Source organism: Sabethes cyaneus, chromosome 2 (genome assembly GCF_943734655.1).
Source record: "Sabethes cyaneus chromosome 2, idSabCyanKW18_F2, whole genome shotgun sequence".
Taxonomy (NCBI): Eukaryota; Metazoa; Arthropoda; class Insecta; order Diptera; family Culicidae; genus Sabethes; species Sabethes cyaneus.
In genome coordinates, this window is record NC_071354.1 from 139,577,530 (window position 1) to 139,721,708 (window position 144,179).

Genomic DNA, 144,179 nt, shown 5'->3' on the forward strand with positions numbered 1-144,179 from the left:
ACTGAGATAAAGATCAAAAACATATGCTTTTTTGGCACAATCTCGCCCCGGATGACGGTAAGTGTCGTTTTGCTTTGCCGTATGACTGTCCTGCCGAAAACATAAAATTTGTTATACGTTTATTTCAGGGACCAAATATCGGCTCTGTCCACTTTCTCGTCGTGTGTAAGATTCGCGCAAGGTTGTCGACCGCGGCGAATGCTCGCACTGAGAATACGCTACGTTTCAACACCCAGCGGTTGCTGGCAGATGGCGTGGCAGTGGATTACGCCAGAAAGCTTGATCAACGAATCGCAGAGCAGCAGGAAATGGAAGATATAAGTGGGCTGTGGAGGAATCTCCACCTGGTTTCATGTGTCGTGAAAGACAGCCTTACAGTTAGTTTGATGCTGAATCGAATCAGGGCAGGAGTCATGGGAATGGGACAAGGCCAAACACGGCAGATGGTCCCCTAGACTGATCCAAAACATCTCGTCTTGGATAGACACCAGGCATGGGTAGGTAAACGTTTATTTCACACAATTTTTGTTAGGTCACCCTTCTGCCCCGTCTGTGATGTTTCACTGCCCCCGTTTCGAAGCCACCCGGGACGAGATGCTTGCCGACATTCATTGGTGTCTACTCCAACGACGGCAAGTATCTCGTACAACATAGCGCAGAGCATGTGTACAGAGCAACACGCGCGGAGAACCATCGATAAGGCGGTGACGGACGTGATGACAGAGTTGCTATGGCTAGAACGGTTTGCACGGGGCAACCATTGCAATACATTGGGTTGACATAGGCTAGCTAGGGTCAGCTTTTGGGTCACCTATGCAGCTTAGCAGCTTAGGATTTTGGTGGCGGGCAGCAGTAGTTAGGGCATATAGTGTCCAGTGTAGGTGAAGAGCTCAGACACGTCATCCATCTCGAAGTAAAACCTAACGGTAGTTTCGATGGAAATATAGGAAAGGGAAAACAGGAGAGTTTTTAGTAAATAGGTGCAAGTTTGCTCCTTGTGGTTCCTGCACAACGCCATATAAGGTGTTGTCTTCCGAAGATTTCCTCAAATTTGCATAAAAATATTAAAAAAGGCCAGGAGTCATGCTCACCGGTGCAAAGGAGAGATTCGCCAACAACGACACACGAAGTTTCTATAAAATGTTGTGGGGCAGGAATTTTGCCATGCCTGTGATGTGCAACGATAGCGCTAGAAACCGGCTTACTGACAAAATAGTGGTATCAGCCAGGTAGAAGTAGCACTTCCAGATGTTGTTTAATGGAGAGGTAAACACGGAGATCAGCAGAAACAGGTTAAAAATTGTGAAAAATGGCCAAGCTGTGGAGTCACTAACACAGGAAGCGGTTAAGGCGGCAATCAATGAGCTGAAAAGCGGTAAGGCTGCTGGGAGGGACGGTACGATGGAAACTACAGGATCATTTTCAGGATTTGGGAGGAAGCATAGCCTCATTCGCCCTGTTTTCATTTGTGAACTTCAAAACGGCGTACGATTCAGTCAAACGAAATGAGCGGTAGCATATAATGCTAGAACATGGTTTACCGACAAAGTACATGGTTGCTGGTAGGGAACGTGGGAGTTCAAATGGTGTAGGTGCCGAGGTGTAATATACGTTACAGTGAATCCACCTATAAGGATGATACAAACTTTATTTTTTTTCACGGTCACCCTAATAGTGTAGAAAGATGCGTTTTATTTTAATAGTAAACTTCTCCAGACATCTAACCTTCTAACATTACGCTTTTTTAACCAATTAGCAGCGAACACAACTTGACCTGTAGTACACCTTTTTTCAAGCGTTTCGAGTCTCAGTTATTTGCACCGTACGGAGACAAATAGAGCAAAGATGTATGAGACGTTTTTACACCGTTTGGATTATTGCAATCCAGTTAGTTTGAAACGGACACCAAACTTAGAGCGACTATATATAGAGTAGTGGTATTGTCAAAATTGCAATGACAATAATTATCTGTCAGTGTTATTCTAATCGTGCAGCCGAACTTTATCCGAATGTGCAATCTAACGAATGTACAGAAAAGAGAAGGAGAATCCGCATTGTATACATTTGGGATGATATGCCAGGTAGGACTCAAGTAATGAGTTGACTTGATGAAGGTTGAGTCTGTTCAAGGAACGGGCGGAATTTATTTTCGATTCGTTTGGCTGTGAAGAAGATGGACGTTTCCATCTGCTGAGTTTAAAATCGCTGAAACGTGTCAGCCTCCACATCTTCAAGGTCTGGAAGACACCAAACCGAAATACAAAACATGATAACCGAAACCCACGCCAGGAAGTTATACCAAGAGTGGTTAACGAAACCGAGGTGCGTCGTGATGGACGACGAGACTTACATCAAGGTAGACACAAAATAGTTGTTATGGCAGAAGTTTTACGTTGCCACATCATGGTTGGAGATAGGAAAAAAAGGCGAACAAATTTGCCAAAAAGCTTTTGGTTTGGCAGGTCATCTGTGGGTGCAACTCGATGAGCCAGCGGTAAACCACGACGAGAACCATCAACGGGTAAAACGACCAAGACGAATGCCTCCATAACCGTCTGTTGCCCTTTCTGCGGTCTCACAAAGGCGGGGCACTGTTATAACAGGATTTTGCATCCGGCTACTCCGTGGTGATACAGCGATAACAATGTTGTTTTTCTACCAAAAATCGTCAAGTCACCGAACCAGTAGGCAATTCGTCCGATTCAGTTTAGTTTTGGGACATCATGAAGGCCAGACTTCGCACAACATCTATGGTGTTGAAGAACAAACTAGCTTCGAACAAACAATTGGTGAAATTATCAAAAGAAGTCGCTGTCACCATTGCCCATAACCTTGTGAGTGGTGTCAAACGCAAAGTGCGGACATTCCGTTATGGAGAAGAGATCCAATAAAGAAATGAAATAGAAATTTAACCATAGTGTTGTGGTTTATTCCCTTAACTCTCTAACGGGCAACATCGTAAAACTGATGCGATCAAGCTAACGATTATTTTTTCATGAAAGTACACTCAAGAAAAGCTTAAGCTTAGATTTTCATGCAAAACTAATTATCTAGAGGAGTAAGAAATAGTAGAATATCCCTTTTCCGTCTTTAATATTTAACACTTTACCCAGATAATTTACTAATCCAGATGTATTACAGAATTGAAATAAAGTATGTGAATCACTGATAGAAAAAATTTGGGGTCAATCATTGTTTCTAGATACGCTTTCTCTTCAAAAGTACAAAAGGGAATACTCAAGCAATATTTTTTTTCGGAATTGTCCTGAATTCTTAATTTTGAAAGATAATAACTTTCGAACGGATGATCAGAATGTTGTAGTATTGATATCAAAATATCAAAAAATCTGTCCTAAACACATTTTTCATATTGTCACTTCAAACCAAATTTCATATGTGGCTCTGAAGCTTGAAAAGCAAAGGCCGTCTGCAGGCGGTCTTACCCATTAGAGGGTTAAAGTTCATAGAAAATCCAAATTGAAATGTATTTTTTTTTTTGAGTATAATCTTTACTTACGTTGCTATGATTTGAATATTTTTTAAAAATATTCACCAACGCGACTACTTATCGTCAAAATGATACCATTATCGACTTATATCACATGCACTGAATGTAATATTATACCCTGGATTATAGCTTAAACACATTTTTGTCTTTTTCGAAACATAATCATAAATTGCATTATGTATAAATGATAAGCCGTAAATATTTAGTTTGTTTATCTCAGAGGATTCTTATTAAACTGAAATAGCAATTCAATCATAAGATTGGACTATGTACTGCAATTCACTATTTCTTCAGCCTACTTCTATTTTGGTCCTACCCTCACTTTGCCACATGCTACAGCGAAAACTATCACTAGGGTAAGGGATCTAGTTTTCGACCCTGTGCTAGTTTTCGCACCACTGCTAAAACATTCATCAAACAGATTCCTTAGAAAAAAGTAGAGAAAAGCTATTATTTAGGATATTGTTATTTTGCAAGAAATTTTGCAATTCCCCACCAAAATTTGCGTCTCTACGTCCAAATAATCAAATTTTTTAAACTGGGACTGGAGTTCGAGTGTTTTCTTTTCGTCTAGTGGAAACAGATACGGAATCAAAATTTCCATAAATTGTGTATATTAGGACACTGAATTCATGCAATATGTTATTATACAAAGAATAGGCAATATTTCTGTCCAATTTTCTTTTGTTGCAGTGCCTATTTAATTTTTATGATGTAATTAGAGACGTTTAAAAAAGTACGAAAATTAAAGTACGAAACTGTTTGTGTTCTAGATCTCGACCGGTCGAAACAGCCTGCTGTATGCTTTCAAAGACGCTTGTTTCATTTTTCGACCCATCGTTCAAAAGCCATGGAAGTCTAAAAAGTATCCAGACCCGAAAGTGATTGTATGATTTCAGGCGTTTTCCGGGATTGCATTTCAAACATTTTCCATCTATTCATTCAAAGGAGAAGGGTAACTGAAATAGTCTACAAAAAAGGTTTACGATTTAGTTTCAAAAAAATAATACCAATGTGATATTACAGAAATGTTGCAGTTATTCTTTTGCATTAAATTCATCAATTTAAATAACCCTCGACTTTGAAAATACATTACTTTGTACTTGGGTCGAATATTAGAATACGCAAGAGTCGAAAACTAAAACAAGGGGTCGAAAATTAGCCCAATGGGATATTGAATTGAAACGAGAAAATGAGTGAAAAATATTCATCGTACACTTATTTCCCTTTAAATGTTAATTGAATGTACATCCTTTTGTACTATACTGTTATATTTTCGAAAAAATAGCGCTATTTGGACGATATATTGCATTTCGTTACCCATGCGTTGGTTTCATAGGTAGAATTATAGTGCCCTTTCCCTAATTGTTACCAATACACTCTACTATATTTGCACATTGCTTTTGTGGGGATAAATTGGTTCTTCTGGTTCAGGTAAGACGAAAACAGAGTAAGCCCAATAATTAGAAGTACATATGCCGAAAATACCATCCAATACCTTTAGTAACAGCAGTAATTGTTTCTACTGTCTACTATCAACTACTATTACAAACAATTATTTAATAGTATAGTAAAGCAGCATGCTTGCAAAACAAAACTAAAAGCAATTTTTGTATTGTTAGTGTAGGTGTATGATTGTGTGTGATTTTATTGCTTTATGGGCGATTCTATTCTCATTTGCAGCACATAAATATGATTCATTTTAGTTGAAGTTTAGTTGTTTTCTCTTCCTGAATACTATAGTACAATAGATTAGATTTTGAGCAAGAAGCTCTATTAGGAACTATTCACCGATTTTCCATTAACTGCTTATTTACTACTTGCACGAATTAAAGAGTCACATAGGGTAGAAAGAGAATAGAAAGTGTGATAGAAAATCTAATTAAGTGAGAAATTATTGATTAAGAAATCGAAATTCAGCTCGTTTTCAACACAGAAAATGTCAATATGGGGAATATCAATATCAGTATTTTTTAATCACACACAAACTTACGTTTTTGCGATAGGTATGAACTTTCAATAACATAAGCCACAATGTAATCCGAATTGCAAGGTACTTACCCTGTATTTTTTTAGCGGCGAATTTAAAAACGAGGTGAATTTCAGCGAAAGAAGAGTGGGACCCAGTGGAAACACGAGACACACAGAGTGAAGGTAAACCGAATACAAAATAGAAAGAGCTAGACAAAATGAGAAACAGGGACAGAGTGAACTTAGAATATGAAATAAAAACAAGTTGATTTTGCTTTTATGAACTTTTTAAATGTTTTTTTTTTGTTCACTATATTTCATTCTTTTCCTCGACTTTATCATTTTGATCAATCAATCAATAATTCAATAAAAATTTTAATAATAGCAATAATAATAGTAATAATATCAATAATAATGATAATAGAATGATCATAATATTAGTAGTTTTTTTTGTTTACTCCGAATGCATTCGTTTGGGCTTAATTTTTTTCTGTCTGATCTAGGCCAAATAATAGCAGTTTTTCGTTCACTATTTCAAATCGGTGATTCAATCGCTAGTGACTGCATGCATCCTGCGCTCAACTATTTAATTGCACTCGGTCGATTTTCAGCACTAGCGGGCGCAAAACTAATACACAACAGAGGAATGTGTGGCTAAGCTGGAATCTTTTTCGATTGATTCTTGTGTTTTTACTCAGTTTTTTGTTCCACTTCCAGGGGTTCTTTCGTTTTCTGTCTGTTGTTATAAAAATACTTTGTTTTTGTTTTTGTTTGTTTGCTAAGTTTAAATATATTGCTCACTACTATATGTTCTGCTACTGCTTGTTGTATTTTTGGGTATTGTTTTGCTTTTTCTTGCATTTAAAATTAATAATTGCTGTTTCATTTCGCTTTAAAACTTGAAATATTATCCCTTCTGTTTATATATTATATATATTGCTTATGTACAATTGCTCATCTTTTCTTTTATTTCAAATTGCTAGCAGAATTGTTTGTCTTTTCCATCAAAGTAAAAAGACTAAATGTATGAGTATATGTTTGATCAGTACTGGCTACAATGCTTGCTGAGCACAAAGTTAATAAATAAGACAAATAAATAAAAAAAGTATAAGTAACTGAATAAATAATCGTGCGTTTAGACTCCTTGAGATATTTTAAGTTAAAAGGTGCTGCAAAAACTAACTTTAGAAGAAGTTTCTGGTTTTGTTTGTTTTACTTTTATTGTGTTCGTTTAGTATATTTTGCTAAACCTGGCAAATTGTAAACTACTTACAAAGGTTGTTTCAAGTACAAATGCAGGAAAGTACAAAATCAAATTAATCTTCTATATCAGCTAGAGTATATATATGTATATATTTAGAGTAAATGTTACTGTTGTCTTCGTTTTATTGTAACTCTTTGCTTTCGCACTAGTCTTCTTAGTCGTACGCTAATTTTTGGTTTTCGTTCTACTGTATGGGACCATCCCTCGAGTATATGTACAGTTTTGTTTCTGGCGGGCGTCGCCTTCATCATTGTTGTTTTGAACCCTAACGATCCTGAGAGAGAATGAGGGGATTTCCTTTATACATACTGTAAACTCTAATGAGATCATTGAGAAAGCCTCGTCGAACGTTCCTAACTTGACTAGATCACACTCCCTTCACAATTGTGTTTGCAGATTGCCTACCAATTGGTTAGCTGAGGAGGAGGGGTTTGGTCACTCCCGGCTTGGAATCTCTGGCTCACCCGTAAAAGAACAGCAGAGTCCAGATTCAGCAACTGCCGGAGCTTCCATAGTTAACTCTACTGCTTAAAGAGGGGTAATAATTAACAAGGGGGGTTTACCAGAATTACAGTTCAAAGGGTTATTAGATGTATACATAGGTCGAGTAAACGTTGTTTATCTACCAAAGTTAAGGACTAAAGCTCTCTGGGTTTCCGTTTGGATGGAAATAACTAATTGCTTTTACTTCATATGTGTGAGTACAATTAATAGAATTGACGATCGCTGCTCCCCGGAATGAATGAACTTTCCGGAGAGATGTCGGTAGGGATATCCCGTATCCGAAGAAACGAAATTCAAATTGACTATACAATGCGGAAAATATCCTAAGGCTCACAAAAACGCACACTTCTACTTCATTCGAGTTTGGGAGCAAGCTTTTGGCCAGAACCCATCAAATCCTATTGCACGTCTTACCCACGTCCGTCCACATCAGCACGTTCGGCTGTCTGATTGCTTTCAGGAGAAAGGAAAAAGGATAAAAGAAGGTGAAATTAGAAAAAAAATCCTACACCTAAAGTTTTTTACACACTTCTACTCTCACACATACATACACCCAGACAAGCGTCACAACTTTCTTGTTCTACTTTTTGTCAAGTTTCAAATGCCCATTGGGGGTGCTTGGAGAAGGGTTACCGTTGCTAAATCTTTGACCCATTTCCATCAATTTTTACCTCGGGTGTGTTAGGCTGCTAGGATAGGCGCTGACACCTGTCAACCGCAAAGCGGAGTAATCTGAAAGATAATTCATTATCGGTTAACCCTTCCGGTTGGTTCTTCTACACTCAAATGGTAATCATTCTCAATAAAGCGAACAAAATAATGCTCCAAAAGGAGTGCGGGATGACTGATTTGACAAATTTTCCCGGGATGAATAAAGTCGACTTTTAAGCTATTTACAGTGTGGAAAAGCGACAAGTTTCGAATACAAACAAGCATGGTCAATATAATGAATAAATGCTGAACTCTGTAACCGTTTACTGAATCAACATCTAAAGAAGCTAATGCTGCCTCCAACAAGCAGGTTTTCAGCAAAGAATTTGCTTTCTATCTGATTGATTCGTATCCAATTCAATCGATTTGTTAGGACTTGGCGGATAAATTTCTCATTGGGAATGTTTTGAGCTGTAAATTAAAAATGAATGGTGTCAATCCTAACATGTTTATTCATACTTTTTCAATGGTTTGTTGATTTGATTTTTTTTAACCAAATCAAAAGATTTTCCAGTTCTTGTAACTTTTTTCTTGATTCTATTTTTGATTCTGCTCACATTCTGGCTGAGTTTTTTTGCTGTCTTAATCGATTCTAAGTTCATGGCAAAATTGTTTTCGTTCCGGTTGTTATGAGTTTCGCATTAACTACAGTCAAGCAGAAGCGAGAAATTTTGAGCTTCTGACTAGCAGAAATTCCGCATCGTTATACCTCAAGAATAAAACCATATTAATTTCGGCCGAAATCACTGAACATTGTTTTGGCACAATAATTGTAAATAAAATTACCAGGAAGGTCTCAATTTCCAATCATATGTAATTACCAAACAAAATAACCACCACCTAGAATGCTTTTTAGCTAGCAAGCTCATTTTGTATTAAGTTTATACAAAAATTTGTTCTCGATAATTCAGTGGAAGTTTTTTGTTCGAAAACCCTATTGCAGCGGTTGTTACAGAGTAACATTTCAAACGAACTCGTACGATAGTTTTAATTTTAGTTATTGAATGATATAGAGTGTTACGATCGAAATTTGGTCGACTTGAACATTTCAGATTTCTTTCAATAGCGCATTTGGAAAACTTCTACACCCCTCATTTTGTAGGTGTGTGCGTGCAGAATGATGCCGTTATTTGAATTTTGGTATTTACTCTTCAATTATCAAAATGGTGTTCAAGTAAGAGGAGCAACCCATCCACATTTTACTTGCGCATCGCGAAAATCCGAACTATTCACACGTCGAGTTAGCGAAATCATTAACAGGGACCAAATCAACTGTCATCAACGTAATAAAAGTGTTTGGGTAAAATCTGTTAACAGCCATGAAACCGGTAAGCCGTCAGTTAGGAAATTAACAACATGAAAGAGTGTCTGTAAAAATGTCTGCTGCTTTTCCGTGTTGCCTCAGACTGTTCCGTACTGTTTTGGCCGGTTTTGGAATCTTACCATTAAAGAACAAAAGCCGTTAGTGGTATGCTGTCAATAAAGTGAATGCGGTTTCCAAGGGTAAGACCCCCATTAACATGCCAGAGCTCTGTTCAATCGTGAAATATTGGACCAACCTCAAGCAGAACCTTAAAACGACCCGACTGGTAAACGGCTGAATAAAGCGTACCATCGGTGCCTTATGCATCTCTAGGCAGAGGATACCTGGTACCTTCGGCCTTACAAGCCGCTGTCATGAAAATCTAATGTACAATAAACGATGATCAATGAAAAATTCGGAACAACCAGAATAGACCCATGAGGCAAAATAGGACTATGGATTGGCAAATTGGGGCGTGGAACTGACGATCTCTCAACTTCCAAGGAAATACTTGAATGCTCTTCGATGTATTGAAGCGCCGCAAGTTCGATGGCGTAGCGCTGCCGGAGGAATGCAAGAAGGACTCAATGGTCAGAGATGGACATGTTTTCTACCAGAGCTGCGGCAACTCGCACGAACTGGATTCAGCTTTCATAGTGATAGACGAGATGCGGAAACGGGTAATTGGGTGGTGACCAATCAATCCTCGAATGTGCAGGTTGAGAATCATCGACCAGTTTTTCAAGTTAAGCATCATCCATGTGCACATCCCTTACCTCGGAAGTACCGATCATGACAAGGAGAAATCCAACGCGCAAATGGGGCGTGATTACGACCGCTGCCAAAAACATGATATCAAGGTCGTCATTGCAGGTTTCATTGCTCAGGTCGGCCAGGACGAAGAATACAAACCGCTGAATGGTTGGTTCAGCGTGCACCCACGGACCAATGTAATGGGTCTGAGACTTATCGACTTTGCCACCTCCAACAACATCGTACGTAGTACCTTCTTCTCGTAGACTGCTTTAAGCACACCTGGAGGTAATCAAATTAAGAAGGATCACAATCACCTAGTGATGGTTTAAATGCGCCCAAAACTTTCCGTTGTGAACTACATTCGTACCGACGCATTCTCCGGTTAAATCTCGTCTGAAGCAGCCAGATGTCGCCATAAATCACGCGCATGCTTCCGAAGCTGCTGGAAGAGGTCAATCTAGACGAAGCCCCTCTCGAGGATTGTTGGAACACCATCAAAACAGTCATTAGCAGTGTAGCGAAGAGCTCCATTGAGAACGTGGCACGAAATCAGCGGAACGATTGCTTTGAAGATGAAAGTGCCAGAACGTGGAAATACACAGACAGTAGAAGATGCAGCGAACTCAAACTTCCGGGTGAAAAAGCACAGCCTGGAAAAGCAGCAGTAGGCGGAGTCAGAGCGGCAGCATCGTTATCAGCAAACGCAAAAGTTCTACCAAAAACTGACCATATCTTGCGAAGGCTTTTTGACGCGAGCTGAAATGTGCCGGGATTAAAATGGCAATATTTTGACGATCGATCGGGTGATGACCAAAAGGTGGAGACAGCACTTCGATAAACACCCGATTGGCGCCCAGATGGTGGACCATTGAGGTGAGGAAAGCAATTTCGACGGTGCGATAAGCGGAGAGGAGGTACCAGCCTTAACGATGGGCGAATTTAAGAAGGCCAGCATGTAGCTAAAGAACAATTAATCGACTGGCAAAGAAGTCGTCGGAGCGGAGCTTATTAAAATGGACCTGAAAAGCTGGACACTTGCCTGGACCGGTTAATTGCTAGAATTTGGGATACATAATAGCGCCCAGAGGAGTGGAAAGATGGGGGCTTATACCCGGTCTACAAGAAGGGTGATAAGTTGAACTGTGAGAACTATCGTGCGATCACCGTTCTCAATGCCGCCTACAAAGTGTTATCCCATATAATTTTCCGACGACTATCACCAATTGCGAATAGATCTGTGAGAATTTGTCAAATCGTTTTCGATGAAGAACAGTTAACAATGGATCAAATATTTACACTGGAGCAGAACTTCTAAAAAGGCTGTGAGTATAGAAGTCCCGCACCGTTTGTTCGTTGACTTTAAGCTGCATATGATACCATCGACCGCAAAGAGCTTGAATTCGCACAACTCTATGGCGATTCAAAATTCATTCAAAAAGCCCGACAATTCGGATTGGGTCAACTGAGTGCTTAACTGAATGTTCTTTGGTATTTCATTCTAGTTGAACGCCAAAACGAAAAAAAAAATTGGTTAATTTTGATAGAAAACTCATATTACACGCATGCTTGTTTGACCAAATTTTGATAGTAATACCCTTTAATTTAGCAAATTGCCATCCTTACGCATTGTCAAAAAACAAACAACGAGCTGCTAACCAATAGTCAAATTTACAAGAAAACTATTCCCATTCTTTTGTTAATACGCGATACATCATGTTTCTCAATCTTGTAAAATCATACCATTCAAAGAAGTATTTTATGTACAGAAAAAAGAACGTGCGGGCAAAACCTGTCTGTCCCACGTAAGAATCAACCTACTACTGGAGAACATTTGTAAGAGCTTACATGCTAATTCGTTGTTTAGGAAACGTTGCTTTTCGTTCATAAACTTTCGTTGTTTCTTTTGAACAAGGGACTGGTAAGTGTGTATGTGTGTTTGTGTGTTTGTATATGCTAGTTTTATCTATTCGATTATTGCCTAACTTTTGCTGTTTCCGGTTATACGTTCGCCTGAAATATCAGAAGCAAAAACCTGTTCGTCGTGTAATCAATTCAATGTTCTTGAACGTTGCATTTTTCGTTGTTGGAAATAAAGAATGGAATAATAACTAGAAATCTCTAAAATAATTTGATGTGAAACTATGCTATTTACATGACTGACTGTACAGGGTTGACAAGGACTAGAATATGGTGCAGTACTTTGGGATGGGAACTTACAAACTAGAAAACTAATGTACGCAGGGAATGTAGGCATCCGCTTCTGTATGTGTACTACATTAATCTTACGTTGCTTATATAAACAAGAACGCCTTACAGAAAACTGAGCGGTGCGTGCCTCTAGACTAGGTGAAGACTAGATTTTTTTTTAAATATTCTGTGTTTTTTCAGCATATTCACTCAGCTTACGTTCACTATTGTTATTATCTCTTTCACTAACTTATGGTTTCGCGAATATTTTCAACAATCGTTTCTGGTTTTGCAGCATTCGATTCATGCCTTTACTTAACCAGTAACTATCTCGAAAAAGATACAATCCTAGGTGCTAGATGATCATTATTCTTCTACTATGGTACAAAAGCTTCAAACAGAACGGGATTTAGTAACTGTCAACGGAAAACGAGTTATGTTTTAAAAACTTTTTTTTCTCCTTTTTGTTGATGCTAATGAGAGGCGCATTGCAAATTTTATTTGCATTTCTCCCATCCAATAGAATAAGAGGTTAATACTTTCTGCATTTCTTAAAACTTTGCTTGGTTTTAAAATTGCTTTATGGACGTATTCATGTTATTATGTTTTCATTTAACTCTAGAGAGATCTCAAGTCGTTTTGGTAGAGCTGTCGCAGTTAATTGCATAGTTTGCGATTGCTTTTCTCTTCAATTTCACAACGTGAACCCACTGCACGAAAGGTGATCGTGATACTGATAACGCTATATGGCGCCCTCTTTGGACGAGTGGGCGGTTGGTCAGTAACGAACTCCGAAGATGGAAAGAAATGATAATAAATTGTACACGGGCGATGAATAAATAATTGAATAAACTGTAATAATTAGCTAGCATGATGGAGTAGCATGCTTTACTGTGGATTTGGAACGTTTTTCTCTTCCTTTCCTCTGAGCAACCGAACGTCGTCCTTCTGCAGCGAATGAGTGGTCTTCGAAAGATTAATGAATAATGAGAAAATTGCTTGAATAGCATTTCCCCCTTCTGTTATGCTGGGCTTCTTTATGGCTGGCATTTTAAAGGTGGCTTCTAAATTAAATCTAATCGTTGACAGTTCCGAGAACTTTGCACGCTTTCAGGCGAGTTCAATAGTTTAGTGAAACTTTCTAGAATGATTCCGACATTACTCAACTACTCCTACTGCTAAATGCGACCTATACTTCAAGCCAAAATTCTCAAAAAATAGTTAACTAATTCTATGCCACTTTTATTCGACATCGCTTTTTGCACCCTAATTTCGGGAATTTCTCATCCCTGTCTGCGAACATCAGGCCATATGTAATAGCCGTCAATATCTTCGATTTACGCGAAACAAAAAGCAGAACTCTTGTCACAAAGCTGTTTCGGCAGGGCCTACCAGCAGAACCCATGACGGTCCGTAGCAAACCATTTATCAGGTTAGGTGCAGTAGGTATAGGGTATTTATTTCTTGATTTTTCTGTAGCCATTGGCGAGCACACAGGTTGACATCCCGTCAGAGGCCTTCGATCTGCTGTCACAGATAAACCGGAGCGACGCGAAGGAAAAAGTTGAACAACACTTGCTATGCTATGCTACGTCGTAGTTGGAGACGAGTTGGAGGGAAAATCGTTTGACGTTTGACTCCCTCGCTCGCCGCGATAACCGCAAAGTTGTTCGTGGCGTTCCTACATTCCTTTCTGCTGGCTGTTTCTGCCTTTGGCCCAGTAATAGGGTCGAATGCGATAAGAATTTCCGCCTGTTCGGGTTGACAAGAGGTCTACATAGTTTAGGCGAAAGATAAAGGATGCGAAAAGGAGCGCAGCTCGTGCTTGAGTTTAGAAAGGTAATTAACTTGAAGGCCTGATAACTTGATTCACTTTTCTTCTCTTTTTTCGACTGTCCAACATAATTTTACTTTCATTTTTCGTTTATCGTACTGTTTTCAACGACTCGCTGTGGACCTGTGTGGTAGTCAGTGTTTGTGTTTGGTGTCTACTGATTCTAATTATAATGATGGTAATAATAGGTTATTGAATAAACTTTCAGGAAAGGTTTAGAGCCTAGGCATATGGTGTAACGACTGGTAGCGGCTGAAACGAGTCCTACGTCATCTTCTTTCTAACATTCCAATCGCTACAAACAGCCAACGCATAATTGAATCGTAGTTCTAGGATAATTGAATCGAATTGCTCTTGGGATTTGCTGGTTTAGTTTTCTTTTAAAACTTTTGATAAAATTGTATAGTGTGTTCGGTTTTCAGTGTAAATACTTTTTTCGATGCAGCTAGTGTATATAATGCTACCTTTCGCTACTGGAATATTGATCTGCGAAAGATGATTTTCTAGTGTTTAGAAGTAGAAGAAGCTAGCAACGGGAAAATGAGGAATTCTTTGTAAAGTGGAATGCTACTTACAAACTGTGATCTCTCACCCCCTATAATGCTTCAATGGATAAAACTTCAAAACTACTATTAAAAGCGCGCACCTGTCGAAACTAGAGTGAGAGAGCAAACTGAGCTTGCCAACTTGTTATCTTGCACTCGCTCGTATAGTGTACATGTGCGTGATTCAGTTTAAAATAATACGATACGCCTTGGTAGCGGTCACAGCGGCCGCATCCACTATTGGTTACCCGCTAAAGTTAACGTTAATATGGACAGCCGCCGTCGTTGGATTGTGGCTTCCAGCTGTCGCCGATGTAGTCAAGATGGTGGTCGTTCCATTGACAGCTCCCAGTACTGCGGCGGCAGCCGACGGGTTGGCTGTCAAGATGGCCGTTGGGGACGTGCCATTACTACCACTGGCCAGCAAACTTCCGGCGACATTCTTCATTACGAGAATGTTTCCGCCGGTAGCTCCGCTAGCCGCAGCCGCTGCAGCTAACGTGGCGAAGTTTTGATTTAAAGCTTCCTCATTACTGTTTTCTTGCTTTACGAGCAGTTTGGCGCCAAGTTTTTCCGCAAATGTTGCGCCCACTAGTTTGCTGTTATCCATATTATCCAGACTATTACTCGATCCCAGTGGACTCATACAAGAATCTTCCTTGAAGCAGGCTGATTCGAGGTGCTTGTTGAGGTACGATTTGAGTGCGAACGTCTTATGACACCGTTGGCACTGGTAATTCTTATCGACGGAGTGAGTTTGCATATGCGCCCTTAGGTTAGACCGATCGGCAAAGGCCTTGCCACAGTGAGCGCAGCCGTACGGTTTCTCTCCGGTGTGTGATCGTAAATGACCTTGCAGAAGCCACGGTCTCGAGAACAGTTTTCCACATACCCCGCAACTATGAGACAATTTGTGCGTTAGAACATGCATTGCAAGTGCCGGCATCGATACGTAGGCTTTACCACAGGTCATGCACTTCTTGGCCGATTGAGAGTCCAAACTTCGATGTGTTTGCTTATGCCTCGAAAGGTTACTCGAAGTAGCATACTGCTTGCCGCATTCGGTACAGGTATACTTGGCTTTGGTCTCTAGAATAGCTTTCGGATCAGCGATTTTCTTTTTCGATCGTCCGTCACTGACAAAAAAGGCTTCATAAGTGTAGGCTACAGTTTTGCTGGATTTCTTGTCGTCCAGAGTATTGGTGCTATTTTTATTTTCGTTCTGCTCCGGTGAGCCCAGAGAGCTGGGAACAGTGTGATTTCGTTCCTCTTGGAGAAGTTGATGGTGTTGGTGCTGCAGAATTTGATGCGGAGCTGGTGGTGGCAGAAATGCCGTCGATGCACTGAGATCCAGTATTGCATGAGCTGCGTGCAAGTCCTCCTCCGCTGGAATCCGGATCTCGTAGTTACGCGGCCTGTCATCCAGTGAGTACGGCCGGTAGATGTCCTTCTTCTTCGGGGGTAGTGACAGAGCAGTTCCGGAACTGCTGGTGAACAGGTTCTTCTTAGCGGGGGAAATACTTTCGTGCCGGGGACTTCGCTGAGAATCTTCGCCGGGAGAGCGAGGAGGTGACGTGGGAGTCGGAGGCAGTATGTAGTGCGTTTGCTGATATCCACCGTCATGTTCGATTTTCGGCAGGAAGGCGGTGAAGTGATGCGAAATGTCTGGCGTGTATCCTGGAAGAGAGCAGAAGAAAAAGATATAAGCGTCAGATCTATTTGTAAATAGTGATTAAATGGAATATTTGTTATAGCAATGATATCAACTAATGAATAAAATAAAATTTCAGCTAATGAGTATACAGACTTCATAAGGAAAATTTGTGAATAAAGATTAAATTTAATATTCCTTCTAATTCAGGGTATAAAACAGTCCATCATCTCACCGTGCCGTCTTTTTTATATTTTTATAATCAGGTGTGAGAAAATCTTCCAAAGACAACACCTCTACGGTGTTGTGTAGCACTCGCAAAGTGCCAACTTGCGCCTACTTACTAAAACTCTCCTGCTATCCTTTCCCTGAACCCATCCCGCAACTACCGTTAAGTGTTATTTCAGGAGGGAAGACATGTATTAGCACTCCATCGTTGCCGTTATTGGTGTACGTTAAAACAACTATCTCTGTCATGCCACACCGCCGCACCCGTCACCTAGGGACTGGGCTGCCCAGTCAGCCCGTTATCTGACCCTAGCTAAGCTATGTCAGGCCCTGTCGTTGCATCCGTTCTAGCCGTTGCAACTCCGTCATCATGTTCACCACGGCCCTATCGATGGCGCCCAAAATGCGAAGCTCCGCGCACCTTCTCTGCACGATATTGTCAGCGTTGGTGTCTGCCCCAACGACAGCAAGCATCTCACACCGCAATTTCCATAGCATGCTCCGAAGTTTCCTTGGCTACCTTACATTCGGGGCAAAAGGATAACACTGTCCGCCCACACGTATGTAGATACTTCTTAAAGCATCCATGCCCTGATAAAAATTGAGAGAGGTAGAAGTTTACCTTAACGTTGTCATCTACCGATTCAGCATGAGATGCTCTGGATCACCCTATGGATCCATCTGCCGTGTTCAGCGGGGTCCCATTCCGCCGTCCCAGTCCAGCCCAACTCTGTCCCGACCGCCCCTGACGTTCCTCTGCCTATGGCACTCGATGTCCTCGCCTAGAAATATGCATATGGGAATCATGGCTGCAATGATCCCGATCACATCTAACGATATGGTGTGATAGCCGCACGCTACGCGCATTGCCATCGGCCTGAACACTTTGTGCAAACATGTCTGATTGCGCTTACTACTCAGAACCGGGGCCCATGCCGGTGCATCATACCTCAGCACCGTCATATCAACGCTGACTGACCAACGTTCGGCATAATCTTGGACAGCGCAGTAACCGTTATTGACGCTTTACCATAAGCATAATCCACGTGGCTGGTGAAGTTCAGCCTGTTGTCGCCATAACATCCAGGTACTTCACACTACATTTGGAGGCAATCACCTGTTTCCCAGCGATAGTTTTGACCTCTAGGCCGCCTTGCAGTTACTGTTCATCACCGCTTCTGTCTTATGGTGTGCCAGTCGTAGATTGACGCCAGCCATTCAACCCTCTATTATGGTTATCGCATCTGATGCCAGCATTTCCACCTCTTCGAGAAACTCACCTACCACTGAAGGGACGACATCGTCGGGCAAACCTGTGATCTCATCCAGCAGCTCGAGCCTCAACCCCCATCGTAAATGGCATTTCCGAGCGTAGGACCAAGAATCGAGCCCTGTGGAACACCCGCTATCACTTTGTACTTCTTCGCCCCATTAGTCTTGTCGTAGGTTAGCGTGAGGTTCTCGAAGTAGGTTTTATGCAACCTCCATAGATCGTCCGGTATCCTCCGGTAGCGCGATCGCCCAACTAGCGCTGATAAAGGTTTTGACATCGATCGTGACTATGGCACAATATTTAGCTGTCACTCCGCCTCCTCTGTCTCATACGTTTCTTGACACACTCTATTGCGGACTCGATGCCGTCGACATCGAACTTCCCCTTACGGAAGTTCCAAACTGCGTCCTTACCAGTCCGGTATCGCTTTCTACAATAGGTGTTAGTCTAGTTAGGGATTCCCTAATGGTTTTCAGGACCAAGTGCTCTCTTCGGTTTTAGACCCCTGGCAATCACAATGAGCTCCTCATTCGTGATTGGAATGAGGGTATCATTCGCTTGACCGTACGGGGTTGAAGACCACCTCACTGGATCCACTGAATAATCCTTCCACGAAGATTTTTAGCTTGTGTTGGCAGGTTTCCAGCGGAGTAGATGCACCCGTCATCTTTTCCAAGCACCAACCCAGGGTTTGAATCCGTAACGACATAGTTGCTGAAACCAGGATTTCTTGCTTCGCCTAATCTCATTGTTAAGCGCCAACCTGGCCTCTCTAAGCTCAACCACACGCGCTTCGACTTCCGCTCCGCTTCTTGCTCTGTGGCATATGGAGCGGAGGAGGCGATTGGTCTCGTTCCACCAGTATACCGAGCGATGACCGTTTATTGGCTGCCCGGTCCTAGGCATGGTTGTGTAATGGCTGTAATTATAGGTCAGATCAGTACGATATGTTTACACATAACAATTTCGTCGATTTCAGGCTATGGTAGATAACTAGGATATTCCGGAGTTCGGAATTCTAGATCAACAGACACGGTTGACTAAAGCTACTACGAAGTGAGTGATCTACTGCTTGCGAAATTCTGGTATACGTTCTAGTCCCTTCCAATCGCCTAGATGGCTGAAGCCATTACCGTAACAGCAGGACGCCAAATCCGACCAAGACCCGCCAAGAAAAGTAGCAGATATTTTTCCAACTAATCGTTCAAGCAGAGTTCGCCGCTGATGGCAAACCACAGCACAGGTACAGATAGTTTACCAAACCAAATATTTCTTAGCGAACTTCGACAGTTTTTTATTTGCTTGAAAACGTTTCCCACCTTTCTTCTTCCAGGTGTCGTATAAAACTCCTCGCTAGCAATTTTTTTGGAATCTGCCTTAACATAAGATTCGTCGTCCATCGCCACTCAATGGAACTTCATGAACATCGTGTACAACTTCCAAGAAAGTGTTTTGATCATCTTGTTTTGTTTATCGTCGCGATTTGGAGGGATTACCTACGAATGGCCGAAACACAAATGGCCGAATCACGAATGGCCGAAACACAAATGGCCGAAATAACGAATGGCATAATATACCAAATGGCCGAATCACGAATGGCCGAATCACGATTGGCCGAATCACAAATGACCGAAACACGAATGGCCGAATGTCATATTCGACCGAAAATATTCATAGCCTTCAACCTGCGCAAACGTTGGGTATATGCTGTCCTTACTCGCTGCCGCTCGTTCGGACTTAACTAAGGGATAATCCCTAATAGACAGTAAACCTAGGAAAATGCATGCACCTAAATAGTAGTGGTTTCTGCAGGGGGGCTGCCCCCCCGCAGTGGCCGGCGCTTCCGACGGCGGGTCACCGGCGCACACTCGCGGCCTAATACGTCTCGCACCTTATAATGAAGATGTATTTATAATTAAGAAATATGAGATAAAAACCAGGTAAAAACAAGTTTATTACCCTATCACTAAAGCGACCGAAATATTTCATTCAATATCCCGCCGTGTCCATTTTTGTTGACCGCACATAGCAAAGCCAACAGTTGTGTCCATTGTTGTTGAACACGGTTTGTTTTCCGCACGGTAGTTGGTAGTTGTCCTGTGAAAAATGAGTGCAACCGGCGATTCATCCGATGTTGCTGGTTTCAACGATGAAGAAAGTGCACCTGTCGTCAAAATTGTGTTGTCGCAGAGAGGAAAACCGATGCTTTCCATTGATGGAATACTATTCAATAAAAACAAGCAGGTAATGTACGCAACTATTGTTGGTTCCCATCACCTGTCAATGACCAGGATCATCACAGAGCTGCGGGTGGAGCAAAAGACGATAGAGAATTCTTCAAGGGGATGTTCCGAATTCGCGCCGAGAAATAGACGAAAAAATCTACTCGAAATGTGTTAATGCTCACAAAATGAGCAGCAAAAATTTTGTTGACGCAGTTGCGGTTTTATTAAGCGCTAAACAAAGGCGTTCCTAAAGCATGTTTTGTTTGTTTAATAGTAGTAGTTTGATTTTTGTTTGATTAAAGTTATTTGTTAGCTACTTGCCAATTCATGTTTTTTTATTGAGTAGTTATTTAGGCATTCCGAAAAATTTCGGCCTTTCGTGATTCGGCCATTCGTGATTCGGCCTTTCATGATTCGGCCTTTCGTGATTCGGCCATTCGTGATTCGGCCTTCTGTGACTGTTATTGAAATTCGGCCATTTGGATTTCGGCCATTCGTGATTCGGCCATTTGTGTTTCGGCCATTCGGTACCAGCCCATTTGGAGTCACTACCTTTTTATAACCTTCGACAGTCGGATGGCATTTTCGCTCGATGTACGGTTGTAGACAGAGACAGAAGAGTAAATATTTATTGTTTATACGTATTGAAATAACATTTTGTGAATACACTGTCGCTGTTTCTCGCTAATCTTTAGGTAGTAAAAAACTGTGCCGTATTGTATATTAATATATTTTTTTCTTAAGAACCAATTATTTCATTGTTTGTCAGGAAACTAGCTGAGATCATCCCACAATGAAGAACGTATCATCTGAATGATGAAAGAAACAACTTTATTGCATACAGTTATTGTTTTTAACTGCAAAATCCTATCCCATCATTATGAAGAACGCTCGGCTCCCGAATTCCACTGAAACGAACAATCCCTCTGTCCCTAAAACCATTCGACAGAAACCTGTCGACTTGTTTGCTTTTAAAGGTTCGCAAAACAATATGCGCACCACCACCTTCTATGGACCGACCGGTGACAGAACAACACAAGGCACGGAACTTCACCACCACTGTTTTCCTCCCACAAATTATTACCTACCACCTACCGACCGCAGTGGAAACGGGCCATAGCGACACCGGCGATGACTGCAGTGCCATTTACGATTATGTTATAACAATAATAATAATTATGAAAGCGAAAATATTTTAACGACAAAATTTCACCGCAAAACTATTTCACGACAAGCAAAAAGTCCCCCCTGCCTCGGACGACTACTCGGGTAGCTCTTTCCCCTCAACTTAACTCAGGTTTGCTTGAGTTTTATGGATTTAAATCGTACACCGAGCCAGCAACAATCCTTTGGATCCACACACTTGTTTTATTTTTTTGTTTTCGACTGCATTTGTGGTTTGCTAGAGCAAAAACGACTGTAAGTCTTACGCCGGCATCGCTTGGCACCGAATCAGCAGGTTTTATATTTCAATTGCAAAACTGGCCCCCGGCTCTGGTCATCCTTCCTTGCTTGCTGAGTGGAGTGCCAAGTGGGATAATGAAGTCACCTACACCGAGCACCGAAGGGAACTGCAAACGTGCGAAGAGAAAGGAAAATCCAGGTGAGCTTTCTTATTTATGGCTTTGTCGAATGCACTGGGGGACGGACGAGTGTAAACAAACGACTAAAGTGGTAACATGGCCAAGAACGAGACAGAAATTGAGTTGTTTTCCCTTGCCGCTCAACTGAGCTTTTAGGTTAGCGGAAAGTAGGCAAGCTGTGGCTACGTTCCGTTTTCGAATATTATTTTTTGATAGCCAGTTTTTTTTTTGCGAAAACAGCACGGTAACATTATGAGGCATTTCCGACAAACAGAACAGGGTGCACAGGGCGGGCAAGCAGGTTTCTGCAATAGGACATGAAACTTTTCAGTCGTATTTAAATTGCTTTATTATCCCACATTATTATAAACATTGAAGTTTTATGAGCCATTCCATCATTTGCGACTTTGCGAGTGAAATCGTTTCACTTCCGTTTCGTGATCTTCTCCTTACCGCTGCTGCTGCTGCTTCTCGGGCGACACAGAACTGGGACGTTAGATCGTTTATCTATTTATTGATCTACGGGAGCATGCGGTTAGGAAAACGAGGTTATCCCGTTACAGTTGCTCCATCGGAACAGAGCAATTTGGCTACAGGTGAATAACTTTTTAGAAATGGGAACTTTTGTCAGAGCCATTATGTCACGTAATGTAAACACCAAACCACAAGAAAAACGTATAATAAAAGAAAACGGAAGGTTAATTGCGCCGGAGATTATACGGAATGATAATTATTCAACTCATTCAACTTTTGCGAATTGAAAAGGATACGAATGAATCGCAATTTTAAACGAGATGTAAACGTTCACAAAAAGTTTCAGGAAAAAAATTTCGGCTCTGGAAATAGCTATCTAAATGTTGGGTAAAATCTTATATTAAATCTGGGCTATCATACCGTCGAACTTAACAGATCGGGTTAAACGATCAAAACACTTTTAGCGTTGTCGGTGGCATCAGGTTTGATTCTCGTTAAGATGAACGATTATTCTGGGAAACTTTCTCGATTAATAAAAGAGTATTCGGAGTACCGTTTCAATGTGGCTAGAGGAACCGTTAAAGGTACTTTAGTTATCAATTGCACACCATGAGTCCTTCTTTAAGTAACTTTACTACCCACAGTTGTTGTTATAAGTCACGATTACTAGCTCTTTTCAGTAACTCCCGAAGTAACGCCGAAACCCTACTATAGTAAACAAAAACTTACGCCCTACGTCAAAATAATTGACTGCTAAAACATAACTTTGCTTCCGTTTTGAAGAAAAGGGTACGAGCAACTTTTTTCGAACTATGTACAATCAGAAAAAGTCAATGCCTCGGGTAAACACAATGTGTAGGCGATTTGTGTGACGGTGCTCCGAATCGCTTCGACCTGGCCAAATAATCCAAGTTTCAAGTGTGTGAAAACAGCCGATTTGTACCGCTTAGTAAACCTGTCGACGTTGTCGTCGTTCGTCATCGTTCGCTTTCCATCTGCAGAAGCTGGAAGTTTCTAGCGGCGGGAGAAGGGGCCAACCGATTTGAGCAACATGGTAGCGTGTTATATAAATACTATAAATACGTGATTCGTCTTGCACGGTCGGTCGGTGCTGGCGCAGGATACGGTTCGCTTCGTTCGTCAATATCGTAAAAATCTACGACGTGTCGTGCAGACCCAGCCCAGCCCAGCCCTCCAGCCCTCGGAGTCGGTTAGCAATAAGAAAAGTTCAGAGTTGACAGCTATTCAGCAGCCACTTCGATAGTTAGAAGAAACGTGGTGTGGTGGAAACCGAAAAAGGAAAAGATCCGCATTTGACCTGCAATATGGATTACTACAGCCTGTCTGGCAGGTGGTTCTAGGTAACTTTGGTTTATAATGTATGCGCTGTTAGTTGAACGGTGAGCGACAGTGAAGTTTCTTTTAGTTAAACTGTCGTTTTCACACGAAATTTCACTGTACCTTCGCTTGGAAAGTGGCGAGGTTGCACCAACAGAAAAGTTTTTCCAGTGTCTAAGTTATTTTTGTTCAAAATCAGTGCGCTATATTCTCACCTCATTCATCTTCTTCAGATAGGTTTTGGATGTTTTTATAAAACAGCAAGCTGTTTTAAAAAACTAAACTTTGATACCTAAAATATCAGTCAAGAACAAGAAAATTGACTGAAAATTGTTGGTCGAACTATCATCCAGCACTACAATTCATGAATGAATTGTTTTGGAGGGTAGAAAGCCGAGAAAGACAAACACTGTCAACAGTCCAGTAGTTATATCGATAAGCTAAGATAAAACAATACAACCAGGAGTATAACAACTACAAAAAGTTCGACAACTATGCTTAGAATGTAATAATCTACGTTCAGCATTGAACTGACAAGTAGTTAATACAGTGACGGTTGCTGGCTTCATTCCATTAAAAGTTCGTGAACAAGCCAGTAACACAACTACAACTAGACCAAAAGTTCCAAAAATAATTTTCTGACTTCAGATGCTTTACAGAGAGGCTAAATATTAACACTCGCTGGCAAATAGTTACCGAGAAATTGTTTTTTACATTCAACCGTCTGCCACTTTTAAATGATAACATTTGCTGTTCAGATTGAAACAGTAGGAATAGCCCAACGCGACCAAAATAAACCATGGATGGGAAATAAGAAACGCGGAATTGGGATTTCTTAGCTCCCAAGGGAGCACGCGAGTGCTCTCCGACGTATTCAGGAGCCGCATGTTCGGGATCCTAGCGCTGCAAAGAGGTGTGCTAGATGAGTTTAACAACGCTACATACGTACGTTCCCCCGAATCTCTAAGCCAGTGACTTAAGTGAAGTGAAGTCAAGTGAAGGCTTGCCCGGCCTGCAACTCCGCCTCAGGACGGGTTAGTTCCAGAGCGGGTCAGGACAAAAAAGGCAGATGCATACAACCAAAGGTGCTCACTCTACGCGTTTTCAAGAATCCTAACCACAGAAAATCCTCAATCCACAAACCGACTCGTACCTTCTTTCTCACTGGGCAACTGGGCATAAAATTATTCTAAATAATAATGGAAGTATCTGAGCAGATGCTCATGAGATGACCGAAAGCTCGAAGCGGCACTTCGTCGAGCACCTTAATGGCGCCCAGTGCCAGGACAACCATGGCGGCGAGGAAAGCAATTTCGACTGTTACAAACGTAGAAAAGGTGCCAGCTCCAACAAAGTTAAAAACACCATCAATAAGCTCAACAAGAATAAACCTGCTGGGATGGCTTACAACCGAAGCTTATTAAGATGGACTTGAGAAATAAGGTTACTTCTTTGTACCGGCTGGTTATAAGAATTTGGGATTCAGAACAGCTGCCAGAATTCTGATCTATAAGAAAGGCGATAAACTGGACTGTAAAAACGGTTAGCTATGGACTAGTGAAGGTTTCTCAGAAAGCTGATTAGACTTATTAAAGCTATGAATGTTTATCAAGTACGAGATACTGATTAGAGCAGTTTTTTCTCTGGAGTATGGAGGCAAAGGATAAACCGTGAACTCGTGCTGCATTATGGCAGGCGCGAGGTGTTCAACCAGTGGAAGCGCAATGTCAATGATGAAATAACAGAAAGAGGCGGTACGGAAGTTAACCTAGGAGTGCCTACAAACGATGCTAGCGTCCTAGCTCCCGGTCCGAAGAAATCCTGCGAGAAATCGGACAGCTAATAGAGCCATCGGAAAGGACCGACTCCCGACAGAACTCTACAAAAACGATAAAGAACCACTAGCTGCGGCACTTCGCTAAAAATTTTCAAGAATTTGGGCAGAGGAGAAACTACCGGAGGAGTGGATGGAAGGTGTGGTTTATCCCATTCTCAAAAAGGGCAATCGGCTTGATAGTGGCAATTACCGTGGCATTACGCCGATTAACGTCACCTACAAGATGCTCTCCCATATCTAGTTACGTCGTCTATACCCAAGAGTAAGAGCTTTTGAAAGGTAGTATTAAGCGAGTTTTTGGGGGCCCGACTACGGATCAAATCTCCGACAAATCCTCCAGAATTTTGGGAGTACAACGTGCCCTGAATGAGCAAGACCGGTTAAAAGGTCTCAAATATAAACAAACAAACAAACAAACAAACAAACAAACAAACAAACAACGTGCCCATGCATCATATTTTCGTGAACTTTAGGGCAGCATACTGTCGAGCGCGAACAGCTATGGCAGGTAATGCGGTTTCCAGACAATGTGATGCGGGTGATCAAAGCTACCCTGGAGCGAGTAGTATGTTACGTGTGTGCTTTGAGGGCGCTTCCGAACCTTTGCAAATCGCGCAGAGGGTTGCGACAAGGGTATGGACTGTCGTCGTTGTCGTCAGCAGCATAGAGCCGGGGTGGCTCGTATTGTTTCAAGCACTCGTCTCCATTCAACTCAATCCTCGACGCCAATTTCCCAGTCGTCTCAGAAGTCACAAATAACTTTCGACCAGGTTGAGCCATCTTGCAAATTGAGTCCCCCGGTTCCTGGTGCCGCTGGGATTGTTGAAGAGAACTGTTTTTGTCGCACTGGTTTCGTCCGGTAACCCTATGACCTGTCCGGCCCACCGTAGCCTACCGACTTTCTCCAGATGTATGATGGGAATCTCACCAAGCAGTGCCTGTAGCTCGTGATTTTTACGCCTCCGCCACTCGTTGTTTTCAGTTTGCACACCTAGAATGAACTATCTTGAATTTTATTTACTATCGTTATTGAAGGTGTGATCCAGGGAGTGGGCATCGAAATGAGAGGAACGATCTTCAGTAAAAATATCCAATTCCTAGCCTTCACAGACGATCTTGACATCATTACTAGAAAGCTTGGAACGTCGGGAGCAATCTACGCCAGACGGAGACTAGGAGTATTGGGTTACAAATCTTGCGCCAAAAACCAAATGTATGGTAGGAAGAGACTCCAGCGAAACTATCATTCACCTCATACGGGCATGATGATGAACTGAAAGTGGTTGATGAGTTAATATTTTTGGGATCTCTGGTTACCGCTGACAACAATACGAGTGAGGCGAGGCGCTTCAGAGATTTTCATCGTAAATCTGGTGAAAATCGGGAGGCTACGGCGGGCCGCTCACATTATAAAGATGCCGGGCTACGACGTGTGCGTGTCGAGACGTTCAATGAATTCAATGAACAGTGATACAGAACGAGCCACCCTGACTCTATGCTGCTTAAGAAGGTAAGACTCGTGTATTCAAAGGTGGTATTTTTGTATGCCAGAAGGGCATTGGGTTAAAAGGCCACTGCGACAGTCTTAATGATTCAAAGGTGGTTAAAACTGGGCAAATACGGTGAGTAGGGCATGTTGCAAGAATGTCGGACAACTAATCAGCGAAAATGGCGATATTTAACTGCGGTTGGAACATGAAGTCCAAAAGCACAGTGAGCAAGATGATTAGATCAGTTGGGTCTAGTGCATGATGTACAAGGAATTACAGAGCGGCAACCAGCAACTGAGCATATTGGAGGAATTTTGTTTATCAGATTATGTCGTAAGACGGACAACGGAACGTCACTTAAATAAATAGTACAATTTGTTGCATGAAATGTTATGCAACTTTAATTAAACACAGTACACAATTGGTACACAGATGTAGAATATCGAAACAACATATTATATGGTCACGAAAACAACACAACACCGCTGGCGCTGTGTTTGTTGAATTCTACATTCTACTAAAATGACAAACAAGGGAACGTTTGTCAACAATGCGACAAACATGTAATTTTCAAGGAATCCAAATGACGTAACAAAGGAAACTATCTCCACCATCATTATCATACAATCCTTAAACACACAGACATGAAACGCTCAAACATGACTATTACGCACGCTTTTAATTCCAAAATTCCCTCAACAATCGGCTGTTTTTCTCCTCGTCATCCACAATCACAAATCAAATTTACTAAATCTTTACAAAACATCAAAATAGTGTTCCGAAACCGAAACCGCTTCGCACCATTCGATTCCCCATCACCCCATCAGCACACCGTAGAGGCGCAGGATGACATTCAGACCGCAGTCAATAATCTCATTTCCCGAAACGATTCCCGCACTCATAATAGCCTGTTTGTCGCACCAAATCGTCGTAGTGCCTCCTATTGCGTCCCGCAACCTCACCACGTTCGTTGCCGATGCTTGTCCTCCTCGGTCGGCTGATTCAATGAGGATCAAATTGTCACTGAAAATAACCATTAATTCAGCCTGCTTGCTTTCCCGCTCATAGGGGGTCAGGGAGCGGCACCATGATAAAGGACCCAGTTTTTTTTTCTCGCCTCCTGTACGTTATAGGTGACTACTTGCTGGGTATATATACCTATCTAGAGCTATAGAGGAAACGGAAGAAGTCGTAAAGCGATAATGCTGGTTAGTCGGATCGGAGCCACACTCCCAAAGTCGTCTTGTGCAGCATGCGGGGGATAAATTTCGTTATCGCTTCTAAACGATTGATGAGCTACTGGTTGCCTGGTTGGTCTGCTGCTGACGTAGGATGTTCGCATGGTGAAAGTGAAGGATACTCGGCAGCACCGAGGACAGAAGCAGAGAGACTTTAAGTGCGATTATGGTTTTTCGTACACTGCAATTTAGCAGAAGCAGCTACTGACTGAGCTGTCTTTAGGTGAGGACGGCAAAGAAGAAAAAAAACCCGTACTCGTTTTGTGGGAGGCTCTGTTGTGGTAATGATCGCTTTGAATGCAATTTCGTCAGGCCATAAACACTTACTTTCTCCGCTCCCCCCACGGTCGCAGCGGGGGCGGATGTGAGTGTGCGTGATTTCTTCAGCAGCGGAGTATTTTTATGTCGATATAGGAATTAATGACGGATACATCTGCGCGGCTATCGTTTTCGGACGGATCTTTCGGTTTTATCACGTGCTTTTGATATGACGCGAGAATCCTGGAGAAACCTGCTACGTGATAACGGTGCGAAACTGCTTTATTATCTTAATGCCGCTGTTAAGTATTATTTTCACCAAGGGAGTATCTCCCAGACGTTCTGCAGTCGTTTTTTTTCTGCGGTGTTGTAAGAACAAGTTTTAGATGGGCTCAGATGTGGTAAAGTTTCGCTCCTTTATAAGATGTTTGTGGATTAGCTGCGAATACTTTGGGCTTTACGAAAAGTGTATAATTAAATACTGATAGTTTGACAGCTGAGCAGATGGAGTTATAAGTGTAGTAACTTTGGTGAAACCCGATAGCGGGATTTGGCTACGGTTCAGTAAAAAGCTTACAACTTGAGCCATACACCACAATAAAGCAGCCATACTTTTCGTCTAGCGTCAGCCCTCTCCTCACAGTAACAACAATCTTTGTTCTCTTCACGCACAATGACGTCTTTCGTAGGATCGAGTCTCGTTCGGAAAATGACACCCCTGGGAGGGACGCCGACCCTGCCTTTGCCACCGAACTTGAAGCAACAATAAACCAATATATACTGAAACGAGATTGATTGATTCGTTTTCTTAATGTTTTTGCCACCCCCGCCCCAGAATACTATGTCGTCAGTTTTTTTTATTCGTTCAGCTCTCCGCCCGCCATCGGACTTTCCATCGGCAGAAAGGAATCTTTCATTTTTTCTAGCTTCGTTTTTTCATCTGCTTCTCCCGTTGGCTTTTCCACTCATTGTTCGCGCTATTTTTTCACGCCACCCAAGAAGCTATTGTTGTGTTTGCTTATCAGCATCTCTCCCCTAGCTCTCATCCCATTCAACTGCAGGATTGGGAGTTTTGCTTTTCAACCAACTGAACCACCCAATAACCACCCCTTAGAAGCCAAAGTGGCAGTCATGATGATGAATTTGATTTTATCTTTCCCTTGCCACCACCATCATCACCATTTCCCGAACCAAATCCCAGCAGCATAGCTACTGTTATTGGAATTTGGTCTGCCTGGAGCAGCGGGCAAACCTCGAAAAAAAGATCTAATTTGGGTTCGCGAAATCGTGTTGTAGAGAAAAGACGTCGCTGGCTGACTTGCTACAATCGCAAATCGCAATAAAAGCCAAAGGCTCCTTCCCGGCTGCAGGCTCGCTAGATGTTATTTTTTCTTAGCCCGCAACAGTTGAAGTCTTTTATCCTTCTTCCGATTTTGCTTGCGATACCCCGTGTGGTTGTTTCGGGCGAACAAAGAAAGAAAATACGCGCTGGCGCCGCCGCTGGGCGGCAGGAAGCGCTGGGAGTTTCCACGCCGAAGGATCACAACCACACGGATCGATAACACTAAAGTGACACTGTTTCAATTGAAACGGAAAATCGATTAGCTGTAAGGTGAGGTGAAGTTTGAAGAGTAACCCGGTTCGTCCATTGGAATCTTTATCGCAACGAGTCAAAACATTTCGTAATTAGATGCTCGTTATCAGATCGTAGATCGTAACTCGTGGATACCAGTTTTCAAATTTTGTGGTCTTGGCAGGTACCTCAGAAAAGACAGTCAGTTTTTGACGTAACATTACGCACGCTATGTCCGAAGGTACTTATTATTTAACTTTCATGCACCTCAGATTTCTCTTCACAGAATGTTAGTATTGGTCAAAACAATTAATTTAAAGAAGGGCTTAAAATATTCTATCTTGGGTTTTTTGCAAAATTCAATTTTCAAGGTTAATTAGGGGTCATCCTCTCTCAAGAGATCCGACACAAATGCAATAAGGCTTGTACAAGTTTGAAAAAAAGTTTATGTCCTGGTCTCAAAATATTGTTGAAGGGGAGGGGGGGGGGGGGGGGTAACAAGAAAAAAATAATTACATCATACCTTCAATAACTAAACAAAAGAGATAAAACCAGCGTTTATTTTTACATATTATTAAAACTTTAATACAAAATTTTGAACATTGCTTAAATTGTAGCTCAAACCGAACCAAATTTCAATATTTTTCGACCATAAAGTATGCATCCTGGTAGAGATGAGCCAGTTTGATAATAGTGGAGTGCCACAGGATCACTTTATTTATCTTTATTTGAATTTTACATTAAACTTTCGTGTCACTCGGTCAATTATCTTGTTTTTCTGAACTATCCAAATCCGTGACACTTACTAGTTCATAACTCGGTAATCACGAAATAGTATCGTAATCTACTCATCGCGTGAAAATGGCAGTTTACACTTTTTTACTTGGAACAAGTAAAATATCTGCTTATCACTCAAGAATGCAACATAATAATACACTTTATTTTTTTAAACCTTCGCTTCATACATGAAGTGACTTGCTTCATTTGTTGAACAGAACGTTTCAAGCAAGCTTCAGTTGAGGTTGGTTGCTGTTTCAATTGACGACGGCAGAAAGTCAGGCACAATTTGTCGACATTGACTAGGTTAACTTTAATATGCGTTGCATTGTAGGAAATGTTACTCAAATTCAATTCATTTGCATTCAAAGTTGCTGGCCTTCTTCTGAATATTTGATAGAAAAGTACAAATGAAAAGTTGAAACCGACAGTCATGATGAAGTGAAACCCGTTTCGCTGACGCTAACTAAAGTCAGTTTGAAACTGAAGCGGTGCTGCTTCTGTTGAAACCGAAGCTTCACTGCTTCATTGTTGAGTGACGTTGTCGGGCCCTGACTGTGCATTAATCTTTGTACATGAAATCTTCATTGATAACCAAACGCTGGGAGAATCTTCCACGAGGAGCGGATTCGAGAAATTTCTGTGTTTAGTTTTTAATTGGTTCAAAGTCAAAGTCAAAGTCAAAGTCAAAGTCAGTCAAAGTCAGTCATAGTCAAAGTCAAAGTCAAGGTCAAAGTCAGTCAAAGTCAAAGTCCCAGCTGAAGTCCGTGAATTTTACTCTAAATTTTCCGCCAGATAATGGCCAATTTTAAATAAGAAATGAAATTTCCGCATAAACTGCTTACTTGGGTACGGGAGGGTATTTTCAACCCTGTAGCCAGAACAACCTTCAGGAATTATATTGAAACTATATATATTCAAGACAAGATTTTTATACCGGTTGATAGAATAATATTTACTGAATATAGGCGTGTATTTTGGTCTTAATGAAACGCTAATGAATTTGAGTTATAGTCGCGAGAAATGATGAAGTCGCTGCGGCTAAATTGGGCCTATTTTCTATAGTGGTGTTTGTGTTGTCTAAATCCGGCAGGCCGAAAAAGCCTGCGCAGGGATTACTGGTTTTCAAAAACAGATCAAAAGAGAGACCGATGGATAACGTGTCGGTATTACCTACATGTCGGCGCATTGAAGATAACCAGTTTTGCAGTGACAACAGCTTGCTGCTGGCGCTAGTGTTTCATTGAATCGTTCATATACACTAGCAACAGAAGCAAGTGGTTGTTACTCAAATACTAGCTATTTCAACACGATAGAAGGGTTTCAGGCGCAACTGCCTCACATATTGGTAGTAGTGTAAATAGAGCACCATATGCAAAATGCTGCAAATTGCTAGTGAATGAAAATTGATTTATATTTTCATATCAGAGGAGAATTTTTGTGTTCTTCCGTGATAAAAAGAAGTAGAATTGTTCTGTGATACCATATATACAGCTGTTTAGTTTTTAGAATAAGTAAACGTGACCATAATTGTGTGTTTTCCAAACCGAATCCGATCAAGAGATCGGACTTCATCCAATCAAGAGCGAATACGCGTAAGCGATTGCTTCTGTTTTGTTTCAGCCTAATCACGTGCTAGTGAAAAAACAGCGGTTTTGATGTTTATTGAATAAACTTTAGCAAATGACTTACATTTTTATGAAAATAGTTATAATTAAAGCCTATGAGTGCTACATTCGTTACGGTATTGCTATATAGTGGCAAAGTTTTTATTTGGGAAAGCGCAGCTAAAAAGGTAATGTATGCCGAATTTACTAGCGTGCTGGAAATACCTTCCCCTACCCTACCTATAGCTTTGAACTTCATCACCATAAATGAATTATTTTATGTTGAAAAACAATATACACAAAACAGTCGTAGAATTTAGCTTCTTCGTGAATGACACATTGTTGAAATTTTTAATCAAAAATTCTGTCTTTTCGGCAGTGAAGGTCATTAAACACGCATTTTATTCAAGTTATAAGCATTGCCTCAGTTGGCATACTGCAAGCCCCCCACAAAAGACTCACACCCATAACAACGGTTAGGTGTTGCTCAACTTGCATCCGCACGTTCCTAGCGGCCAGCTGCTGTAGCCTGAAATAATATAAATAAGCACCAAAGCACAGCCTGCAGCTTCTCTATCGGTGTTATTTCAAGCGGTTCGACACTTGTATCCAATTATGATTATACACATCCCAAGCAGTGCTTCCCAGGCTGGTCTAACGAGCCAAACTCTTGCGTAGAGACGAACGGGGATCCGGCCAAAACTCTCCCATCCTCCTCTCTACTGACTGGCCAATCGTAATAAAACAAACTCCCACACCCCCCTAGCTCGAGCAGCAGCAGCAGCAGCACCACAGCAGGAGCAGCAGCAGAAAGACAGACTGTATGTTCGGAAGCGATAGCCAAAGTTTTTGACGCAACGAGTAATTCCTGATGTGTTCGCCCATCTTCTCCATCCGCTGGCAGCATCTGAGATGTGAGTCGGGGCGGTAGTGTTTTAGCAGCTTTTCATAGCATTTGCAGCTGACGCCCGGTGCATTGTGCTAAAAGTGTTGGTACAGCAAGTTTGCGGAAGCGGGTGCGGAGGCGTGCGTGCGAGTGTTGGCCCGTCGTTAGAGTTAGCAACAGGAGAGTGCTTTTCGGCAGAGCGATTCATTAGGGACAACTTGCAAAATCCTTCATGAGACAAGGGTAATCCTTTATATTTCACTAGTAGCAGTGTTCTACAAAATTCGGAATATGTTAAACCCGATATTGAATGTAGATTATTAATTGATTTAATCGCATCAATTTTGTCATGCATTAATAAATCAATGAGAATAATGGATGTTCAACATCAAAATCGGAGCTTTCAAAGGCATTCTTTGGCATTGGTTTCGCAAGCTAGATGGATGCAGCTTCTCGTCCCGCGATCAGCATCTTCCCCAGCAAGAGCTTGTCACATTGAGTCATATTTCATGTACGTTATTTCACCGGTATAAGCACCCTAGGATATGCTATCCAGCTGGCAAAAGAAAAAATTTCACCTTCTTTTTCCATTCCATCCAATCTATCTGTGCGCCAAGCAACGGAGAGGAGGGGACATTCTTCAAGGATTGCATCACAACAACAACGTCGGCAGGTTCGCCACTTCCCATGGGTTCCACCAGAGCCAGCCAGATGATGGTCTTTGTGGGAAAATTCCTATCCCGAGCGTAGCGTTCCTTAGAGCGAAGGTTCCTTAGAACAGCGAGCAGGAGTTTCTTTTGCTCCACTGATGATGACGATGGTTGTCGATATAACACTGAACAGCACAACATCTGATTATTGGATTATGCTTGAAGCCGACAACTTCCGGGGGCCAAGCGAGATGCGAAGGCATGCTCGTGTTTGATGCTTGGTTGTTTGAAGTTTTTTATGGGTATTTAAATTCGTTACTTTGTAGGTGAGCGGTATAAACGCACCGCGGGAAATTATCTAATTTACCGGTTAAAGGAGTTTATGGTTGTCAATTGTCTTGAAAACGGTATATATGAGCTGTGTTGCCAGACTTTGCAAAAGAAAAATCCATAGTTTTACCAACTGTATTTTTATCACTGAAGAAAGGGCTACAACTTCATCTCAAAATTAAGCCAAAGACAAATTTAAACAAATTTTAGTTTAAAGAAACTGTTGTGCTTCTTTCAACGGTTTGTTAGTATTAAGGGTTCGTTAGTTTTGCAGAAAACTGTAAATTGATTTCGATGTGTAAAAAGCAAAACCGAGGTGCTACATTCCGGTATCGAAACTTAACCTTCTATTTTTTTAATAACACAGATTTCGCAGCCAGCTGTTGGAGTACAGGGCAATTGCAGGGCCAGTTGCTACGATCCTGTTGACTCTTCGATGCATTTATTTTTAGCCCAATCGTCTTAAACTACGCTTACCGTCTGGCGTAGATGACCTCCGTCGTCACATAGTTCTTGACTTGGATACCACAGTCATCTGCGAAACCTAGAAATTGATTACCTTTAATGAAAATCGTGGCTCTCGTTTCGATACCCATTCGCCGAATCACTCCTTCAAGAGCAATACTAAATAGTATGCCAGGATAACCCGCCACCTTGTCTCAACCTTCGCCGCATCTCGAAGGGACTCGATTGATCCTGAGATGCGCACGAAACACACCACTCGATCCAATGTAGGTCTGATCTGTCGCGTCTATTTCTCAGGAAAACAGTGTTCATGTATCGTATGCTACTTTGAGGTCCATAAGGATGTCATGCGCTGGCACGTTGTACCCAGCTAGCACCAACTCGTATATCAATGTACGAAAATTATCGTAAATATCTCTTAGCAAATTCGAAATCGTAACTAAAGCATGATAAGTAAACTGGGTTCAAGTTGATTTTCTATCGTATATAATGATAATAACTGACATACATACGAATTTCAGCACAAAATCGTATAGCAGTACGAAGCGAGTCGCGCTTAATCGGATATTATCGTATATAAATATTTATATAACCGTAGCGCTTAAAATTATTCCTAATCACGTATATCGTCTCCAAAATAGTACGGATATGCCAATTTTGCGCATCAAATACGATTTATCAATATGTATCAACATGATTTTTATCTTTTACATACATATGAAAATGATAGCTGGCTGCTTCCGTCATTTCTGCAAAATCTGTCGGATGGTAAAAATTTGGTTCGCGATGGCGCAAATCCTCACGAAGTCTGCTCTGCTCTCTGCTGGTAGGCGGTCCTTACTTTGGTCCGGCTTTGTTGGTCTTCAGCAACCGGATTTCTCATCAGACTTCTTGACGATCAGATGTTGATACATTACTATCTTCCAAGGGCACTGCTAGATTACTTTCCGTTCCACCTGCTGCTACTTTGCCATTGAGGTGTTCATCGAAGAAATGCTTCTACCTGACGATCACCTCATGCACATTTTGACCAGTTTTCCTTCTTCGTCCTACATATGTTAGGTTTCACCTTCTTGTGATAGAGTCATTAGCTCGGAATAGTTGTTCTAATTCTTCATGATCTCTATCCTCCTTCTTGTGCTTTTTTCTCCTTAGAATCGTCTTCGAGAGTAGAAGAACTTAACTGCTGGGAAGAAGGCAGTGCTCCATCAAGTATTCGTGCATAGTTCTCGGCAGATTGCAGATTACATTGTCGAATGTTCAGGCAAGGAGGACGGCTTTGACATGTCTAGTATGCGGTAGACAGTTTTATGCGCGCATGTTCTGCTCATAGGTGATGGTCAGAGTCAATACCCGCAAGCCGTAGGGAACGTATGTTCGTGATATTAGAAAAGTACCAGCCATCTATAAAAACGTGGCCAGTCTGGTTCATTATACATTGCCCAGGTGGTCTCCTGTCTGGTTTGTTGATATCTTTGATTGGGAAAAAGGTGCTTAAAGTCACCAAGCCTCGGGAAGCTGCCAAGTTTATACATCGTCGGTCGTTATCGTTCGTATAGGTGTGCAGGCTATGGGGTCTTATCATCGGTCTATATATTTCTTCCCTACCAACCTGGGTGTTCATATCCTCAATGACAACCTTGATGTTCTGTGGCAAATATCTGTAATACGTTGCCTCCAGCCGCCCGTAAAACACTTCCTTCTCATCATCGGGTCTACCTTCATGCGGGCATGGCATAATTGAACAAACGACCCTTTATCCTCGCATACATCGTCTTTCTGCCCAACAATACAGAGCAGGTTCTCAGTGTCACTGCTCCGATAAAACTGGGCCTTTCCGCCGTGGATCTTCCAAACCTTCTCTTCTTTGTAACAGGTAGAGCTACGATACTGAGATTGCGGGTTTCAAGCTGTTCATGCAGCACCCGGCCACCTGCGGAATGAGCGCCACCTGCGAATTTCTGCGATCCACTATAGATAGTAACGAGTTTACATTTGTCATCCTTGTTTCATTGCCTAGCTTGTTCCGGATATTCCGTTCCATGTTATCTTGAATTTCCGTAATAATATGAGTTAGGTAGGTTGTCTTACTAGAACCACTTTACCGACTCTTTTGATGGAGGTGCCGTCTTTGGTTTAGTCCCGGGATACTACGGTTCTTAATTTAGCACCCGCTCCGGATCAGACGCTGTCGTAAGCCGCTCCTCCTTCACTGTGGAGTCTATTCTATACCTGGAGGCACGCGAGGCATCAACGTTACGCATTATTCAGCCGTTTACCAACCATGGAAAATTGGAATTCCTTTACATGGAATTACTGATTAAGAATATTTCCATAAATCATATTTCTAACAGGTAATAAAATTGTAGTTGGTCCAGTCATAGATAACTTATTCAACCGCCATGCAAATACGTCCAGCGCAACCTTTCTTGTTTAATTGAGTCAACACGGTCGCCTCGCAAGACGGTCAAAAGCAAAAAAAAATCGAATACAGAACAAGGATCAAGCAAAGCAAAAAATCAATGAATACATCATTTGTGTGCTGAATACCGTGCCCGAGAACGTTATAATTGCCAACCTGCATTATTGATAGATTCGAAACATCCTTTCTCCGGGACGCAAACCTAACCTACCCGGTGCGGTGGAGGCCGCCACCGAAGGAGTACCTACTGTTCGTCCACCAGCTGTTATGTGAGCTACTTTCGAGCGGTCTTTTCTAGTCACAAAAGCCAGACTTTAGCCTCCTTCCCTTTGTTAAACCGTCTCTCGTTTTGGAAGTGTTCCAAATGGCACGATTTTGTGTTTATTTTTCCACAATTGCAGCAGCAGCGGCAACAGTAGCGGAAGAACATCATCATTCCGAGCTGCTACTTTTCGTTCCCAATAGAGAACACCTGGCAACTGACAAGGAAATACTGGCGATTCTCCAGTGGTCTAATAGGTGGATCGGTCTCTGAACGGCATTGCTGTTGTCTGTTGCGCTGGTCTCCGTGAGACTCGCTCGCGTTGTTAGTAAAAGCACTCGCAATAATGCGGTGGTGGGTGGAAGCGAAGGATAATGGGCTTCGATGGAATGGATCGGAATAATAGAAGGTTTATAGTTGCCGCCGACAGTGGCGCGGTATCTCCTCTGCACAAGGTGGGGAACAATAGGATGGTCGAACTGGCAACAAGAAAAGCAACATGCATACGGTGGTGAAAGGGACACAAAAACGCTGATCTATGACGAGCTAGCATTGCCGATGGATATACAACGGCACTGAGGTAAAAAATTAACAATAAACATACTGCGGATGGATTGAAAACTGGCACAAGCTACTGGAAGAGTATTGCAGGAAAAGAATGACATTCTAAGGAAAATTAGAATACGTAGTGGAAGATACAACTCAGGGATCAAAATGATTTGAACTAAAAATAAAAATTCGAGACATACTGTCGTTTACTTAGTTAAAAAACTAATGTACATCCACGTCTTTCCCATAATTCTGGCAAACTGTAGAACAACTCATCATGCATCCAACAAATATAAATTGTATTTTTTTTTCTTCTCTGAGTAAGGCTTTCGAGGCTAAAATACGCTTTTCCACATTATTTTTTGTTTCTTAAACTATCTTACATTTTCCACACCATCATGCTTAGCTGAATGAACAAAAACAAACCGATGTTGCCACTCCACAGGGATCGGCCACCCGTTGAGTGGTGGTAAACTCTTTCACGTGAGACCGAATTGGGAAAAAGCGGGACAATATTTCGGATTCCATAAAATTTTTCCCCATAGAGATACAACATATCGTTGTTTTCTTTTGTTAGATCCAAACTCTTTTTACTTGCTTGTTACTGGTACAATTATTCCTATGATCACTTCCAGAAGTAACCGTAAATGGTACACTTACTGTTATTCTTTTTGTTGAAAAAGGTGGTAGTACATATTGTTGGCCACACTATCTAGTACAGCGAAATCCCGCATTACATGCATAACATTAATTTACACAAATATAGTTGCTTTACTGTAAATACATTTAGGTCCATTATTATAATTTTGGCCTTAAAGCATACATAGTTACAGATGGTCGAAAGCAATCCAATCATTTCGATATAACAAATAAAAAGCGCTTAGATGTTCTACTGCGTGCGGAATCGGCAAAATAGCCGTTCTGCTGGACCCCGTTTTCGTACCGTATCGTATCGGGGATCCTAGCTAGGAAGGACTACAGGATTGATGTGTCATGGTGGTAAAAATCGCGTTCACCAGACCGTAGTATGTTGTACCTACACCGTTACTGTACAGTCAGTAGTGGGTAGCAGCAAGCAGTAGCTCGGCGTCATACGTTTTTGCAATCTATGCAGACGATAGCCGCCAAGTGGACATGAATCGAAAACCACAATTGCCTTTTTTGAAGTGGTTTGTGACTGTTGCTTACAGGCTGGGTTGCTGGCAGCGGATGGTCTGTGCGAAAGTTCGCTCGCTGTGTATGAGTGTACGCCAGGGAACATGACAACAACAGTAGCAATGTTTATATATTTGCGCTGCTACTTCCAATCGAGCCAGAACCAAATTGACCACAGGTTCGACCGCAGATTGGTAAGCAAATGTTGCGATATGAACACATTTGGGGACGACAAAACAAAAACGGTCTGCATTCGAACGGTGAAAATGACGACTTATCTAGAAGATGCATTTGAAAAAAAAAAACAATTAATTAGATATTAAAATATTGAACCAAAATGAGCTCAATGGTTAAAATTTTGGAGCTCCGAAAGCAAATATTTTTCAGAGCTATACCTATTATAAATTAAAGTTTCGGAAACATATATTAAATAGGTATCCTGTTTTAATATTAAATTCCTTTAGATTTCGACTATTTTACAGTGATCAAAAGTACGTAAAGACTCGATCAGCGACGCGATGGTCGAACAGCTTTAAACTTCCTTGATGGCACTTGAAAACTATATCTGTCTAGTTGGTGACAACTGAACTACTAAGCAAAGTTTGCACTTTGGTTGGAAAACGTCCAGAATAGCGTTCATTAGCATATGTGTTCCATTCTACTTGAATGTTGCTCATTTTAGTGTTCCGCCTCAGACAAGCATATTTTGAAGAAGTTTTCTGTAGGATACTTGTAGAGCTAGATAATATCTAATACCAAAACTGAATCAGTTATTGCTCAAGTATCTCTTATATTTACGTAGCAAAACAAGCGCTTATTTTTAACTTGATTGCAGCCGTACGAGCGTACTCATTCTAATGAGAAAACAGGCATGAGCACTAGAGTGTCCCAAAATAGCACTATGTCAGAAAATCCGGGGGCTCACCCCTCAAATGATAGCTTAGGGTGTCACAATAAAACTTTTATATGACGTCAACATTGGTTGCCGCGATTTAGGGGTCGCACATTTGAGTTTTATGAAAAAATGGCATTTTTCAGGAGTAAATTCAAAATAATATTTTTAGAAATGTTATAATAGATGAAACAAGGTACCTAACTATTTTTTTCACAATCATTGCCGAAGAAAGTATAAACGTATCTTTAAATCTCGCTGAGGTATTCACGTTTTTCTGAAGGCGGGACCAAACATATTTTCGTAATTTTCAAATTTTTTAGGTGCTCATTGAGCACCCTTTCTAATTTTTTCTTGTACTGTGAAGAGTTTTTGCGAGTGTGCATTTGGCTATCAGCCACTATCGCCTCTCTCGCTCGTCATTGCAAATCAAACAGTAGATAACAATCGCTCGTGAGGCCCACACTCTTAGTGTAAGTGAGGGCGTAAAATAAATAATAACAGAAGAAGAAAAGCCAAATCTAAAACTATACATCTTAGTGTACCGCTCGCGGGCTGTTGGCTGCTCACGGGCGAAGCCAAAAGTTCGTAAGCGGACTGTGCAGAGAAACGTTACGAGACTGTGCGCTTGCGAGTGTGTAGCTAGAAAAATGTATGCACACAGTCCCAGCGGTTGATTGTCGTACGCATGCATTAGTTGAGTACGCGTTGGATGCTTTGCTTCTCACGCTTGCTCGTGCAGCATTAGCAAAGAATTGGCATCGTTTGCTACTCGCTCGATTTGCAACATTGATTGCAGCATTGCAGCACAATAATTACGAAAGATAATCCTAAAAAAACAACACACAAAGAGCAACTTAGTTCTAGTTACAAGCGTTTTGACAGTTCTAGTAAGTAGTAAAATACAGCACATAGTTACATATATCATATATCATATATCTAGGATCACGTTGATCATATCTGAACATGTTCGAGGGACTCCAAAAAACCCCAAGGATATGCAAGGTGCGGTAGGAAAAAATGCAAAATCGTTTAAACTTTAATATAGTGTTAAATTGTTTAATTGTGTTTTACTTCTTTTGACACATATTTATTTACGTTTACTTTCAAGTGCTGCATCAAAGCATCGGAATTGTTTTATTGCCAGTTTGTGAAAATGTACGCGAAAGAAGTAATTACGAATTTGCTGTTCGCCCAGAAGACGCCGGAGGAGATTGTCAAGATGGTAGGATATCATTTGGCAACAGGTTATCGTGACAAAAAGTTCGCGACTTCCACGTACACCAACCGTGATCAAATCGGTCCGTACAAGGATTACTCAAGGATTACAAGAATAAATTTGCTTTATTACCAGTTTTATTATGGTTTTCTAGCTAGCTATAAGTGTGTTTGGACTCATATCTTCTTGGTATTACGCAATACCACAATAAACCCAGAGGTAATAATTAATACCGCAATGAAACCTTTATAAAATTCAACAACACGCTCAACTGGAGATTGGGAGCTGTGAGTTCGTCTCTCACCTTCGCTAAGTCTATATTTTTGGCCTAATATCAAGAATTTTCAGTTTGCCTGAATCTACATTTCTCGCATTAAGCATTTATTCTTCCCCAACATAAAATTCAAGTAAAACCAAGTGGGTTTAGAATTGTTACTTGGGTTACCATATTCTGCAATGCCAAACTCGTCTGGGTGTTCCATCAAACCTTGTCTGCTGGCTCGAGTCGTACCTTAAAATGTTCCAAAATATCTTTGCTAACACAGACTGACAGTTACGAATATCACCACAACGGCAGTTCCTCCTTCTTCGAGGGTTAGTCCAGGTTATATTGTCCCGCCGACAAGCTTGTTTACCCGCCATCTTCAGTTTGGGCGTATTGTTGACGGGCAGCTGTCGCTCACCACTCCAGTTGACCTCTCTCCGCTCATCGATTGATTCGTCGTCAAGTTTCATTCGAAGTCCACTCCATCCGTCCGCTGCGCACTTTGCCTAGGGTTTTGTCGCTGATCAAGGCGTTCTTGATGCTAGTCCATTGTTCTTCGACAGTTTCACCAGGCAGCAGCACCGAGGCTCGAGATTCAAGACACAGGCCCTTTTCACATGAGGATGCCCCAATCGGCGGACGTCGTAACCATACCGAACTTTCTGCTCCCATCATTGCAAGTGTATCTCAGCATTGACGAGGTGATGTTCGGATTTAATATCGGCGCTGCGCTTATTACCTACATCAAGAAAACTCATTCTCCACCTTCGGCTGTGCACCCACGTGACCTAATGTGCTGCTCTACGGGGAAAATGTGATTCACCAATGACCATGTTGTTATTACCACAAAACTCTGTAAACAGCTCTCTGTTTTCGCTCATCTCTCCTAGGCCATGGCGTCCCATGACACGTTCAAGGTTTCCGTTGTTTGGATTTTCTCAAACACACTGTTCACTGTTCAGTTGGTTGTAGAAACTCTTTTTCTCCTACAGGTCGGCAGCACCTGTTGGCGCATAGCACTGGATTACAGTAAGGTTTCTAACCCGTGCTTTAAGTCTAGTCACGATTATTCTTTTGTTCATTGGTTCCCACTACACCAGAACCGCATGTGCATTTGAGCTCAGGATAAGTCCAACCACTATAGACGGAGGTCTTCTGACGGACAACCATGCGGTGATTGAAAGGGGGAAGCAGCACTACGATAAACAGCTGAATGTCCTGTGCAGGCAGAAGACCAAGATAGCGAAGGAAGTGATTTCATTGGTGCAAACGCTAAGCGAAGTTATAGGAGCTATCCAGCGGTTGAAGAACAAGGATGGTATTGGAACGGAACTTATCAAAATGGACCCGGACAAGCTGGCCGACTGTTTGCATCAATTTATTGTCAAGATTACAGATGTGGGACGGCTACCGGAGGAGTCGAAGATTGGAATGATTGGTTCACTGGCAACAGAGGACAACAACGTCAGATATGAGACTAGAAAAGGGTTTTTTTACGAGTAGGGAAATCTGCTAAGCACCTGAGAAGTTACGGTACTATCAGACACCTGAGAAGATAACTCAGGGAGTGGCGTTTAGGTATCCAGACCCCCTAATGGGGCGTGAGGATCCCGACCCACTAAAACCCTACTCGAGTCTCCAGCCTCAATCCTCCCTGGAACCACCTTATCGGCATTACTTCAGGGAGGGGCTATTGTGCTTAACGCACCCTCTTAGATAACTACTGGAGTATGGTAGTTATGCTGTTTATTCGCCGTTGATCGGCTCTCCAGCGGTTTTGTAGTTCAAGTATAATCTGGGTAACAGCCGCATTGACCGCTCCCCAGACGTCCGAGCTAGAACACATCCTTCCAAACTAAATTTCCGGACCAAATTATCCGGAGTAATATGTCCGCTGTCCGCTCACTGCCATCATGTTGCTTCTAGCACCCACCAAATGAGGGCATACGAAGAAAGCATATTCTGTAGTTTCCTCTACATCCACGCGTTCCCCGAATTTGTGCAGATACTGTCTAAAACAACCATACCCTGACAAAATCTGTTTCAGGTGGAAGTTGACTACGCCGTGGCGCCTGTCGACCCACCTGGATATAGAATAGAAAGGGTATTATCAGCGAAAGTTGTGCCTGCTATGAATGCAACACTCGGAGCACTCGGAGTTTTCGAACGACGGTGCGCAATAGAACGGTGTTTGGAGATGATGAATGAACTACTATTTCATGCGTTTCGACGGCGGGCCCAATATGCAGAAGTGGCTAATACGTTAGGCTGGTTAGAATGCCAGGCAAAACTTGAAAAACTTGTTTACGCATCGAATCCGATAGTAACGAGACGAAGAAAGACGCAGCGAACGACATGACCAGGTGGAGTAAGATCTGAAGAGCACGTGGTGTCTGTGCAACTGGGGGCTAGCGATCATGGAGTGAGTTAGATGGCGAAATTGTGTTTTGCGGACTAACGTCAGGCTAACTATCCTAATATCATTAACGGTTTTATTACATTCTAATGCTAGTTTTTATAACCGAAATCAGTCATGAATACCATTATAAGAGCGGCTGTTCGTGTAGAACGAAATGATCACACAGTTCTTATGATAGCGATGATATATTTGAATCAGCTTCAAGCTAGAAAATTTCCCAGTTAGATTTACATAGTTTAATGTAACAATGGTACCTACATTACAGTGTGCCTGTTGAATTTATTCAATGGACACTAGGTTTATATTTTCCTGACGGCAGCAGTATTTCGCTGGGTGGTTATAGAAATATAATTTACTTCAAGCACAAAGCATTATAAATACATTTTCTAACCTATTTGCACTTCTATTAAATATATAGAATCTAAAAAAATGTGTAATTAGGCCCTTCAAGGAATAATCCTGTAATCTAAATGTATGGAATGTTAGCGCGAATTCACTTATGCCATCTTAATACTATTTTTACCACCAGAGATCAAAGGAAAATTTATCAAATAATTTTTAACTAGAGATTGTGTAAAGCACGTTTTCTTCATTTGGCACTGACAAAATTCTGCCTATTGAGGTTGACCGTGACGAGACTGTCAGTGGATCTCCACAGTGATGTTAGTTGGCGTTACTTAAGTTGCAGATAGGGTTGCCAGTGATTGTGCCCCTGTCGCAACAGTGGCATAAAACTCATATTGTTACATGGGTGAGTAAATAATATTACAAATTAAGTTATAATCATTCTGCCCAATAAATTGCTAATTAGCTTTCGTTTAGTTTATTTTATTAAAAAAATAAATAGAAATGTTCACTCGACAGCAGGTAGAAATTGTTAGAATATGAATTTGTGGTAAACTTTTTCTCACCCGAAATGGTTGGTTAAATGGTTATTCTAAAACTCAGTAATATTTCACCAAAGTATACTTTTTCCGATTCTATTCCGATACTTTGGACCATGTTTAGAACTATCATGAATACAACAGAGGCCATTCAACTGAAATATTCTAACTTATATATTTTAGCAGAAAAAGTCAGATTTAACAAAAGCTGTGCAATGTAAAGAAGTCACACAATTGGTGAACTAAACCTGAAATTCAGTTTAATAACACAAAAAGAGTTTGTAAAAACGTACTTTTTTGTTCAATTCTGTTAATTTTGTTTAGCTTCTGAAATCTTACCAAGGAAATTAATTAATATTAAAGCCTGCAAATTCATAGAAGCTTACAGCTTAAGCATTCTCGGTAGACTGCTTTTGACTAGGCTGAGCAGCTAACGGTTATGAGCAACTAAATTTCGATCAAATTGTATAAATCATCTTAAATCTCGTTCGCCCCTACGTCCAACCATAAAAGGATCCTCCCGATTCCGCCGCCGCTTCAAACTGTGCAAGACTCCCGGGAGCAATTTATTCACGTCTTATTCTCTTTTCAACATCTATTGATGATAGGAAGTGAACTTTTTTGGAGTCGGCTGCAAGTTGCGGACAGTTGTACACCAAAACTTGCTCTTTTCAGAGGCGCTGTTCGCTGTCTGATGGCTAGCTTTCTAGGACGCGAACATAGCGTCCCGTTATTCCGCATCCCATGGTAGTTAGTTTTTTTTCCTTCTTCATTTTCTATGTGATCCATGTTCACTTGCAGAACTATGTCTATTTTCTTTTGGCGAAACGAAAATTAAATTGAAATCCATTTATTTTCAATGACAGGGTGTAGGCGGAATGCACAGGTTGGTGTATGTGTGGGTGTGTGTGTGTGTTTGTGTGCGAATCTCATTTATATCCCAGGCGCGGGCTTGAAGTTATGGGACATCGTTTGCCACACTGGATTCATAGCCTAGCAACAGCCCGAATTTATGGGCTGTCCTGAACTCTTAGGGATGCAAATTCGGCCCTTTTTCGGACAAGTTTCACTGAGCACGCTTGGGAGTTTTCGGTGTTGGGCGGAAGAGGTTCTTCAAACTATACTGAAGAGGCAGCTGTTTGTGTGGATCCACTTCTCCTCGGAGAGCGATGATTGCAGAAAGTTCGTTCCAAGAGGGTCGTTCCACTTCAAGTGTACTGTCGAGACAGGCTCTGCTAGATGGTATAGCCGAAGCCGAACGGTTAGAGCTCTGTCCGGTATGCGAACATGCGGTGTCGTCGATGATGTCTTTTCGGTAAATATGGTACACAAAGTAACTGCCGGAGATGCTTTTGCCATTTAATTTATCGATTTCGAATATTTGCCCCAGTCAGTGACAGGAAGCAAGCCAACTCTAAGGATTAGATGGATGCTGGAAGCAAACGAGATACTGAGTGCTCTTTTGAACCTTTTTGGGTTGCTCAAAAGGCCTATGGCAAGTAGTTTTTCCTCTTTGTAAAGGTCTAGTGTTAACAGTAAGTTGCTGTAAAATGCTCTTCATTGTAGATCAACCAATATTTTAAAAAGTATTATATAAAACAAACTCACTAATGCGCTAAGGGTTCTCGCAATCGAAGCAAGGTAAAATGCGTCGAAACAAACTGAATAACCGAGCACGGACTATGGAGACGAAATTTCGTGATACGCTTTGAATCAAAACCAGTAAAAAACTATTTCAAAAGGTTTCGAATGCAGTGATAATTTAACGCGTAAAGTTTCGCAAAAGCATGCTCATAGAGCGTCGATTTAGTGTGTCTTCTTCCGATTCAACTACTTTCCGCAGACATAAATATCATCTTGTTTACAATCCTTTCGCCAACTGTAAAACCAACTTGAACCCGGTCCAAAATCTCTGCAACCTTTTTAGCTGCGGGCATCAGCATCCAAATTGTTATTTCTTTCTTCTCCAAATATTAAAATAGAGCCATAATTCAGCACGAAAATCGGTTGTACTTGTTTTCGCCGTAAATAAAGCAATCCCGTTCCGATAGATGGGGAAAACAGACAACTTCCCGATTTCCCTAAAGAATTGCAGCAGCTCACGGTCAGTGCGCCAACCGAAACAAAAATAAAACATAAAATAAAAAATACAGGCGCATGTTTTCGCTATGTGAAACTGCGTTCGTTCGTTCGTTCGTTCCGTGTGGTGTGCGGCAGCTTATTGTCACCAATTTTTCAAGCCATTCAAGCACATAAACAGACAGCGGACCCGAAAAAAATAAATCCGCTCCATCTCGCTCTCTATCCTTTCAGTTCCAGAACCAGATCATCACCACCCGTTGGCAAGCGGTAGAACGGCAGGGGATATTCGTGACATGAAGCCAGACACTCGCAAACTGCGGCAAAATCCTTGTTAATCAAAATACAATTCAATAAAATTGAACCGGAGCCAAAAAGCTGGAAATTTTGCTGCCTCGTTTTTCTCTCGGTTGCCCACCTTTCTTTTCGTAGGGGTTGCGCCTGCTAAAGTATGGAGTCCTACGTACTGCTGCTGCTGTTGTTGCGGCTGCGGCTGGTGCACGGTTCTTTGCCGCAACAACAAACATATTAAAAGCAAACAAATCGGTGAAACGGGTCACTGGTGATAAGCGGGAGTGGTGGCGTGGCGTGGCGTGGCGAGTAAGAGTTGAGATTTTCTTCTGCCAAACGGCAGCGCCACCGGATGCATACGGATGCGCAGCCGGTGGAAAATCTGCGGTAGCTTTGAGGAAAGACTTTTTGGCACAATTTCCACGTTGTATATATAAATCATTTAAAATCTCCGAAGCACATTCAAACGTGCGAAGCGGAACTGTACATTTCGGGTGTATCAGCGGGGGTCATTGTTTGAGCAATTGTCGATAATTATTGAATGTTTCTTTTTTCACATACTAGGTAGTTTTAGATGACGAATTGAAATAAAATGGCGCAATCAAAGTTTTTACTGCAAGCGGTATTGATGGAATAATGAAAAGGATTTAATGGTACATAACAGTATTCAACCAGTGTGCCAAAACTATGCTTTATATGGTATAGTCAACGTTTAGGCACATATGCAACAGCTAGTGTCAGATGACAGTTTTTAGACTTGCAAATTGTTTTGTTAGTTACAGAGTTAAACTTCAGCGCCACCACAAAATTTAAAACCGTAAAGGTATTGTATCGTACTGTCTTGTTAATCAATTGGCAATATCCATTTGTCAATGTACCTAACATTATTCCTGCAGTTTCTTACCCAATTAGTCAACTAACAATCAACAAAACTTGAGTAATCTATATTATATGAAAAACAACTGTTTTAACTTATTGAAAACAACATGGGAACTTCCATTATATTTAATTTAGGTACAACAGAAATAAGATAATCGTTTGTAATTTACTAACTAATCATGGAACGCCCAAAAAAAATCATTTCGCTCGACACTTTTACCGCTAGTAACCAAATTAATACCGAGCTCAGCGGAAAAGCGACCCACGTTCTGTGTGCTTGTCTGTGATACTTGCTGAACAACAAACATGGTCCCTTCGCTTCACCACTCCTCAGCGAAATCGCACTCATTAGAGGGTTTGAACCATGCTGCTGCTGTAGTGAAGCCTTCCGGCCACATTCACAGGTCTGTTGTTTTCCGACACACTCACTCCAACAACATTTTTCGATGATTACATTCTCCCAGGCACGCGGTCCTAGTGGTCGAAGTTGAGGTGGAAAAGTAAACCGACTCCGGCGTACATACCATCACCGCCGCCGCCGCCATCGTCGCCTCACGCCGCGCCGTGTCGAAGAGCTGTACGGAAGGTTACGCGCGGAGTCAGCGTAAATTACCATTCATTAGCAATCACTGGCAAGTTCAGCGTCCCTTTTTACATTTTTTCTATCTTCATTTGTTGGTAGAAGGGAAATAAACGTCAATCGGAATCGTCTGTTGGGACAAGCAAAACACTATAGATATGTATAGGTACCACCGATTCGCATCCTATGAAAATGTATGAATAAAAACGATATTGAAACGAAACTCAAGCAAAAATGGGAAATCACTTTGCCACAGAATGATCCCCTTCTGTTTCAAGCTTCTAATGGTGAAATAGCTTTGGCTTTGCAATTGTTGATTCATTTCAATAGATGTGCAAATCTACTGTTCATATATCTACGTCTATACAATAACAATAGAAGCAACAAATCGACCAAATGAATAAATAAATATACAATTCTGGTATTAAAATTTTAGATTTTCTTAAAATGAGTCCAATTTATACGCAATACCTATAATACCAAAAATATTCTTGCATTCTAACAAACAGCATTTTTTGTTAATAATTGTGGCAAGAGAAAGAACTTGTTCCCTAAACTTAACACATTTCTTGCAAATGACGAGGAGTTTTGGTTCTCTAATAATTTATACGTTACCAACTATTAATTTCTTATTAAAAACAATGCGCAATGTTCAAAAACCAGCTCGTAGTCCCAAGAATTAGAAGCCGCTGGCTTGGAATCTTACAAGATACCTATTTCTATGTAAAAAATGCGGGAAATCGATTGGTGGTGGTTTCATCCTGCGCAGACTTCGGGAAGTGGTCCATTTTGCCCTATTTCCCCCAAAAATCATGATAAAGGCTAATTAAACAGTATAAAAATTTATTTGCCACCCGTGAAACGAACTCATATAGCTTCCAAATTTTGTCAGAACATCAGAAGAATCAAATTCCGTCCATTCCATACTGTGCGAAATACAAGAATAGTCCATTTTGCCCAATTCACGTCCTATACATAGATAACCTAATTAAAGTGATTAAAACTAACTCAAAGGTAAAAACAGTCTTCAGAAGAAATGTGTATTTTATCATACTGAATAACTTTGGAGAACATTTGAAAGCAATAAATTGATTGGATGCGGAGTTATTGTGCAGAATTGATTTTAAGTGTACTTTTTAAATTAATCATTATATATCGCAACTAGCAAAAGATAGATAGTTACTATATTCAACCAAGTTGCTCATTTTATTGTGCTCTATAAATTTTCTGAAACAAATTTTTTTGGACGTATTCAAAAAACAAAAGTTTGTATCACCCTGATAGATGAATATAAGATCACCTTGATAGTTTGAAAAGATGCGCTGTATTTTATTGATAAACTTCTTCGTTGAAAAATTACGATTTTTTTACGCAATAGCAAATGAACGTGTTTTTGTAGAACTAGGAGAGAATTAGGCAAAACGAACCGATTGTGAATTCGTCACGGTACAAAATCGATGATAATCAACTCTCCGGATGTCTTTCGAGTAAATTGGTACTATTCGAGTTTATTCCCCTGTCTTTGAATTAGTTTTAATCGCTCTAATTAGGTTTTACTATGTATTAAGGGGTGAATTGGGCAAAATGGACTATACCTGCATTTCGCACAGTATAAAATGGATGGGATTTGATTCTTCTGATGTTTTGACAAAATTTGGAAGCTATTTGAGTTCGTTTCACGGGCAACAAATAAGTTTTTATACGGTTTAATTAATATTTTTTTGAAACGATGGTTCTACAATTGATGAAGGGACGGTAGGGGAAAGAAATGAAAATTTTTGGTGAAGGAGGGAGAAGAGCGGAAAGGAAGGGGGGGGGGGGTATTGGTAGCTATGCTTGACAAGTAGTCATTTTGACTCCTACCTTTTGTCCAACTTGTCTACTTGTCAAGCATAGCTACCAATACCCCCCCCTTCCTTTCCGCTCTTCCCCCTCCTTCACCAAAAATTTTCATTTCTTTCCCCTACCGTCCCTTCATCTATTGTAGAACCATCGTTTCAAAAAAAAAAAATATTAATATATGTATGACCTCATTCCAAGGTCAAGACTAAAATCTTGAGATTAGTCGGTTTAATTAGCTTTTAACTTGATTTTTGTGGATAAGAGGGCAAAACGGACCACTTCCCGAAGTCTTCGCAGTATGCAACCATCACCAATCGATTTCCTGCATTTTTTACATAAGAATAGGTATCTTGTAAGATTCCAAACCAGCGGCTTCTAATTCGTGGGATTACGAGCTCGTTTTTGCCCATTGCGCAATGATTTAAACATATACTGAGACCTACTGAGTATTTTCATTTGCGAGTTTTACTAACGTTTACATTAAACTATAAAGCTCAGAGAAACAAAACTTAAATTCTTATCATCCAGTTTCCGGTTGCGCGAGGAGCGACACATCAATGGCAATATCAGACACGACCGCAACACATCAATGTTGGTATACCAATTGCCTGAATTCGCTAATATGATCGTTACTTGCCAAAGCTGGCCAATTAAACGAATCGAATGTATGGCTTGAAAACTAAATGCTGACTAAAGGTAAATCTACACTCCCCTCGGTACGCCTCTTGTGGTCGAAACTGGAACCATTTGACATAAATTTGTTTACATATTTGTGAAGAGCAAAATATTCAACCACGTTGCGGAGCAGTACAGAATGGAACTCGAACGACGTGAAACAATGTTACACAAACACCTGGAAAATCCAAATCAAAGGTCAAAATCAAAGTTGGCTAAAGTGCTAAAAATGCCAAATCCAACAGTGTGTACTGTTCTGAAGGATTATAAGACAGCACCCAAGTGTGGAAAGGCGTCAAAGAACTTAGAAGAAAGACCGTAACGTAATAACCGAGAGCTGAAGTGGAAGATATTGAGGTGCGTTAAGTCCACTCCTGGCATCTTCATCCGGGATATAGCTAGAAGGTATGATGCCAACGAACAAACCGCATAGAATATCACCGCTTGAGAAGGTACTTGAAGCAAAATTTGGTTGGCAAGGCGTTGCATATGAGCAAGTTTTGACGAAATTTTGACGACGAAATACAACGAAATCTACGTAAAAATGCTTTTCTATCAACTTCTCGGTCAAAAATTTTACATTGCAACTGGCAAAGACTCAACTGGCAAACTGGTCAGCCAGGGAGTATGTAGCTGTGGATTGAAGACTGAGCCTTTCATCACTTCCTCAACAATAGCATCAATTGTAAGCGTGGAAGAATGCTTGAAGACAAGGATTTTGCCATTCGCTCGTAAACATAAAGGTATCGTTGTATTCTGATCTGATCTAGTTAGCTGTCACTACTCTTAAGTGATGCTATAAAGTGGTCTTATAAGGAGTGAAGCTAATAATGTTGATTTCGTGCCAAACGAAATGAACCCTTCAAACTGTTCGGACGGTTCCATCTATTGAAAAAAATTGGACAATTGTCAAACAACGACTTCGATGAAGCGGGTGGACAATCAACAGTGCTAAAGAAATGCGTTAAAAGTGAAAGAAACCTGGTGATTCAGTCGTATCTTCAACTGTGTAGAGTATGTTTTATTAAGAGAGTTAAGAAAATCTCGATTTTATCAAAAGTAGAGAAATTCAATGATGTAATACTGCGAAACTTAAGACTGAATAAAAAGGGCTGGTACCGAATGGCCGAAACACAAATGGCCGAAATCCAAATGGCCGAATTTAAAACATTTACAGAAGGCCGTATAACGAAAGGCCGTTTTTCAGAATGCCTAAATAACTATTCAATAAAAAACATGAATTGGCAAGCAGTTATCAAATAACTTTAATCAAACAAAAACACAATAAGCAACACAAATATTTTCTGAAGGGTATAGATGATTGAAAGTTCTTTCTTCTCCTAAGCGCAAATGATTTACGTTAATTATAAGATGCTAGACCTATTTACCGTGTCAGTAGCAAATGTATCCTAGATGATTCAGGGCGAGACATTGAAGCGTCGGACATTGAGCGGGGGCAGCCCCCTCGCAGAAACCACTTCTATTTAGGTGCATGCATTTTCCTAGGTTTACTGACTAGTAGGGAATATCCCTTAGTTAAATCCGAACGAGCGGCAGCGGGTAAGAACAGCATGTACCCAACGTTTGTGCAGGTTGAAGGCCGTCAATATTTTCAGCCATTCGTGTTTCGGCCTTTTGTGATTCGGTCACTCGCGATTCGGGCATTAGATATATTAAACCATTTGTTATTTCGGCCATTGGTTTTTCGGCCATTCGTGGTTCGGCCATTTGTGTTTCGGCTATTCGTAGGTAATCCAATAAAAATACTGCAATCCAGCCATCTATGAGTTTTTTGCGAAACTCTTGGGTTTATACCGTCTTTAGGCATTACCCTTCTTTTCCGACAAACTTCGCAGCCGGCAGTTAGAGTACAGGAAAATTACGAGGCCAGTGCAACGATCCTACTGACTCTAACTAGCAAGCACCGCCTAGCCGACATTCGAACATACAACAACTGGCTTGTTAGACCAACATCGCACTTCGAAGCTAACCGGGCTTCTCTACGTGCAGATTAACTTTTAGTCAGGCTTCAGCTACCCCCCGTCATCACAGCTGTACATGTCGCGAAAAATCGCCCTGCCTGGTAGACATTGGACAATTAGAAAACCCACCAGTTGGCGGAAACTGCTCGCACTTGCTGGATGAAGCTTTACCTTCCCCCGTGGAGCTAGGTATTTCAACCTTCGAAGACAGACAGAGCCGAATACGCATTTACGCAATACGGGAATGCCAGCAAGCGGCGATGGAGACGAAAATAGAATTTAGAAAAACAATATAAGCACTACTATGAGTGAGAATTTGGCCAAGCATCGACTAGTATGGTATGAATTGACTACCCACTGGCCATTGACCGTCTTGCGGTGAAAAGCGCACCAGAAAGAGGATAGAGATTTTGAAAAACTAGAACAACTGTTCCGGGCTAATGACACGCGTACGCTCTATGGCTGGTAAACGGCTGAATAATGCGTACCGTCGGTACCTTTCGCACCTGTAGGCATAAAATAGACCATACAGTGGTTCACAGACTCTTATTTAGCAACCTTACCTCCTCGTAGCACCAGCCGGGATACGAGCAACTTTGGCACCAAAACCGTGTAACCAACCCCGGAGAAAACCAAGGTCGTATGCTGACAGGGAAAGAGGGTTATTACTAGCATCGTTGGTCCTCCGACGAAACAGGGGGTTGGTTGCATGCTTTGCAAACCACCGCCACGTAAAAAAACTAAAGCAATGAACGAAGAACAAGGAAATTCGGACTGGAACATTCGGAATAAACCCACGCGATGAAAAAGAACTATTAGTTGGAAACTCGGGACGTGACACTGCCGATCTCTCAAATTCCAAGGTAGCACTCGAGTGCTCTCCGACGTATTGAAGAGCCGCATATTCGACGTCCTAGCTCAGCAGGAGGTGTGCTGGAAGAGCTCAACGATACGTTCAGAGATGGACATAGCATCTACCAGACCTGCGGCAACACACACGAATTGGGTACCGCTTTCATAGTAATCGGCGAGATGCGAAAACGGGTGATTGGGTGGTGGCCAATCCTCGATCAATCAATCCTTGGATGTGCACGTTAAGAATCAACGGCCGGTTCTTCAACATGAGCATCATCAACGTGCACAGCCCTCGCCTCATAAGTACCGATGACGATAAGGATGAATACTGCGCGCAGTTGCAGAATGAATACAACTGCTACCCAAAATATGATATCAAGATAGCCATCGGGGCGAGAGTTTCAATGCTTAAGGCGGACAGGAGGAGGAACACAAACCGGTAATTGGAGGGTTCGGCAAACATATTCTTCATTCATTCACATTCTTCCAGCCCACACAATTAGACCTGGAGGTCACTAAATTAGCCGGAATCACAGATCGATCACGTTTTGATCGACTGTCGGCACTTCTCAGACATTATCGACATCAGATCCTATTGAAGCGCTAACGTTGACTTGGACCACTACCAAGTAATGGTTAGGATGCACCTAAAGCCCTCCGTTGTGAACAACATTCGGTGTCAGCTTCGGTTAGATCTCGCGAGGATGAAGCAGTCAGACGTCGCCGCAACCTCCGCGTATTCACTCGAAGCTGCGCTGCCGAAAGAGGACGAGCTGAACGAAGCCTCTCTCAAGGACTCTTATAACATCATAAAAATAGCCATCTGCAGTGTAGCGGAGAGTTCCATCGGGCACGTGGCACGGAATCGGCGGAACGATTGGTTTGACGATGAATGTAGGAGGGTTATGGATGAGGAGAACGCTGCGCGGGTGACCAAGATGCCCAGTGCCACACGTCAGAACGCGGAAAGACACAAACAGAAGAAGATGCAGCGAAACCAAATCTTCCGGGAGAAAAAGCGCTACCTGGAATAGTAGGAATATGCAGAGTTGGAGCTGCTGCATCGTTCTCAGGAAGCGTGAAAGTTCTACCAGAAACTGAATGTCGTCTATCCGCATCAGCTAGGGATTTCGTAGCGCAGTGTCAGGCGGGTTTTATGGGACCCCTGCTATTACGGATCTAATGTTCGAGAGTACTGTGCTACGTGCTCTAATCCGTGCTCTACGTGCAATAATTCTACTGACTTTATCTAGCAGCGCCGCCCAGCCGAGATTCGAACATACGAGGACTGGTTTTGAAGCACACTGGGCGGTTAGAAGAAATTGTTGTTGGTTGTTGTTGATACCATAAATAATAATGCAATTTATAAACAATGTTTGAAAAACTATGATCTGATTTAATATAATGAAATAAAATATTTGATTCTCCTCATAGTGAATTTGCAGTTATGAGATATCCAAACCAAACAACTGAAATAACATAAGAATAAATAGATGTTAAAACAAAAATATATGGCATCCATTTGTCTGTGGCTATCTCTGTTACAGCTTTATTAATACTCCGAGTCGAGAGTTCCACAAAGAACGGTTCTGTCAATTTCGAGTTTGTCTGACTGTAAAGGCCGCTTTAATAACGCATGAAATCGAAACAATCCCCACTTTATCGGTGTGGTGTGTAATAAAGTGAAAACCCTTCCAGCCACCATATAAACATCCCCCCCTGGAAGAGTCGTAATCCCAAAGGTAAATAAATACGCAATGGAAAAGAAACTGCCAGTTGGTGAATTGCCGGGCCGTAGGCCGATATGTATTGTGAATCTGTGTGAAGAGTTAGAAAACAGCCATTGTGTGTAGTTTCTTTTTCTTCTTCTCTTGTCGAGTAAACCCGAAAATCTTGAAAGCTATTGTTGTATTTCAGTGACCGAAAAAAAGCGTGCGACTGAGGGAAAAGGACCAATCAAAATCGTGACAACGGCAATCAAACTTATTTCTAAAACTGAGAATCCAACTAGAGAGGATCTGTGCAAAAATAGAACTATAGATGATTGATATTGCAACGCAACTGTTGATTATATCACTAGAACTGTGTCAAATAGTAAATATTTGTCGAAATAATATGAGGGCGCTCGGTTATTTGTGTAATTGACAGTCTTCATACAAGAATAAAGCTTCTCATACTTCGTAACACAGAAAAGATTACGAGTCCTCTCCTCATATTTTGTTAATTGAAGGAGATTTTCACTGTATCAAACCAATGAAATTGTATTTTTGCTTGAATGTGGCGGCAGATGACAAATATTATGGATACACGGCGTCTAAAGGTTTTTCCATTTTACTTGTCTAATGAATGTCCCGAACAAATATCGAACTGTTTGTACCGCGGCTCCTATGAGCTTACTCGTTCCCATAGAACAGATCTTTCGCAGCCAAACGAAACTGCTCTCGGCATTTAAATCGATGCCATAAATTGTTGAAACTTTTCTACTTTAAAAATTCCAACATTTTTGCATGCATAAACGACTTGATGCTTGAAGGGCCACTCTTGTTCGCCGTTCTCATCTTTGCTGCAGCCACAAAGCTGCGGCGAAAAAGAGAGAGCGCGAAGCTCGACTGATTTGCATTTGCGGAAACGGTTAGGATGGTCTCCCTTCTAAATAAGTTCAATCAAACGTTTACTTTAAACTGCCGGAAAAATTTACTGTTGAACCATCTTAGCATCTACGACTTCACTTACTCGACAGTACAGAATCGAAAGCGAGGCAACAGCTGTTGCACTGTTTTTCTTTTTTTGTCACTTTTTCCCAAAGAACCGCATCACATACTCACCCATCCCGGTTTGCAGCTTCACACGGAACTGTTGCTATTTCCAACCCCGCGATTATTCTCATCCTCTTCCGCGCCGGAATCCATACAATTACTGCGCTTTCGCCGAATCCTCCTTTCCTCTTCGAAAGTCTTCCGACTTCCGGTGTGACATTCGGAGAAATGAGAATTTCACTACGGGACGAGTGAAAAATTTAAATTATTCTTGCTTCCTCTCTCGACCAAACTTTTCGCTTCCCCAGTGCCCCATTCTACCTGTGAAAGTTTTTTTTTACTTCATCGCCTCATCCGCATTCCACGAACACACACACACATGTTCTGCTCAACAAACGAACGCTGTAGTATCCAAACGAGGCACACTCTCCTGTTGCGCTTCTAGTTACTGCGTTATGTTCGTTTCAAAACAACCTGCGAGCCCAGCAAGCCCAGCAAGCCTTATGTGGGGGTAGGTACGAGTTTGGGGTGAAAGGCGCGTTTCGGTGACGGGTTCTGGAGAAATTCTTTTGTAGACGTCCTCAACGACGGTGACGACGACGACGACGAACTGACGATGGAACTCAAATCGTTCACCGGAGAACGGTCCCAACCGAAGCTTCAACTTGTTGAAAATTGAAATTTTGCGCTTCAACTCGTTCATGGCGCGACTCAAGTTGAAGAACAAAATGATGTGATACGCGTGGGGCAGACGTGCATTCCAACGAACTGTGTCTGTAAGGTTATCGAGAGAAATGGGTGACGCCGCGCAACGAGCGTTCCGGTGTGAGCGGAAGTAAATGCGTGCTGTTTCGATTTGGCAGCACCCGATTTGCTTGAGGAGCGCCATAACGGGTCGAGCATTTTCAGCAGGTGCGTTCATGTTAAAGGGCGAAACAATGCAACTAAATCTCCGAATAATTACGAAAAGCTGCTGAAGAAATGTATTATATTACGGATTTATAACGCCTTGAAAGTAATTTTGGTTTTGACATATCCAGGACTACATTTTGCGGAAATCTTGTGCGTTGAACGCCCATTACTTAATCATATCTTGACGGCTCCAAATTATTTCTACAAATTGTTTTACCTGAAAGAAACAATCATATTTCAATCGCTAAACAGCGAATTGTGCTCATTATTGAGATGGTATAAATTCACCTTTCTCAACTTTCTAAACACAGACTACTCAAGCACATGCTGTTATAGCACAATCTTCGATCTTAGCTATACAAGAGAGCAGACAAGTATAACGTGTCATTTTCTTTCGAAACTGCGCCTCAGCCGCAGTTGCAACTTAGGAATAAGGAATCACACAGGGCGGACCTCGTTTGGATAGCATGAAAACAACGAGTTTGTTTTTTGAGCATGACCAATGTGGATAAAAATCTAAGTAAAGCCTAGCTGCTCATCCTGTTTTCGGAATAGCACTTTACCTTCTGTTTTTTATTCAACAGACTTCACAGTCAACTGTTCCCGTACGAGGCGGAGGATGAACTATGAACTCGCATAGCTCTATGGCAAACCCAGTATCCCAGTAATGCTAGACGGATGCGATGTGCAGGGCATGTTGCGAGAATGCCGAACAACTATAAGATGCAAAGATGGTGTTTGCGTCAAATCCGGTAGGAACAAGACTACCAGGAGCGCAGCGAGCAAGATGGTTAGACCAGGTGGAGTGAGATATGATGGAGAGTTCTCGGTGCCCGAGGAATTGAAGAGCCACAACATAGTAAACTAGAGAAACCTTAATCAACAGGCTTTGTCTTTGGGCAACAAGTCATATAATCTGATAGCGATACAATTACAGGACTATCACAAAGATCAAATTGGCCCTAATAGTCTCTCTCAGTCGAGTTTCGAGCATATGACGACTAACTTGTTAAACCAGTGAGTGTTGTACCACGAGGCCAATGTGCTTTGAAATGTTGAGTTTTCACTCCAAACTCTTTTGGTAGACCTTAATTACTGATTTGTTCTAACGTAAATTTCACTTAGGTGTAGCTAATCCAGCTCATCAAAGTCGTGGCAAAACAGACAAATCTTTTCCGGATTGAACATATGCGCAAATTCTATGACAATTGATGTGGATTTACAATACGGAACGACTACCGGAGGAATAGAAAGACGGGGTTATTTGCCATATCTACAAGAAAAGCGATAAGCTGGGTTGTGAGAACTACCGAACGATCACTATCCTGAATGCCACGTATAAAGTATAACGTTTCCCAAGTCATTTGCCATCGGCTATTACCGGTAGTCTCTATTGATGAGAAGTTATCAGGCCGGCTTAATGAAGGGTCGGTCTACAACGGACCAAATCTTCACCCTGTAGCAGATCCTCCAGCAATGTCGCAAATTCCAAGTCCCCATGCATCATTTATTTTTTGATTTCAAGGCCGCATATGATAGTGTAAACCAACAAGAGTTATGACAAATTTTGGATGAAATTGGCTTTCCGGGTTAAGCTTGCCAGACTTACCAGATTGTCGGACACATTCGAATCACGCAGGGGTCTTTGACATGGAGATGGTGTTTCCTATCTGTTATTCAATATTGCGCTTAAAGGTGTAATAAGGCGAGTGGTGATTCCGATTTTCGATTAATCCAGTCAATTTATTGGCTTGGCCTACGACGTGTATGCGGTGGCGGAAATTCAGTACACCAGACTTAAACGCGAAGCAGAAAAGATTGGGTTGAAGATAAATATGTACATCTAAAACGAAGTATATGCTGGCGGGCGGGACCGAACGCGATAGAGCCCTCTAAAGCAGTACCGTGGTAACCGACGGGGATAAGTTTAAGGTAGTCGATGAGTTCGTATACCTTGGCTCACTGGCAACAGTGGAAAACAATATCAGCAATGAGATTAAAAGGTCTATTATCAGCGGAAGTCAGGCCTACTACGTACTCGACAAACACTTGCGGTTGATCAATCTGAACCACCATTCACTACTAGAAGAAGACCTGCGAGCACTCGGAGTTTCCGAACGGCGAGTGCTAAGAACTATCTTTGGTGGCGTGCAAGAGAACAGTGTATGAAGACGAAGGATGAACCACAAACTCGCGCGTCTCTACGGCAGACCCAATATTCAGAAAATTGGACGGATACGTTGGGCACGATATGTTGCTAGAATGCTGGACAACTATCCTGCAGAAATGATTTTCTCATGAAATCCGGTAGGAACAAGAGGCAGAGGGGTACAGCGAGTGAGTTGGCAAGACCGGGTGGAGCGAGGTCAGGCACTGGGTGCCTGCGGGACCAACTGCCATGGACCAAATTAGATGGAGGAATTATGTTACACAGGCCTTGTCATAAGACGTAAGGCCAACTAAGTAGGTAAGTAAGCAAGACGTGGAACCCAAACTAAATTGCAATTTTTCAGTAGTGGATGAATCAAGGAGCAATAGAGAACTTTCAGGCAGTGCGGGTCGTTAAAATTGCGAGCAATTGTTGAAATAAAACCAAGCTATCATGTGGTCTGCGATTCTCTCAGTTCGTCGATATGGTAATCAAATAATTTTGGCTCTGAAATACGGTGAAACTTCATAACCTCACACTTCGCAATAATCCGGCACCAGTAAGGCTGTGCGAGATCTTGCGAAACTTCGTGCTCGTCGAAATCGAGCAAAACTGGACGAAATTTACCATAGCGTAAACTGTGGTTTAATGGTGATCAACCATAAAATCTAAGGTAAATTCAGCACGATTTCGTTGAATTTCGCTCGTTTCATTAAACACGAAATTTCGCACGGTCTTAGGCACCAGCCTTCAAAATTATCAAGCAAGGTTTGCAGATGACGGCAAGCTTCTGTAGTCAAATAGTCAAAACTAGATCGTTTTACAGCCAGATGTTAGTAACAGAGTGACATCGTTAGAAGACAGTATGAATAATACTAGTTGACGCCGCAACCGCGGTGAAGAAATCTCGAATGCACGAAATGATTGGTTTGACGTAGATTTTATTCACAAACGAACGCGAAGTGGTCGACAGGTGGAAGCAGTTCTTCGATGCGCATCTCAATGGCGATATAATAAAAGGATACGGAACAGAAGTTAACCTTAGAATGCCTACAATCAATAACAGTGTGCCGGCTCCTGATCTCGAAGATATCCTGCAAGAATAAAGTCAGTTCAAGAATAAAACAACGTTCGCCTCCTACGGACAGTGACTATTGATGAGTTGGTATATTTGGGATCTCTGGTCACTGCCAACAATAATATAAGTTTGTAAATTCAACGACTCGTTCAAGCAGGAAGTTGAGCCTACTTTTCCCTTCGCAATACGCTATGATTAAGGTGCATACGCCGCGTCACAATGCAAAGATGTACAAAACGCTAACCAGACCGGTAGTCCTCTACGGACTGGAGACAATAACTTTGCTTACAGAAGACATACGTGCACTTGGCGTGTATAAATAAAAGGTGTTGCGGAGTATATTGGTGGAGTACAAACGGATAAAGGAGAGAGGTGTAGGTGTATGAGCCACAAGTTGCAGGCACTATTTGGAGAGATTCCCATCGTACACCTGGAAAAAATAGGGAGTCTACGGTAGGCCAGCCTAGTCCCAACGACGGGTGGATAAGAAGGCATCGCGAAACTTTACATAAAAGTATTCCGTGCTCGATAATTTGTGCTTTCAGTTCCATTTTCGAAATACACGACGAAGTAAACTTCAACAAGTTAGTATAAACGAATCTGGTACTAATCCATAACCCGACTATAACCCTATAATTCTAGACAGATGAGGTTTCTGTGTGAAGCTACTTTCCCCTCCCCTCAGTGGCCATTGCTTATAATGACGGATTGCCAACAATACTTGCGGTCTTCGGGTGTCCTGAATCATCATTGTCGCCGTGAATCATCATTGAAATGCCATAATATGTTTTTAAGGGATTATGTCAAATTGTTGTCATGCCAAATAGTCCCTTATAGTTGTCAATATTTTACGCTAAACAACATTATACCAAGAGACTTTATGGTAATTGAGCGGCCCTTGTTTTCTTTGTATTGTGTGGAGTGATGATTGTTACAAGTGCGTATTCCTATCGTTGATTCTACCTAAACATTATGCTTAACGTCCGTATTTTCAGCGTCGCGAACCTGGCAAAACGAGAGCCAAGTTACAACTCTTCCGAAATGAAGCTGCTGGGAGGAGTGTGAGAAATTATAAGGAGACTATCAGTGATGAGCTATCCAACGCTTTAGATATCCCAGTTCATTCGGAAGTGCCAGATGCTGATTTTCTGTCAAGCCCCTAGACTTGGCACAGCAATTTACAGTTACCACAGAAACCTCGCCAGAAACAGTGCTGATTAGACACTGGGCAAAAATTTAAGTATATTATTTGGAGACAGTGTATTTATTTAGACTACTATACAAATTAGTCCTGAAACTAATTTATGTAATTCAAAAATTGTTGATAATAGCAATTGGTGTAACGAAACGTTGTGTCACAAATCATCAGAGATTCACCAATTTGCAGATAAAAGACAAACTACACTTAAATTCGATCATCTTCTATTGCGAAATCTAATTATTCTTGTCGAATTTCAAGTGAAACACAAACGACTACGTCCTGTCGAGAACAAGTATTGCCATTCGGATGGGTGCTACATATATCCATTCACAGCTGGTCCCAAGTCAACTGCACTGCGCTTTGTCGACAGTCGACGATTCCAATCACCATTAAACACGTACCGGGCTTGGCGTATCGGCGGACTTACTCTTACTCTTCGCGCAAAAACGGATGCCAAGCCAAATTGTAAAAGGGTACAAATCCCGCTTTCGGCAAGCAGGATTAAAACCTTCGAATAGAATCGCACAGAGCAATCGCATCCCTTTGATCTACTCTTTGCGTTAATAATTGACGGCACACATCCTTGCCAACTGGGAACTTACATCACACAGTCAGTGGTAGCAATTTTCGTCGAAGCCGCCATAAGAGTGCTTCTGTTTGAAAAACAATCCGTTAATAGATCTTCTCTCTCTCTCTCGATGAAAAGCGAGAAAGTAATCACCGATATGTCGGTTGACTCGTGCGCTTCAAGTGCGGAGAAAAGTGTCACGTCGGGAAAAGGCCTACGGGCAAAGGGAATTAGCCGCTTCACATGTTTCTACCTGATCACGGAGAAAGGATTCGTTAATACTTTTTCATCCCTACAATCCCGCGTGAAAAGCAGACAAAATTTTAGGAAAATTAAATTTTGCCTTTAAATACAACGTATAGGTAGGTCGAAGCGCGGGTCGCCATCCTTCGCGTATCTTGTTGCGCTTCTCCGCCGCAGGCGACGACCGTAGCGAACTGTTTGGCGACGGTGTATAGGGATAGGTTGAAATTTACTACTTTTCCGCTACTCGTAAAGTTATCCACGAGAGGCTGCTGACGTTTTCTATTTCTGTTTCTCTTCGCTGTGCGTGCGTGTATGTGAGTTATTCGATAGTGTTTTGCTTTCGTTTCGAATGACTGCATGAATGGATAGGTAATTTGTCGGGTGGTGAAAAGCGAAGGGTGAATTTTTGCTCGAAAGAATTTTTAATCAAATAAACCCCTCCCATTTGACCCGTCGTCGTCGTCGTTGTCGCAAAGCAAACCGTCACAGTCAGTGCTGTGGCGCCTAAATTTAGACCCCGGCGTGTCGTCGAGCCTAAATATATACATCTCTCGGTTGAATAGTGACGAAGCCAGCGGAAGCTGAAACGAGGCGTCGAAGGAAACCTGCCTGCTTCTTCTACTTCGGTCTGTGGCAAGGGATTTGACATTGAGAATTACGAGGCGGAAAATATTCCGAAACGGGAGCCTTCGGTTCGTTTCCGTTCTGTGTCTCTATTTTGAAGAAAGAAGGGTTGTTGACGTGGCGGCAGCTCCGAAGTAAAGGGAGAAGTTTATTGACACTTTTAATTGGATAAGTGGAGAGCGGAATGCTTTCTAGTTTATTGAAGTTTTTAATGTTTGATTATATGGCACAATTTAGGCGAAGATTGATCCTTGCCATCCTTTAGCGAGGGTTGAACTGTGAGGTTTAGGTTAGACGATTACAAAGGACAAGGGTTGACTGTTGGGGTTATTAAAACGAGTTTAAGTTTTTGATGGCTTTAAAATGACTACTGCGAGCTGATCCTGGCGTGCTGTGGTTTTGCCGTCGCTTTTGTTAGTGAAATAGGCATGCTAAGTAATCAGGTAAGTGTTGGGTAAACAGATTTGTCTGGCCATCTAACTAATAAACAGAAAAAGAATCTGCTGCATATACTTCAAACTTCAGACCGCTCAATTATCATAAGTCTAAATCTAAATTCGATTTCACGAGAACGACGTTGCCTCAATATAATAACAGATAATCGCACTCAAACTCCGAAGCCCTCTCAAAGTGAAGTTTCTTCGCCTTAATTGACGACCGCAGCAATTTATCTTCATTCACCATAAATTGTCGACCGGTCAACGATAGCGTAGAAAATCGATACCAGTTCCGGTCATCCTTGTGGGGCAGCTCTTCCCCATGATGGTGACTCTGCGAACTTTGAAGAACAAAAAAAAGTAACTGGAAACTTTAGACGCAGTTAGTGCATAAAAAATATAATTCCATCGGCGAGTTAGCAGCACAGGCCACAGCTGAAGGAAGAAAAAAAGTATCAGCCACATGCTTGAACACCTTCGTGCACCCCGCTTTTCACCTAAACTTCGAAGGTAAAAGAAAAGTCTCGTGCCACCACCACTACCAGCACATAAAAACCTGTTATCTTACGAAGCAGGTGATAATGAGCACCTAGAAGGAGGAAAAATGGTAAAACAGGAAAATCACTTGGAATTAAATTAAATATTTCCAGAATCGACAGTTTCTACTGGCAGCGTCCTCTACCTTCTAGGCACCAACATAATGTTGAAAAAAAAAACGCAATTTCTTCAACGTCTTTTCGCGCACCTTTGCTGAATTAATATCAGTAGGTATAGCACGACGAGTAAAGAGAAATATTAATTTCAACAGTTGGTTTCATACTACTGCTGCCTGCTCGTGCCCGTTCTCAGAATGGGAACTTTTTTTTCCAATGATTTTAGATTGACAGCACATTCTGTAAAGATTGTTGACGTTTCTAAGAAATTAGCACAGCAGGTTGATATAAAATCACTTCTAGGGAACCTTTTGTAACGACGATTACGTTAGAGTCTATAATTTTGTTATTGACAACATTGAGTGACATTTTGAAATATTTTGATATTTAATTTTGCCACAAGTTAATTATAGATCGAGTTTTCTATAACATATTATGATTTTGTATTCAGCATTGGAATGAAAGCTTCCATTTTTCAATTGTGAACGTTACAAGCAAAACTAAAGTAACATGTTGGTCGTTTTCAGACAATCGTTCCAATCCTGCACTAAACCTGTCATGCAGTATTATTTCAACGAAAGTCCCGTAAACTACCACGTCAGTTCCTAGTTGAGCAGTTCACAGCGCACCATGAAGCAAAAAAACATGCCAAATATTAAACTGTACATTTGCCAACTTTATTGTGTCACATATTTTGCATAACAAAATTTCCTCGCAACCTGTTCCAAAGCAAAGGAAAGGCAGCGACAAAATACAACCAGTTCCTCTTCCGTTCCACACGCCGCCGCGCCATCGCTGCTAACGGTAACAGTAGTGGAGGAACCGAAAATCCAAACTGGAACAGATGACAACGGCGAGTGGCGGGCGCACGATATGAGTGGATCAGGCAGAGGGTGGTAAGGTGAACCCGCATTAGAATAATATATGGATAAGGAAGCGCACAGAAGACAGGTACGAAATCCTTTTCCATTCACAATATGTGAAGGCACGGAGCGGAATCCGGCAGAGGAGTGAGCCATCGTCGGTCGTGCCACATGCAAAATAGTAAAATATTCCTCCACACGTTCGGTCGTCGCGGCGCACGGTGTGGAAGCAGTACGCCCAAATGTATGCAACCTGTGATTGTCTCGCGTTTTCCTTCTGGTTGTTGGCAGCAAAGGAAGGAAAAGCTTGGGGGAGACAAACCACTTCGCCGCTGTTGCTTGTGTGCTGCCGCTGCTGCTGCTGCCGCCGCGGACTGGCAAAACGAGCCTTTTGCATGATGATTTTCCTCGCTGTTTTGCTAAAATTTATACCCTCCTGTTTGGCTGTGTTTTTAACGCTTAGCTCTTCCCGTTTGGTGAATGCATACTTGTGCGCGATGGTGGTTGTTCCGCTTTTTTATACAATGCCACGTTATAATCAGCCAAAATAGAGGACACGGCGAAAAATGATGAAAACCCCGAGGAAGCAAAGCAAATCTTTTCATATGCCCAAATTAATGTGGTTCAATTCATGTACAATTATACTGCTGTTATCTTCATTTAAGCCTAAATGTGGTGTACCACAGGGTAGTAAGCTTGGTTCGATTATTTAAACCATTGTTTCTAATGATTCAACTAAAAGGTCAAACAGAATGCTGCGGTAACGCGTCCGTCAGCGTTATTCTGGCAATTTTTCAATGGGTTTTCATGACTAAAATCACGAGTTTGGTTAATGGGTTTTCTGTCAAATCGACGTTGACGGATGCGTTGACGCAGCATTCTGTTTGGGCCTTAAAGCCCTTGATTTTGATTTCTGATTAGTTCACGCAGCTTGGTTAAATTCGGATCCCAAAGCTTTACATATACACATCTTAAGCACCTGCCGACGTAAATAGGCCTTACAGTGGTTCACAACCTTTTATTGAGCAACTCCTCTCGTCAGATCTTCGTGATACCAGCTGGGATACGAGCAACTTTGGGTGAGTTCGGTTAATCAACCCCGGTGGAAGCCAAGATCGAACGCTAACAGAGAAGCTTTTGAGTTTCGTTGGTCGTCCGGCGAGACAGAGATTTGGTTGCCGCAGACTTGCAAGCCGCCGTCCATCGTGAAAAACTAATAAGCAATGAACGATGACCAAAAAAATTCGGACTGGAACAATCGGAATAGACCCATGCGAAGAGAAAGGGCTATGAATTGGAAACTCTGGACGTGAAACTGCCAATCTCTCTACTTCCAAGAAAGCACTTGGTGTAGGTGTAGCTTGGTGTAGGTGTAGCGCTGGAAGGACTACGTACGTTAGAAATGGACATACCATTTACCATCCATCCATCAGCCCATCAGCCACCATCTACCATCACAGGAGCTGCGGAAATGAGTGACTGGGCAATTTCCAAACAATCCTCGAATGTGCAAGTTGAGAATCAAGAGCTGGTTCTTCAACATAAGGAACGTGCACAGTCTTCACTTCAGAAGTACAGATGACGACAATGAGGAATTCTACGCGTAATTGGAGCATGAATACGACCACTGCCCAAAACGTGATGTCAAGATCGTCATCGGGGCTTTCAATGCTCAGATCGGCCAAGAGGAGGAATACAAACCTACTGACCATCGAAATGAGCCTTATCGACTTGGCCACCTCCAAGAACATGGCCATCATAGTACTTTCTCCCAGCATAGATTCCTACACAAGACATCATTGACGTCAGAATCTATCGATGCGCTGATGTTGGGTTGGATCGCTACTTAATGCCAAAAACTCTCCGTTGTGAATAACAAGCGGTACCATCGTCAACCGGTTCCATGGCCAACCGGCTAAATTCGGTTAAATCTCGCGTTACTGAAACAGCCAGTTGTCGCCATTCACTCGTTCAGGCCATTCACGCATTCACTCGAAGCTGCGCAGGACCGGATTAGGACGAGTTGGACAAAGTCCCTCTCGAGGACTTTTGGAACACCATCAAAACAGCCATTAGCAGTGTAGCGGAGAGCTCCATCGAGCACGTGGCACGGAATTAGTGGAACGATTGGTTTGACGATAAATGAGGACAGTGATGGATGAGGAGAACGCTGCGCGGGTGGCCAAGATGCGCAGTACCACACGTCAAAACGTTGAATAGCCGAAACAGAAGAAGATGCAGCGAACTCAGATCCTCTGAGAGAAAAACCCTGCCTGGAAAAGCAAGAGTATGTGGAGTTGGAGTGGCTGCACCTTTCTTAGGTAACATGAAAGTTGTATCAGAAACTTAACGGATTCCGAAAAGGCTTTGTACTGCGTGCCGAAATTAGTCGGGATAAAATTTTGACTGATAATGGTAAAGTGACCGAAACTCATGGAAGCAGCACTTCGATGAACACGATGAATGGCACCCTGGCGGAGAACCATGGCGGCGTGGAAAGCAATTTCGACGGTGCGACGAACGGAATAGAGATGCCAGCCCCAACGACAGGCGAAGTTAACGAAGCCATCATGCACCTAAACAACAATTAATCGGCTGGGAAAGATGGCATCGGAGCGGAGCTTATTAAAATGGGAAAAGCTGGCCACTTGTCTGAACCGGCTAGTGATGAGAATTTAGGAAAATGAACAGCTACCGGAGGAGTTGTCAGATGCGGTTATGTACATGATCAACAAGAAGGGCGAAAAGTTGGACTGCGAGAATTATTGCACGAGCACTGTTCTCAATGTCGCTTGCAAAGTGCTGTCCTAAATCAGAATCCGCTGACTTTCACCAGTTGCGAACAGATCTGAGAGAATTTATCAAGCCGGCATCGTTAAGGAACGGTGTACAACGGATCAAATATTTATACTGTGGTAGATCCTCCAAGAAGGCCGTAACACTAATCTACACACTATACAATTCCTGCTTTCAGAATCCCAAGGATTTCTATTTCATAGTAAAGGGGATTACCTTAGCTAGTTCTTGGAATTCTGCTGATTCGCCTATTGGATTCTCATACAAGAGCTCTGGTTCTATAAGCACAGCATTCTGTACGAATCTTACGTAGAATTCCATCACATATTTCTATTGCGAAAAATACCAGAGATTCTGTGCGAGTCTTTTTGGTTCGTCCGGTGGTTTTTCGTTGATTTTGAAGCTGCATATGATAGCATCGACCGGAAAGAGCTATGGAAGATCATGGACGTGAACGGCTTCCCCAGGAAGCTTATCAAACAGGGTCAATCTACAATGGTGGATTTCCGGGTGGATTGTTGAGTTCATTCGAAATGCTTAAGTGGTCAGGGTGATCGTCTCTCATACCTGCTGTTCAACAAAGCGCTACAAGGTGTTGTGAATCGAGTATATATCAACACGCGGGACACGATCTTCAACAAATCTAGTCAATTCGTCTGCTTTGCCAATGACATAGATATTATCAACAGAACGTCTGTGGCGGTTGTTGAACAGTACACCAGATAGACTAAAGCGCGAAGCATAAAGGATTGGGTTAAAGGTAACTAAAACCTCTAAACCACAGTACTTGTGATGAGGGAACCTAGGCTGGCCAACGCCGCTTGGACCTGTTGCAAGAATGCCGGATAGCTACCCTGCCAAAAAGGTGTTTGAAGCAAACCGATCAGGGCCCCAGTCAGCAAGATGGTTAGACCAGGTGGAGTGAGATCTAGTAGAGAGTACAAGGTGTCCTAGGAATTAGAGACCGGTAGCCCACAACCGAAGAGATGAGGAGAAAATTTGTTCATCGAGCTTTATCTCCGGACGGCAAGCCAGTTAACCAGCTAACTAACTAACTATATTCATTGGAAACGTAAAAAATGCAAGCTCTCTAGGAGGCTAGAGCGGCGGAAAAAAGAACAGACTGTCTAAAATAACGCGACTACGAGCCGTATGTGCTCGGCGGCCAAATGGAAAGAGCACTTCTCGACGTTGTACGATAGAGAAGTACCCATAGAATTGCAGGAACAGAATAGGAATCAGGGACACTGGTCAAGTTATGCAGCCACCAGCACAGAAGAACATTAAGAAAATATTTTATGAGCTAGAAAACGGCAAGTCTACTAGGAAGATCGGTAGCCTGAGTAAATTCCTAACACGGGGAGGGACCTGCTGTAGACGTAATCCATCAGATCATTATCGGGATCTAGACCCTTCCGTCAAATGCCGGAGGAGTGATTTGTCCGAATACTTGAGGATGGCCTCATTTGCACTATTGTTAAAGTAGGGCATCGATTTTAGTGAAATATATAGCGAGGCATAACATTGCTCAATTTTACCTATAAGATGCTCCCCCAAATCCTATTCTTTCTATTTTTTTGAAACGATGGTTCTACAATTGATGAAGGGACGGTAGGGGAAAGAAATGAAAATTTTTTTTGGTGAAGGAGGGGGAAGAGCGGAAAGGAAGGGGGGGGGGGGGTATTGGTAGCTATGCTTGACAAGTAGTCATTTTGACTCCTACCTTTTGTCCAAAATGACTACTTGTCAAGCATAGCTACCAATACCCCCCCCCCCCTTCCTTTCCGCTCTTCCCCCTCCTTCACCAAAAAAAATTTTCATTTCTTTCCCCTACCGTCCCTTCATCAATTGTAGAACCATCGTTTCAAAAAAATATTAATATATGTATGACCTCATTCCAAGGTCAAGACTAAAATCTTGAGATTAGTCTATTCTTTCTGTAGATTAAGATCGTCTGCAACGTAGACGACAAACAAGCTGTTTGTTATTAGGATCGGCTTACGATGGATCAGATGTTTACCAAGCGTCAGTAATTAGACATCCGAGAGTAAAACTTATAAAGTATAAACTCATCCTTTATTTGTTGACCCCAAGACGGCGTACGATTCAGTCAAATAAAATGTGCTAAATTATTTCTGAATAAATTCAATGCGGTTTACGTGTTAGGAAATGTACAGGTTATATACTATACTATAAAATTCTAAAATTTGTCGAATGATAATAAATAATTATTTTATCATGCACGAATATTTATAATTATGACTGAAGAAATTTATTAAGCAATTAAATATGCATGAAAGCTTGAGTATGATGGTAATATTCCTTGCATGTATAAGAAAACGAAAACGACCCTAAATGGGAACCCCGCGGAACCCCATAGACATGTCTATTCGGTGAAATGTCTTACTACAGTCTGTGAAAAGAGATTATAGGTTGCCATAATAATGACGCGAATTGTGATTCTTCATTTTTCGTAAAAATTATATATACAGCACAGAATATGTTGAATAAAACCCGAAACGAACGAACTCACTAGAATATTCAGAAAATTTTCAACCTAATTTTCCCTCCGTTCCTCCAAATAAGGTAACACGAGAACAGCCCACCGACCGCAAGAAGCAGGTATGCAAAACAGGCCAGAAGAAAATTAGTAAAATATAATTGAATATTATTATTCGGGTCGAAATCCGCTACTCGTCGGAAAGAATTCCTCAACGCCGGCTACCGGCGGCGACCGGCTAACTAAGACAAAATGAAACAAAGGAGATATGCGGCACTTCGGCGGCTCGTATGAAACCGAATTTTCGCTCATCCAGTCATACGTTTATCCTGCGGTAAATGGACTGCGGGGTTGACTTGGTGGGGATCGGTGAGCCGGTCGGTTGGTCGTTCACTTCCGCTATCTGACGCTCGATTTTCATATGTGCATAATTTTTTTTTGCCGTTTCGGCACACTGCAAACCGACCGTGCTGTTTTTACGATCGCTCCGACGCCGAGGCAGCTGCGGCTGCTGGCGCTGAAGTTTTCCGGTGTATTGTCTGGGTGGGCGAGAAATCAAGAATATAGTACCGGACCCGCCGCCTGTTGGATGTTTGGAATTTTTCGTTCGAAAGGATACGAGTTAACTTGCGCTCACAGACCGTACTGTTGCTCCTGTCCACGTGGGGTGCCGACAGGGATGCTATTTTAAGCATCAACGAACAGCATCCCATGCTGGGGGCACAAATGGTTAGGTTTTTTACTTTGTCTTGCTCTAGGTAGATCAGTTACGGTTTGTGATTCCGAAGAATGGCGAACTTCAGTCGAGGGAGTATTTTGCAAACTTGTCTGACATTAAGCATTGAAGCTTGAAATAAATTATAAATTATTTGTTTTCGGATGGATCTGGGGATAAAAACCCCAAAAACTCTATGTACTTACTGCCTTATTGGAGCTAGCTAGCAGCATTATCATTGGAACTTACCTGAAAAAGGAGAGAAGAAAAAATATTGTTGTTATAATTATTCAACCCACAAGTTACGAAAGTCGAAACAAAGTTTTGCTTGTTAGACGTTTTTCCGGGGATTATCAAAAAAAAAACCAGCAGCAATTTCTACCGTTGAGTGGTGGAAAGATTGGCAGCAAACAAACCGCTACTGGACTAATCCTTTAACTCAAAACCCAGTTATTGCCACAGACACACAAACACCAATCGTCATGTAGGAAATTGCCACCTAGGAGACGAGTGGGAAAAAAAGAAGCAGAAGAAGCAATATTATTGCTTCCACACTGCGCTTTTCTGGAACTAGTTTCTTTCGGCTTAAGGCTTTCCTTCCCTCGTTTCGGGCGGCCAGGCGAATAAGTATTTGAACGTAAATACATTCCACTGCGGCAAAACGTGGAACTGGAGGCCAGCATAAACCATTGAATAATTTAAGCTTCTTATAAGGATTAATGATACCGGGCCACCCACTTCATGTCCGTGCGATGGCAACAATCGTTCTGTTTCTGTCGGCAAACGGAATCCGCTTCAAGACTTAGTTTTTGCCGCAACGAGCCGTGCTGTTCCGGGGGTGGAAAGTGATAGCCTCGTTCGGGTCGTAAAAACTCATAACTTCGGACCAACCCCTCACACCCTCGCCCCGGACCACCCCTACGAAAACCCCAAACTATGACGGTAGCTCAACACCGTCAGTAGTAGCAGTGAAATAAACATTTCCATTCATTCCAAGCCGTTCCGAAACCTGGCAAATGGGAAGCCGACAGTGGTCCGGCTATTTTCAGGCTAAGCTTTAGAAGTTTTGCAATCATTAAAAATTCATAAAATTTTATCGCAACTTTTCATGCATGTTTCAAAGATAAATTTATTGCCTCAGACGTCAGGTCGGTGGCCGGGTGGTGTTGTTTGGCTTCCGCTTTTCCCGGGGTGCCGGGGCGGATTTTATTTCAAAACTCCTCAGTTCAAAACTTTTAGCGTTAAATTGGGCACTGTTGATTGAATGATAGACACCGACAAACCACCGTGGTTTGTTAGCTACAGCAGAAGCAGTGCGCAAACGAAAGACTGCTTTTGGAACGAATTAGCATTTTCACACCTCCATGTCATGAGCTACACTCAGCAATGACTAGTGAGCAGACCTTTTTCGATTAGCAGTTTTCACATTCGCAATGTATAGTAGAAAACATCAACGAAATAAAAAAAAACGGATCCTTCAATTATCCTTTCGATTCACATCGCATCCATCCGGAAATGGATTGCGATTCGTTTTTAATTACGACAAATCAAAGGCTACGAGCTCAGCAAGATAGCAACAGAAAAAGACGACGTAGAATGTCAACCTTTACCCGGTTGGTTCGTACGTCAATCCTTCATCAATCGAAAGGAAACTGTGCCGTGGACGGCGATGCGATGGTAGGGTCGCCATTAGAATGTCGAAGGGAAGGGCTGAAGAACATTAACACGTTTTTTTCACTGTCACTATGATCTAGCGAACGCAGAAACGGGAACTAGACGATGAAAATGCTAGCAGTCATGTGATCTTTGCGCTTTTCAATCACATTAGACAACAAATCGGAGCGAATCAAAGGGAGAAAGCAGCAATAGGGTGAGATTGATTTGTACGGTACAGTTGAAAAGTTTACAACATTTGTTTGGATAAACAGACGGATGAATGATAATTTGCAACAACGGCATAGCCGATCATTTAGAGACTATTGAATATATTAAAAGCACAATTGTGCTCTAGAAATTGTACAGCTTCTTCATACAATCTGATCGATAATCAGTCATAATTTGGATAAACCCACAAATAAATATAAATATTTTATAAAATATTCGGAACGCAAATGCAAACGTATCAATTGTGTTTGGGCCTTTAGTATTTCACTGCCAATCGGAAATAGCTATCTAGATCTAGTAGCATTGCCTGGAATACTTGGCCAACAGGACAAGCTCATGCTTTTGCTTTTGCTGGCCAGAGAAGCTAGTTGCCTGAAACTCGAAACACTGGAACTGGGATTGAAGAATTGGATTCTTTTTGAGTCCAGGGGCCCCCGCAGCCTTGACAAAATGAGAAATAAGTTTTTACAGCCATCTAAACAGTGCCGTTGAGAAAGCCCAGGTCTAGCAAAAGCCCAAAGAGTGAAACCATGTATGCGACTTACACTCGAAGATTGACTCAATCATCGCGAAATTTGAATGCATCATATGCATTAAGAATATGGTGATAGGGGGCTTGCTCTCAGGGGGGGAGGATCCCCATGACCCCAAGCATTTCCCATGCACATCTGTATCAGCCGAAAGTTGAAAAGAAGCCTACTTGTTCTACGCAACAAACGCAGCGCCTACATTGCAGCCATCTTCTTGTCATCGGTGATATAAGCCTGTTTGTCGTTCGTGTTCAACGCTGGGAAGAGAAAGGCTGCCTTTACAACGTGCACTGGTTTGAGTGGCTAACATAACAGACCGTCAACGATATGGACTGTTAGAAAGTAGGACTGTAGATGAGGAAAGCCTGGGTCAGCTGAAGTGCGAAACAGGCCGCCGCCAGTAGAGACATTCGTTATTTCTTTAATATTATTCGCCTTCTCTTGCCCCGTTTCACCTCCATCTACCCCACTCTTTCACCATCTTAAAACCAACGTGAAGATGGCGCTCAAGAACTGTTACGGACCAATTTATCTAGCTAGCACCAACTCGTATAGCAATGTACGAAAATTATCGTAAATATTTCTTAACAAATTCGAAATCGTAATTAAATCTTGATAAAGTGGGCCAAAGTTGATTTTCTATCGTATAAAATGATAATAACTGACATACACACGATTTTCCGCATTACGTAGTAAGTCTCAGTTAATCGGATATTATTATATTTAAATACATATATAGTCGCAACGCTTAAAATTATTCCTAATCACGTATAGTACGGATATGCCAATTTTGCACATCAAATACGATTTATTAGCATGTAAATCTGCACGTAATGCTGATTTTTATCTTTTATATACCTATGAAACTGCTAGCTGGGTAATCTCTGAACTGAATACATCGTGTCAAATATTACAATCCAACGAAACCAATAGCGCGTGACACTCGCAGTACGTCGCATTAATCGCGTGAACTCTGTGACGCCGTCATTAGCTAAAATTGAAGCATCAATCAGACGTATGAAAATCAGCACCAGGAATTAACTACTTTTTAGCCGAGATTTAGCCGAGCTGAAAGCTAGCCTAGTATTAGCAGCGCAAATGTTGCGTCCCTTCAACAATCTCTAGGAAACCACGACATTTTCGCTGGACGGAATGCAAGGTATCTTGATGAAAGGGCAAAGAAAGAAAACTTATCCTCTCCAAATACTGCCATTAAGTTGAATCCGGGATAAATTCCTTAGTAGAAATCTGGTAAGCGGTGGAAACTAAGGTCATATGCGGACAGGGATGGAGGCATTCATGCAAATGCTGGATTGAAATTCTCCGCTTGCAAAGGACGGATCTTAGCAGAAGCATGTTCGAATGAACCTGAAAATACTGAGAACCAGAGCAGAGGGTCTAAAGCCTCTAAAAGGAGGATGGTTTTTACAGGTTACAGCTGTTATCCATGGCTATAACGTAAAACGTGAATGGATAAAACCCCTAATCCAAGGTGTCCAGCGACCCGTGCTGAGGGTAGAATGGTGGGGGAGGTTCTACAAATACTCAGCCACAAACGGAATCTGTGGAGTACCAGGGCGCCCTCCACAGTAATCTGCCCTTGCCGCATCATGAGGGTCTCTGATGTGGCAGACTTTTCTTCCCCTCAGCTCGTTGAACCCACAAGCCACATGCCAACCCACATGCTGTATCTCGACGCGGCGTACACACAGGAAGATCCCAGGAAACTGACCCTTCGCTCTGTCGAACAGCAACCATAACCAGGGATGGCACGATCACTTTGAATCAATTCACATTCATTTGACAGTACCGTCTCAGCCAAGCAATTTAACAAAGTTTAATATGGAACATTTGTAGAATTAGTTATTATCTACAATTTTGCTGAACAAAGTTTTGGTGTATCTTTTGTAGTTAAGACGATACAATGCTCATTGATGACTAAATGAACGTTCAATTAGTCACTAAAGAGGTACTAGCATTGTAGCACCGTGAATACAAAAGATACAGCAATACTTGATTCAGAAAAGTTGTAAATAATAACTAGTTCTTCAATCGTCCCATACATAACTTTTTCAAATTCTGCATGACTGAGACGGGACTGTCAAATGAATGTGAATTGAGTTGAAGTGATTGTGCGTTGTGCCATCCTTGACCGCAATCTCTCGAGCAGAGTCGATGGTGGACGAAGACTGTGTTGCCAAACACCAGCGCAAAATGTATAACTGCTAAACGACCCAGAGTGCGCAAAAATAAAGGTCCGTCTGCGTCCAACCCCCAAGCAAGTTCATATAGTGAGATGGTGGATGCCTCCAGCATCTCAATCACTTCGAATGATTACCCATCCACTAAACTTAAGCCGCAAACACAATGCATACGGATTTTACTACGTTGCGGCAATTTGGCAGTTTTTCCATGGGTTTTCTGTCAAATTTCCGCAACGTAGTAAAATCCGTATGCATTGTGTCTGGGCCTTTACCGTGCATCAGCCTACGGCTATTCACAACAAAATCCTGAACTGAATTGTGGAACAGGATTCTCCAGTCGTACGGCCAAGAGCTGCCAGCACTATGTTCATGTAATATTTTTCGAGCAAGAGGATCCACCGTCTGCTCCAAAATCAGAACGACGGCGCCTCTACACAAACGTGACGAGTACTTCGACGCAGTGTGACAGGGAACAGCGTTGAACTGGTGTTGGAGGCGTTCATGAAAAGTGCTGATTGACGACTTGCCAGCAGACTCTAAATAAAAGGGTTCCTGCTGGAATGAAACCGGGTTGCAATCGTTCACCGACACTATTCCTTGTTTCCTCGAAAGGTTAAATTGGCTTTGGAAGAAAGAGTGAATTGGGATACTCTAAAATCTTTTAACAATAGAGCATTTAGATCTTGACTTTGCTGGCGATATTTGCTTGCTCTCCCAACGGCGCAAGCTTAACGATCTTTCCGGCAGCTCCAAAACAGCACATCTAATAGTCAACATCGCAAAGGCCAAGTCGATAGCAGTAAACGCTAACTAACTCTGTGCTAACAATTCTTCAGAGTAATAGGATAACAGGTTGATAAGGTGGAAGCTTTTCAATAACTTTTCAGCCAGAGAATACCAGACCGTGGTACCAAATCTGATATAGTGAATGTATTCAAATTGATCACGATCGGTAATCAATTTGAATACATTCACATAAGTGCACGGTGATTAAAACCAAATCATAAATCTGATATAGACACACGAATCAGGAAAGCCTGGCTTGCCCCTCTCATTCCTCGCAATAAGGCTTATACAAATTTGAAAAAAAGTTTATGTCACCCCCCCCTTCCAAAATTTTCGAAAATTGAAGGGGCAAAAAAATAATTACATGTTGCATTCTTTAGTGATAAGCAGATTTTTTACAGTTCACCGAGTTTACATCTCCAAATTACCCAATATGTGCAAAGTTAAAGTAATTATCCGCTTAGTCTCGATCAACTTTCCTTCACCAACTAAGTTTTTTGATTCTTGCTACAGGTCGCAGGTGGTCCCAAAGCCGAAAATTGGATGTGCTTGAAATCAGACTTTTGGCTCCATTTACTTTAAATATTATTCCATTTTATTTTAACTTGTTTTAAAAGAACCCAATTAGATTGAGGCATCAATAAACTAAACAATATATTAGTGAAATTTGGTACCGCTTTTGACGGATATATTTCGAATTGCAGGAGGGTTATTTTATGCTGTCATCGGTAGATAGATTAAAATAGAAATATAACAAATTAGACACTCCGGAATATCAGCTTTCGGTGCTTTCGTCCCCTGTTCCTGGTGCCGGTGGGGTTGTTGAAGAGGACTATTTTCGTCGCACTGTCGTCCGGCATCCTTACGACGTGTCCGGCCCACCGTAGCCTGCTAACTTTCGCTAGATGTACGATGGGAGTTTCCCCAAGCAATGCCTGTAGTTCGTAATTCATACGCCTCCGCCACTCTCCGTTTTCTATTTGTACTCCGCCAAATATCGTTCCGACTTTCCACTCAAACACGGCAAGGGCGCGTGTGCCCTCCGTAAGCAGCGTCACGGCTTCAAGTCCATAAAGAACTACCGGTCTAATAAGAGTTTTGTACATTGTTAGCTTCGTGCGGCGGCGTATGGTTCCTGATCGTAGCGTTTTACGAAGGGCAAAGTAGGCCCGATTTCGCGCTTCTGGATCTCCTTACTAGTGTTGTTGTCCGCGGTCACCAGCGATCCCATATACACGAACTCCTCTACCACTTCTAGTTCGTCGCCGTTAACGGTTACCGTCCGTGGGAGGCGCGCGTTTGTTTCCTTTGAGCCTCTTCCTGTCATGTATTTGGTCTTCGACGCATTTATTTTTAGCCCAATTCTCCTAGACTCCGCTTTCAGTCTGGCGTAGATTGCCTCCAATGTCGCAAAGTTCCTGGCAATGACATCGACGTCATCTGCAAAGCCTAGAAGTTGGCTACTCTTGGTAAAAATCGTGCCTCTCGTTTCGATGCCCGCTCGTCGGATCACCCCCTCAAGAACGATGTTGAACAGCATGCAGGATAGACCGTCACCTTGTCTCAACCCTCGCCGCGTCTCGAAGGGACTCGAGAGTGTCCCAGAAATGCGTACGAAACACATCACTCGATCCAATGTAGCTCTGATCAGTCGCGTCAGTTTGTCCGGAAAACCGTTTCGGGGCTCCAATTGGTCGTTTTATTCCGTAGTGTCCAAGAACTTACCCTAATTTTGGATGTTGGGGACATAAAGCTTACAATTTTACCTTACAAATACAATATTTTACCATGCATTGAATGCATGCAGAAAGGATGTTACTGAATTGTTCGAAACTTTTCGGACTATTGTCATGTTGTGATTATCATTGAGATCAATGGTGGCCCCGACATTAACATCAAAACAAGTCATGTTAAATTGCTTTTGTACTGTGCATCTTCTTCTGCTTTAAAAATGGAGTTTTAGTATGGATTATGGCAATGTGCGAAACTGGAATTAAATTGGAATAACATTTTCATTGCTAGGCAGTCGTAACGGTTTATCTCTCCAAACATTTCAATGATTGGTTCGGTTTGAACTAAAATTTAAGTACTGTACAACATTTTTGTATTAAATATGCATTAATATGGAAAAATAAACACTGGTTTCTACTCCTTTGTTTCGGTTTTGAAGGTTTGATGTCATTATTTTTTTCTTGCCCCCCCCCCCCCCCCCTGAACAATATTTCGAGACCAGGACATAAACTTTTTTCCAAATTTGTATAAGCCTTATTAACGTTCAAATCCGATCATCTTATCGACCAAAATACGTATTTTCCATTGAACGTTCTATTTTACACCAGTCCGACGTGATCGCCGGAGACAAGGCCGGAAACTTGCGAAAACAGCAAGTCTTCGTTAACCTTCGTTTATACATCATAATTCCGGATGTCTTTAACCGAACGACTATTAACCGAACTTATGCCTATGTGCGTATGTGCCTATGCGTATGTTTTGGTGTAGTGTAAGACTGCCCAGAACGCACCGGGGGGTAGAATGGCCCATGCTATTAATTGTTTAAAAACACGGAAACTATTTGGTAAAATTATGAATGCGCTTTTTATTTTGGTGTAAAACAAGCTAATTCATAATTGTGTAGAATGTAAAAGCATCAAACATAGCCACATCCAATAAAATCAAGCGATTATCCGCGATCTCATTCCACATGTAAGAAATCACGGTTTTCTCTTAAGCTTTTTCCAGTAGTCGGAATGCAAATTTCATAATAAATACAGTCTATCTAATTGATATACTGTCATACTCGATGACTCATCACAAAAACGGCATTAACTAGGCATGTTTTTCACATATATTGCAAAAAACTTCAAAATACAAAACAGGGGTAAAATGCATAACAGCGGGATCGAACAGTTATAAAATATTTTCAATTTGCAGTACATCTTTTGTTTCGGTTTATTTATTAAAAATGTAGCAATATTATGTATTGTATAGGACTTATAATTTGTCTTAAACCTAATTGTACATTGTTCAACTTACAATATTTCATCACACATCAGTTGGAGAAAAGTAGATGATTAAATTTTATTGCCAATTATGTTCCCAGCAAACAAGCGTTTGTAACAAACGATATAACAAACACTTCCGCCATTTCGGCAGCCTAGTTTTAGGAGTTTATACAACACGTGATTGAATGTAAATTTTTTGGTTGCGTTTAACGCCTAGCAGGGCAAACTTGGTGCGTTTTGTCCACGGGCTTTGGCGTTCTGCCTCACATGATGATTTTGATTCTTGCCAAAAATCGTCAAAAATAACAAAAAATACTAGTTTTTGTTAGGAAATTTCACCAGGAGTAAATGTAAAAAAGATCCCAAAGTCTTCTAGAAGTTGAAAAACGTGCAACAAACACGCCGTTGCTCTGAAAAATGATGTTTTGCTTAAGCGGTGCATTCTGCACCACTTCACCCTACTTGCCTATAGCCGTAAGCGACGGCAGTAATAGAGATCTCGTAGGGTGCTCGCAAAAAATCTCAAGCCAAACTGTCAACGCGTGAGTGATGACAAAAGCAAAAATATTTTTTTCTCATGCAAAACCCAAAATAATCTCTGCAACGATTGCTTTACGAATTCCTCTTACGGGCGAATCGCTTTTTCTTACGCTGGCAAACACTAAATTCTATGCCGCGCACTGAGAACTCCCGCGGTTTCGTTCTAGTGCGAGTTTATCCACGCATCGCACTGGGTTAACGGTTGTCAAACAAACTTCATTAAACCGACAAAACCCGAAGTGTGTTAACCCTCTAGCACCGATTGGCCTAGCTAGAGGAATGAATTTGTCACGTTTTGTCAAGCTATGTGGAAAGACATACACTCAAGTCGTTTTTTACGCGAAGGATACGCCCCGCGTAAATCAAAACCGCGTAAATTCCGAAGCCGCGTAAAAAACCGTGTAAATTGCGAAAACCGCGTAAATTCCGAAAACCGCGTAAATTCCGAAAACCGCGTAAATTTCAAAATTCGCGTAAAAAAACAAAATTTCGCGTAAAAAAAACTTTGTGGATTTCAACACTACGCAAAAATAGACGTTTTGAGCACATCCGCGTAAATTCCGAAAATCGCGTAAAAAACCGCGTAAGTTCCGAAAATCGCGTAAAAAAAACCTCATAAATTCCGAAAACCGCGTAAATTCCGAAAACCGCGTAAAAAACGCTTAAAAAATCACGTATAAGCATTTCTTTTGCCTAAGCCATATAAAATTGTTCAAACAAAATCAAGAAGCAGCGATGTACAAATATTTCCAGGTATTTTTGGTAAACGCACACATTTTGGTTTTAGCAGACATTTGTACGAAATGTTAATAAAATTACAACCTATTTTTTTCTCATTTACTAACGTGGCTTTTCAGTGTTGTTCCATTATCGCGCAGAAAAATTCGATCCAATTTTATCCTGAAAGAATACGCCATCAAGAACGTGCACTCGGTAGATGGGTTGACCAAAATGACACAACATAATTGGAAATTCGATGCACGGCGTGTGTATTTTTTTGTGTGTGTTCTTTTCTCTGCACTGCTATTTGATTCCATTTCGACCATTGATTACTTTCAGATGGACACGTCTTATAAACGCTGCGGATAGCATTGTGAGTGCTAACCAGAGTAGAACCGTGAATGGCAATCGGACCCGCTTGAGCACGTTCTCGCCAATTATTGAAACCTTTTAAAGTTTTCATCCAACAATCACTTCCGACACGGCCTACAACTTTCGCTTATTTGACCGAAAAAGTCCAAACATTCTCGCTCCCGACCCTCGGTTAGCCACGGAGTAAACTTTCGCTTTCGAACGGTAGCATTTTTTTGTGCTGGATTTAGTTACAAACCAAACCATCGTGCTGCGTTGAAAGAATAAAAACAAACAAACCTCAAAAGCCATAAGCGCTAGCGAGGCGCCCGTCGTTGCCGAAGCCCGTTTCTAGTGGCCATTATCAAAGCGGGTCAAAAATTGCCAAAAACCCCACGTTTCGACGGCTAAAAGGAATACTGTTACTGGGCCTCATTTATGAAGACTCAACCACTGTGCCTCCCCGTACCAGACACAGCATAACCACGACATAAACAAACAAACAAGCGAGACCAAAAGTGAGAATGCTCCATCGAGCTGAGTCGAGCCAGTTAAAAAGGCCATCATCATTCTGCACACCTCGTACCGAGTGACTGTTTGCCAAAGTGGTATGTCCTCTGCTTTTCACCTACAAACACCTACCATGGCATGGTCGCATTGGCAGTTGTGGTGGGTGGCCGACCAACCGAACCGTTCCATTCAAGGTGACATGTATGCGAAAGAGCCTTTTTATGATGGCATTCCCGAAAAACAGCCTTTCATATCCGAAGACTTCTGTGACTCATTTAACACTCGCTTTTATTGCACACACGTTCGGTTTTATTTCACCCCGTGAAAATGTCATGTCGTGAAATGTCCGGTATCCAGCATCGACGTCGGCAGTAGAAAACGGATTAAGGATTATGATAGGTTCCCTTATCTGGACCTGGGGTTTTAACGATTTAGATATCTGTTGTGGCAGCTCATTTACTGCTCGCATGGTGGCATGCTGCACGGCAGGAGAACTGCGGAATGCAATATACGTTTGGGCTTTTTAAGGGCTGCTCTGCCAGAACCATATAACAAGCCGTCAACAACCGTCAACCGGGGATGGGGGCACTCTCGGAAGTTCTGAATGAGATTATGGTCATGATTATGGTGATGGCGCAATGAGGTACTTCAATTCTATCATTTTATCATTTCATTATACTGCGTCTTCTCCATTTGGGTTTCCACAAGGTAGAACGCAGGAAGAACGGATGGAAAGATCCGAAACGGATGCCGAACGGGGTGGGGCGACGAGTTTTTTCCGGTTTGCATTCCCTGGTGGCAAACACAGTGGAGATGATCTGGCAGTTTGTTCGTTGAAGGTGAATAATTTGATGTTTTGTTTGATTCAAAGAAGCAACCTTCGCCAGTGGGCAATCGTTTGGGCTTTCCTGAATTGGTAAGCGAAAATATGAGATTATAAAGATACTGATCGGTATCATTTACGGTTCAGTAACATCGTTTGGAACATCCGGGACAAAGGAAAGGTTGCAGTTTATATTTGAAAAAGTAATGGAAAAAATGCTTTCGCTTCTGTCCGCGGCCTACCGTATTGTCAGCAGAGTTATTTATATCATCGGATATCATATTGACCTTCTTTTCAGAGTATCTTCAGTACAATACGATATGCTAATGTTTTAGGTAGCTCCTTAGACCCAAGATTGCAGAGGTTATTCGACAAGTGAGTAATGAATTCCTATTTAGTAGAATCAGGTCATTCGATGCCAAGTGTCCTAAGCACAAATTTACACGGAGCGAAAAAGCTCCAGTTTGTTTCAAACAAAATGATTGTTGCTTTAAGCCTCAATAAAATATTTTTATAACAACCTGAAAATATTGTTGTTTAAACACGAGATTCTGTTTGAATCAAGACAACAACAGTTTTGAATTAAATGTAAAGTATTTTTAAATTTGAAGTTAACATTGATATAGCAATAATTATTTTCATTTCAATCATACATTTCAGTTTGAAACAAAACGAAAATTTTGTGTGTGCGTAAAACAACCATAAATATGGTTGAAACTACATTTTTATTCTCCGTGTAGTTATGTAAAATTCTACAAATTCTATCACAGATCGAAAAAATGAATCTCACATTAGAGGTCAACTGAAATGCATATAAATTATGGAACATGTAACAAAAATCATATATATTTTTCCATTAAATAAAACGTAAATAGCCTAAACCGTTTAGATATATTTTTACATCAAGCCAAATGTAAAAAATAAACCTACAAGTATGCAACACATTGGGTACGGGAGGGTATTTTCAGCAGGTTTCTAAATTCAGCCTATTTGCCTTTTCTTTCGCCAGTAAAAATAGTTTGCCGATATATAATTTTACAATGTTATAACTATTTTCTCAAGACTGTAAGAAATCTACTGTTTTTTATTCGAAGAACGTCAAAACCACCTGTTCTTCCACTAGAACTAAGTCATATGCCGAAAAAATAGAAAAATAGATACCATCGCTTAATGGGCTGAAAATATGTTTTTTGTGAAGAACAAACATTGTAAGAACTGAGAAAAATGTTATAAAAACTCTGCAAAATCATTGACTGTCAAGGTGGAATGCAATTCAATATTTTCTAGTTTAGCTGAATATTCTTATAAATCAATACAGTAGGTACGCCATGCTTAAACCTGACCTACATAGTAAACATTCCTAATGAAGTGAAATGAAAAGTCATACTTTTTTGCTAGCGAAATCAGTCGTGAAATGAAGATTGCTGATCATTATCGAATTTCATCAGAACTTACAAAACCATAGAATTTATTGTTCATAGTTTATGCGAAACACGAGTTTACACTTTTAGCGAAGCGATCTTGAAGCGGATGAGGAATTTATTGTTAGGTAATGGAGTTAGAGTAGTTGAATATAGCGTAAAACATAAAAACGCTTTCTAAGCCGATAAATTATCAATAATGGTTAAGCATAACGTTTTAGCAAACGAGCCAAAAAAGAAAATTTTAGCTTTCCATGGCATTAAGATCACTGCGAATTTAACCTGCATATAGAAGTATATGCCTCTAGAACCACATTAGCCGGGTTTTTGCGATAAAACTTTGAAGATCAAAAGCAATATTTTGCACCTTTTTAACCTATTTGGTGCCAAAATTGTGTAAAGGGAGAAAAAACAAGTAACATAATAATACAGAACTATTATCATAAAAAATATATTTTCGTTTCTTTAGAGCAAATACTAAAATTGCGTTGTATTTGTATCGTATTTTTGGTAGGTGAGCAATTTTGTGATGCCAAAAATTTATACTTTAATCAGTGCTAAAATCCGGGGATGCCAAAATATAAATCTCCCTCATGCACCCAGCTCAACTAAAAGAATTCAGATGAAAATTCATATATTCATATCTTGCTTGATCAGGCTTAACCAAAATTCACATAATTCTCTATTAAGCGTACGTTTACGCCTTGACAATTTTCAAAAAGCAAGATTATCGTTCGGAAATCCTTTTAATCCTTTAAAAGTCTGTCGTATAAAAAACAGAAGGTCAAGTTTCGATAACGGAATGTAGCACCTTGGCTTTGCTTTTTACTTGTGAAGAAGACGGGACTACGTAAGCGTCGTAAATTTCTTCTTCTATTTCTTAAATCAGCAGCAGCAAGCACGCGCTTGTTGAATACAATGGTCGATCAGGCCTCGGAAACAGGGCTATCATAAGGAAAATGAATAAAGAAATTTGTTTTCAGAAAGTTTCACTACTTAGCGACTGGAAAACAAGCTTTTCATACAAACCGCATAATTACTACATGTTTTATGAATCGAACGGTACGTGAAACATAAAAATCCAATCTTCTCCAGCTGTATTGACAGAACTATTAGCGTTCAAATTCTTTAATTTTTTCGTGACACTGGTATAATTTAAATTTTGTATTGACACCCTGGTAAGACATAGTTCTACGTAAAAAAAAAACCTTTGACCTTTAGCAAAAAGGTGTATTTCTAGTTTTGGAAATGTTGACATAAAAATTTGTTATATGTCGTTCGTTTGAAAAAAACCACTCGTTCCACGAGCCAGTACTACCTCCAATTTTAGCTATCCCTGTCGAGGGCTGGGCTCTCCCTCTGACCAGTACACGGTAAGTGACTTTTTTGTAGTATTAACAGACTCCAACGGGGCAGGGTAGAATGCAATATTAAAAAAAAAAATTAATTGGGGACCTGAGCATTAGCCCATGCTTAAGGTGAAATGATACTGAATTCAAGCATCGCTAGAAAGATGGCGTTCATGCGTGGATTACGTCAGTGAGTCTCGTGATGGGGGTGCCATCTTAGACATGGTGCCGAGACAATGCACTTTCATTTGCTCCGGATCAAATACTGTCGTGAGCCGCTCCTGGCTGGGTTAACCTAACCCATCCAAATATTTTTCTAATGGTTTAACAAAACAAAATTGCGTCTTCCGCAAAGTTTTAGAGAATATGACATAGGATGTAGGAGCCCACCTCCATGGCCGCATGGTTACAGATTCTGTATTGTATCTGCATTATCATCTGTATTACAGAATCTGCCTTGGATTCGAATGTCAGCAGAATCAAAGCCATTCTAAGTCAAATAACTTAAGGTGAAACGGTACTGAATCCAAACATGACCGAATTGTCTCGCATCGACGCCATTTTTTCGGTCATGTTTGGATTCAGTACCGTTTCACCTTAAGTTATTTGACTTAGAATGGCTTTGATTCTGCTGACATTCGAATCCAAGGCAGATTCTGTAATACAGATGATAATGCAGATACAATACAGAATCTGTAACCATGCGGCCATGGAGGTGGGCTCCTACATCCTATGTCATATTCTCTAAAACTTTGCGGAAGACGCAATTTTGTTTTGTTAAACCATTAGAAAAATATTTGGATGGGTTAGGTTAACCCAGCCAGGAGCGGCTCACGACAGTATTTGATCCGGAGCAAATGAAAGTGCATTGTCTCGGCACCATGTCTAAGATGGCACCCCCATCACGAGACTCACTGACGTAACCCTTGTAAGGCAGCCTACCTAAACAAAGTTACTACGAACAATCAGAAAAAAATCGATTCAAAACATTCGGTATGGACAAACGAAATTGTTTATTTGTTGTTTATTTGATTGTGAAATTCAACTGACACAGTTGTCTTATTGAATATTATAGTCATGCTTATGAAAACTATTATTAGACAATTTCTGTGCAAACTTATGCAATGGTTCACCGAACCCAAAGAGGGTTTCAGCCGCGGAGGAAGTTAGAATGCAGGCAGTTATTGGTTCGTTGCATCCAAAAGTTGTTAGATGGTCCGGTTGATCGGATGGAGCGACGCACGGAAGCTCGCAATTGTCGGTGAATCGAGCTCGCCATTTACGATCTTTGCTACACATACAGCTTGCTGAACCTTCCTACGCTGCTCCAGTGTTTGAAGACCCAGAAGACGACAACGTTTGGGATACGGTTGTAGATTTGCTGGATCATGCTAAGGTAAGTCTCGTAGCGCAAGCCGGACAAAACGTTTTAGCACCCGTTCCATACACAGATTTCATGCCAGCTGATAAGGACACTAAACTATGCACGCATTTTCGATCAGTGGACGTACCAGGGAACAGTATAGCGCCTTCAGGCAATGAGGATCACTGAAACACGAGCAATCTTAGCGATGAAGCCAAGCTGTCGGGAAGTCTTCGATATTGCTTGGCATCAGGTAGTACTCCGAGGTCATTGACTTGGTCGACTCTCGAAATTACCAGTTCATTTATTTGATAGTTGAAGAAGATTGGACTAGCGATGCGACGGAAAGTCATTACTTGGCACTTCGGGATGCGGATGACCAGCCAGTTTTTCCTGCACCACCAGTCAGCGAACATATCCAAAAGCCTCTGAAGCCGCATGCAATCATTTGTAGAACGAATTGGTGAAGACAATTTCAAATCGTCAGCGTACGTACATTAGTTGAAAAACAGCACAAACAGTAGAGGTCCCATAGAGGCTGCCTTGAGGCACACCCGACAAATTATCAGACCGGGAAGAGAAACAGCAGTTAAGCTATATACGCAGAACTCAGCCGCATAAATAGGAGCTAAGCCATTCTGTGAAATTGCGCCAAGTCCCGAGATTTTCTGTGGTAGTATTTTATGGTCAATACGATCGAACGCTGCTTTTAGATCAGTATAGATTACGTCGATTTGCGCTTTTTGCTCCATGTGGGAACTACAGGTAGACGTAAAATCCATAAGCTTCGTGCTTACGGATCGACCAGGCGTTAATCCGCCGCTGATTCGTCCCACGGCCGACGTTCCAGTATCTCAGACCATAGCGTAGGATGGTCGGCCTCCCAGCCGAACATCCAAAGTAACGTGGGCGACGGCGGTTTGGCGGTCGGGGACGAATTAACGGTTACGAATGAGGAGCTCATTGAGATTGCTAAATCCCTAAAGGTGAGCAAGGCACCGGGACCAGACGGAATCCCGAATATGCTCATTAAAGCGGCTATTCTGGAGGCTCCCGAATTATTCGGGGCAGTAATGAGTAGATGCCTGGAAGCTGGCAACTTCCCGGACAGATGGAAACGACAGGGTGTCCCCTCGTCATATAGGCCGATCTGTCTGCTCGACACTGCCGGCAAGGTGCTGGAGAAGGTTATCCTTAACAGACTCGTACAGTACACTGAGGGTACAAACGGTCTGTCAAGGAACCAATTCGGCTTCCGAAAAGGCAAATCTACGGTGGATGCCATCTTGTCTGTCACTAAGACAGCCGAGGTGGCGATCCAGCGCAAGAGGACAAGTATTCGCTATTGCGCAGTTGTCACGCTCGACGTGAGAAATGCGTTTAATAGCGCTAGCTGGGACTCCATAGCCAACTCGCTTCGGAACGTCCAAGTGCCGGTGTCGCTGTACAGGATCCTGGAAAATTATTTCCAGAATCGTGTGCTATGCTACAACACAGAGGAGGGTCAGAAGTACGTTCCAATCACCGCAGGGGTTCTGCAAAGTTCCATACTGGGCCAGGTGTTGTGAAACGTCATGTATGACGAGGTGTTGAAGCTAAAGTTCCCGGCAGGGGTGGTGATTGTCGCCTTTGCGGATGACATCACCCTGGAAGTCTATGGTGAATCTATCAGAGAGGTAGAGTTGACGGCTGCCCACTCTATAAGCATTGTTGAAGATTGGATGCGATCCAGGAAACTGGAGCTAGTGCATCATAAAACGGAGGTTATCGTGGTGAACAACCGCAAGTCGGTGCAGCAAGCAAATATCAGCGTCGGGGACTGCACTATTTCATCAACGTGGTCCTTAAAACTCCTGGGAGTCATGGTCGACGACAAGCTCAAGTTCGGGATCCACGTCGACTATGCCTGCAAGAAGACTTCCACAGCTATTTCGGCATTGTCTCGTATGATGTCTAATAGCTCTGCGGTATATGGCAGCAAGCGAAGGCTATTAGCCAACGTGGTCCAGTCTATACTTAGGTATGGCGGACCGGTGTGGTCATCGGCGTTAGGTACCAAAAGCTATCTAGCCAAGCTGGAAAGCACCTATCGTCTCATGTGCTTGAGAGTGGCAAGTGCGTATCGCACAGTTTCACATGACGCAATCTGCGTCTTAGCAGGTATGATGCCTATTGGCATTATCATCAGCGAAGACGTAGAGTGCTTCAACCAACGTGGAACTAGAGGCATACGAAGTACCACAAGATCGGCCTCGATGACCACATGCCAGCGAGAATGGTCTAATTCCCCAAAAGGCCGGTGGACACATCAACTTATCCCGGAACTATCTGGGTGGGTCAACAGGCGCCACGGCGAAGTCAACTTCCACCTGACACAGATTCTGTCAGGGCATGGTTGCTTCAGACAGTATCTGCATAAGTTTGGGCATGCGGAGTCCCCCGCGTGTCCCGAATGCGTGGATGTTGAGGAAACGGCAGAACATGCTTTCTTCATATGCCCTCGTTTCGCGGGCGCGAGAAGCAACATGATGACAGTGAGCGGACAGGACACTACCCCGGATAACTTAGTCCAAAGGATGTGTTCCAGCTCGGACGTCTGGGGAGCGGTCAATGCGGCTGCTACCCAGATTGTACTCGAGCTACAAAACCACTGGAGAGCCGATCAACGGTGAATAAACAGCCTAACTGCCATAGTCCAGTAGTTATCTAAGCGAGTGCATTAAGCACAATAGCCCCTCCCTGAAGTAATACCGATAAGGTGGTGCCAGGGGGGATTGAGGCTGGAGACTCGAGTAGGGTTTTAGAGGGTCGGGATCCTCACGCCCCATTAGGGGGGTCGGGATACCTAAACCCCACTCCCTGAGTTATCTTCTCAGGTGTCTGATAGTACCGTATCTTCTAAGGTGCTCAGCAGATTTCCCAACTCATAAAAAAAGGCGTAAATCCGTGTTGGTCGGTGGATATATAGCATTTTGTTCTAGCAACGATAAAATTACTCACTACTACTTCGAATAATTTGGATGCAGCAGAAAGATTCGTAATGCCCCGATAGTTGCGAGCATTCCGGCGGTCGCCACTTTGAAATGAAATAAAGGCATGGAATGAATGCTTGGTATCTGCAGTTGCAGATCGCTGAATTTCGTGGGTAACGATAGGGTGTCATTACCTGCTCACCGACACGCAGGATAACGGCCAGCGAGACATCAACTTTGCTCCCTAGGCTTAGTGGTTAGAAGCGCTTTCTTTCTCCGCAAATATATCAGTTGCAGCATAAAATCGCATTGTGACCGGGATGACCTTCACATCCTGCAAACAAAAAACAGGCTACTCGAGTGAACGTGCAGACAAAGTGCTATTGTTGTTCTTGCCAAATATATATTGGTAAGTAAACGGACGATCACGAACAACATCTTCAAAGCTAACTTGAGATCATCTGACTAAAGGATCAAATCGACCAAATTCTCATCGGTGACCGATTATTCATATCGTCTCGGTTCATTACCTAGTGGCAGTAGATTTGCACTCAGAACTATCGAAGGTATGTATCTCGCGACAAACGCGGACTCCTTGGTAAACCAATACTGTGGCGCTAGGTGCTTCAACTCAACCCTCGAAAGCGATTGAAGCAGGATATACTTGGCTGTCAATGAGGCCTCAACCACTAGGTGAATGTTAGATGCTAGGTAAATGAACACCGAGTCATGACATGATTGATTTGACGGGGAATGCCTACAATACAAGCTATGTAGAGTAAAAAGTGCTTAGAAAAACTTTCTAAGCATTGCCGGGAGAGAAATTTGGTCAATCATCGACGTGCGTGGAATGAATTACCCACGATCCTGAGGAGAAAAGGCGCCAAAGGACGGCAGCCGCCCGGCATAAAATCTATTCCGGGTGACCTAGGAGTGGCTACAAACGATAACAGCCACTCCCGATCTCGAAGAGATCATGCGAGAAATCGGACTAAAACTAGCAACGACATTTCACTGATCAATAATCTTTTATTATCTCTTTAATTTCAAGGATTTGGGAAGAGGAGAAACTGCGGGAGGATTGAATGGAAGTTGTGGTTTGTCCAATCTACAAGAAAGGCGATCGGCTTAATTGCTGTTATTACCGTGACAAGGTACTCACCCAGATCTTGTAACGTCGCCTATCCCCAATAGCAAAAGATTTCGCAGGGCAGTACTAGGTAGGTTTTATGGTGGTCCGTGCTACTACGGATTAAATTTTTACACTGGCGCATACTGCAAAAATGTCTGGCCTGTAACGTGCCTACGCATCATAATTTCGTGCATTTCAGGACAGCATAACAATACAGTTGAGCGCGAAAAGCTATGGCAGGTAATGCGCTAGAACAGATTTTCAGTCAAACTAACGCGGCTGATCAAAGCTACGGTGCTTCCCCATCCCCAGCAAAGCGAGGGATGTGCTACCTGCATATTGTGAGAGCACACTCGAGTTCTTTCGAATCGCACAGAGGGTTGCGGCATGGGCGCTCCTAAATGTTATTTAATATCGCTATTGAAGACGGGATCTTCGGAAAAAGATGCCTTCGCAGATGACCTTGACGTCATTACCAGAAACCTTGGGACGGCTTTGCCAATCTGCGGCAGGGAGATCTAAAAGCGGAGGCAACGAGGAATGAACTCGAGGTAGTTGAAGAGTTTATAAATTTGGGATCTCTGGTCACCGCCGACAATAATGCGAGTAAGAAGATTCCGGGATGCATTCTGGAAATCGGGCTTATTTAAAACAATTCAAAATGTTTAAGCAATAAGTGCAGTGTTTTTAAGTTAACGAAATTAATTCCTGAAGATTCTATCTGGTTGCTTATACATGTTTTATATTTCTTCCAATATTATGGCATATTAGTTACGACAGTTCAAAACGTTTGCCTAAATACTGTTTAATTTTGGAAAAATAATCAATTATCTTAAAACTAACTTGTATACAATGTGTGATTGGTTTACCAGCGCACAGTGTCATTAGTTTATTGCTATAACCTGTAATTCCGAAATTGACCATTTGAAGTACGCGATACGACATATCAACTGGGTTCATATTCATCTCGCTTTTGCAATATTTCTTTTCAAACTTATTCAAACAACGGAAAGTTTTTCTGGATATCGATAAGCACGTTTAAATTCATGTTCTTTAACAACTTAAGACCCAAAATACTCCCATCCAACCAAAATTTATCGACTAGTACAATGAGATTAAAATTTATTTCTACAAATAATTCGTTAAAATCCGGTTCGTTATAGTTCCATAACCGCTTACTACCCATCGTTGACCGTTGGGCATAACGGTCCACTCAGTACCGTAGGATAAATCACCACATTACATACCTTCCAGGGAACGAAACACATGCCATTACTTCACGTGGTGGGTGTTGCCATGAGAAAATTAAATTAAAATTAAACAAAGCAACCTTGTCGCTCGCTACTCTGCACACCCGGCAACTCTGAAAGGCCCGAAGTGTGGCCGATCAAACACAGGACCCGGGTAAGGACTCTCCGGGCGTAATGCTGCTGCTGCTGCTGCTGCTAAGCTCGCCGTGAAGCGTCGAGAGTCGTTTGACAATCACACTCGGCTCTGTCGGTGCTATGATGACGTGGAAGGTGGGGTAGAGTTCAAAAGCAACCTGTCGAGCTACCTGCCAGGAAAATGGGCTCGAGGGTGAATGTCGGGCAGAAAAAACATACTCACCAGTAAAGGGGAAACGGTCGTCTGTCTGTCTGTCTGTCTGTCGAACACGTGTGAGTTTCGACAGGACGGCCAACGGGCACACATTGGTGATGTGGTGGAGGAGGAGCCCGTTGTTGGAGACGCGAACGGACCGAATGGTTTCGGAAGGTAAAGCGCGCGCGAGCATTTTCGATTTAACAAACTAGAGGGAAAATGAATTCCGAATCAAAATCACAGAATCGAACTCATAAATAATTTCCACCCTTTGAATATTATATGCTTCAGGACGCGATATCGCCGAGCTGAGCGAGTTGTTGCGCTTCAACGGTTCGAGTTCGAATTTGCTGAGTATGGCCGGGCCGGACGTATCCGCTTGAGATAACTGATGTATCTGGCGGCGGAAGTTTAAATTTGCTGGCATACGAAGATGGCTTAAATTGTTTGCAGAATTTACAAGCAATGTGTGTAGTTAATCAGTTTTGAAAATTCTTTTAAACCTTCGGACAGGCTTGCGATTACAATTATATTTTGCTCCATTCTAATACAGGCTAGCTGTATTACGGCTCGGTGACATTTGATAACGCTGACTAGGCTTGAAGGGGTCGTTCCTGTGCAAGGGGATAAGGATCCTGATCAATGTAGCGTACGCCTAACCGGAAGTGCTTCTGTAGAGCAATAATAGTTAATTATTGTTTTTGTGTTATCATGAGTGGAATATCTAGCCAGGATCGGTTTTTATGTTAGGTGTGTTGATTTTTCTACAGTACTTCAGCATTAATAAATTATGACGCATTAATCATTTCTCTTTACTAGAGTGCTTTAGCCTTTTACTATTTATTTTTCGTTTTATTGTTATCAACCAATCTGGTTGTAGTTGTCGGGCAAAATGCTGCATAATACTTGAATGCTGAATAGTTTATTTACTCCGGGATTTGGGTGTGGATTACTTAACATGAATAATTTATTAGTGAAATACTGCGAGTAGGCCTGTTGTAGGCAACAGAATGTCGAAGCAACGATAGTAAATTTTTCGGAGGGAGGAATGCGTATAAATCTAATGAATGTATATTAGGTGTTTGGCATTGACAAGAGAGATATGTTTGATAGATTACTAACAACGCTTTGGACAACTTGGAATATCAATTTCGATATTGTTAAACAGCCTTTTCGATTATTCATAGTGTAAGCAAGTGAAACATGATGTATAGAAGCTTATATTTTCATGATCCTATCATAACAGGTGATAGAAATCGATGTGTTTTTGCGTCTGTTTGCACGGCTATTTAATTTGTTACACTGAATTGTTGTTGAAATGTAAAGCACAAAAAATCATAAAATAATTACTTGCCGATCACCTTAAAAGCAAGTTCGTCTGAACGTTTGATAAACCCCCGAACGCCATTGGATAGAATGTAACACGATAACAAGGTGTAAAACACAAACATCTCCCCCTTTGGAACCCAAACTTTCCTCCATTTGCAATTTGACATTCGGCTCGGCAAAAACAGTTTATATAGACAATCCTGCCTCGAAGCTGCCCTCCAAAGCCACATCAGGCTATCACCGGTCTGCCAAAAAGTTTTCCTTATGCTCAATTTATGTCGTGGAAACAACTTTCTGTCTCTTCTGTGTTGTTATTTTTATTGTACACCAATTTTTCTCCTACTTTCTGATTCGGATGGCACGAATAACAACAGCAATCATAACAACAGTTCCACCCACCAGGAAGCAAACGCAATCCATTGGATAGGTGTATGCGGAATGCGGAATCATTCAAAAGTGTACGGGACAAACGCTGCCCGGACCCAAACCGCTCTCGTCAACCATTCCGTTTCCTTTTAACCTTCACGAGTTGGCTAGCACAGGCACTGCAGTAGTGACGGCTGACGCAGGGAAGAATCAGCTACCGCGACGGGTAAATACTCGATGGTTGCCGCAGAAATGGGTACGGAGCAGGGCGGCAAAAAAGATTTACCGATTGCGGAATTATTTATAGCATAAATTATCTTGTCAGACTTGGACACGGGACCGTGGTTCGACTAACGACGAACGGGTCACAACTACCACCCACTCGCTGCAGCAGCTGCTAATCCCTTTCAGTCGAGCGTCGGCTGGCGAAACGAGCAGTTAACTTTTTTTTATTCTTGCGTACATCGGCTGCAGGATATTCCAGGATATGAGGTAGTACAAGTTGCAATTCAGGCTAAATTCATTTCTTACCCGTCAGTGGGTACAGAGCGTTATGCGACAAATTTAAGCTGTAGGAAACGCTATAAAACGAAAACTAACTTACGAAAGCGATTGTCACTACGATTTTGTCGATCGAAATTTTACTTCTAAAACATATAACTCAAAATTTATTACTGCATTTTAGCATATAATTGTGCCAGAATCACCCTTTTATTTGACACCGATGCAGCATCAACTTTCGAACGAATAATCTTCCAATCCTGATCATCATCCGCCAACCAGTTGCCCGGTCCAGGGAACATTGCGATGTTGTCCCAGTGATTGGATGCAGGAGGGATAAAATTTTATTTGAATACTGGCTCGATTTGCATATTTTATGCTTTGCTAAGTGCGAGAAGTGATGCGAATTTTGAATTGATTTTCACATTCAGCACTGCGCTCCACCACGCACACCCAAACACACACACATACATATACCTACATACCACTATCAATCGGGCTGCGAATGGTTATGAAGGATACTAGCAGTTGAGTTGGCAGAGATTGTGAGTCGCCATTTTTTTTGTTTATCCACCAGAAGAACTTGGAACGAGTTCGACGCTTCGTGATATGGTGCCTTTCCGACCGAATGGATCTGTGACCGCACGGAGTGGTTCGATGGTCAAGTGATAAGTTTTGAAATTAATTTCGGGGAATGATATTAATATCAATTTCAAGATGATATTGAAAAATGATACCGGAATGAAACTCTTCAATGCTAGTTTAGGAGTACCACCCTAGTATGCTTCCGTGCAACCCGTCATCCTGCTGGGAACTGATTGTGAAAATTGTGCGATTGCAGATTAAAAACAGATACTGTCTGATGGGGTGATATCCTACTTTAAAGGAGGGTTCGGGAGAGAGCTTTCCAGAACTCCGGATATCGACGCTGCTGGACCAGGAGCTTGCGGAAAGTGAGTGTGAAGATGGCAAATATTGGATTAATTTGAGCTTGCGAGTTCGAAAGTGCCACCACTCACGCCCGCTTCCCTTCATCGCCGTTACGCGGGAGGAATCGAAACGCAGCCGGCTGATTTTTGCCAAAAGGCTGAATAGCACGCCAATTGATAGGGAAGGATGAAATGCGCAGTGCTGCTGGTACGTGGAGCAGTGATGCTAATTAAGTGCGCGGATAGAGTTGGTACGACAGGGTGGTTGATGTATTGACGAGATACACTTTCTAGTCAGATTGCTCTTTTAGTTCCATCAGCAGTCTGAAGTGGTGCCCTCGAGAAAATAGTTCAATCAAAAGAAGTTTTTTTAGATTCAGTGCAAAATGCAGGCGCTACCACGAATACTGGATTTTGGAAGAAAGTTTTATAGGTAAAATACAAATGAAAACATGCGAACTTTTCTAAATAAACCCGTTTCTTATGTTAGACTATTTATTTTTTCAGTTTAATTTTTTGTTTAACAAAAAGTACAAGGTTCAAGAATCATACGATCCTATTTCGCAGGAAGGACTTTACGGTAATACCCACTCGAGCAGGTATGCCACAGGGGTTCGTTCTTGGCCCTCTACATTTCTCAATGTACATCAACGATTTACCTAATGTCCTTCGGCACTGTAGTGTGCAAATGTTTGCAGATTATGTCCAACTGATTTGTATCAATCCCAACGTCATAGTAGAAGAGTTGAGTTAATGGACCAAGGCGCGTACCCATGTGGACACTTTCAGGAGTTACAATTGAAGGTTACCACAGCTAACTAGCTAAGTAGTGAATCCAATAACCTTGGGCTTGTCTTTCAAGACAATTTTCAGTGGGATAAAGTAGTTTCTGTACAATGTGGCAAAATTTATTCCTGTCTTCGTACACTGAGGACAATAGTGTACTATCTACCACAAGGGACTAAAATGCAGCTGTTCAAGTCTTTGACTTTGCTACATTTTACGTTTTGTGACGTTGTACACTCAAATATAAGTGCTGTCATGATTTTGAAATTAGAAGTAGTTTTGAATGACTGCGGCCAGATTCATCTTCTACATAGAACGGAGAACCTTAGTACGTCATCTGCAGAAACAGCTTTTGTGTTGCCCTTTCTGATGTTTTTATACCTTAAGATCGTGCTTGTTCTTGCACAAGGTTTTAAAGCAACAAGCTCCCAACTACACCTTCACTAAGCTGACAGCATCCCATAGTCGTAGAACTAGCAATTTGGTGGTTCTCGTGCCTTCTACATCAAAATATGGCGAGACTTTCTTCGTGGGGAGTGTGGGTTACTGGAACATGTACCTCCTGAATTGAAACTGCTTAACTCAGAAGCGCTGTTTAAGAAAGGCTGCTTGACATTTTTCAATCAGTGATAATTAGAAGAAGAATTGGTGTTGTTAGTTTAATTTAAAGCATGATGCTCACGTAAACGACTATCTAATAGACTTTGTCTAATGCCATGTATTTAAAGTAAATACATAAAGAAATCTATACCTAAAAAAATGGATTTCTGTTTGTCTGTCCGTATGTTCCTAATAGAATCGAAAACTACTGAACCGATCGACGTGAAAATTTGCATGTAGGGGTTTTTGGGGCCAGGAAAGGTTCCTATGATGGTTAGAGACCCCTCCCCCACTAAGAAGCGGGGCTTCCATAGAAATTAAACACAAATTTCTGCATAACTCGAGAACTAATTAAGCAAATGGAACAAAATTTGTCATGTGGGTGTTTTTGGAGACAAAAAGTTTTTCTATGGTGAATTCAGACCTCTTCCCTCTTTAGAAGGGGAATTATGACCCCTCTTCCCTTTAAGAAGGAGGGCTTCCATACAAATGAGATACAAATTTCCTCATAACTCGAGAATTAATCAAGCAAATGGAACCAAATTTGGCATGTGAAGGTTTCCGGAGGCAAGAATTTTCTCTATGGTGAATTAAAACCCCTTCCCACTTTAGGAGGGGGGGCTCCCATACAAATGAAATCGAAATATCCTTTAACTAGAGAACTAATCAAGCAAATGGAACCAAATTTAGCGTGTGGGGGGTTTTGGAGGCAGGAATTTTTTTATGATGGTTTGAGACCCATCACCCCCGTGGTAGGGGGATAAGGACACTCATACAAATAAAACAGAAATTTTTGCGTATCTCGAAAACTAATCGAACTCGAGAAATTTTAGACTCTTTCATAAAACATTAGTCAATAACAAGACCACCAAAAACTATCAATAGGTAACATTAGATAATTCAGCGCGAGTGTTGCCGGCGACCTGCCGTCGGAAGCGCCGGCCACTACGGGGGAGGGGGGGTTACAGCCCTCCATAGAGATCACCTCTATCTAGGTTTATTTATTGTCCTAGATCTACTGACCTCTATTACTTTCCTTCAATTGGGTCACTCCTGCGAAATGGTACTTTCTACGAAAGATTTTCCGTGAAATGGTACATCCCGCGTGAGGTTTTTCACTAAATGGTATACTGCGAAACTCTGTATTCCACGTTATGGTCAACCGAGAATTGGTGTTCCACAAAATGGTATTCGGCGGAATGGTTTGTAATGATGGCGAATATTTAAATGCTATCCGCTTTATTTTATCAGGCTAAGCAATGGGGGGAGTTGTTTTCTACTTTACTCTGAGGAAAATTTGTATATCAAAACACCCGTGAACTCTTTAGAAACTTGCAAAACTCGAGATGTTTTTTTATAAAATTTATCTGACCTCAAATTTGTCATAATGAATATTCTTAATTACTAGTCTTCTTCCGGTATATGAACGAAGTCTGGCAAAAGGAAAGGGTGGCAGTCCACTTTTTAATGACGTTTCACTTTCAGGACATCAAATTGGACTAGATTCAATGTTTAAAGACAAAATCGGTTAAAGAAAAGAGGTGGTTTTGCACTCTTACGTACTTCCCCAGCACAGATATCAAATTCATCACGGCCCTAAGAAATCTTGTTGGGACGAGGAGGTCTTGTCACTTTTTCTGGCGTATTTCCCAAGCAGAGACATCAAATTGGTCTAGGTTTAATCTTAGTAAAGAACCTTCGACCTGTTGGAACGGAGAGATTCCACCACTTTTTTTTTCTAAAAACACGTTGAAACTTTGATGACCTCTTATCTACGAAACGAGGACTTCTAGTTGGACAGCGCTTCTTTATTTTCAATTTTTCAATAGTACGCACTTAATTTCAATAGTACGCGTTCTTTATTTGGGTTGACGCCTATATTTTTCGATCGATTATTGCAAAAATATAGAAAATAGATTTGGAAATCGCTAACTTTTTAGCGTTCAAAACCCCTTTTCGAGATAGATTTTTTGGAACGACCCCCTATATCAACTACCTTTCTGAATAACGTAGTCCTACGTCAAAAGTAAAGAGCATTTTGGTCACTTTATTTTACTGCAATATAGAGATTCGTTCAGTTTTGTAAAAGGTCATAAAATGACGTAAAATTTGACAAAATTATATATAGGACATTTAGAACTAGTTATTATCTAAATTTTGCTAAATAAAATGAATGTTCACAATGTAACACAAAAGATACAGCAAAACTGTATTCAGCAAAATCTTGCTTTGCTTGTATTCAGCAAAATAATAGATAATAGTTCTGAATAGAGTTCTACAAATGTCCGATATATAACTTTCTCAAATCAATCAAAATTGAGTTAACACTTCATTTACTCATTTTTCGAGTTCTTTAAGAACCAAACAGAACGCTGCGTCAACGCACCTGTCAACAAGCTTGTGACAAGCTTATTACATTTGAACCATAATTTTTTTATCATTTGTCTAGCGGAAAATAAATAAATACCTCGTCATACTTTCTTTGATTACCCCTCTGCTCACCACTACACCTAAAAGCTCTCACAAAGAGCCCACTGGTTCTTTCAACTTTAAATAACATCTAAAAATACATTTGTTGATATATTTATACTCAACATGGAATAGACATAATATTCTGAAGCAATTTTGTTAAACCGCATTTAGCAAACTCCTAACAAACGCCAAAAAGATTATAACAATGATTGCCCAGCCAGCACCAACTCGTATATCAATGTATGAAAATTATCGTAAATATCTCTTAACAAACTCGGATTCGTAAATAAAGCCTAATAAAGTGCGCACAAGTTGATATTCAATCGTTTATAATGCTAGTAGCTGACAAACATACGATTTCCAGCCCAAAGTCGTATAGCTGTATGAAGCTTGTCGCGCTTAATTGAATCTTATCGTATTGAAATACCTATATAAGTGTATCGCTCAAGATTATTCCTCAGTGCGTATATCGCCTCCAAAATGGTACGGATAAGCGGCTTTTGCGCGTCGAATACGATTTTGTTGGATACATATCAGTACGTAACCCTTATTTGCAATCTAATTATACATATGAAAATGCTGACTGGGTGTCCGGTACCCCACCGGTCCGGACTTCATGTTATCAATTGAATTGACGTTGTCATTGGTGGCGTTATTCTCAATTGCAACTCAATTCACGACGATGAAGCAACACGGCTTTGGATTTAACTAAGGAAGTATAAGAAAAATAAAGAAATATAAAATAAGATACTACGATCATTTATTATCGGAAATCACCTTAAATGCAAAATAATTTATCAGTTTCTTAATTTAAGTTCTTAAGTTTCAGATCTCAAATGTGCAAATTTCGCTCTCATGTGTCTGAAAAGTGTTTTGAAAATGTTTGTGATCATTTAAACAATGAATAATTGATTTTCTGGGTTTTTCATAACCGGAGAACTTAACTGTTTCACAACCGGGACGAACGCCAATTTGTAAAAATATACATATTTTTTGCTTCAATTATTTCACTTAAAATTTGTCTGTGTGATAAAATAGAGTAACTAAAGTTACACGACTTTTATTACTTCTTTATATTCTATCCAAAAACTTTTGACATAGGACTACGTCTTACGGCAAGGTTGGGGATAGGCACAGCTATTTTATATTTCGAACGGATTAGTATTTCGACCGAAATTTTTTTCGTACGAAATTTCCGTCAGCAAAACCAAATGGGCAAAACAACTCGTTCGAAACAAGTCGAATGAAATAAAGATTCGTTCGAAATACAGAATAGGGGTGTATCACTTTTCTCACCCCTATTCTGTATTTCTAACGGGTTTATGTTTCGTTCGAAACTGACATTTCGTTCGAAAAAACAGCAGCTTGAAAAAAAATTGAAAAAACTACTCGAACGAAATATTTGCCAAGTTGATCGAGATATTTCAACTCGTTCGTAATACGGAAAATGGCATACTTCCCAAGCACAGATATCAAAGTAATATAACACCGCTATTCTATATTTCGAACGAAATTTCCGTCAGCAAAACCAAATGGGCAAAACAACTCGTTCGAAACAAGTCGAACGAAATAAAGATTCGTTCGAAATACAGAATAGGGGTAATAAAGTCCTCATGTTCTGACAAGATTTCTTCGTACTGCAATTAACCTAATCCAATTTGTTGTCCTTAAAGTGAATAGTAATACAAAAGCGAGTTACCTACCCTATCTTTCGCCTGATGGTATTACCGTACTGCTAGAACTTATTCAAAGCTGACATCTTGTATGAAAAAGGGTTTTACGGAATATTTATACATGTGACGTGGTGCAGCAATTTTCAGAACGTGAAAGAATTAGCGACTGTCTGATCCGAAAATAGGTTTTGGGCGTTTAATTTGTTGCTTTGCAATTAGTTGCATGCAATTGTTTGCATATCTTCGATTGTATTGCTATCAAGTGTGATGAAGTGATCAAGAATAATTGATTAACAGAGTGTCAAAAATTAAAAACTATTAATGTGCAGTGGATGTTAACTTATTGATATTTTACCTGTCAATATTTTAGCTCGTTGTTTGTATGTAGTTGAAAGGCAATTATATTTCAAACCAACCTGTCACCATAAATGGTGCTATATAACAACTATTTTCAAGGAAATTGACGAATGTGAACCAGTGGTAAATAATAACCCAGGTTTTTTAAGTAATTACTGCTAATAATTAAAATGAAATGTTTTCACTACTTATTTTTCTTCTATCGATAGTGGAAGATTTAATCGTCATGAAGTAATTGTCTGACCTGAAAACAGTAACAAGTGAAGCAAATTTTTATTTAAACTGAGTGCATATTGCCAAATCAATGTTTCAACGGTAAAGTTTTCAGGCCAAACTTACCCTGCCAATCACCAACCCGGTTCCCATTAAATATTCGGCAATCGTTTGAAGATTTTACTTCCTTTCACCAACCGAGCAGCGGAACCCAAAAGCAAAAACGATCTCCCTTCATAAAATATTAACACAAAACACCGGCTAGTATTTGCCTCGATTTGTCGCAATGCTCCGCCTAACAGCTGACAGTTAGCCGTTCAACATCTCAATTCGTTTCCCGTTTGTCGGTCGACCCAAGACGATTAGCAAGGTTTTACAACAGCGAAGGGGAGCAGCAAAAGAGTTCTTATTATTCCAGTCAGATCTCTAATGCAGTGAAACAGAAGAAGCTTACCGTTGTAAAGAATCGTAGAAGAAGCATCACGGGTAGCAGCTTCCGGCGAGTGTGGCGGTGGACTGGGCGCTGTGGCGCCGGCCGTTGGTGAAGAAGGACCCCAACAGGTGGCAGCGGTTGCTGATGCCGTACTGGCTGGTCCTGTTTCGCTGCCAGTGACGGCTGTTGGAGGCACCGAAGAGCAGCCTTTGGAACTGCCGGTTGTCGCAGCCGCCGGTGAATCTCCCACGACGTCTATTTCTTCATCTTCTTCGAGTACCTCCACTACTACCAACGGAGCCAGTGGTGTTGGCTGCGGGGATGGTGTAGTTGGTGCTGAACCGGCCAGCGACGATGACGAAGTTATCGTCGTCGATGAACTTCCTGGTGTTGGGCATTCCTCGACCCGATCCGGCCACGGATATGCCTTCCACTTCTTCGCCATTAAGCAGCGTGGCATTTTTGATCAGGTACTTGTTTGAGTTTCTTGTTTCACAGAAGGGTACGGGAAAAACGGAACCGTGTTACAGCAGGTCGCGCGAAAAGTCAATTCATGTTTTATGTTGCCCGGCAGGTTAGGGTTCGGGTCGATCGAGTCCGGACGGACGACGGTCACCCTGAGGAAATAAAAGTTACTTCACTGGCACCCGTTTTTTAAAACAAACTCACGCAGACCGAACCTCCAAACGGGAGCAACACACTGTATACACAGGCAACCACTCTGTCAGCCTGCCGGTTCCGGGGAAAATCGATAGTTTTTCTCGCTTTTGGGGCTTTTTCTGGTGATTCGCGTGATAGTCGCCGGAGAGAATCCAGTTGAATTTGGAAAGGAAACGAACGGGAAACAAGAAGAAGGGCGTTCTTGGGAATGGAATAAATTTTATATCCGGACGTGACACAGATACCAAAAACTTTCTTCCTTGCTGCGCGCTCTGATGGTCGTTCTCTGTTCCGGCAGAAGCTCCACGACTCCTGAAACTCCCAGCCGCCTGTTGTTCGACGAATAGGAGGAAGTATTGCACAGTTTGCACAGAATAGCAGTTCAAGCAGTCAGTTTCACAAGTTTTTCATCGATTTAGATTCAACGAAAGTAGTAGCACTTGGAAGCTTACTTTGAACTCACAAAAAGATATAAGTAAGCCTCAACACTTAAATCTTGAACGTAAATCCATAGTTCACATACAGCTATCCGTAATAGTGTCAGTAGTACACAATAGTAGCAGCAGTAGTAGTAGTAGTGACGGTAGTAATAGTAACTGTTGCAATAGTAGACGATAGCAGAATCTTCATCTCGTGGTCACCGAACCGAGCAAACGAAAGGAACGGAAACATTAGTTGACTGCACACGTATAGAACTGAATTCCGGAAATAACTGTGGACCACGAGACTTAATCAGTTTATACTAGACAGTTGCGAACACAGCCCGTACGCAACCCTTCAGCCACAAAATATTGGCCGGAAGCAGGGCATGAAAACTGATAGACCGTAAACGACAATCCGCCGGATGATTGCTTTGCCGGAAGTTGCGTTGATGCACATCGAGCCGACCGAGAAGGCGAACAGTTCGGCCTTTTGTTGATGTGCGTGTGTGTTTTACAATCAATTGGTTAATCCAAGAAATTAGGAATTAATTTCTTCACACTTTTAGCCTTACTCTGTTTTTACTTTCTCACAAATTTAAAATCTCAACCTTCGAGATAAGGAGAAGCGCGCGCGAAGATACGATAGTATAGCGAAAAATTAACCAAGCACAGATAGACGACTTATAGATATAGGATTTAGGTAGTACACACACGAGTTGCTAGTTAGAGCGGTGATTAGTAACTGTACACATACAGATTGATTGTAAGGAACGGCACGCAGAATCGATTGAAAAGTTCATAATAAATAACAGAAAAATTGATACAGAGTGAAACACGACAGAGAGAAAAAATGTGTGACGAACCGCACTGTAAGAACCGTGAAAGGCTTTTGAGTCCTGCCGTGTTAGGCGCAGTCCCTTTATAAAGTTCGGTCGACACGAGCACGAGCCGAAGTTCCCCAGCCTTCGCAGCACACATTGGTACGGTTCCGTAGGATTCGGCAGCCTTCTCATCCTTCCTGCCATTAGCCACTTGAAAGGATCAAACACAGCAACGTGTTGATGCGAAGGGGAAATTACAAGCAACACACGGAGTTTCCCCTGCCGAAGCGCCAGCATCGAACCAGAGCGCAACAAATGCACCGGATTCGGCTACGACCGACATGCACACTCTTCTTTCTTTCGCTCTCTCTCTTATTTATTATTCTCTCACGTAAATTTTGTCGCTCTTCGTATCAACCCCGGATTTCTACTTTCGGCATCAACAATTTCATGCATTATGTTGAATGTGGTTTATGCTTTATGCTCCAGTGATTTTCGTCCTTTTCGTCTCTTCCTCTCACGATAGCACTCGCTATTTATGCTCTCAATCATCCTCTCCCGATAGGGGGCTACTGATACTGGTCTTGTTGTTGTTGGTGTTTGTTGTTGTTAATACATCGCAATCAGCATGCGAAGTGGTGGTGCGTGGAGAGCACGCGTCGCACGTCATTCAGTCATCTGGTGCCGCCTGGTCTTCCCATCATCTGTGCTGCTTGCTATCCACAGCCGCACCATACAGCATTTCCGATTCTATGCTTTACTCGACAGCTTTATGCTGAGCTGCCTTTTATGCTGCGGTATGAGTGAATGGGAGCAACTTTTTTTCCTAACTCAAGTTAGGTCGGTAGCGCAGTAGAGAGTGTGTATATGCGGTTTGGGAAGTGGACAAAGCGGAATTGCTGAATAAGGATTTGAGTCTTTCTTTTTTTGCTTTCGTTTGCGGATGCGGATTTTTATTTGCTGCGTGATTTGAAATTCCTCTTCCGGGTTAGTGGATCGAAGGCATTTTGCTGTAGTTTATTAGGAGAACATGTGCAGGCGTTTCTTTTATACATTTTGTAAATCTGTGCACACTGCATGTTTATTTTAGTTTACTAGTATATTCAATGATGATTGAGGCGCCTGTTATCACGTACAGATGATAATAATTTGGTACGGGAATACGTATATGTATTTCTATTTTTGATTATAGATCGTTCGTTGTTTGGGTAAAAAAAACAACTCTGGTAAAAGTAGATGAATCTTTTTATCAATAGGCAGTATCCTTTATATTGGGCATTTATGTCAGGAAATGGGAAAGAATTAAAATGTTTACAGAGTGAAACATTGGAAAACAATTGATACTTTTTTGTTTTGATAGAACTCCCAGATAAATATCGATTTCAAACATTTTAATGTGTAGGAAACCTATCTAAAAAAAACTTTCGTATCCAAAATTTTGGAACATTTAAGTCTGATAAACTCTGGCAAAAAAATTAAACCTGGACGAACGTATGACGGAACCTCTGGTCGAGTTGGCATGACCCTCTCAGAATTTTATGAAACTTTGTATGTGTAAAAACTATTGTTAGAACTTTTTTCCCTAAAAATGTTCATTTTGCAATATATGAAAGACTTGTAGGCTATATAATTATCTACATTCCCAAAAAAATCAATTTCCGAGGCCTTCTCTAGAAAACCGATTTTTAGTTTTTTAAATGCTTTTTTCTCAGTGTAGAAATTCATTTTTTTTCAGTATTTTTTTATGAAAATTCAGGAATTAATTTTTTTGTAGGTCCTATAATTTTCGAGTTATTTTTTTAATAATAAAAACGGAGAAAAAAAATTAAGCCCTTTCCAAAAGTTAGTCTAAACCAATTTTCGAAAAACTAAGTACGCAACGTTGTTTATTTACATGAACTCTTTACACACACACAAAGTTTCATAAAATTCTGAGATGGTCAGGCCAACCTCTGGTCGAGTTGGCGTGAAATCCGTCTATTGCAAATAAACCAATAAGGGGTGAAACAGAAAAGAGAAGGCATCAAATTGAAATGAAATCAAGATAAAAAATAAATAGAAGTCAAAGTAAATTCATTTTTAAAACCTTAATATTGTTCACTTACCACGTCAGTTGGTCCAGTAGAACAAAGTAGCGAAATCAGACATCTCCACAGCTGACTGTTACCCGCCATGGCTTTCATCTGTCGCCAGGAAAGCTTATCATCAACAGCCCGGATGTCGTAAGCTAAGCTACGTATCCATGAGCAGCTCTGCCTCTTCTACCTTGTCCTTGCGAATTCCAGTCTATAAATCTCATTCGCTCCTCTTCTCAAGATTTGTCCGATCCACTTTCACATACGTTCTCCAATTTCTGTTATTATCGGCCTTTGCCGACATCGACGATGGAGTTCCTCTTTGAATATCCAGTCAGGCCACCATCCTACAGTTTTTGGGTTGTCTCCGCTGAGACGCAACACGTTTCGCAGGCATACAGCAGTAGAGCAATCTGGTTTGAGCGCCAAATGTTTTGCAGACCTGCAAAGGCCTTCCTAATCTGTGTGGCTATATCAGTCTTGGTACCTCCATCGGGTGTTGTCTGGCTACCAAGCCATTGAAAGGCGTCTACCTGCTCAACTTGTTGTCCCGCTACTGTGAAGTTGGTGGGATTGTCAGTGTTCACTACCATAGACTTAGTTTTTGCAACATTGACTGTGAGACCTGCTGCCTGAGAGATCATGTAACTGGCTCCGCATATCGTTTCAGGGTTATACGAGCAAGACAATGTCGTCGGCTAGGTCGAGGTCATTTAGCTGCTCCATCGTTAGAGGACTCCAAGGCAATCCTCGATTTGGTCTACTGTCGGTTGCTCCAACAAATATCACATCCATAACTATGAGAAACAGCAGCGGTAACAAAATGCAGCCCTGTCGCACGCCAGCAGTAACCCTTATAGGGCTTCCACGAGAACGCCTCGTACTGAGGCTCGATGAGATGGACTAGCTTATCTGGAACTCCACATTCAGTTGGGTTTCCCTTTTTGGGAATTTTGAACAATATGTCTTGCATCTAGTGCGTCGAAAAAGTTGTGGTTTACCTGTATTGCTAAATAGCTGATACATTATCTGGATTGACAAAGATGGGTTAGTTTTGAGCTTCTCGCCTGAAATACAGTCTATCCCTAGCGCTCTATTGGATTTCATACACTTGATGGCTGCGTTAATTTCATCCAGTGCTGTCACCCCAGAGTTGACGCAATTAATGAGACAAACTATTGGCGTAATTAGTACGGGTTTTGTTGGTCTCTGACGTTAAAAACTCGGAAGAGTTGTTCAAAATGATCAGTCCATAGCTCAAACTGTTCTGTACGGTCAGTCAGTAGCAGATCAACTCTGTCCTTAAGTGGCATTTTTATATTCTGGTATCACCAAGGCCCCGAGAAATATCTTACAACAAACGGATATCACCATTGGCAGCGGCGGTTCTTTTTCTTCGGCTAAAGAGTTACATCAGGCTCTTTTGTCCTGCCTACAAGCTTGTTTATAGCTCTCTCCAGCTCGGCCTATAGTTGACGAGCAGCTGTCTTAGTTGCTCTGGTTCGCGTTTCCTCATTGCCGGCGTTCACCTCTCTCTACTCGTCGATAGTCCTCCAAGTTTTATCCGAAATCCACTCTCTCCTCCGATCGCACATTTTGCCAAGGGTTTCGCCACCGGTCGTGATAAAGGCATTGTAGGATTCCTGGCTGCGGATGGGTCTGTCTCGGGCCTCTGGGTCTGCATGCGCTGTTCGCTGTTGCGGATTCCAGTCGAGTGCTTCTCTGTAGATCTCGTTCGCCCTTTTCCTCAAGGTGTGCTCGATCCACTTCCACCCACGTTCTCGAATTTCTGTTCTGTTGAATGAAAAGCAGAAAGCGAGAAGAATCAGAAACATAAAGAGGAAAAATGAAAATTAATAGGGTGGAAGTGGTAAAGATACAGAAATAAAATAAAAAAGGAAGAGAGAAAGAGCAGAAAATTAACAAAAACAGGAGAAAACATAAATAGAAAGAGAGTGACTACTAGCAAGAATATTAGAGAGGAAGACAGAAAGAGTATTGAGAGAGAGAGAGCGAGAGAGAAAGAGAGGAGATAGAGATAGATAGAGATAGAGAGAGATATATATATATATAGAGAGAGAGAGAGAGAGGGAGAGAGAGAGAGAGAGAGAGAGAGAGAGAGAGAGAGAGAGAGAGAGAGAGAGAGAGAGAGAGAGAGAGAGAGAGAGAGAGAGAGAGAGAGAGAGAGAGAGAGAGAGAGAGAGAGAGTTCTTAATGAAGTTCTTCTTTACATCCAAATCAGTCCATGGAATTTTTAGAATTTTTTTTATTCTATAGGGTAATTGATCCAATAGTTGTGATAATACCAATAGTTGCGCTACTATTCATTATTCATGCATATTTTCGTCGCCGTAACATTTTAAATAAAACAATTACATTCATTATATAAAACAAATTCTTAAGAGTATTGGTAGTTTGACTACACCATTTAAAATAAAAGCATTATTTGCTATAACGCCGATTTTCTAAAATCTAACACAACTATAGGCGCAGTTGAAGTTCACAACTAAAGGTGCTCATTTCTATAGTTGCGCTACGATGTTTTTTCACCTAGCAACCTAGCAATGTATATGGAATAACACAATTAAAGGATCACCAAACTTATTTAAGAGAACATTTGCGCAACTACTGGCACAGTATAATTGTATCGGAAAGTTCATTTTTTTCTTTATAAAGCTCCTTGTACAACGAAAGCAATTGTCTTGCCTTGTGACAAATACTTTGTGGTTGATAAATTTATATCCCACAAGCATTAATTGAGGCATATACCTCAATAAACAAGAAAAAAGAAATTACATTGTGCTTAGCTGCGCAGTTAATGGAGCATCTACCCAATTTGAGAGGTTTTCAGCCCTCGGCTGGTTCGCCTCTTTTTAGAACAATTTTGTAAAAGTGTCATATGTCTTGTAATTGTATTTTTAATATATAAACAAAACATATTGTGACATACACGCCAAACAATACGCACCTGTTTGCGATATATGTATTCATTAGCAGCATGTATTTTTGAAATAAATCTAACTTGTAACCTGTATCCCTCTAACGCAGCTTTAACCTTTAAACGAGTAACATCGTAAAAACTGTGCTTTCAAATTCCGACCATACATGAAAGCACACTCAAAAGAAGTCCAAGTTTTGATTTTCATATAAATCTATACCTATAAAGAAGGATTTCTGTCTGTCTGTCTGTCTGTCTGTCTGTCTGTCTGTCTGTCTGTCTGTCTGTCTGTCTGTCTGTCTGTCTGTCTGTCTGTCTGTCTGTCTGTCTGTCTGTCTGTCTGTCTGTCTGTCTGTCTGTCTGTCTGTCTGTCTGTCTGTCTGTCTGTCTGTCTGTCTGTCTGTCTGTCTGTCTGTCTGTCTGTCTGTCTGTCTGTCTGTCTGTCTGTCTGTCTGTCTGTCTGTCTGTCTGTCTGTCTGTCTGTCTGTCTGTCTGTCTGTCTGTCTGTCTGTCTGTCTGTCTGTCTGTCTGTCTGTCTGTCTGTCTGTCTGTCTGTCTGTCTGTCTGTCTGTCTGTCTGTCTGTCTGTCTGTCTGTCTGTCTGTCTGTCTGTCTGTCTGTCTGTCTGTCTGTCTGTCTGTCTGTCTGTCTGTCTGTCTGTCTGTCTGTCTGTCTGTCTGTCTGTCTGTCTGTCTGTCTGTCTGTCTGTCTGTCTGTCTGTCTGTCTGTCTGTCTGTCTGTCTGTCTGTCTGTCTGTCTGTCTGTCTGTCTGTCTGTCTGTCTGTCTGTCTGTCTGTCTGTCTGTCTGTCTGTCTGTCTGTCTGTCTGTCTGTCTGTCTGTCTGTCTGTCTGTCTGTCTGTCTGTCTGTCTGTCTGTCTGTCTGTCTGTCTGTCTGTCTGTCTGTCTGTCTGTCTGTCTGTCTGTCTGTCTGTCTGTCTGTCTGTCTGTCTGTCTGTCTGTCTGTCTGTCTGTCTGTCTGTCTGTCTGTCTGTCTGTCTGTCTGTCTGTCTGTCTGTCTGTCTGTCTGTCTGTCTGTCTGTCTGTCTGTCTGTCTGTCTGTCTGTCTGTCTGTCTGTCTGTCTGTCTGTCTGTCTGTCTGTCTGTCTGTCTGTCTGTCTGTCTGTCTGTCTGTCTGTCTGTCTGTCTGTCTGTCTGTCTGTCTGTCTGTCTGTCTGTCTGTCTGTCTGTCTGTCTGTCTGTCTGTCTGTCTGTCTGTCTGTCTGTCTGTCTGTCTGTCTGTCTGTCTGTCTGTCTGTCTGTCTGTCTGTCTGTCTGTCTGTCTGTCTGTCTGTCTGTCTGTCTGTCTGTCTGTCTGTCTGTCTGTCTGTCTGTCTGTCTGTCTGTCTGTCTGTCTGTCTGTCTGTCTGTCTGTCTGTCTGTCTGTCTGTCTGTCTGTCTGTCTGTCTGTCTGTCTGTCTGTCTGTCTGTCTGTCTGTCTGTCTGTCTGTCTGTCTGTCTGTCTGTCTGTCTGTCTGTCTGTCTGTCTGTCTGTCTGTCTGTCTGTCTGTCTGTCTGTCTGTCTGTCTGTCTGTCTGTCTGTCTGTCTGTCTGTCTGTCTGTCTGTCTGTCTGTCTGTCTGTCTGTCTGTCTGTCTGTCTGTCTGTCTGTCTGTCTGTCTGTCTGTCTGTCTGTCTGTCTGTCTGTCTGTCTGTCTGTCTGTCTGTCTGTCTGTCTGTCTGTCTGTCTGTCTGTCTGTCTGTCTGTCTGTCTGTCTGTCTGTCTGTCTGTCTGTCTGTCTGTCTGTCTGTCTGTCTGTCTGTCTGTCTGTCTGTCTGTCTGTCTGTCTGTCTGTCTGTCTGTCTGTCTGTCTGTCTGTCTGTCTGTCTGTCTGTCTGTCTGTCTGTCTGTCTGTCTGTCTGTCTGTCTGTCTGTCTGTCTGTCTGTCTGTCTGTCTGTCTGTCTGTCTGTCTGTCTGTCTGTCTGTCTGTCTGTCTGTCTGTCTGTCTGTCTGTCTGTCTGTCTGTCTGTCTGTCTGTCTGTCTGTCTGTCTGTCTGTCTGTCTGTCTGTCTGTCTGTCTGTCTGTCTGTCTGTCTGTCTGTCTGTCTGTCTGTCTGTCTGTCTGTCTGTCTGTCTGTCTGTCTGTCTGTCTGTCTGTCTGTCTGTCTGTCTGTCTGTCTGTCTGTCTGTCTGTCTGTCTGTCTGTCTGTCTGTCTGTCTGTCTGTCTGTCTGTCTGTCTGTCTGTCTGTCTGTCTGTCTGTCTGTCTGTCTGTCTGTCTGTCTGTCTGTCTGTCTGTCTGTCTGTCTGTCTGTCTGTCTGTCTGTCTGTCTGTCTGTCTGTCTGTCTGTCTGTCTGTCTGTCTGTCTGTCTGTCTGTCTGTCTGTCTGTCTGTCTGTCTGTCTGTCTGTCTGTCTGTCTGTCTGTCTGTCTGTCTGTCTGTCTGTCTGTCTGTCTGTCTGTCTGTCTGTCTGTCTGTCTGTCTGTCTGTCTGTCTGTCTGTCTGTCTGTCTGTCTGTCTGTCTGTCTGTCTGTCTGTCTGTCTGTCTGTCTGTCTGTCTGTCTGTCTGTCTGTCTGTCTGTCTGTCTGTCTGTCTGTCTGTCTGTCTGTCTGTCTGTCTGTCTGTCTGTCTGTCTGTCTGTCTGTCTGTCTGTCTGTCTGTCTGTCTGTCTGTCTGTCTGTCTGTCTGTCTGTCTGTCTGTCTGTCTGTCTGTCTGTCTGTCTGTCTGTCTGTCTGTCTGTCTGTCTGTCTGTCTGTCTGTCTGTCTGTCTGTCTGTCTGTCTGTCTGTCTGTCTGTCTGTCTGTCTGTCTGTCTGTCTGTCTGTCTGTCTGTCTGTCTGTCTGTCTGTCTGTCTGTCTGTCTGTCTGTCTGTCTGTCTGTCTGTCTGTCTGTCTGTCTGTCTGTCTGTCTGTCTGTCTGTCTGTCTGTCTGTCTGTCTGTCTGTCTGTCTGTCTGTCTGTCTGTCTGTCTGTCTGTCTGTCTGTCTGTCTGTCTGTCTGTCTGTCTGTCTGTCTGTCTGTCCGTATGTTCCTTATAGAATCGAAAACTACTGAACCAATCGGCATGAAAATATGCATGTAGAGGTTTTTGGGGCCAGGAAAGGTTTTAGTGATGGTTAGAAACCCCTCCCCCCACTAAGAGGGGGGGCTCCCATACAAATGAAACACAAATTTCTGCATAACTCGACAACTAATCAAGCAAATAGAACAAAATTTGGCATGTGGGTGTTTTCGGTGACAAGAATTTATTCTATGGTAAATTGAGACCCCTCCCCTCTTTATAAGGGGAATTATAACTCCTCTCCTCTTTAAAAGGGGGGGCTTCCATACAAATTTCCTCACAACTCGAGAACTAATCAAGCAAATGGAACCAAATTTGGCATGTGAAGGTTTTCGAGGGCAAGAATATTTTCTATAGTAAATTAGGACTCCTCCCCACTTTAAGAGGGGGGGCTCCTGTACCAAAGAAACACAATTTTCCTCATAACTCGAGAAGTGATTAAGCAAATGGAACCAAATTTGGCATGTGGGTGTTTTTGGAGACAAAAATTTTTTCTATGATGAATTGGGACCCCTACCCGTTTTAGGAGGGGGGGATGCTATACACATGAAATACAAATTTCCTCATAACTGAAGAACTAATCAAGCAAATGGAACAAAATTTGGCATGTGAAAGTTTTCGAGGGCAAGAATATTTTCTATGGTAAATAAAGACCCCTTCCCACTTTGAGAGGGGGGGCTCCTATACAAACGAAATACAAATTTCCTCTTAACTCGAGAACTAATCAAGCAAATGGAATAAAATTTGGCACGTGGGTGTTTTTGGAGACAAAATTTTTTTCTATGATGAACTGGGACCCCTCCTCGCTTTAGGAGGGGGGGCTCCTATACAAATGAAATACAAATTTCCTCATAACTCGAGAGCTAATCAAGCAAATGAAACCAAATTTGGCACGTGAAAGTTTTTGAGGACAAGAATATTTTCTATGGTGAATTAGGACCCCTCTCAACTTTAAGAGGAACGAACGAAATACAAATTTCCTCATAACTCGAGAACTAATCAAGCAAATGGAACCAAATTTGGCACGTGGGTGTTTTTGGAGACAAAAATTTTTTCTATGATGAATTGGGACCCCTACCCACTTTAGGAGGAGGGGCTCCTATACAAATGAAAAACAAATTTCCTCATAACTCGAGAACTAATCAAGCAAATGGAACCAAATTTGACATGTAAGTGGTTTTGGATGCAAGATTTTTTTCTATGGTGAATTGAGACCCCTCTCTTCTTTAGAAAGCGAGTTATGGCCCATCTCCCCTTTAAGAGGGTGGGCTTCCATACAAATGAAATGCAAATTTCTTCTTATCTCGAGAACTAATCAATCAAATGGAACCAAATTTGGCATGTGGGAGTTTTAGATGGCAGAAATTTTTTCTATGGTGAATTACGACCCCTTCCCCTTTTAAGAGGGGAGCTCCCATACAAATGAAATTCAAATATCCTTATAACTTGAGAACTAATCAAGCAAATGGAACCAAATTTGGCATGTGGGAGATTTTGGAGTCTTGAATTTATTGTACGATAGTTAGAGACCTCCCACCCCTGTGGTAGGGGGATATGGACTCTCATACAAATAAAACAGAAATTTTTGCGAAACTCAAAAACTAATCGAACTCGAGAAATTCGAGACTCTTCCATAGAACATTAGTCAATACAAGACCACAAAAACTATCTATAGTAATGCTAGATCATTCAGGACGAGACGGTCGCGAGTGTTGCCGGTGACCCGCCGTCGGAAGCGCCGCCCACTGGGGGGCTTGCAAAACTCGAGATTGTGACAAAGATCATCCGAGATTCATGATTTATGTACAACACAGGTTAATTTGTGGCAATACGAAGTTTGTCGGGTCAGCTAGTATAATATAAATTCATAAATATAATTATCTGGAAACTCCTAGGCTAGGTAAGAAGTAGTTTAATTTCTCTTTTTCGTTTTCAGTATCTAACGGTTCACCCAAATATTTTTCCAATTCTAATATACATTCAACTCAAGTCTCTCTTTTGCACAGTTTTTTAGGATTTTCGAATTTCAAGGTTTTTTATGACGATTTTTCGAGTAACGCAGTTTTTTGAAACGATTTTCTTTTACATGCTACGTATCCCCTATATAAAATTACTTCAAGAACAAATCAACTTTTTGTTCTAGATATTCTTTTTCTTCGGGCTGGTACCGAATGGCCGAAACACAAATGGCCGAATCACGAATGGCCGAAATCCAAATGGCTGAGTTTCAACAGCAGTCATAGAAGGCCGAATCACGAATAACCAAATCACGAATGGCCGAATCGCGAAAGGCCGATTTTTTTCGGAATGCCTGATGAATTGGAAAGTAGTTTATAGTAGTCTATTTACTATAGAGTATAGATGATTGATAATTCTTTTTTTCCCTAAGCGCAAATGAACTTCGTACATTATAATGTGAGACCTATTCACCGTATTAGTAGCAAATGTTTCCTAGATGATTCAGGGAGAGACGGCCGCAGGCCACGAGTAAGCGCCGGTGACCTGCCGTCGGAAACGCCGGCCACTGCGAGGAGGCAGCCCCCTGCAGAAACCACTTCTATTCAGGTGCATGCATTTTCCTAGGTTTACTGACTAGTAGGGATTATCCCTTAGTTAAGTCCGAACGAGCGACAGCGAGTAAGGACAGCATATACCCCACGTTTTTGCAGGTTGATGGCCGTGAATATTTTCGGCCGAATATGACGTTCGGCCTTTTGTGACTCGGGCATTAGATATATTATGCCATTTTTAATTTCGACCATTTGTGTTTCGGCCATTCGTGATTCGGCCATTTGTGTTTCGGCCATTCGCAGGTAATTCTTTTCTTTAAAACTAAAAAGAAGAAATTCGCACAAGAAGGCCACTACACATATTTTATTTAGTTTAGTTTAGTTTTGTCGTTTTGCTATTGGGCAACTGAAGAAAGAGGGCGCAAAAAACTATTAGATTTTTTAAGCATAAATATGTAAGCATTTTCAGCGCGAGTTTAATTGCGAATGCCAAACCTAGTGTTACTTTACATATACGTACGTATATACGAGAGACAGAATCAAAAGAAATTTTTTACCGCATTTTAACCATTGCTTTCTGCAAATTGCCATTTTTATTTCGTACTGAAAGTCTTCACATTCCGTAGACTCATTTTTCGAGTTCTTTAGGTTGTAGAGCCCTTAGACAACTCAATTTATATAAAAGAAAATCCAACTCATATCCCACAATTTTTTTTTGCCAAAGCCAACTTCAAAAGAAAGCGAAGGTAGTGGGTGTGACAAAAACTTTAACATTAATCTGCAATGGTCTATTTTTTGTGCAATTTTTCTGAGTTTTTGCTTTTGAAAGATGATAACTCTTGAACGCATCATGGTCAGGATGTTGCGATACTAATATCAAAATGCCAAGAAAACTATTCTGAACACATTTTCTATATTGTCAAATCAAAACAAATTTCATATGTCTTGAAAGGCGAAGGCCATCTACAGACTGCCTTACTTGTTACAGAATTAAAAAAGAAATTCTACAACGAGTTGCATTTAATTATTCCTTCCTGTAAACCTTATTGAAAAAAGCGGTATTTAGTTAGAAAATTCATTGCCAAATGCAACAAACGTTATATTACCGAGCGCTTCAAGTTTTGATAGAGGCAATTATTTTTATTCCACACAGAAAATGAAAGCAAAAATCAACGATCTCAAATCACGATATAACTCCGACCAACCACATTCTGGAAAATTGCGAGAAACGATTAGTTGGCACCTTGTTGTTTCCAGATAGGTGGCAAAGAGAAGAAATAAAAAAAACGCACGAAATCACACCCTAGCGCAATGATACTCGGAACACACTGTGACAGGTCTATCCTTTTGCACGCTCCAAGGAGGGTCACAGTAGGACTTCGTCGAAGCTTTATCGCATCCCGGATCATGCCCTATAGGAACAGGCTGAGTTTTATATTAATTAATTAATAACAGGAAACAGCATTTCCAAGCCGCGTTCGTTTCGTCTGGTCTGGTCTGGTGTTGGTCTTGCCTGCCACGGTCGGTAATATAGCTGACTGTAGTAGAACGATGTTGTTCACACGTATGTGACAGCGAACGAACCGATTTCTCATGTCGCCAGCGGTTGAGGTAATTGGAAAAGAATGCACCTCTCCTTCGATGCCTGCCAGGCACCCCGTCGCTTTAATGGTGCTAATAGATAAGAGGACGGGGTGGCAGAATTTGCATCGCTACTTGGTCACGTACTGCGTGTCTGGGTGGGTTGTCGTCGGCAAACCTAGGAAGTGTTGATCTCATGTATTCGTTAGTCATTTGATATTAAATTGTACAACAAATGCAAAAAAAATATTGGGAAATGCTTTTGCTAAAACAGTTATCTAGTTAGTTTAAAAATAGTGAACCAGATATAAAAAATGCTGTAACGGTGTTCCGATTATTCTAGCCATTATTTTCTTGCAACAAAAAACGAAAATATAGTTTCAGATATCGAAAACAAACTGAAATACCATGTATAAGGGTACGTAACCCATCATCATTTTAGAGGTTGAATGGTTCTAATTTCGCTACAATGGTTTTTATGGTTCAGGCAACCGTCATTGAACTTTCAAATACAATTTTTATGCTCAAAATAACGATTCCCTGCATAAAAATGTATCCATTGTATTCTGATGATAAACAAATGAATTAAAAGACATTTGTTCTCAAGGCACCATAAGTTATTTTTTCGCAGGTCGAGAATTAGTGGGGTGTTCTGAATTAGCACTAGAGCATGGTATTTATTTATATCCAAATACCAAAAATAAATATATTGAAGTTCTCTCAAGTATAATACCTAAGCGCCATCATCTTGAAAATATTCTCCGTACTCTGCTTGCCGAAGATCACCAGCTGAAATTGAATCCCGTCATTTGTAAACACAATTTGTAACTCACTTCTTTCATTTGCTAAGACGTTTACACTCGTTCGACCATTTCACTTATTTGATTCTTTCAGGTTTGCTTGTCTAGTAACAATTTCTCATTTTCCAACTATAACACTGAGTTAAATATTTCTAGTTTATCATCCTTCCATTGTGCTTCATAGGAACGTCAGCGTATGGACGTTAGGCTTAGTAGACATAAGGCATAATAGCATTAAGCATGTTTTGCACCAACCATCTTGGTGTATAGCGATTATGCCAACTTTCAGCCTGGTTGGTGGTTTGCAAAAGTTACCCAGTACATTTGAAAATTATCCAGTAAAAATTATGTGACACGATTATCTCCTAAACCATTTAACTGTTTACAAAAATTTTAGTATCAAATGAAACGTCTTACTACCGCAAAGCTTTTTTTTTGCTTGTGTGCTTCCATCTGGTTCCAGTTCATCGTCTGTTTCGTCACCAAATTTTATCCTAAGATCCATTCATCGCCCAGCAGGATGCACTGCAGTTGAAATGATGGAAACTTTGGAGCCTCCTACCACAGCTGAGTCATTGGAGCCAGTATTCATCAGTTGTCCCGGTCCTGTGTGCTGGGCTCTACCAGGCAACCTCAGGCAAGTATATTTGTCAATCCGAATTTTGATGACTTGATGCTGCTTCACATTGGCTCCTTCGTTCGATACGATCAATATCAATAGTGGACCACCAGTACCTTCGGATATTCCAGTTAGCAGCGTTACATTGCATCCTATTGCGCCTGGCGCAGAAGCGCACACATTCCATCGCACTCCTCCTGTGTACTATCAGAACGTCAGGGGTTTGCGGACTAAAATTACTCGTCTGCGCTTATTGCTATCCAGTACATGACTTCACGATGATTGCTATGATGCACTTGACCTCACGGAAACTTACCATAGGGTTAAGGACTGCTACGTAATATCACCTGGTTACGTTCTATTCAGTTGTAATCGTAACGAATTGACTAGCTATCACTCACGGGGTGCTGGAGTATTGATTGCAAACGCTATGGAATTCGAATCTATTTTTATCGCGGATTTCAATAAACTCTACAAATCGTAGTCCATATTAAGTTGCAAAGTCGCTCGATATATATAGTTGCTATCTATCTCCCGCTCAATTCGCGCGACAAGCTTTACTCGTGACTGTACAATGCATTACGTCACTCGAAGTCGGACATACTTCTGTCAATTGGAGACTTTAATTGGAAACGCAAAGTCGGTAACAATGTTCCTTCGTCGGCTAAGTTTGAGAACAGTTCACACTCCTACTCGAAAGTAGCGTGTTTGCCTCAGATTTTTGAGAGCGTATTCAGTAAATCATTACTCGTTCAGCGCCAAAACTGCTTCGCGCACATACTGTTCCTAAATATCAATCGGCGTCTTATACAATTTTCTGCAGACGAATTCCAGAAAGCCCTGGAAAATCACGACTCGACGAAAATACCCGGAACAGACGGCCTTCTGAAAAGCTGTACTGTTGCATTTGCGTTACCAATTACCGCCGTTTTAACCCCTCGCTCCAAGAAAGAATGTCACCAGCCCACAGTGGATCCTCTCCATACAAAAGCTGGACAAAAATAATAAAGTTGTCCAAAGATGTTGAAAATGCCACCTAAGAGTAATTTTGGGTCGCTGAATCTGATTTTTGCATCTAAAATGTTCTAAAATTATCATATGAACGTCTAGGGTTGATTAAAAAAATATTAACACTGTAAATCATATACTTTATTTTTCTGCATATACATTTTACGTATTCTGAGTGTTTTACAACAAACTAAACTACTAAAATTAAAATAAATTGGGCAAGCTCATGTTTCCAATACATAACTGTGTTTCAATTTGAAGTATTATTTCAAATTCACGTAAGTTTTGAAACATATTAAAACTGTTTTTTTGGCTATAGTGTTTCTTGCTATACTTGAAGTTTTGATGCAATTTGAAAGATATTGATGGATAACAAAAGTAATGATCTAATATGGAAGCGACATATGAATTATAGAAAGATTTCATTCGATTTCAGATATTTAAGTTGATAAAGAAATATTAAAGAATCAGGCATGGCACAATCATTTTGATTCAAATCACATTCATTTGACAGTACCGTCTCAATCAAGCAGAATCTGAAAAAGTTACATATGGGGCATTTGTAGAGCTAGTTATTATCTTCAAATTTGCTGAATAAAGCTAGGCAGTATCTTTAGTATTTAAGGTACTATATGGTTACTACCCCGTTGGTAACCAAATGAACGTTCACTTGACTACCCACGGGGCAGCAGCATTGTAGCACAGTGAATACAAAAGATACAACCCTGCTTTATTCAGCAAAATTGTAGATAATAACTAGCTCTACAAGTGCGACATATATAACTTTTTTAAATTTTGCTTAATTGGGACGGTACTGTCAAATGAATATGAATTGAGTCAAAGTGATCGTGCCAACCCTGTTCAGAATTCATCAAATTTGAGACCTTGGCGCAGAACGGCGCAAGATGCCACTATGATTTTTGAAATCTAGACAAAATTTCCTGTAAAATGAAACATGAGCGGTCGATGCACTAGTATGCACTCCTAAGTAGATGGCGTCCTACAGACCGAAACACTGTTTAAGAATCAAATAATAACGTGTATTTTATATTGTAACTTTTATAACAATGATGTTTTGTAAAATCTAAAAATTCCATTGGATTCCCAAGAAAATTTCCTATCAAAACACATCTTTGCATGTTCGGTGTTCGATATTTTAAACTAACTAAAACGAATTCAATATCAAAGGGTGTAAAGTTTTCGCATTGCGAATTTCAACAAATTTCACTGACTTTGGTATCTTCAAAAAATTCTACAAGCTTTAGTTTTTACTCGATTTACTTAAAAATTTGGCATATATATATTCAATGATAGTACATTTAAGAAAAAATATGAAAACAATAAAAATCGAAAATCGATTTTGGCATTTTTGTCCGGCCCGGCCCCTCTGTGGCAGCCGCAAGCAAGACGATTTATCTATATTAATATTATGGCAATTAAACCAGTTATGCAAACATAAAAAAACGAACTGATTCCTTATACAGATATAAACTTCTCCAAAATTATTAAAATTTGGCAAAACGAAGGGATTACCGCTCACTTTCTTGCTTTTGCTCTTGCTCTTGCACACTTGCTTTTCACTTTCAGGACATCAATTTGGACTAGCTTCAATATTTAAAAATAAACTCGGTTGAAAAAAGGGGTGATTTTATACTTTAACAAAATTGTTTACTTTCAGGACTTCGAATTTGAATAGGTTAAATGTTCAAACGATAACATCAGTTGAAGGAGAGGGGTGGTTTTGCGCTCTGGTGTACTTCCCAAGCATAGATATCAAATTAGACTAGGTTTAATTGCGTTCGTAAGGAATTTTGTTGGGACTCTTTCTGGCTTACTTTTCAAGCACAGATATCAAATTGGTGTAGGTTCAATCATCGCAAAGAATCTTCAACGTGTTGGGACGGGGAGTTTTTTTTTTCATTTTTTTTTTTCTAAAAATACATATGTTCAGTGGTTGGAGAATTCGCGAAAAAGTGATCATTTGAATCGATGAACATCCCTCATGAACATACACTATTCGCCTGCCTCGCCGATAATGCACGCATCAGCTTTAAATTTTATCACGAACAGAACCTCAATGTGAACATCAGAATTCGTTCAAAAATTAAATATTGAACATTGAGTGTGTTCGATTTTTCGGATATAGAATCCCCGGGGACGTCGGAAAGTATTCAAAGTAATATTACCACGAAAAAGGAATAGTTTAAAGTAGTGTTAGTGGCTTTACAAGCAGCAGAAAGCGTCAATTCGCACTTTTGCGTTGCTCACGATATTCGTATATTCAGCGATGCTACGAAGCGTGAGTGTATGATGCTCATTGTTATAGGTGAATTGAACCACTCGCGTAGCTGTTTTATCATGATAAAAACCGTTTGCCGATGCTCGGCTTATCTATTCATTTTGCGAGTTTTCCAACTTCTGCATATGTTAAAACTAGGATGGTGTCTTTTGCAACCAGTCACAAAGCGAGGATTTCCAGTTGGACAATGGTTGATTATTTCAAATTTTTCAATAGTGCGTAATTTGAAATCAATAGGTTTCTTTATTGGGGTTGATGCGTAGAAAATTTTTCGATCCATTGCACAGTGGTCCAATCAGCGAAATACGTGATCGTGTGATATTGCGCCAAAACGTTAAGTTTTTCGCATATAGTGTCTTTAGGAACATTTCTTGGTATAACAAGCCCCTTCTTGTGAGAGAAATCTTTGGGTGATTAATTCCCTTAAAAGTGAGATAAGAAATTTATTTTCTCGTACATTCGAGATACAGGTTTGGTACTTTCGGCAAAGTTGTAATAAATATCAATGCAAACAACTTTGTCAAAGACACTATACTTGTATCTTTTCATGGAAATTATCTATGAAGCGTTATTCGTGGACAAACCCTTTAAAACAGTTTTTAAACCCAGAGTTATTCTGGTCAACTTTTACGTGTTCATAGTGTTCTAGAAAGTTGTTTATCTTGCTAAAATCAACGTTTTTGTAGAACATTATTATAAGTGATTTTCTGCAGTTTCGGAGATTTTGAGCATTTTTGATGAAAAATAGTACTACTTTGAGCTTAAATATTTCCCAAGGTGGCAAATGGTGGCAGACCAAACAACTCCTACTTAAAAGTACAACAAAAAGATGTGTTGCTTATTTTATTTTTTGTTTGAGTAAAGTTAATTGTTAACTGCTTGTCAATTCGTGTTTTCTAATTAAATAGACTAAAAAGTCATTCCGAGAAGATTCGGTCTTCTGTGACTGTTGTTGAAATTCGGTCATTTGGATTTCGGTCATTCGTGATTCGACCATTTGTGTTTCTGCCCTTTGGTACCAGCCCATTATGAGTGGGATCTTTTGAAAAGACACCAATCGAAGGTATTGAACAAAATAGACTTAAGTTAGTTATTCGGAAGCTTTTCTGCACTTCTGCACAACTTGAAGGGTCTGTCCATGAATAACCCTTCATAGACAATTTCCATGAAGAGATACAGGTATGGTGTCTTTGACAAAGTTGTTTGTATTGATATTTACTACAACTTTACCGAAGGTACTAAGCCTGTATCTCGAATATACGAGAAAATAAATATCGTATCTCACTTTTAAGGGAATTAATCACCCAAAGATTAACCCACCCAAGAAGGGGCTTGTTATACCAAGAAATGTTCCTAAAGACACTTTATGCGAAAAACTTCATGTTTCGGCGCTATATCAAACGATCACGTATTTCGCTGTTTCGACCACTGTGCATTGGCACGAAAATATTTAAAATCGATCTGGAAACCGCTAAGCTATGGGCGCTCAAAATCTTTCAGTTTTTCGTGACACTCGCATTTTTTTGATTTTTTGGAATGACGTCCTATCTCAAACCTTGCCGTAAGACGTAGTCCTATATCAAAATGAAAGGCAATTTTCCAATAAATCTCTGATGCTTCATTTTTATATATTTACACTCATACTTTCTCATTATTGTCTAATCTATCTTTTCAAATGTGTAGTTTGATTTATTACGTTTATTTAATACATTTTTGTGTGAAAATTAAAAAATTCATGTAAACCAAGATAAAACTAGAACTTGGGCACTAGAAAGTTGATTTTTTGATAGCGGTGATCTTTCCAATAAAAATATAAAATATATTTCTGGTTATTAGTTACGTTTGCCAATTAACGTTGGTGATAACGGAACGATAATATTTATTTGTTTCATTTATTAATAAAAATAGTATTGTAACCTGTAACATGTTGCATTATTTCTGAATTTCATTTTGTAATGAAGGATCAGAAGCTTATAGATAATTAGTTCCACATAATTTGATAACACATTTTCGTTCAAATTTACAGTAACCAAATATTTTGTTTAAATTTGTCACATATCAGAATAGTTAGTCAAATGACACTTTGTTACATACCTATAGGGATGCGTAGCTGTGAAGATCCCATAACGTAATACATAGAATTTAAGCGAGACTCCCGAGAAATTTATTCTCGTTCATTGGATTTTCTCACTAATTGCTTCCCGGATTTTGATAATTATGTATCAACTAGAAATTCATATCAGAGATGGCCTATCTGATTATCATTTTGAATAGTATAATGTGAAAAACAAAATCGACCTTAATGGAAAAGGTCCAGTATAATAATCGGTTTAATATCTGTGAACGTGTCGTGACGTACTAAGTCATGGTAATGGTAGAAGCTTACGGATACTTCAGTGGAATATTCGCGGAATGAATGAATTGGGAAAATTTGATAACATACTCTATTTTTTAAACGATTGTGATATAACAGTGGATGTAATTGTAATTGGCGAAACATGGGTGAGAGCGGATAGTGCTTCAATTTTTGAAATTCCCGGTTTTCAGTCCACATTCTCATGCAGGGAATCATCTCATGGGGGGCTGGCGTTGTACGTTAACAACAAAATAATGCATAACATTAAAAATAATTGTTCTTTGGATGGATTGCACACCATTCACGTTGAGCTTACTATCGATGGGTCTTCCTTCGATGTTATTGGTGTCTATCGACCACCTTCCTTTGATTTTCATAGATTTTATGACGTCTTGGAAGGTTGGTTGCATGATGCAAAAAAGAACACGCCATGTTTCATTGTAGGAGATGTAAACGTCCCAGTCAATCTGATTGGCAACAATGTTGTGATTAAATATAAAAATTTATTGGAATCATATGGCTTCATATGCTCAAATTCAATTCCTACTCGGCCAGCCAGTAATAATGTTCTTGACCATGTAATATGTAGAACAAGTGACGCTTACCGTCTACGCAATGATACGATTGCCACCAACGTAAGTGATCACTCGCAAATTTTGACTTCAATAAATCTTGCTGGGAGACGACAAAAACAGGTTCTTACTAAAAGAATTATTGATAATGTGAGGCTAACTACGATGTTTAATGATTATATGAACAGTATTGTATGCGTGGATAATGTTGAAAATTGTTTTTCAGAAATAATTGCGAAATACAATCAGTTGCTTACTTTGTGCACAAGAACATTTACGACTGAAATAACTGCTAAAAATGAATACTGTCCGTGGATGACATTTGAATTATGGAGGCTAATGAAGATTAAAACAAAATATCTAAAAAAAGTAAAAAGAAACCCTTACGACGCGAACCTTCGAATAATGCTAAATCATGTGACAAGAAAAGTTGAAGCCACAAAAAAACAAAACAAGAAATCATATTATAAAACGCTTCTGAGTACTACTTGTCACTCAAAACTTTGGAAAAATATAAACACAATCTTTGGGAGGGAAAAAGGAAAGGAAACAATAAATTTATCTCAAAATGGAAGTAAAATTTCTGATGCGCAGCACGTCTGCGAAATTTTCAATAATTATTTTTCTAATATTGGCACCAATCTTGCGCGTAACATATCAAATCCTTTGAACGTTAGTCCTACTAGCAACGTTAGATGCGTCTCTAATACAATCTTTTTACGCCCTGCAAGTATTAATGAAGTTACTACTCTAATAAAAGAATTAGATGTTAATAAGAGTTCAGGCCCGGATAACATTCCAGCAAGAGTAATAAAGGGTAATCCCCAAGCATTTGCGTTCATTTTGTGTCAAGCCTTCAATAAAATTCTTGATACTGGTGAATATCCCAACTGTTTAAAAATTGCTAGAGTAGTACCAATTTTTAAAGCAGGAAACACTTTAGATGCCTGTAATTACCGTCCAATATCTACACTATCGGTCTTTAACAAGATCCTAGAAAAACTACTTGTAGCTCGATTATTAGATTTTTTGAAGGCAAACAATGTTTTTTACAAATTCCAATACGGCTTTAGGCAGAAATGTGGGACTACGACAGCTATAACAGAGCTAATAGACTACATAGTCAGCGAAATTGAATCGAAGAAACTTGTTGGAGGGTTATTCCTTGACCTTAAAAAGGCCTTTGATACCTTGAATCACAATATTCTCTTAAAGAAACTGGAATTATATGGAATAAGAGGAGTGGCAAACAATGTCATTCGCAGTTACTTAACACAAAGAATGCAATTTGTAACGATTGGTGATGCACGTAGCACACTCCACAAAATTGATGTAGGGGTGCCTCAGGGTAGCAATATCGGTCCACTGTTGTTTTTGATTTACATCAACGACATTGGCAATTTAAACTTAAAAGGGATACCAAGGTTATTTGCATATGATACGGCATTATTTTATCCTTGCGTTGACATCGGCAGTGCGATATCGTCGATGGAGCATGATTTAAAAGTTCTTTCTGACTATTTTGATGCTAATTTACTGTCACTCAACTTAACGAAAACAAAATATATGGTTTTCCACTCACCTAGGAAAAAACCCGCCGATCACGTTAACCTATGCGTCAACGAAATATCTATAGAAAAAGTAGATGATTTCAAGTATCTGGGTGTTTACCTTGATGCAACGTTGTCTTGGGACCGGCAAATCAAACATATGCAGCAAAAAATTTCATCATTAGCCGGCGCAATGAGAAAAGTTAGCTACTTCGTTCCTAAACACGTATTATTAAAATTCTACTATGGTTGTATTCACTCCCAAATTCAGTATCTAGTTCTCGTGTGGGGCCACGCCAGTAAATCGAAAATTAAGAAAATACAAGTTTTGCAAAACAGGTGCTTGAAAATAATATTTCAACTACCGATACTTTACCCAACGGTTCAACTCTACACAAATAATAGCCACACAGTTTTACCCATCTTAGCCTTACGTGATATGCAAACTGCTATTCACATGCAGAAAGTTTTACATCAACCAGACTATCACCATAATATGTCTTTAAACACTGGTAATAGACTGCAAAATACCCGACGAGCAAATCTCATACAGCGTGATAGAGCCACAACAAATCTTGGTCAGACGCGAATTTCATTTTTTGGTCCTTCAATTTACAACGCTCTGCCTAACGAATTAAAACAAATCACCAACATCGATCTGTATAAATACAAAATTAAACAATATTTTAAGACAAACATAATCAATTATATAATTTGAGCGTATCAACCATGCCTATGTAAAGTAAATCGTAAATTAAATTTAACTTCTCTCTACCAGTAGCTTAATCAGAATTATTATTAGTTATAGTTATACTGGGCCCCTTAAAAAGGAATATTAAATTCCACTGGGCGCCCATTAAATAGTTTTTAAATAATTTTATGTATCCTCTTTATGTTTTCCTCAGCTTAAATTAATTTCTTTGTTTAGTGTGTTGTCCAGTTCTCTTCTAAGCTGAGGTTTCTGTAAGTGTCCGATACCAGGGGGCTCTCTGTGTGAGCTTTTTGGTAACGGGGGTGAGCGGAGGGTTAGTTAAAAAAAAAAAAAAAAAAAAAAAAAAAAAAAAGTCAACTACTCGTACTACCTGTTTATCAGAACCGATTAAGTCTCATATGTAATTTGTTGAAGTCACTATTGGTTACTAAAAGCAATTGTATGATTTCTGCATCCTCCTTTAAATAATTATAATTTATTAAAGCAAATTGTATCACATCGGTACCGCAGATATACATAACAAATAGATAAAAACTTTGTTCATCGTAATGAATTACACAATTTATTAGCGCGAATAATTTACGTTTTTGTGCAGAACCCATGACGACGGACTTCTTAATTGCTACGCTTTAAAAAACGAAATAACTGCCAACATCCCGTACGTCCAGGCATTTTACGTTCAGGAAGAAACCTACGATTGTTTTGAAACACGTGACTGAATGTCCGAGCAATGAACAAACAGCGGAGGCACGTCCCTTGCCGATTAGATCAACCCATTTTGTGCTGTCATATAAAAACGAAAGTATCCGAACCACTCAGTCAGCATTCGACGAAAGATTCTTGCAGATCGAACACAATGAACGGTAAGTCCTTTTTGTTTTAATTTTCATTTTGTGTTATCTCTAATCAATTGTGAATTCACAGGACTGTTGAAAACCGCGATAGTGTTAGCCGTAATGGCTAGTGCTTCATTTGCTTACCCACAAATGGATTCCGGTGTTATACAGCGAATGTCCAGAAATTCACCACCAAGGCCTGAAATACCTACGCCTGAAATGTCTGACCCGGAGCAACCTGATGCATCTGATCCAGCAGACTCAGGTTTGGAAAATATGGAGTCCGAACCATCGCAACCGAACTCTCCGAAGCCGGAAGCCTCCCGTGAAGAACCAGCTTCATCGCCAACTAAAATTCAGATGGCTGCAGAACCATTTGAAGAACCATCCGCGGAACCTATTAAACCGGAAGCAGAATATTCGGCTACAGTAGTAGAAACCAAAAACCCGGAACAACAAAAATCACCTGCTGCGGAAAGCAACGAAAAGGCAGCGGAGGATGCACCAATCGATCCCGAACTACCGATAGAAGCTCGCCAGGACTCCGAAGATCAGCGCGGTGAACCGATTTCTGCTTCGCGTTTTGCACCAATCGTTGCTTCTGAACCGGAACAGTCTCCTTTAGCATCGTGCAGTCGAGCGGAACTCAAAGAGCGAGTTGAGGCCATTATTCGTCAATTGGGTGAACTGAAGGAATTGTGCGGAATGTAGAACAATTAATCGAATCGCCTTAAAAACAGATAAACAGTCTCGTGTCATTCCAAAAATATAAAAGTGGTATTTTTGGATCATTCGTTTATTTTTAATGATTTTATAACCTACTTGATTTTGTTACTATCAAATGTACTTCACCGCCTCTTGAACAAATATACTTTTCTAGTTTATTTACTACGGCACGAAAGGCAATGTTACTCAATTAATCGTCATTACTTTAGCTTGGTTCGCTTACAAAGGCCATTGATGGCTGCAAAGTGCTTTTACTGCTCTGGTCATTTTCGTTCTCGGCTGGTTCGTAGCTACCTTAGACATACATAGTAATAGGTAGCCGCTGAATGAGCATGGCTTTTTTTATATTCCTTCAGCACGCACTGATTACCGTCAAAATCACGACTTGTTCACTGACAGCACAGGGCAAGTAAACGGGACGAGCGACTGAAGTTTTAATTAATTTATCATCTCACACGTGTCGTGTTTGATTATACCCTATCGCTTCCTTTCCATCGGACCGTTTCACGCCTTAGAGGGTTATTTGTTTTTATGAATGCCGTACTTTACTCAAGAATAGGACGAACGGGAAAATTGTAATATTTTACCTTAAAATTCTTACAAAATATATTAGTGACTAAATGTTCAGTTTGATAAACGATGTGAAAATAATGATCCTGGGAAATCTTTTGCGTGAAATTATGTTTAAGAATAAATAAACATACACTAATTTATTCTTTTAAACAAAAATTTTATACAATTTTACAACTTTTACATGTTTTATTAGGTGAACCGGCAAACTTCGTACTGTCACAAATTAAGCTAAATGAAGTAACTTATAAATATCGTATGTACTCAAAGTATAGGTTAAGTTTTGCACTTTTTTGAGTAGCTTATACTTTGTTGAAATGGTTAGCAGACCAGTGGATTTTCACAGAACATTTGTTTCTTTCAACTAAAGGGTGCCCACAGTAAAATTGCAACACACTCAAATTGCTCTAACTTTGGAACCGTTGGGTAAAATCAACTGAAATTTTGTGTGGGGAAAGTTCAAAGTGCATTGTTTATACTATGTGGATCTGTTGATCAGGTGCGCAAAAATATAAAAAATGCCGTCGAAAGAACAGCTCGTTTGCCAAAAGGTTCTGCACAAGTACATCGAAAATCAGAATCTGTCACATCGCGCCATCGGTAAAAAGTTGGGAATCCAAAATTCTTTCTACAGCAAAGGATAACTTTGATATTCCAGAGTACCTCCGAAAACAGAAAATGTCAAACTTTGCCAAGAATGGCAACCAATTTGTTCATGTAAAAAGCGGAGTACACCTTTCGCGACCCCAGGTACCACAAACATAGACAGGTGTGTTCGAAAGAGTGTCTTCAAAAGCGATTTCTTCCTCTTCTGAAGTCTCACAACTGTCCTACGATCTTCTGGTAAGATTTGACTTCATGCCATTGTGCAAAGGCCGTGCTGGAGTGGCATAAGGCAAATAATGTCGATTTCGTACCGAAAGATAGACCCCTGAAATACACCGGTGCTGCGGCCAATCGAGAAATACTAGACTGTTATGAAGCAAAATCTTCTGAAACATCCTAAAGTAGTCAAAACAGTTGAAGAAATGAAGAAAGTATGGGTAACTATGCAAACCATGTCGACTTTGAGGTTGTGCAAGATCTCAAGGATGGGGATAAAGCCAAAGTACCGACATTCGGATACGGAGGCGAAATTTAATAAAATAAAAACGCTAAGACTAAGTTAATAATTGGTTCATATGATGCCCTGAAAGTTTGATGCAACCACCCAGTTAGCTTCGAGATACGATGCTGGTCTAACAAGCCAGTCGTCGTATGCTCGAATCTCCACTAGGCGGTGCTTGCTAGATAGAGTCAGTAGGATCGTTACACTGACCCCGTAATTTTCCTGTACTCTAACAGCAGGCTGCGAAGTATGTCGATAAAGATGGGTAATGTCTAATAACGGTTTAAGGGGGGACCCTACTCTGGAAAGTCGGAAAAATCGAATTTTATTTTTTTACATTTTCGAGACCCTTTTACCTTCAGAAATGTCATGCCAAAAAGATTTCTTGATATCCGATCTCGTTGAAAACTTACGGCAAATATTGTGGAGTCACCATTGCTGTACGAAACTTTGAACGCGTTTTCTCCGAAACCATGTTTCTTTAGCTGGCGGTACGTGTATCTCAGAATCTAGTGGACCGATTTTGCTGAATTTTGAATTATCTAAATTGTTACGTGGCCGTTTTTTGATATCTCAATTTTTCAATTTTTTATGAGCTCTTAATTGGCGATTTTTGATGAAAAAACACCTTTCTTTTGGAAAAATTTCCACCATTTTGGTAATTTTTCGAATTTTCAAAAACCGCTACGTTACAATTTAGGTATTGGCCTAAAGCTCCGAAATCATCCTTGAAATCCATTCTACGATTTTTTTTTGTCGGAAGATTTGACCACTGCGACCATTATTTTGATCTATTGTGGTAATCCATTCTACGATACTCCGTTGTTTCCCGGCATGACCGCCAGCAGGGAACTATTTTCTAGAGGGCATTCACGCATCCACCTGCCACCAGCGTAATAAACACTATTCTGGTATCCTAAAAATACAAAATATATCTTCAAATATACCTTAACCAATAACAAAAATACCCCAACGCTTAGCTATAATTCTAGCATCTGAAAAACATTCACGAAAATCTATTATTTTTCGGTCTTTCAGAGAAGGGTCCCCCTTTAAGCCCACGACTTTGCTTTTGAAAGTTTGATGACAATCGGGTAAAAACACGAATTTTGTGAATTAATTTTGTGTGTTGTAATTTTACCGTGGACACCCTTTATGCGAAACCAATTGTTATAAAATGTATTGCCAAATAACCGTTGGAACGTAGCTGTGTGTTTTTAATTCAACCTTTGGATCGGTAGTTTCTACCTTGGTTTTTCTATCTGTACAGAGGCATTTCATAGACAAAAGTTTTATCTTAAACTCCTCCGTAACCTGCCACTTTTTAACGTGATTTTCTCTTACATAATCTAAGATTGACTTCTTGTGCGTAATGAGCCCTGAGAGTAGCTCAAGCCTTTCCTTTCTTGACTAAGGAGGAGTTCAAACCACTATCAGAACATTCTTCTTACCCGAGAAATACTTACTTACTTAGTTACTTTAGCAGCCGAGAGCCGGGGTGGTTCTTGCCGTATCAAGAATTCCTCTCCATTGTACTCGGTCCTGGGCTACTCGTCACCAATTCGTTGCGCGTCTCGACACACGCAAGTCGGCTTCAACCTGGTCAAGCCATCGGGCACGTTGGGCCCCTCTATTCCTGGTGCCGGAGGGGTTTTTGATGAGAACGGATTTCACTGCTCAGTCGACCGGCACCCTTGCGACGTGGCCGGCCCACCGTTGTCTCTTAACTTTTGCCAGGTGATGGGAATCTCTCCAAGCAGTGCCTGTAGCTCGTGATTCATACGTCTCCGCCACTCTCTGCTTTCTGTTTGTACTCCACCAAAAATAGTTCGCAAGACCTTTCGTTCAAATACAGCTAGTACACGTATGTCCTCCGTAAGCAAAGTTACTATCTCAAGTCCGTAGAGGACTACCGGTCTGATTAGCGTTTTGTACATCGTCAGCTTTGTGCGGCGGCGCATGCTGCCAGATCGAAGCATCTTGCGAAGGGAAAAGTTGGCTCGATTTCTAGCTTGAATGTGTCGTTGTATCTCTTTAGTCGTATTATTGTCGGCGGTGACCAAAGATACCCAAATATACGAACTCATCAACCACTTCCAGTTCATCACCATCAATAGTCACTGTCCGTGAGAGGCAAACATTGTTTTCTCTGGAGCCTTTCCCTACCATGTATTTGCTTTTTGACGCATTGATTTCTAACCCTGTCCTCCTAGCCTCCGTGTTTAGTCTGGCGTAGATTGCCTCCGCTGTCCTAAGGTTTCTAGTAATAATGTCGAGGTTATCTGCGAAGACTAGGAGTTGCCATTGCTGAAGGTCGTTCCTTTCATTTCGATGCACGCTCGCCGGATCACACCTTAAATAGCGATATTGAATAACATACAGGACACTCTATCTCGTTGTCGCAACCCTCTGCGCGATTCGAAAGGACTCGAGAGTGTCAACACGCACGCACGTTGCACATCACTCGCTCTAGAGTAGCTTTGATCAGCCGCGTCGGTTTGTCCGGAAAAGCGGACTCGTGCATTATCTGCCATAGCTGTTCTCGTTCAACTGTTTGGAAGAAGAAGAAGCACAAAATTGCCAAAAAGTTCTGAGATGAGTCAGCCGTTCATGACGACGGGAACCATCAATGGGCAAATCTACCGGGACAAGTGCCTTCCCAAACGCCTGCTGCGCTTCCTGTTATCTCACGGAGGTGTGATGCTATTTTGGCCGGAGTTGGAATCCTTCCACTACGCGCGGTCGGTGTTAAACTAGTACAATGTTGAGTTTGTACCAAAAAAGTCAACCGACCGAACTCGCCGAAACTTCGTCCGATTGAGAAGTGAAGCGGATAAAAGCAGAATAGTAGGTCAGGGAGCGTCATTGCAGCAACGTTTACTAAGTTTGTATAACTTGGGTAAAATGGAATGTTATACCATCATAATAAGCGTTGCTCTAATGGCCCACTCTAACCTAATTTTTCACTCTTTTCGTTTCATGTTTTGTCACGCCTTTTCGTAAACCTTTTTATTACAATTTGACGGCAATGGCTAAGTATTTTTATTTTTATTCTTGTTGGTCCGAATTTATATCAATTGAATGAAAGCTTGCTCTGTTCAAACTGTTTAGAGTAACGGAGCCACCTCGTCATACGTAATCACGGTTCACACTTTATTTCGAGCTTTTAAAGCAATTATATTAATAAGTACTCAAGTTTTTGGCACGATATGAATCTTTCACTTGTTGTCTGTACATGTTGTATACCCAGATATTTTTTTACAGAAACAAATTTTCGAATTCAGGGGTAGTTCGTCAAACGGAAACTGCACTTCGTTATAAACAAGTTTCGTCTACCATGGACAAACACAATTGCAAGAAGTTTGAATCAGAGCTCAAATTTCGAGGTTTTTATTCCGAGTAAACTGCTGATCTACTTCTGATGCTCTACGTCATATTCAAAGGGGATAGAAAAACCACGAAGACTTTTATTTTTGAAAAAAGAGAGGTTTTCTTACATTATCTTTTGTCGATTACGAAGAGACAATCCATAAATGTTGATGCCAAGTACTTATTAGTTTGAATGTAATTCGCATCAAGGTTGGTTATATCGCTGATTTTTCGTGCCTATGTCGAGAAAGTGGACGAAGACCCACCGTAAACGAAGCCATCCAGCACTCTACTGTAGCACTGTGATGCGTTAAAAAGTATTCCAGCCATGGATGAAGACTACGATAAAAGCATTATTCAAGTTACTTCAAACATGTTACTAAAATTTTTGCACGATTTTTCTGAATAAATCATTTCTCATACGATGCAGCTCGTAAACCAAATATAACGTAAACCTTACTGTCAGGAAATTGCATGCGCTCTAAAACAAGCACTCGCTGGGCGATAAAGCGTATGGACCATCAAAAACAAGCTGCACCGAGTTGGTATAAATTTCCCGTGAATCGCAAGCACGTGTACAAAGCGCTAAAAATGATTGGTAAGAACGAGTAACCCTACATATGCATTTAAAAATTATATCACTTAGAAGGTTCAACATTATTCACGTTGCAGTTATTTTCGCCATTAGTCTTTGCCTGCTTACGGTAACTCTAGCTCAGGACTGCCCACCAGCTGATGCCTCGTCGACCGATATCGTCTACTTGCCGCATCCTACGGATGTCTCCAAGTATATAGTATGCAATCACGGAACGCCAGTAGAAATGGATTGCCCGGTTAATTTGGTATGGAACCCGGAGGCTAACGTATGCGATTGGCCGAAGGCGGAAAATTGTAAGAGTTAATAATTATTTGTTAGGCATTGCGGTAGGCCGAAAGCAGGTTGGAATTCACCAGTAAATAAATGTTTGCATTTTTGTTAGTATGGTCAAATATTAAATTTAATAAAACAACCTTATCAAAAATTCGCCTATTTTTCTTTTAAACCACGGTGTGTGCTGATGTGTCAGATTCGAGAATCAACAGTGATCGATGTACACTTTGGCTACAATTTTGTTTATTTACAAACAAAATAGAATGAACGTCATTATACTTTTCACAAGAGCATGATCCTAGCGCTCGTTTATAAAATTGTGTTGTCTCTAACTATCATAAGAACCTTTCCTGGCCCCAAAAACCTCTACATGCAAATTTTCACACAGATTGGTTCAGTAGTTTTCGATTCTATAAGGAACATCCCGACAGCGATTCAATGATTTATCAGTGCAGTTACGGAGTAAATTGAATACATTGGCATGGATAGGTGACTACTTTGACAGCTTGAATCTAATGTAAACTTTGATTGCTAACGAAGCATAGTTGCTGAGTTATGCGTAAATGTTAGTTTAGGATGGTTTTGATGTAATTTTTCGTTATACGGCAAATACGATATCAACAAGAGGATATTATTTGTTGAAAATTTGTAACAACGTTTTACATCACTCACATATCTGTTTTAAAAATACGGTGAAAAGAATTTACAAAATATATTTCGCCTTTCCATAATTTAATCAAACCCCGTCAAGCGCCTAGTGGGGTAAAAGTGCGATCTACGGACGGGGCAAACGTGCGATTCATGGACGAGGCAAAAATGTATAGCTAATTATATACAGCTTTAGGCACTATATTACACATACTAGAAATGGAAGATCTGCAGAAAACTGTGTGTTTTACAGATGTTGGCCGAAGGAAAACAATGTTTTTCCGCTGATGAAACAAAAAACAAACGTTTGGAAAAGTTTCGATCTGACGGAGGCTGCAATACATCAGCGCAAAATAGGAAAGGTGCAAATTGAGAATATTCCTTACCGAAACTTAGAGCAGATTAAGGATAATATGGTTTTGTTAGTTACTGCTGTGCTAATTTCAAAGATTCGAGCTTCGCACTTTTGCCCCGCTAGTGGAGTAAAAGTGCGAATCGGCACTTCGTCAGAAGAATGAAGAATTTATTTTGCATAACACTATTATTCCAGCTGATTTATAGTTGAATGTGAAGACATTGAGTTACTTTATCACTATAAAATTTTTTGTTGTTGTCCTTCTTTATATCTCACAATAATTGATGACAACTTCAAACGTCGCACTTATGCCCCGCCTTACTCTAATGTTCTCGTCTGCAAAACGTTTGTTTCGTCTGTAAACAATGCATACCAAATAAACCTAACATAAATTTTTTATAGTTAAGTAAATAGTAAGAAAACAATGTATTTGATTCAAGGTAAAAAAGCAAAGCCTTGGGCTTAAACCCGTTTTCTAAGACTTGACCCTTCTTTATCGGCAGACTTCACAGCCGGCTATTAGAGTGCAGGACAGTTACGGGGCTAGTGCAACATTTCTACTGACTCTATCTAGCAGCAGCGCCTAGCTGAGATTTGAACATACAACGACTGACTTGTTAGACCAACATCCTACCTCGAAACCAACTAAGCGGGTTATTGATTCAGGATATTGATTCAAGGTAATTATTTTTATTTATCCTGCGTGTTACAGCATTATTTCGAACACGTGTACTTAGACATTTGACCCGATCCGATCCGATGATCCGCATTTTGCATTTCGATTCCGAAGCGACCACACTCTGCTGGGACCACAGCTTTATATCTCATCGAAGGGGAAAGATGTTCCTGGATCAGTAAAGGCCGTTTTCGTCGAAAAATTCGGCGAGATGGATATGGTTATGGTCCTGAGATTTGTCCTATCGACATTTTTTGGGTTGGGACGCAGGCGAAACTGAAGGAACACCTGAAATCAGTGGACAGTTTTGAGAAAATTTTAGAAGTTTTATTAAAGTCGCAATCTCGTGCTCTCTTTTTCTCCGCGTCTCTCTCTCTCTCCTCTTGAGAAGTTGTTTGTTCTTCAAACTCCGCATCATGCTCAAAATGATCGGTTGTGATCGGTTTCGATCATCGACGTTCCAAAGTACAAACGGAATGTACCACGATACCAAAATTCATCAGCGATCTCGGTATGGGGTGGGGAGGCATTTCAACGAAAGGGAAACTTCCTCTTATATTTATTGAAAATGGTGAGAAAGTTAATGCAAAATACTATCTCGAAATGGTCTTAGAACAAAATTTGATGTCCTACGTTCGGGGAATGTATGGTGAAGAATATTACTGCTTTCAACAGGATGGAACTCCTGCCCACACTGCAAAACTTGTGCAGACGTGGTGCAAAGCCAATTTGACGGATTTCATATCGAAAAAGGAATGGCCTCCAAGTTCTCCTGATTTGAACATCTGGATATTTGTATATGGGAGTACATGCCGCAGAAGCTCAAGGTTTATAAATATCATGATTTGGATGAATTTAAGTTAGTTATCAACAAGATATGGGATGATATTCCGATGGGAGTAGTGCGTGCCGCATGCAACGACTTCAAAAAGCGTTTGAAGGGTGTTATCCAGGAAAAGGCGATTCAATAGAGCAAAGATTGTAGGTTGCGTTCTGTATCTATGGGTAAACACCTTCTAAAACTAAAATTCGAAATAAACCCTTTATTTTTTAAAATATAAGCCTTTGTTTTTGTTCGAATATACATGTGTCACACTGTATATAGAGATCGACTTAACGTCTGTTTGAAATTTGACTACTAATTTCTGATAGCTCTTAAAACCTAGAATTTTATTTTACCATTAGTCATCATATTTTAGTCAAAACATGGCTACATCACTAGCAGTTGCAACACTTGTTTCACCCATACCGCTACTCCCAGTAATCTCATTTTTTGTATTACATTAAACAATTGCAACAATTGTCAAAAAAAAGCTTTTCTCTCCGTTAAGTAGAATGAATCAATGTGGCGGTCCATCACTCAACAAACAACAAGCAGACACAGGAAATGAAAGTTCCATTGCTAACGGTGAAGTACGTGTCAACGGCCAAACTTCCGCTCACGCTAAATTTGATAAGTTTGTTTTCGGCGAAAGCCAGCTATACCCAAAATACAAAATATGGTAAACTCAATTAGAAGCTTGACTATAAAAGCATGCAATGCTTTCTTTGCACACGAAAAACCGTTATGCGATTCATCGCAATGTTAGGTCAGTAACATTACTTCCAACGGATATCGGAGACTAATAACTGTTTTGTATATCTACAGCACTCGCTCTCATATTGGGACTTATCACTGGAAGCAATTCGATATTATGCCCGCTACTTGCCGATGTCGACCAGACTGTCCATCTACCGCATCCAACAAACTGTTCCCGGTTTTTGACATGTGTCCATGGTATTCCTACCGAGCAAGAATGTCCTGTAGGATTACACTGGAATGCGGCCGCGGGAGCTTGTGATTATCCTGACAAAGCGAACTGCATAAACTTCGACGCTTCATCAATTTTGTTCGACGTTTCTTTATTGGAAAATGGCCTCTGTTTGCCGCAGCACGACGACTGCCCAGATATCAGTCAGCACAAGGGAAGGTTGGTGTTTCTAAAAGATACAGATTGCCGAAACTTTCACATCTGTCTTGGCGGTGAAAAGCTAACAATGTCCTGTCCGCCATTCACATTTTGGAAAAGGGAACAGTGTGTATGTGGGGTAACACCCGATGAGGAGTGTGTTGCTTCGGATCGTTTCACTACACTGTTACCGCTCCCGACGGATGAGCCCTCAGGGAGGGTTCGGCGTTCCGCGGTGACAGACAATACAACGGAAACGGAAGTGGTGGGGCTTTCCGAAGTTAATACCGAGGAAACAACGGTGGAACACGAAATAGGAGATCGGGAGATTATTATTCAACCGGTGCCAGCAGCAGAATCAAGTGCGGTCGTTCCTGTTTTATCGCTCTTTGCAGCTGCTGGTATAGTATTCGTGTTATAGTGCGTATAAAATTGTTATTTATTTGTTATTATAATAGAATTATAGAAAAAAATATGTTAAAGGACCAGTTTTTAATTTTCAATTTAAGTAATCTTCGTTTAATAATTGAGAGTTATTTGTGGTAATGATGCCGTAAGTAATCGTGATGCCTTGCAAAATCTGCACAATATATGATCGAATTCCGAAAATAAATTATGGCACCAGGTCTCTGCTTCGCTATGCCAAATCTGATATATCTATTGGACAATAATTTCTCATAGATATCAAGAGATAATGTCCAATGGGTTATGAATTTGAAGAAATGCGTGAGTCGAGGAAAATAAATAGCTGTGAATGGCTCACCCAAAAACTTGAGTTTGGTTAAAAAGAAGATAAAAATTTCAAAAAGAATATGCTCAAAAAATTTAGAACCGTATTATCAGTTTTTGTGGAGAGCTAGAAGTCAAATTATCTTCAGTGTAAGAAAATTCTGACATAAGGATAGAAAATGTTAAATTTACAATGTGTTGTCTGAAGATCTGTTTGCTTTAAACACTCAATTTTAGTATCTTCTAATGTACCAATAACAATATAACAATAACAGTAATAGCTTAATTTATCACAGACATCTTTGGGCACTAGCACAGTAGATCAAACAAAAAAGCCGTTTTACACTTACTTTACAGAAAGTAGGGTAATTAATCTGTTTTGGACTGAGCAGTGTTTCAACTTAATCGTAGGCGTTAATCACGAAAAGACACATTGTAAGGTTCTAGAAAACAGAAAGTTGTTTGATTTTGAACAATAAATATCCAAAAAAGTTTTATTGAGCCTTAACATTTTATTTTACCCATGTTTAATATTGAACCCACAACCATGTTCAAGCTTTATTCGTGCTATTTATACTTTTCAAGCTGTAACTCACAATACACTCATCGTAACGGTGAACAAAAGTACGGCAATCGAGGAAACAGTATGGATATCTGCACCCGATTGAACCGGTGCTGATCCTGATCCCGAGCTGGAGCCAGAATTGGATCCCGGATTGGAACCGGATCCTGGGCCAGTATTTGCGTTCGAACCTGAACCAGAACTACCGGAGTTTGCTGCTGATCCAGAACCGCCGGAGTTAGCTCCTGAACCAGAATTATCTGCAGCTCGGCGGACTCTTACTGCAGTAGATTCCGATGAGCTTGCATTTGCTTCTGATTGACTCTGTTCTGCCTCGTCTTCCTTCTCATCATTCTTATTTTCATCAACATCATCAACAGGTTGCTGCTCTTCCTGTTCTTTCTCTTGTTCTGCACCATCCGCCTCAGATTGATCTTCTTCATTTTCATCAACGTTATCTACAGGTTGTTCCTCTTCCTGTTCTTGCTCTTCATCAGCATCACCGTCCTCAGGTTGAGCTTCTTCAACGTCGTCTTCGATCCTATCGCCATCCTCATTGCATTCATCGTCGACGTCATAATCACAGATACAACTCTTCGAATTCCAATACAACTGGTAGGGGCAGCTCAGCTCAATTGGTTGAGCAGACACGCACGCGTAGAACTTGCGACAATTCCGGTGTTTTACAAAAACAACTTCTTCCCGAGGCTTAGAGTTCACGGGACATCTTGCGGTTTGTGGCAAACATTGCTGGCTGTGTGAAATCGTAGTCAAATTGAACTGCGCCTCTTTCGCAGCATCCCCCCGGGAGCAATTAGAAGCACGTGGATAATCGCAAAAGCCCTGCTCTTCATTCCAGTGAAGTCCTGATGGACAGGATTGTTCGACCGGATGGGATCCAACGCAAGTTAGAAACTTACCGCAGTCGATCGGATGAGCCAAGTGCACTGTCAGCTCAGGATTAAATTTCCTCGGACACAGCAACGAAGAAAGTGCGCCGGAAACAAGGCAGAGCGTAATGAGAACTAAAATTCAGTTATAAAATGACTAATTTGCTGGTAATATAGTGCTTGCAACTTACCAATCATTATCACTATTATCGTAATATCGGTAATTCGGAATGTGAATAACTGATGATCGGGCGAATACTTTTATAGTCGATGTTATCAGCAGATCCTTCAAAACCTTTTTTATCAGCAAACAAATTGATCGAAGTGCTAAAGTTGTTTCTCATGCAATGCACTTAGTTAACATTTAATTAAACTAAGCGGAGTAGTGTTTGCCGTTTGAAAATGTGCCGACACAACCTCAAGCGGCAATCCACTAGTCGGCAATTGTATTGATAATGGATTTGATTTTATTTAGTTTCATTACACTAACATAATATTTTTTTTGTTAATAATCCGTGAATATTTTTTCATGCGCGTTTATGTAAGACAATCTTTATATTCCTACTAGCTGTCCCGACAAACTTTGTATTGCCACAAATTAAACTATGTTGTATCGTGAATCTCGGATGACCTTTGTCACAATCTCGAGCTTTGCAAGTTTCTGGGGAGTTCATGGGTGTTTTAATATACAAATTTTTCTTACAGTAAAGTAGAAAACAACTCCCCCCATTGCTGAGCCTGATAAAATAAAGCGGATAGCATTTAAATATTCGCCATCATCACAAACCATTTCGTCGAATACCATTTTGCCGAACATCAATTCTCGGTTGACCATAACGCGGAGTAATTGTTTCGCAGAATACCATTTCGCGAAAAACCTTATGCGGGATGTACCATTTCACGGAAAATTTTTTCGTAGAAAGTACCATTTCGCAGGGGTGACCCACCTGACGGAAAGTAATAGAGGTCAGTAGATCTAGGAAAATAAATAACCCTAGATAGAGGTGATCTCTACGGGGGGCTGCCCCCGGCAGTGGCCGGCGCTTCCGCTGTGGCCGTCTCGCGCTGAACTATCTAATGTGACTATTGATAGTTTTTGGTGGTCTTGTTATTTATTAATGTTTTATGAGAGTCTAAAATTTCTCAAGTTCGATTAGTTTTTGAGTTACACAAAAATTTTTGTTTTATTTGTATGAGAGTCCTTATCCCCCTAACACTGGGGTGAGGGGTCTCAAACCATCATTGAAAAAATTCCTGCCTCCAAAACCCCCCATATACCAAATTTGGTTCCATTTGCTTGATTACTTCTCGAGTTATGAAGAAATTTGAATTTTATTTGTATGGGAGGCCCCCCTCCTAAAGTAGGCAGAGGTTTCAATTCACCATAGAAAAAATTCTTGTCTCCAAAAACACCCACATGTCAAATTTGGTTCCATTTGTTTGATTAGTTCTCGAGTTATGAGGAAATTTGTATTTCGTTTGTATGGGAGCCCCCCCCCCCCCCTCCTAAAAAGGTAAGGGGTCCTAATTCATCGTAGAAAAAATTCATGCCTCCAAACATACTCACATGCCAAATATGGTTCCATTTCATTAATTAATTCTCGAGTTATGAAGAAATTTGTGTTTCATTTGTATAGGAGCCCCCCCTCCTAAAGTAGGCAGAGATCTCATATCACCATAGAAAAATTCTTGTCTCCAAAAACACCCACATGTAAAATTTTGTTCCATTTACTTGATAAGTTCTCGAGTTATGCAGAAATTTGTGTTTCATTTGTATGGGAGCCCCCTCTCTTAGTGGGGGGAGGGGTCTCTAACCATCATAAGAACCTTCTCTGGGCCCATAAACCCCTATATGCAAATTTTTACGCCGATCGGTTCAGTAGTTTTCGATTCTATAAGGAACATTCGGGCAGACAGACAGAAATCCATTTTTATAGGTATAGACTAGCTGACCCGACAAACTTCGTATTGCCACAAATTAACCTGTGTTGTACATAAATCACGAATCTCGGATGATCTTTGTCACAATCTCGAGTTTTGCAAGTTTCTGGGGAGTTCAACCTTAGATGATTCATTTTGGCAGTTACGTAACTATGAAAGCATCCCAGGTAACCAATAAGCATCCCCAATGCTATTCAAATATAGGCCAATAAGCATTTTCGCCTTAAATGCTACTTAAATGCTACTTAAATGCTATATTGGCAAAATATACAGCTACTTCACTGATAACCTTCTTATAGTGCTTACAATGCTAATTTACAGCTAATTACCGACACGAAGAATTTGAATACAATTTTGGATGCCAGTTTACAACACCTATGCAGTCAAAAAGCTAACATACAATAACGTGCAGTATAAAATGAAAGATACGCTGATTTGCTGCTTACGTTAAGGCTTATTAGTTACCTGGAATGGGTAGTTTAATATACAAATTTGCAATTTTTCCTCACAGTAAAGTAGAAAACAACTCCCCTGTCCCCTCATTGCATAGCCAGAAAGCGGATAGTAATATTCGCCATGATTGTACAACATTACGCCGAATATCATTTTGCGAAAAACCTTAAGTGGAATGTACCATTTCACGGAAAACTTTTTTGTGGAAAGTACCATTTCGCGATCCTCTCCTTACTCGCTATCGCTCTTTCCAGGAAACCCAGGTAGATCTAGGACAATAAATAAACCTAGACAGTAGTGATTTCTGCGGGGAGTTGCCTCCCCACAGTGGGAGGCGCTTCCGACGGCGGGTCGCCGGCAACACTCGCGGCCGTCTCGTCCTGAATGATCTAGTGTTACTATAGATAGTTTTTGTGGTCTTGTTATTGACTAATGTTTTATGGACGAGTCTTGTCCCCCATATCCCCCTACCACAGGGGTGAGAGGTCTCTAACTAGCATAAAATAAATTCAAAACTCCAAAATCTCCCACATGCCAAATTTGGTTCCATTTGCTTGATTAGTTCTCAAGTTATAAGGAAATTTGAATTTCATTTATATGGAAGCCCCTCTCCTAAACAGGGGAGGGGTCTTAATTCTAAAAGCCCCACTTGCCAAATTTGGTTCCATTTGCTTGATTAGTTCTCGAGTTATGAGGAAATTTGTTTTTCATTTGTACAGGAGCCCCCCCCCCCCCTCTTAAAGTGGGGAGGGGTCCTAATTCACCATAGAAAATATTCTTGCCCTCGAAAACCTTCACAAGCCAAATTTGGTTCCATTTGCTTGATTAGTTCTCGAGTTATGAGGAAATTTGTATTTCATTTGTATGGAAGCCCCCCTCCCCCCCCCCCTTAAAGGGGAGAGGAGTCATAATTCCCCTTCTAAAGAGGGGAGGAGTCTCAATTTACCATAGAATAAATTCTTCTCACCAAAAACACCCACATGCCAAATTTTGTTCAATTTGCTTGATTAGTTCTCGAGTTATGCAAATCTCGAGAGATTTGTGTTTCATTTGTATGGGAGCCCCCCTCTTAGTGGGGGAAGGGGTCTCTAACCATCACTAAAACCTTTCCTGGCCCCAAAAACCTCTACATGCAAATTTTCACGCCGATTGGTTCAGTAGTTTTTGATTGTATAAGGAACATCCCGACAGTCAGACATACAGAAATCCATTTTTATATAGAAGATTCTATTTATCAACATTTTATAAAAGACGACAATCTTAATGAAAAAAGAAAAACGATGGTCGTGTTCGAAAAAAGAGGTTAAGGCACCCGAAACTTACTAGGAATGATGCCATAGATCGGGAAAAAATGCAAAACAAGATTTACCTACATCTACTACTCGATTTCTTTTCGTTTGCTATCTCAAACTTTCCCTCAAATGAAATGCCAAATATTTTTGAATTTTCACTCTTGTCAAATTTTTTCAAAACATAAAAACTAATTGGAGCCTCTTTACATTAACTTTAATCAGATAGTATTATATTTATTTATACTAAAAACCAAAAGATAATTCATCGATATATAAATACTAAGAAGAACCTGGACAGCCAGCCGGTGGCGTAGGAGGAGGTCTAGATGTCGTTGTCGTTGTAGGAGGCAGACTGCAAGTTACTGCCCAGGGCCAATCGCATACATTTATCGATTGATTCCATAACAGCGGGTCAGGACATTGCATTTCTACAGCGTAACCATTGCTGCATACATAGTATTTACTGCAATCCCATTCGTGTGGCAAGAAAACTGGCTGGTCCAGCGGATCACAAATCGCAGGACATCGGGGATCTTGCGCGAATGCTCCCGTCGCGAGCAAACAACCAACGATGAAAAGCGCTGAAAAAATGCAACGAAATTTGAATTGATGAAATTTTAGTGAGATACATAATTCATTCCTATAAACTACAGACAGTACTGATAATTATTATATGTGTTAAAAATAATATTAAATCTCCTGCCATTTGTTAGTAAACAAACTTACTCAGCATTTTGATGGTTTTGACTGTAGATGCACGCAAACAATCGCTATTTATACCAACTAGCGATGCAGCTTGCAGCTCTTCCGTGTTGAACATTTCCTCTTTTTATAGACAAACTGTTTTCTGCCGTTATTCACGTTTTAGCACATACATTTGGCATAGCAGTGAAGCTTGCGATTTGTTGATAGCCAATTCTCTAGTGCTTATGATTTTTTTCAATATGCCAACAATCATTTGTTCAATTGATGATATTATTTCGCTTAACTGAATTCAAATAATCCAATTTAAATTGAACAATCAACCGTTCAATTTAATCTAGGATTGACATTCATATGTATTTTTACTTAATCCCCGATTCTAACCTGCTATTGTGAGTTGTATTTAAGGGTCGACTATGATTATAGCTTGAGTTTGAAATCATTTGGTTGCTCTCCAAGCGGTCAATCTCGCTTTCAGCCTTCTTCGGATATATACAAATTATTTAAAGAAATTCTTCCCTTGCGATATACGATCAAA

General features: G+C 41.1%; 4 protein-coding genes across 4 annotated transcripts; 1 reads left to right on the forward strand and 3 right to left on the reverse strand.

The window, feature by feature from the left end:
• Positions 1–14,827: 14,827 nt before the first annotated feature.
• Positions 14,828–102,501, reverse strand: LOC128736072 (zinc finger protein 768-like). Its single transcript, XM_053830555.1, has 2 exons — positions 102,063–102,501; positions 14,828–16,260 (listed from the first exon to the last, which is right to left on the reverse strand). Exons 1-2 carry the CDS (start codon positions 102,499–102,501, stop codon positions 14,828–14,830), a joined length of 1,872 nt encoding a protein of 623 aa, XP_053686530.1.
• Positions 102,502–126,820: 24,319 nt separating this feature from the next.
• Positions 126,821–127,511, forward strand: LOC128736073 (uncharacterized). Its single transcript, XM_053830556.1, has 2 exons — positions 126,821–126,827; positions 126,889–127,511. Exons 1-2 carry the CDS (start codon positions 126,821–126,823, stop codon positions 127,509–127,511), a joined length of 630 nt encoding a protein of 209 aa, XP_053686531.1.
• Positions 127,512–138,393: 10,882 nt separating this feature from the next.
• On the reverse strand, positions 138,394–139,451 carry LOC128736074 (peritrophin-1-like). The gene is made up of 3 exons (XM_053830557.1): positions 139,445–139,451; positions 138,826–139,394; positions 138,394–138,708 (listed from the first exon to the last, which is right to left on the reverse strand). The coding sequence occupies exons 1-3, from the start codon at positions 139,449–139,451 to the stop codon at positions 138,394–138,396; spliced, it is 891 nt and encodes a 296-aa protein (XP_053686532.1).
• Positions 139,452–143,218: 3,767 nt separating this feature from the next.
• Positions 143,219–143,759, reverse strand: LOC128736076 (peritrophin-1-like). Its single transcript, XM_053830558.1, has 2 exons — positions 143,666–143,759; positions 143,219–143,520 (listed from the first exon to the last, which is right to left on the reverse strand). Exons 1-2 carry the CDS (start codon positions 143,757–143,759, stop codon positions 143,219–143,221), a joined length of 396 nt encoding a protein of 131 aa, XP_053686533.1.
• Between the last annotated feature and the right edge of the window lie 420 nt (positions 143,760–144,179).

What these genes read in the sequence shown, in the direction of transcription:
- LOC128736074 (XM_053830557.1), bottom strand. An exon ending in AACAGGAAGAGGAACAACCT is followed by an intron (nt 138,709 to 138,825) that starts GTAGATAACGTT and finishes AAGAATGATGAG; the next exon opens with AAGGAAGACGAGGCAGAACA.
- LOC128736072 (XM_053830555.1), bottom strand. Translation starts at nt 102,501, where the DNA reads ATGCCACGCTGCTTAATGGCGAAGAAGTGGAAGGCATATCCGTGGCCG. An exon ending in TTCTACGATTCTTTACAACG is followed by an intron (nt 16,261 to 102,062) that starts GTAAGCTTCTTC and finishes GCTCTCTTCCAG; the next exon opens with GATACACGCCAGACATTTCG.
- LOC128736076 (XM_053830558.1), bottom strand. Translation starts at nt 143,759, where the DNA reads ATGTTCAACACGGAAGAGCTGCAAGCTGCATCGCTAGTTGGTATAAAT. An exon ending in CAAAACCATCAAAATGCTGA is followed by an intron (nt 143,521 to 143,665) that starts GTAAGTTTGTTT and finishes GCATTTTTTCAG; the next exon opens with CGCTTTTCATCGTTGGTTGT.